This window comes from Pinus tabuliformis, chromosome J (assembly GCF_031772625.1).
Source record: "Pinus tabuliformis cultivar Carrire ecotype Pingquan chromosome J, CPIR1, whole genome shotgun sequence".
Taxonomy (NCBI): domain Eukaryota; kingdom Viridiplantae; phylum Streptophyta; class Pinopsida; order Pinales; family Pinaceae; genus Pinus; species Pinus tabuliformis.
The window spans coordinates 940,953,226-941,097,404 of record NC_142295.1 but is presented as its reverse complement, the minus strand read 5'-3'; the positions used below and the strand labels follow the sequence as shown (position 1 = coordinate 941,097,404).

The 144,179-nt window shown below is 33.3% G+C and overlaps 1 long non-coding RNA gene and 2 pseudogenes across 2 annotated transcripts; all 3 read right to left on the bottom strand.

The window, feature by feature from the left end:
• Positions 1-63,301: 63,301 nt before the first annotated feature.
• Positions 63,302-89,974, bottom strand: LOC149229879 (peroxisomal adenine nucleotide carrier 1 pseudogene; annotated as a pseudogene).
• A 26,702-nt stretch (positions 89,975-116,676) lies between these two features.
• On the bottom strand, positions 116,677-118,204 carry LOC149229878 (transcription factor bHLH36-like; annotated as a pseudogene). Its single transcript, XR_016247330.1, has 3 exons — positions 117,815-118,204; positions 117,361-117,720; positions 116,677-117,047 (listed from the first exon to the last, which is right to left on the bottom strand). The product of XR_016247330.1 is annotated as a transcription factor bHLH36-like (transcript).
• A 17,604-nt stretch (positions 118,205-135,808) lies between these two features.
• Positions 135,809-143,697, bottom strand: LOC149229877 (uncharacterized). Its single transcript, XR_016247329.1, has 3 exons — positions 143,323-143,697; positions 142,911-143,228; positions 135,809-136,109 (listed from the first exon to the last, which is right to left on the bottom strand). It is a non-coding gene; the product is annotated as an uncharacterized LOC149229877 (long non-coding RNA).
• Positions 143,698-144,179: the final 482 nt, after the last annotated feature.

Here is a 144,179-nt window from a genome sequence, read left to right as displayed (position 1 = left end):
AACAACTGCTTTGCGAACAAAGCCACATACAGCCACTCGGGAGGGTGTCTCCCATCTCTTTACGTTTCTCTCCTGCCACATTATAACAAGACAGACTTTTTACTCGTTTTCCAATTAATAAAGTTCTAACTAATAAATCGATGACATGCCGGAGGAATGAATATTGATGTCAAAAATATTATTATAAGAATGGTTCATGATATTTACACTTAAAAAAACACAATTATATGATAATATAATATTAGTTCTAGATTTAGATTATACAGCTATACAATAAAATAATATTAGTTTTAGATTTAGCTTATAAGGTTGGAGGTTTCTTTAAGAGTTTAAATTATTTGTTTGAAATAAAAAATTTGCAAACACTATTACAAATTCTATGGCTCTTGTTTTATTTTCTTTCATGTTACTTCAACCTTTATTTTATTTTTCCTTTCAAATCATTTCCATTTAACTTCCATTTGTTTCATATAAGACGTTTTTTTCTCTGTACACAAATTTTCCTTTAAACATTTTGTCTTATACTTTAATAACTTCCATAATAAAACACAATTCCTTTAAATAATTTCATTCCCTCCTATTTTCTATGGATTAATCAATTTAAAAATGTATCCTTGAACCAAAACATGCCCCATATTCCAATTCACACTTTGTCTTTAAAAAGTTAATAATAACTTTTTAAATAAGAGACTTTGTCTTTAATAATTACTTTTAAACAATGGACTTGTAGCCCACTCACTTCGTCTTTAATAATAACTTTTAAACAATAGACTTTGTCTTTGAAAATGACTTTTAAACAATACACTTGTAGCTTACTCAGATCAACACAAATACTGTGTGGAAATTTATTTATAAACTGTCTCTTTATTCCCCGCTACAAGGCCTATTTTTCCATCTCTACAAAACTACTTAAAACTTTAAGTTGGTTCCCTACTTAAAACTCTAAGTTGGTTCCTTTATTGTTCATAGACATGTGGGAGCATATAAATTGTTTATGCTTCTTTTCTTCGAGCTTGCTCCTACTATGGAGATATGTAGAGGTAGTTTTCTTGCGTTCTTCTCTACATAACCTATTAGTTAGGTAGTTAGGTGGTTAGGGTAGCTAGCAGACTTTCTCTTTGTTTTAAGAATACAAACATCCATTCCTTTCTTTTCAATATGCATTTAGTTACAATATTTGAGGCTCTTTTAAAGCATAGAAGGAAAAATTTTAAGAAGTTATGTCTTCTATCTTCCCTGACACCTAAATTCTCTAAGATAAATAGAGTTATGTTGAATTCCTAGAAGATCTTTCCTGGCATAAAACATAGCATCGGGTACTATGTATGGACCCAAAAAATATATAACACTATCTTTTACCATCTCCCCTGGCTCTTCCTTTATAACTTTGGTTATGTTCTTCAACATATTATAAGAAATATATGTTAGCTTAGTTTTCTCTCTAATTCCTGTGTTCTTTTACTTCCCTTTTTGTCCAAGCTATCTTTTCTTGAGACATTTTTTCTTGTTATAAATTCCAAGTAGCAAGGAGTTGTTGTGACTCTCCTTCCTATCTCTTGTTGCGCTTAGGTTTACTTTTTCAGTAGTCTATGAAACCCAATGCTATTGTGATTGCACCAAGAGGCACTCTACAACCCAGTACATGAGGTTGCACCTAGGTTGATTCTTTCACTAGTCTATGAAACCCAATGCTATTTTGATTGCACCAAGAGGTGCTTTACAACCCAGTACATGAGGTAGACATTTTCACTTATTACATTAAAAAAAAATTAAAAATATATGTCAACTAATTAAAAAAAATAAAGAATATGAGGGAGATGTTGTCATTAAGTTAAAAATTAAAAATAAAAACATATGTTAGCTAATTATTGAAAAATAAAGAATAATATTGAATATGTTGCTTAATTAAACTTTTAACAAAAAGAACATATATGCAATTATATGTTAATCTCAAAATGGATACTAAGTGTGGAAAAAATTCATGAAAATAAAAAGAGTATAACATTAAGGTATGTTTCATCTTCAAAAGCTCCTAATCTATATAATCTATAAGCTGTAGTAATGAATTGAGATTATCTATTCACACTGGGACAACAAACTCACCAAATCTTATGAACACCCTATTCCTCATTCCAATTAGATTGAGTTTAGATTGTAATGTAAAAAACCGTTATATTGGTATTTGTCAAAATGTGAAACTAATAAAACACAAGCATCTCTTATTACATGTAAAATGTTGTGTGAAATTGAATTGGAATTGGAATACTTACAAAAATAAAATGTTGCACAGAAAAATAAAGTTTGTGTGAGGTAAATTTTATCAAAATAATTAGCATATCATAGTTAAATATTTTCTCAAAGTAAAAAAAATAAATATTTTCAGCACAGATCCATCTTAACTCTTGATCTATCAAGCCTCCAGAGAGATCAAATCTCTCAAGGTGCAAACCTTTCTTCATGTTTTGCCTCCAAAGGGATCAAATCTTTCAAGGTGAAAACCTTTCCTCAAGTTTTGCACTCAAAAAAAAGGTTTGCACCTGAAGAAATTCGATCCCTCTTAGCACGTTTATCCAAATTTAAGATGGATCTATGCTTGTTATATTTCAAACACAACATTCAGTCCATCCAACAAGAAGAAAAATTATCACACAACCCAAAGGTTTTAAACCATAATTAATTGTACCACTAAGAAAACGAACATGTCATTGTACAAATAAGAAAATTAGCATATAGGTAACTGACTAGATAATGTTATAACCCCATAAAAAGAAATGTGATCTAGTTTTTTCTACTCCGATGAATTGCTTACATAGAAATAATCTTTAATACATATATTGTTTACATTCACTCTATCTCAACAACAATGTCATTAATATAACAACCTTTATAAACAATAACAATATATCATCCAACATTTTTTTAAATTATCATGAACATCTCAAAAACTCTCTCCAAATTCATTAATCTTTGTACACCAACATTCCAAACATATTAAAAGGAAAAAAAAATTGGGAAAATCTTGAACAACAACTAAAATGCTCATATTAAAACTTTTGCTTCTTTCCAATATTTTTTCAATAATCATTATCATAATTCAAATCCTCTCATTAGAATGATTTCTTATTACTTTCTTTTTCGTATGGATTTTTTTAATAACGAAAAAAATATTAAAATTAAAATTATATATATAATATAATATAATATATTATATGATCATCTTATATTAAATTGATTGATAAATTTGTATCAACACTTCATTATAAACTATTTAAACCGGTGTAATTGAATACTACATTTGATGTCTTTTAGTGGCCTTGGATTTAATGGTTCAAGCCTTCTATTGGATGGTTAGAGAGAGAAAATTATTGTGCGATTCTAATAATAATGGGAAATTTTAATAATTCCAAATGCAGTCGATGGTTCAATGTTTTTGGATTGATTCAATAGCTGTTTACAGGTGATGGTTTCCGGGTTGACTCAATAGCTTTTGGCGAGTGAGGATTTCTGAGTTGTATCAATAGCTGTATAATTTGCTTATGGTTTGTGAGTTACATGCATAGATGCTTGCATTGTAAAAGTACACTTATGATAATGAAGCATAAGTAGATTTCATAATTTAAGTTGTATAGTTTTTAATGATATGGTGAGGATGCAAGGAAATTTCAATACTCATCATAAGCTTAAAGTTACACCCAGATACGAACAGTGCGTTATGAACATTTTGTGGAAATCCAAATGGTAATGAAAACTATTGCTAAGTGCACGATTCATTCAATTAGTAAGAGCTTGGATCAAGCATATAAGAATAATTGCTCACCAGATATTATTAGGATGTTAATAGATGAATAGAGAATCGGAGACTGTTAGAAGAGAGAGCCGGGGATAACAATGCCAAATTAGAATGGGTGTGAGAAAAACTCGAAATCCCAGCTTTGAATCTCATCTTAATATCGGAAGAGGAATTATTTACACATCCAAATTAATAGTCTGAAACTGTATTCTCTCGATAGGCAATTATTTGTGGAATGTGAACCTCAGATGCTAAACAATTGAATTTCAGTAGGTCAGACAGAAAAATAATATATTCATGTAACACCAGAAAATCAAAGGGCACCCACAAATCAGAGGAAAATCACAGACAGCACTCGGTTGCCAACAAATCTATTACATCCAGACATTTGAGATAGATAAATAAAAAAGCGCACTTTAAAATGATGATTGAATTAGTTCTTGCACCATTCTTTCCACTAGACAAATGGAAGTCTTACACTGTGGGTAGTTTGAGATTTTTTTTTTTATGTGTATTTTGAATGATATTTTTTACTATAAAATGTATGGATTATTACAATTTTATATGGATTATTGCAATTGTTATATGAGCTATTGATTGGGTAATTAGTCGGATTTGGGAGATTTATTCTAATTAAAATAACTCTTAATTAATATTTACTTGAAATATTTTCTTAATTAATTAATTATCTGATTAACACACTATTTATATCCTATACCAATACTTATATATTTATATATGTGTAATTATTGATCCTTGATATAAAAAAACAAAATATATTTGTGTATTTTTTATTTTTTTTTTAAATTGATATTAGAGTTAATTTTAGGTGTAACTCCAAAACAGGTGAGAAATCTTGTTTTTTTTTTTATATAAATAAGAATAATTAAATATTATAATTAAATTAACATTAAATTACCATAAAAGTAAATCTAGTTGTCTTTAGTGAGTCTTTTTGGAATTTTATCCTGTGGGTTTTTCTGGTTTAATTTCTCTAAAATCAAGCAGGAATTTATTGAAATCCCAAGCTTGATGGGTAACCCCTGTACAATTGAAGTGCCCTAAGGGTTTTTCAGGGTGCTGAATCCATATACACAGTCAAAAAAACAGTTTAAATAACACAAATCATGATTTCACGTCAGATTTTTCTGCCAGATTCCAACACAAGAAAATCCAAAATCTTACACTAAAAGCAACTCCTAAGTAAATACATTAAATCGCCATAAATGTGTGAGAAGTAGATACATTTTTTTGTGTAGTTTGTTTGTGAGAAATATACCGGAAGAGTCCATACTAACTTAGCAACAACAAACTTGGATACTGTGTGTGTTTTTTTCGTCAAGAATTCATGGGTTTTCAATTCAAGTTAACACACCTCAAATAAGCTAGAAGAGAATAAATATTTTTGACCACCAGTAACTTCTGTTCAGACATAGTATAGGCTGGATTTGTAAAGACGACAAACCATGGGCTTGGCAATATATTTTTGCAACAGAGTAGATTATTAGGAGCTCTTCCGAATTAAAAGCTGAAGAAGAAAAGAACTAGATTCGTGTGTCATACGTTGGCGCATATATTAAAGGAACAGAGTCGCACGAGTTCTTGTTCCCAATGTTTGGAGAATCACGTTTCTTCGGCTCATAGATTTGAAAGCATCGATGGAGAATCGCGTTTCTTCTGATAATACATTTGAAAGCATCAACGATGACAGATCGATAACTGCCAAGTTTGATGATTCTCATGGTGGCTTCCAATGCAAGTGCTGGCGATGTCCATCCTCTTTACAGTAACTGTGAGAAAACTAGTTGCGTTGAAGAGACTTCTTTCAACTTGCAAAATTCTGGTAAATGGTGGTTCCATAAGGTGTTTCTTTGTTAGCAGCACAGTACAACTTTACTGTTGTCAAATAGATATGCAAGGTACTGGAACTCAACACCTAGGTCAGCGTCAATTCAAACTCTGAGTTCTTGTTCTCTTGATTCATGGTAATGGAAGACACACATCAAAAATAGTATTTGCAGTAAAGCATTAAGATCTTGGCGGTGTAGCTAAATTAGTTTTAGAATGAAAACTTTATTAGTGTTATTTTTTATTGTAAAATAAATGATGATAATTTTTTACGCTCAAATGATTTTGGTACATTCTAAACTCTTTTTTCTATATAATAGGCCAATATTGACCCCTAGCTCCCTATTTCTATATAATCGGCGAATATTGACCCCTAGTTCAACAGGGAATTGATGGTAGTTGGGGGCAATTGTAGTTTTAAGACATCAGGTGGAAGTAATGCTCATTATGGATGGTTGTTTAATTAATTTGGAAGTCTTGAATCCAGATAAATATTTTTTAAATATCTTTTATTAGTTGTAGGGATTTGCATATGGATTGTAGTTTGCTAGTTAGGTTATTTAACAACTTATAGATGATGTTGAATAATTAAATTTGGGAGATTTAGAAATTGGAAGTGTGGAAGTGTAACTCAACAATTCAACATGCCAACTACACCTTTATAGAGATAGCTTGATGGAGTTCTCTCTACAAGATTTCAAAAATGATTAGAGATACCAATGAAGACTTTGCTAGATAAGAAGATCCAAGATAAGTACTCATTAAGAGAGAGTGTAAGGATATTAACTTCTACTTGTCTTGTACATATTAATTGATATTACTAATAACAAAATGTATTGGCTATTATATTTATTTGTTAGTTGCATTTAAATTTTTTATTAATTGTTGTTAATTGGATTAGAGAGATTTAATCCCGCTAAAATAACTCTTGTTTAGTTTTTGGTTGACATATTTTCTTTTCTTTACTGAAAAAGGTTGAATTAGTATTTCCCTGATTTTTCATAATTGGTTAGTCTTTCATAAATTCATAGCTTTAAAATAAATACACAAGTCATCACCAGATCAATGGAGAGTACACTAAAGATTTGTCTCAGCCAAATGCTATGTTATGTATGATGTACATACAAATTTACCAAATAAATATGGAAGGAAGTACAAGACTCCCCAAGGGTTTTACCATTAAAGCTGAAAGGAATCAAATGGCCTTAGAAAGGATTTTGGCTCTCATGCCAAGGATAATGGCACAACACAATCAAGCTTTAGCTTCTACTGCTGCAATTCACTGCTACTACTCTTGTCCACTACTACTACTAGTGCTACTGCTGTCTACCATTACTGCTATTGCTACCATCCCCCACTCCTATTGTTACCATAGTTCACATTCACTGTTGCTACTACCACTACTATCATTGTGCACACTCATTGTTGCCACTATTCACACTTACTATACTTCACCTTTTACTCTTATCATCAAGGTCATTGCTTTGTCACGTGGCTATTATACACCAAGGGTCATTGTTGTACACAATGTATCACTTTCATGAATCACTCAGCCACAAACTCTGCACATGTACATGGGTCCTGATCACTCTTTACAATACAACACTATCATATGCTCAAAGCATTAATGCTGTACCATTGCAATATGACTCATAGCATATTAACAGTGCTCTACCAAGTTTTCAACAAGGTTACTCTACAACCAAAATATATTGATTGTCATTATTATATATATTGCCTGGTCATGCATCAAGAATGTCGTCACTGGTATTAGTGCAACACAACTATCTTTTGTGACCTTCTTCACTATATAAGTCACTGTTGTAGAATATGTTTTCTTGTCATATCACACTCTTGTGTCTCCAAAATGTTGTAGAGTAGGTTTTCTTGTCATATCACACTCTTATGTCTCCAAAATGTTGATCTCATTGCCTGCTATAGTTTTTGAATGCTCAGTGAAGCTGCTTATAAAACCCTATCTTCAAACCATCTTGCAAAGTGATTTTTCCTAATTACAATAGGTGACAACATGCAAGTACCTTACTCCAGTTTCAACTTATAAACCCTTGTCAATGCTGCTCCAACCTTTGCTGAATGAATACTCGCTGGAAGATGAGATACTTGACAAATGTGCTTATGCAAACTGATGATGATGATACATTCAATGCTAACTTCTAACACTATTGTGATTTGTAGGCCACACAATACCTATGTCCTAACAATGACTGTGAAATATTTCTTACTGCTCCTTTTAACGCTGCTTCATACTAATGCTGAAGATGACTCCTCTGAAATCTTGATTATCTTTGTCATAACATATTTCTCAACTAGAGGAACTAAGCATACCTTTCATGCAAACAATCTCAGTCCCGTGTTGTCATTCTCTGCAATAATGAATGCCAATTTATCTTGCTGAAAACCCTAGGTCAACATATGCATGCCTCTGTATCTTATTCGTCATCAAACAAAGATAACAATACCACCATCTTTAGTGTTCTAATACCAACTCAATTCCGCTCAATTTCAAGGCTAGGACTTATGAATCCAAGCAATCTATTATTTAAGGGCTACAGTACACACTATCATAATGTGAGCACTCTGCCATAGACTGTCACCAAGGTTATTTCAAGGTCACTGTACCTAACATAAGATGTTGACAACAACCTTCAACAATATACATTTCACGGTAATGCATAAATATTACTACATCATACAACCACCCTAGTTTTTCCACACTGCTACTCCTGGCGGTCTCTCATTTCCTAGCCATGGGTCACACAATACATAAAGGTCACTGTCATTTTCCATATAGAAACAATGTTTTTGTCAAGTAGCTCATTGTTATGCAAGAAAATCAATCATACAGACATGTCTATGGAGATCCCTCTCAAATCCATAATAGTTCATTGTCAAACAGAGTTTTACCAAGGTGAGATCAGTTCCAGACTATCCTCAAGCTTCTGCTATGAATCACCATACTTTATTACAGCTACAGGCATGTGCTCAGTTCAGGTTTCTGTACAATACTTGTTTACCATATTATTTGAAGTGCCAAATCATTCAGAGTAGAACAATTATCGCAGAGCAAACTTTCTGAGCCAAATTTTTAACGGCGCAAAGGTTTCCAATTAGTCTGAGCGAGATACTTCTTCGCTGCCCTTCCAGAGTATTCCTTCACTTTAAACCTTTCAAGTTCACACAATCGCAAGTCATTTTAGAGCCCACAAAAAAAAATCATTCGAGATTTCCAGCTTAAACAGGGCCGCAAGGTTGCCACACAATATCGAACAAAACCATGCACACGATTCCTCAAGAAAACAAACAAGTTAATCAATGAATTTTGCTTGCTTTAAGATCTGTGTTTAATGTATTGTCTATGGAGCGAAGCGCAGCTTCAGGAAATCAACTCCTGATGAGAAGATTAGGTAGTTTAGATTTGTTTTAGTTTTTTTAAAATAATATATAGATAGTTTATATTAAATAATTTTCATAACATTGAGACATTTATTAGCTATTTTTTGTTCCATTTGTAGACACTAATGGAATTATATATTATTTTGGAATTATATAGCACTTGGGTTGTAGAATTAATTTTTGGATTTAAAAATTTATAAAATTATTATTATAAATTAAGAAGCAAAAATTCATAAAATCATTATTATAAATCAAGAAGCAAATTTTTAGAAAAAAAATATTACACGGTAAAATAAACCTTTCAACCTAAAAATTCATGAAATCATTATTATATATCAAGAAGCAAACTTTTAGAAAAAAAATACCTTTCAACTCCAAAAAAAAATTCATGAAATCGTGATTATAAATCACAAAACAAATTTTTCGGAAAAAAATAAATGAAGGCACTTATTTTAGGAGTTGTCTATAATGCGATTTTTTGGAGATTCCAGTGACGGAATCCGGCGGAAGAAATTGAGGTTAAATCTTGATTTGTTGCAGTTAAAATGGTTTTTTAATTGCATATTTGGATTCAGCACCCTGAAAAACCCCTGGGATGCTTTGATTGTGCAGAAACTAGCTATCAAACTTCATATTCCAATAAATTGCTGCCGGATTTTGACCCGAAAAACCCACCGTAAAGGCTTCCAAAACGTCGCATTATAGACAACTCCCTTATTTTACATGCGAAATCATGTAATGCGAGTTCCCAAACATTTCTACGATGGGATCTATCGGCTGCGTGCGTCCTTTCAACCATTCCTAGATGTGGGGCCAAGTTAATGCCAAAGGGCGGTGAAAACCAGACTCAATACCTTATTAGAAGGTTTCTAACTATGTCGATTCCATGACTATTGGGGTATGGCGCAGAATTCTTTTTGGTTTTCCTATTCCGTCATCAAATATTGTAAAATCAAATTCCGCCGTGAATCAATTAATTGATTGATTTGTGTAGGGCATTTTTATCTCGATTACGAATTTTTCAAGTTCTTTGGTACATAGCTTGGAACTTGGAATTTGACGATCAAGAGAGAAATGCAATCCACTTCAGCAATTTGGATACAAGTATTTTATTTATTTGTTAAATTACTGTGAGTTGTCACTTTTTTTTTGGTTGAGGTAGCTTAATATGAATAAACTTTCAAGGTTGGTCAGTAACATTCCAAAAAGCACTTCATTATTACGAAGGATTCATCAATTGGTCAAATTGTTATTTTTGGTGTATGATTTGGGTGGAATTTTTTTAAATAAAAATTACGGTTATCAAGTTTTAGTATTTTGGGTATTATTAAATTTTTGATGGTGTTAAATTTACTTTCGCTATTTAAAAATTTTATTGTCAAATTTTTTTAATAATTTATTATCCAACAAAAAAAATCACCCAGGCTAAATTATGTCCTCATTAAACAACGCCCTTTTGGTGGGGAGTGGTTGCTGGGAATGTGCTTCTGTGCAAAAAAATTATTTCTACACCGTTCCTCTCCGAGTTTTCCATCCAAACTATAACTATGTTGCGTTACACAACGCCCTTTTGGTGGGGGATGGTTGCTGGGAATGTGCTTCTGTGCAAGAAAAAAAACAAAACTATTTCTAGACCGTTCCTCTCCGAGTTTTCCATCCAAACTACAACTATGTTGCTTTTTGTCATTTTCAATTGGTACAGGTTATATTTCTGATCTTCTTCTTCTTCTTTTTTTTTTTTTGGGTATCTGGACACGCAAGTTGGCATTAGAGCAATTATATTGCTTCACTTTAATGGCAGCACGATCTGCCTGTGGGGTCTACAATATAAGCTCCATCAATGATTGTTAATATATTATAGGTTTTGGAAGACATCCCCTCCACACTGCTACTTCAGAAGAAGCCAGGGCAATATTAATATCTTAGACTTGTGTTAAGACCTATGTAACTCCAATTAAATATGTTTTAACGAAATTAGACAATTACTTAGTCAAATATTTCGATCTCGTTCACTATTGAGCTTGTGAACTCAAGGGCTTAATATGTGTGAGTTTCATTGTTTTTGTTGGTGTTTGATTGTCCACTTCATTTGTTTTTCTTTTCACAATTAAGGTAAGAATGTCTTTCACAATTGAATTATATCTTTGAATTTGTCAAAACAGACGCGTCTAAGTTTTTGATTATTACATATTATTTTCTGAATAAAGACCAAACACACTGCATATTTTTTTAGTTTATATTTGTTATATAGAAATGATTAAGGTGCTGTTTTTTATTATTAAATATTATTTTCTGAATTAAAACCAAACGCAGTACATATTTTATTTTTTTATATTATATTTGTTATATAGAAATGATTAAGGATAAATGCACATTTTTTTTTGAGAATTTATAAAAGATAAATAGAGTTTTGGGGTTAGTTTAATTGGTCGAGTTTCCAATACTAAAGTAATTTGCTCTATTGAAAGGTCACACGATTAATTCTCTTTGACACTTTTGGGATTAGGCTCTGTTAATTTAGCCAACCAAATGTGTTTCCTTACCAGAATATGATTCCTTGCCATTGGGAGGTCATAGAGTTTTCCTTACCAGAATATGATTCCTTGTCATTAGGAGGTTAAAGGGTCAATTCTCCTCAACACCCTTGAGGTTAGGCTCTACTAGTTAACCAACAAAATGTGATTTCTGCTATTGAGAAGTCACGTAACACCCTTGGGATTATGCTCTGCTAGTTTAACCAATATAATGTGATTCTTTACCATTAAAAAATCACATAATCAATTCTCTACCCTCAAATTAGACTCTGTTAATTCCCTTCTACCCCTCGAGTTAGACTCTGTTAATTTTAGCCAACATAATGTAATACCTTAATAAAAACAAAACACAAATACAATATAAAAATTGAAAACACACCAATATAATGTAGGTATTCTCCCTCCCTCCAACTGTAGTACAGCTTGGAATTTCTGCGAAAAGGTTAATTATCGAATATTTCTCGTTGTTTATTTCCGTGCCTTTATTTTCCATTTTCATTCTTTTGAGAAAAAGCTCTATGTTTACAGAAGAGGCTTCTTTTCAGAAAAATAAACTGTAACTTGCTTTTGAACAGTGCAAATGAGAAACTTCTTATAGCATGCACTTTTCTGCGATAGAGAAAACGAGTGTTTGTTAGAATATCATTCCGTATGTTTATCCGATTCTCAATTTATATTCAAAAATCATGGGAGCAATTTCCTTCATAACCTTTCAATATCAATGTCAGGTTATTTTTGGGTTGCTTTATACCATGATGCATAAACTATTAGGTTTCACTTTTGGAAGTGTCTTAAATAATTAAATTGTCTTACCATAAATATTTTGTTTATTGATAATAATTAATATCTTAGTTATGACAATTATTTTTTTATTGATAATAATTAATAATTTGTTATTTGAAAATGATGATATTTTTATTAATTTATATATTAAATGTGGAATTATTAATTAATAATTAGGACAAATTTTATTGATTATACCATAAATATGTGTTGATGATTTATTGTTTTATTTTAAATTAATAATTTATATATTTTGTGATAATATTTAATTTTAATTTAATATCTAAAAACCAAATACAATTTTAATAATAATTTAATATTTTATTTTAAAAAAATTATAACTTATTTTTTTTACTAAATTTCAATTCATTACCATAATATTTCACTTGATGGGGTGAAAATGGGTGAAAAAGGGGGTTAGGATGGGGTAATTAATCCGTCCCATGTGACAATTAATGTGATGACGCATGTTGGGGAAGCCATTGTTGGTGAGTAGGCTATGAAGGTTCATGATTGAGTCATGATTACAAGTGTTGTTTGGTTCACGGTGGTTCACGATTGCGACTTTCAGGGAATGGGCCGTGAGACATTTGTGGGAGTTTTCTTTCATGGAGCATTGGGTGGCTATTTGTTACAACCATCTCTTTCCCTCTGCTCTAAGAACAAAAAGATGACTAGTAATGCAGACATAATAATCTGGGAATCTGGTTTGTTATGGAAGGTTCTGGCTACGGAATTTGGGCACACCGGCCTCTAGGTTGGGCAGGGGGCCTTTGTGTTTGCTTGCAAGGGTCCCGTTCTCAACTCTATGTGGATAAAGGTTACATGTCTAATTTTATTTTCTATTCAAGAATTTTTCTTTGGTAAGTTTGGAAGGGACAATTAAAGGGTGTCTAGAATGTTCTTGGTGCTTACCGATGTAGCTGAGTATGGAAGCAGAGGTTGATTAGCAACTCTTGTTTTTCACGTTTGTCGTATTTTACCTTTGGCAGGTTAGTGGGGTGGTGGGCCTGTAGACCCAGGATTCTCAGTTTCTTATGGGCGACCTAGGTTCTATTTGATGTTTTTGAGGGTCTTGAGAAGTTGGTGTCTCTAGTCGTGGTAGGTGACTAGAGAGGGTGGTCGTTGGTGCTTCCTAAGCAGGGATTGAAATGTAGATATAGGATCATTAGTGGGTTTTATTGCAAACATTCAATTTTTTTTCATTGAATTGTTATATAGGGGGGATCACTCGGTTTCATTGAGCAACTGGTTCATTGGGTGGAATACTTCATGTGTGTTTAGTGTGGAGGTTATATGAGTTGGTATGCATCGTATGTGAGGACCCATTCACAGAGGTGCAGGTCATCAGGGTCAAGGTATAGGTCACCGAAAGGGACACTAAGACGATTAGGAAGAGGTGGACCAACAACCTGCCAACTCGCCTGGGCGTGCAAACTTTCCCCCTCCCTTTGATTCCCTGGAAATGCATATTCATCAAGTTATAGTGTTGGTGGAGCAGTTGGCTTGAGACAAGCATAATGACCATAACAATATTATCGCTTTTTTGAATGAACTTCTACACAACTAGTGGCATATTATGGATCGATTGGTCACCCTTCGTCAAGGAGAAAAGGCAATATAAGAGAGGTTGAACTATCTGGAGGTTAGAATAGTGCATATGGAAGTGCCTGTGCACAAAGCCTTTCTCCCTCCTCCACCACATGGCAATGGTTTGGATGACCCTGCTCCATGTAATTTAGTTCATTAAGGATTACTATGGGCTGCATTTCTATTCTTAGTTTTTTTTGGTTAGTTTGTGCATAATTCTTGTGGTTTTTAACTTTACTTTTGTTGTTGTCATGATTTTTTTCCATTACCTTCTGGCCAACAAGTGTGGTAGGCATGAGGCTAGAAGGGTTTTGCAATCAAGCTTCTCACGATGTATCTTCATTATGACTTAATAGAAAATTATGGACTTACAAAAGGAATTACCATAATATTTTAAGAAATAAATGTAATTTATTTAGATCCTATTTTTTTTTGCAAAATAAATTTTTTTAATTTGTCCCATACTTAATAGATCCTTTCTATAATTTTATGATGATAAAAAACTATTTGAAATTGGATAAAAGTTCTCAACTTGTGTAGTGAAGTGTGCTCTACTTCAATGATCCAAGTTGATAGGAATTATTGACAAGAATTGAGAGGCAAAAATAGAGACAAGAATAAACACAAAATAGAAGTGGAGTGAACTAGCTCTTCAAAATATTCAATAACAACTAAATTGATTACATAGGAGACAATGAAGCATCAACAATAAATAACTAAACTTAACTAAACTAAAACTCAACTAGAACTCCTAATTGAACTAAAATGAAAGTAACTATGATAACTAGAAGACAAGGATGAGGCAATGAGATTAATGCTCTCAACACCCCCTCCTAATCTCAATTATTACTATTATTGGAACTTACAATGCCCTAGTGTTCTCTCTAATTCAAATATTTTTTCCTAATGGTTTTGTAAAAATGTCTTCAAGTTGATCTCGTGAACCACAAAAATGAAGAAATATATCTCCATTATTAACAAGCTCTCGAATGAAGTGAATGCATGTGTCAATATGTTTTCTCTTTTTGTGAATCAAGTGATTTTTGTATAAGGTAATGGTGGAGATGTTATCATAAAAAATAGGAGTTGGCCCATTTTGAATATGGGAAAGATAATTCAATAGCCTTCTCAGCGATACTGCTCAACAAGTTGTGGAAGTTGCAACTACATACTTTTCCTTTGCAAAAGATATTGAAATAATGGACTATTTCTTCGATTCCCATGAGATCAGATTTTTTCCCAAGTGAAAAGTGTACTTTGAATGTGCTTTTTTGATCATCTAAGTTGCCTGCATAGTTTCCATCTCTGTAGCCTAAGAGTGAGCAATCTTTAGAATTCTTGTACAATAAGCGATAGTTTAGTGTCCCTGCAACATATCTTAAAATTCTTTTTGAAACCTTTTAGTGGGAATCCTTGGGTGATTCCATGATCTCTAGTCTAGTTGTAGTGAAATAAAAGAGACAACCAACTGGAATTTTATATAGGGTAGAATGAAATGATGGTCCATCATGTTTACTCATCTTGATGCATAGAGAAATTGGAGTTTCATCTGGTTTACAACTTATAATTCTAAACTTGTGTAGGATGTCAGTGTCATACTTTTATTGACAGACAAAAATACCATTTGTTGAAATTCGATTCCTAAGAAAGATTTCATGAGGCCAAGATTAGTCATGTCAAATTTTGTTTTCATGACAACTTTAAATTCTTCTAACATATGATTACCTGTATAGAGAAAATCATCAACATAAAGGAAAAAAATGTTTTTGTATAAAGAGTTTGCTCATGGATGCTTCTGTGAAATCCACTATTAATGAGATAAAATTCAATTCCATTGTACAAAGCACATGGATCTTGTTTCAAGCCATATAAAGCACGTGGATATTGTTTCAATCCATATAAGTCTTTATTTAACTTATAAAATTTATGTTCTTGTCCTCGAACTTCAAAACCAGGTGGCTAATCCACATAAATTTCTTCTTCCAATATGCCATTTAAAAAAGAAGATTTGACATCCAATTGAAAATATTGCCATTTATTTTGAGATAAAGTGGCCAAAATAGTTCTGATTGTATCTAACATTGCTACTAGAGCAAAGGTTTCACTATATTCCATGCCAAGTTGTTGAGAGAATCTTTTGGCAACTAGTCTTACCTTATGTTTCTCGATTTTTCCTTTTTCATTCAATTTGGTCTTGTAGACCCACTTGACACCAATGTTGGTTTTGTCTTTTGGGAGATCAACTAGTTCCCAAGTTTCATTCTTCTCTATGGTTGTGATTTCCTAATTCATTGTATCAACCCAACGTTTCTCTTTTACTACCTCTTCAAAATGGGTTGGTTGACAGGAAAGAAAGGAAAAAATATTTTGCTACTCCAATAATTTTTTTTCTCATTTATATCCTTGATGCTTCTAGTTTTCTAATTATCTTTTGAATATTATGATTCACTATTGGAAGAAGTACCATTTTCAAAGTGTTGTGGATCTTCTTGTACCTACAATATTGGCATCCTTGGTGAGCATATTGCAGACTCTATAAGATTTTGATTGTTTATTATAGCCTAAAAAGATGTATTTTTCACTTCTATCATCAAGTTTATTTTGCAACTTTTCTAGAACAAGTGCGTATGATACACCAAATATTTGAAAGTGAGATACATTCACATTCTTACCATCTCAAACTTCTTGAGGTATTGTATCTTTACTATTGATTGTCAAAGATCTATTGAGAATATATATTGTCGTAGCAACAACTTCAACCCAATACTCATTGGACAATTCATTTGTGCAAGGCATGCATCTTGCCATATTGTGGATGATTGATTGTTTCTTTCATTCTACTAATCCATTCTATTGTGGAGTGTATCTAGTTTTGTTTCACATAATGATGTCTGGTTGTTGAAAAAATGTTTCGAAATGGTTGGAACGATATTCTCCTCCTATGTTTAACATAAGAAATTTCAAGATCTTGCCACTTTGAATTCTTGCTTTTGCTTTGAACTATTTGAAGTTTGAGAAAGTATCAAAGTTATTTTTAAGAAAATAAATCCATATTTTATTGTTATAGTCATCAATAAAGGTCATAAATAAATACTATTTGCATTGATCCACAGATATTTGTGTGGACTAGTTCTAAGGGTTCCTTTTGGATGTTGGAATATGTAGGAAAGTTGTCTCTTTTATGCTTTCTAAGAATGAAAATTTCATAGTGACAATATCGCTCATTCACAATGATGAGACCAATGACCATCAAATGTTTTTGGAGAAGACTAAGACTCTTGAAGGGAATATGACCATACTTAGAATGCCATAATTGTGACTCATCTATCTTTGAAACATTGCGTGCAAATGGCTGTGACATATTTATACTTTTGAGAGTTAAGGGAAACATTCTATTCTTGGTATTTTATGCCTTGACTATAAATATTATACTAGGAGGTTTCTCAGAAATATAACAATTTGTCCCATGAAATATTACATCATAGCCATGTTCCATCAATTGACCTGTACACTAATGACATTATGCTTCGGATGTTGAACATAATAAGTTACATCATGTATATTTTTTTGTTGTTTTTCTTTAGTAAGAAGAGACACAATACCTTTCCCTTTAGCTTTTATATGAGAATGGTCACCAAGAGTAATTTTAGATTTGATAGAAGCATCAATGCAAAAAATCATATTTTTGTTACCTATCATATGGTTGCTGCAACGACTATCCAACAACCATAAGTCCTCACTGTAATTGTCTTCAAAAACATGGTAGGAAAGAAACACAGCTTCAAAGGATTCTCCTTCATTACTGGAGATATGGACACTTCCTCTATGTTGATCTCACTATTTCTTTCGACATCCATGTCATATTGTGCAAATTTCTTATAGTAATAGCACTAGACATTAGATTTGTTTCTCTATTTTCTACTTGTTTGTGTTTGATTCTATGAGGTTCTTCACTGCCATAGTTTTTTTGGTGTGAAACCTTTTGTTGCATGATGATTTTTTGTAGATCTTCCTCTTCCTCCATCTTACTTTATTCTGCCTCTATATCCTCTTCTTTTGCCTTTGCCGAGAGAGACTTGTAACTGGAAAACTTGTTCAATGAATCATTCTTCCAAGTTAACTTGTGTTACATGTGACAAAAGTGGTCCATTCAATTGATCTACTAATAATGTTGTAATATCTTCCAACTTGAGAATGGCTATTACAATAATTTCAAATTTCTTTAGCAGGATTTAAAGGACTTCTTCAACATTCTTCTAATTTACAATCATTTCACCAATAAGCCTAACTTGATTTCCAATGCCCATGACTTTAGTCCGGTAATAATCAGCATTCTCTGTGTCATCCATCTTACACATTTCAAAACGAGTCGTCAATGTCTACAATTTAATAGTATTAATTGTATCATTACCCTAATATGCAACTTTGAGGATAACCCAAGCTACTTTTATTCTTGTTGCACCAGTTATTTTGTCAAAGGTAGAGTCATCAACCAAATTTTTGATCCAACACTTGGCTTGGTGCTATTTCATTTTGTTCATAAATTTTGTTTTTATTTTTATTTTTATGGCTACTAATGCATATTGGATTAGCCCTAGAAAGTCACTTTGCACTGTATCTCAACAGTCTCAAGCTTGTAAAAGGTCTCCATCCACAAGGACCAAAATTCATAATCTTTTCCAAGCAAAATCAATATTTATGGAAAAACAATGAAAGGAACCATTATTTAACTCTCTATAAATAGATTCAACTTCACTTTATTAAAAAACATGCTAAAAGATATGATTGAAATTGGTGTATCATGAACATGATGGATCCCAAACAACATTGAGCCAAAACTATAAAATTATCATGTCCATAATGGATATCATTATACACCACTTAAATTTACTTTTCCCCTTTTATTAAAAAAAAATCAAATTTACTTTTACCTTTTTAAAAACTCGATTTACCCTTTTGAAAAACTCACAACATTAATTTTGCCTTTGCAAAATCAATGTCTATAAACACGTCTCATCATGTAACGTCCTGAGGTTCCACCCGGGCGTGTGACACGCTTGGGCGATGGGCGAGCCGGGCACGCGTGCGGTTGAGGGCGAGCTGCGGTTATGTGATGGGCATGCAACAAACTTGCGATGAACTTGCGACGATAACATATGCGAAGTAATGGAAATGCGATGGAGTTATATGCACCTTGGAGTGTTGAACATGTGCGTGCGGCCGACCTACGATGGGAAGGGAAGCCGACGGTGTTTTGGGCGTTTGGAGGGTGTGCACATAGCGTTGGGTGGTCGGCTGGGCGAGCCACCACCCCCACTTACGATGAGTATATATTGTAGTGCGTTGGAGCACTTGGAAACATTCGATCATCACTTGTCATCTTCACACAAGGAAGGAAGTGCGCAGATTCTAGTGTGCAGTACAAGAAGTGAAGGCACACATCTCATGCACTATTCTTGGGTGAGCGCACGGTGGAAGAAGTCGCAGTTGGTGTTGGGTGAAGGTGCGGGTGAAGGTGTGCCCGGTGGTTGGTTGAGGCGTGCACGGGTGTGGCACCCAGTTTGTGCGAAGGCGTCCGAAGGTGAAACGGAGGAGCACCCGTTTGTGCGACGGCTTGGCGTGGGTGTCTTGGCGACTCGGGTGAGCGTCTGCCCATCGTGGAAGTGTGCACGAAGACTTGTTGGTGTGTTGGGTTGTGAACGTAAGTGTGTCTTGGTTAGAGGCGCCTGTGTGTGGCGACTTGGAGGCGCGCCCAAGTTGGGCAAACAACACGATCGTGCGACGAGGTGAACGAAGGGTTGGTGAGTCGTGCGGCGACCGTGCAGAGGTGCCGACGAGCTGGGCAACCGAGTTTTCCGAAGTTGTGAAAATTGACTAAGTGTAAATTTGGGGTTTCCCAAGATTTAACTTGTCCATTGTAAAAGTGAATATTTTATAATATATTGATATCGGGCAGACTCATATTGCAGAGAGTTTCCCCTCCCTTTATACTGTTGTGCATTTCTCTTGTATAATGCTGTTGATAATGAATGTGTATGGGTATTCATTGGTATAAAGGAACACATTAATAATACTTGGTTGCGAAACATAAACTAAGTAGGATAAGTGGAATGTTAGGCATAGTCCACGAACATAAGTATTGGTGAAAAGAAAGTGTTTGGTGGTGCTGCATCTCGCTATAAGCGGTTGAAAGATTACCGCAGGTGTAGGGGCGTGACAGGTGGTATCAGAGCAGCTGATTCGGGCATTGAAAGTTGAAGCTGCTACACAACTTCACCCAAGTGAAGTTGGTATCAGAACTGGTACGTGACGAAGTGCATGTGTGGATGCACTTGACAGCTGATGACAGCGGAAGCAGGTACTTGCAGGTGAAGGAAGTTGGTTTCACATACAAGTGGAACAAGGGCCGGTTCATGGTTGCAGGGAACTTGGTGAAGCTGGTGAATGGTGAAAAAAGTTTAGCAGAGGTGAAGCTCAGTGCTTGGGCCAAGCTGAACAACAAGGCATGGCAAGTTTGGAAGAATGTGAAGGGAAGCTCTTGCTTACCTTATACAGGTTGAAGCAGATGAAAGAAGAGAATCCCCGGATTCGGAAGGAACTTGAAGTCTTGGAAAAGAATGTTGAAGATGAACTTCTTCAACTTGGTTGGACAATGGAGCAAGATGAAGTTGCAGATTGTGCTAACCGAGAAGAGGAAGTCGTGATGATTGAGGATGTTGTAGATGTGACAACGATGGAGGATGAGCTTGAAGTCATTCAAGATGGACCAAGATCGTGCAGTTTGTAGACATGGATGGATGAGGATACTCACATGGAGGAGCCTCATGATGATGAAGTAAGTATTGATACTTGTGTTTCATTCGAGCATTTGGTAGATGGATCATATGCAGGGAAGGGCAAAATCAGTTTGCCGATGCTAGGGAGCATCTTACCATGGATGACTATGATGAGACCTTGTATGGAGAAGCAAGGATTATTGATTGTTGCAGGACTTGTTGGGATTGTTTGTGACCTTATGGTAGAAGGTACAAAGGCCCGTGACAAGGGAGGAACATGATGATCGTTGTGGAGGATTGGGTCATGCTTTAGCCACATGGAGAATTGGCTAAGTGCTCGTCATGACTCATGGACAGATTGGAGGGCACACACTAGAGGTACGATGATGCTTGGGTGGACTTCTCATGGCCGAGACCAAGAGCAACTCTTGGTGAAACCTTCAGTGGAGGAGCCATGATGGAAGGGACTCGTGATTTGATGATGATGATATGGTTAGGTGACCGAGTTCACTAGACCGAAGATTGTAGACTTGGATGAGGATGACTGATTGTTGTGATGGGTCTACTTGGTTGGACTACATGGGCAACTTAGTCATGGACATCAGGTTGGAGACATGGAGCATGGCAGTCTTATGCAGGGACGTTATGCCGGAACACTTGTAGAGGTGTCACTTATGGGCATCCAATGAGGAGTGCCAAGGCAGGGATGTTGTGCAGGTAGATTTGCTGATGTGACATGGAGACTTATTATTTATGAGCCGATGGAGAGGTTGTGCACTTATGTACAACAAGGCCATGGACATGGATAGATTTGTGAGCAGACTATGGAGCATTCCTACTACATGGAGAGCTGAGGCATCTTGTAGAGACCTTTGGGCCGAGACTTGTATGCTTGCTGAGATGTTGGTTGGAGATGACTCATGGAGCTCATGATGACATGAGGTTGTGACTTCCAGGGAGACTTCATATATGGTGGACTTGGAGGATCTGATGCATTGAGGAGCTGAGGTCAAGGACTTTGATGCAGGTGCATACTTTCAAGTACATCCATGGGTGTGGCTTGGAAGAGTGACTTGATGTGGAGGATCGATGTGAGACACTTTGGAGTGATGGAGTTACAATGATGATGATGATGCCTTGGTGGCAGCACTTGGGCATCGGTTGAGACGAGACTCAACCACTTTGACACATGGGAGTTGATTGATCTGTGATCACGGGCAGCACATGGATAGATGAGACAAGTAGATCCTTGTTTCTATGGCAGACTTGAGGGATGACACATTGCAGATATGATGGGGTTGCTTCATGGACCTTGATGTGGCACACCGAGAGTTGGAGATTAAGGATCCTGACAGATGGATCGAGTTGATTAGTGAGGAAGAGCCTGCAGGCTCTACTCCCTCCACATCTTCTTAGGTGGACAAGAAGATGGGGCTCATTGTTAGCTGCTCATGGCAGTGAGTCCTTAAAACAGGATGAGCAGGTATGACTGATGGTGCAGGGATGGCTTGGCATCAAGCATCATGACATGTTGCAGATGGGATGGAGTTTCCATGGACCTGAGCATGGTTTACACTTGTATGGAGATGGATTCTTGATCGAGTTGAGGACGTGACGGGATGTTTTGAGAAACAACTGATGGTGGCATGAGGATGTGCATTCTCATGGCTTGAGTGTGACAGTTGGATTAACTACTCGACTAGTTCAGACATGGGGGCCGGCATGTACAGAGATGTGTTAGCATTATGTTGGAGTATCATGGCAGCAGTTCACATGATGACACATGATGAGGTCGACACGAGATGTTGCAGTGGGCATGTAGCTTGAGATGGAGGGACCAGCCTTCCATGGCAGAGAGCAGCATGTGGAGATTGTGACAGGGTGATCGATGGTCATGGATTGAGATGATCTCTGATGTATGACATACCAATGAGGTGTATATCTTGGTATGGTGATATTGGTGACAGAGGGTTGCCGAGGCGAGACATGGTGGAGACGGTGGTTCTACATACATTGCAATGATGGTTGCAGTATGTGGAGGAGTTGATATCATGGATATTGATGATCTTGGTGGATGACTACCAGGATGATATGTTGTCGGGGACGACAACGATTTCAGGTGGAGGAGGATGTAACGTCCTGAGGTTCCACCCAGGCGTGCGACGTGCTTGGGCGATGGGCGAGCCGGGCACGCGTGTGGTTGAGGGCGAGCTGCGGTTATGCGATGGGCATGCGACAGCCTTGCGACGAACTTGTGACGATAACATATGCGAAGTAATGGAAATGCGATGGAGTTATATGCACCTTGGAGCGTTGAACATGTGCGTGTGGCAGACCTATGATGGGAAGGGAAGCCGACGGTGTTCTACGCATTTGGAGGGTGTGCACGTAGCGTTGGGTGGTCAGCTGGGCGAGCCACCACCCCGACTTACAATGACTATATATTGTAGTGCGTTGGAGCACTTGGAAACATTCGATCATCACTTGTCATCATCGCGTAAGGAAGGAAGTGCGCAGATTCTAGTGTGCAGTACAAGAAGTGAAGGCGCACATCTCATGCGTCGTTCTTGGGTGAGCACACGGTGGAAGAAGTTTCACTTGGTGTTGGGCGAAGGTGCGCCCGATGGTTGGTTGAGGCGTGCACAGGTGTGGCGCCCGGTTTGTGCGAAGGCGCCCAAAGGTGAAACGGAGGAGCACCCGTTTGTGCAACGGCTTGGCGTGGGTGTCTTGGCGACTCGGGTGAGCGTCCGCCCATTATGCAGGTGTGCATGAAGACTTGTTGGTGTGTTGGGTTGTGAACGGAAGTGTGTCTCGGTTGGAGGCGCCCGTGTGTGGCGACTTGGAGGCGCGCCCAAGTTGGGAAAACAACATGATTGTGCGACGAGGTGAACGAAGGGTTGGTGAGTCGTGCGGCAACCGTGTGGAGGTGTCGACGATCTGGGCAACCGAGTTTGCCAAAGTTGTAAAAATTGGCTAAGTGTAAATTTGGGGTTTCCCAAGATTTAACTTGTACATTGTAAAAGTGAAGATTGTATAATATATTGATATCGGGCAGACTCATATTGCAGGGAGTTGCCCCTCCCTTTATACTGTTGTGCATTTCTCTTGTATAATGTTGTTGATAATGAATGTTTATGGGTATTCATTGGTATAAAGGAACACATTAATAATACTTGGTTGCGAAACACAAACTAAGTAGGATAAGTGGAATGTTAGGCGTAGTCCACGAACATAAGTATTGGTGAAAAGAAAGTGTTCGGTGGTGCCGCACCTCACTATAAGCGGTTGAAATACTACCGCAGGTGTAGGGGCGTGACACATCAGGTCTCATGCATCGTATGCGTAAATACCTTATGACATGGGCAGGGATGGAATTTGATGGGCATTTTGCCTGGAGTTGACGATTGAAACTTGTGGGTGGTCGTTTTTCATGATGTGCTTGGAATGGTGGAAGACATATTTTTGACGTCCAAAACATTTTCCAAAACTTTATTACGCCCCCTTTATTTTCCATCTGATAGTTTTTTTGGCAAGTTGCCTCTCACTGACCGACGCAATGGCAAGCTACCTCCTCAATGAACGACGCAACTAGAAAGTTCCTCTGCAGCCAAGATCGATTTGCAAGTGGATTAAAAATGTTAGTGAAAGTTGTATTTTTTGGCAAGTCTTGCAACTTCCAACTTTCTGCTACTTTTACAGAATGTACATGGCGGCACCACCTTGCTTTTACAAAATTTTTGCAAATCAACTCCAATGTGAAAGCCTTGTTAATATTGTTGGTGGTTGGCTTCATCCTTGAATTCCACATGCATAGAAGAGCTTTGGGTCATCTACTTCCCTGACACACTCTCTCTCTCAAGGCATATTCCCATTCAGAGTTATGCCCAACTCAAGATTGGCTCCAAGGAAACAACCAGCAAACTGCAAATTGGCGCTTCAGGTTAGGAAATGTTTTTTTTCTTCAAACATTGTGGGTCTAATTGCTCCTAGGTTTTAATATTTGATTTCATAAGTGATTTAAATTTTTATTTCATAAGAGATTTGGATATGTGTAACTTCTTACCGCTCTTTAAAACAGGGGTTTATCACTATACATAATATGGTTCCTTGGGGATTTAATTTTTTTTATGAAATGATTGTCGAATGTTTCACTGTCTAAACATCTCTCCCAAAATTTACTTAATCCACCTTATTAATTTTCTTATTAAGGATCTTCAGTGTCGTGACTCGTTAAGGCTTTTAGAATGAAAATAACAACAATGTCAAATCCCTTTGCCTACACGCCTCTTCCAAAAATAATTTATTCCACTTGTTAATTTACTTATTAAGGATCTTCAGTGTATTCCCATCTAAATGTGTTCTTGCCTAACCCTGGTGTGACCCGGCAGGTCTGGGATTAAGGTGTAAAGCCAAACCAATTCTCAATGAATACTTCATGACGCTTAACCCAAGTGAGATGGCTTACCAAGCTATCGTGTCTTCAAATGCGCCACTCATTCTAATGACCAACGGAATGTGACATTGGATGAGTATTATCAACCTGCATGGGTCAGTTCTCCATTTGGTTTGAATGATTTCCTCAGCGACGTTCATCGATCTTCTCTTCTAGAAGGTCTCGGGCCATCCCTCCACGAATTCTGATTTGTTTGTTTCTATTAACAACAATATGTAGACTTGGTTTTTTGTGGGTTTGAAATTTTTTATGAATTGATTGCTAATTATTACAGTGGCAAATCCCTCGGCCACTCATTCTAATGACCAACTAAATGTGGCATTGGATGAGTATTATTGACTTGCCTGGGTTGCTTCTCCATCTTATTCGCATTACTTCCTCAACGACATTCATCGATCTTCTCTTATGGAGGGTATTTTGTCTGCAACTAAGAATGGCATTTTCTGCAAGTTTTCCATGAAGGGAAACCCAACCTACATTTACAAAATTGAGGAACAAGGGTGGTATTTAAAATTTCTATGATAAGAATGTCTCATTTCAAATTAAATAGCGAGTTCAACTTAACATTATATAACTTATATAAAACAGATTCAATAAAGGTAGTTAATGGATTTGTTTGAGCTTAAATGTAAGTTTTAAACTATTAATGGTAAATCTCATTAAAGCTAAACACAGGTTTAGAATTCAATTGAAAAAAGCAAACAAAAAATATGCACCCTATTCTTAGAAGTCCTTCGTAGAAACAAAAAAATTTAAAGATTTAAAATATAAGGAGGAAAATCTACATGCTTTAGTTTTATATGGTATAAAAATGTGGCATAACTTTTCAAGAACTCAAACTAAAGGGAACCAAAATCTACATTATTTATTTTTTCAACCTAAACCCACTTTTCATAACTTTTCAAGAATTTAAACTAAAAGGAACCAAAATCTACCATATTTCATTTTTCAACCTAAACTCAGTTTTCAACATTCTTTTAGAAAATTTACAGCCGGAATGAAGGAAAGCAGTTATGAGCATAAACCACAAGTTTTAAAACAATAATGTCAGATAAATTTTGAAAATATAAATTAAAACTAACAGGGATTTGTAAAAATGGACAACACCAGCCATAAATAAATATTAACAGAGAAGCATGTGTATCTACAAACGTGAAAGAACTATTGACACGAGCAAGGCGAGCTAGGGAAGATATACAAGACAAGTTAACTTTTTGAAATAAATTAATTCTTTCTCATGTCGATCATGTTCAAATGATAATTTCAACTGTAGCACCAAAATTGTCATGGGATTTGTTAGCTCTTTTTTTTCTCTTTCTTTGCGATGCGATCTTATCGCTATTGCAAATCGCATCCACACCCTGTTGCCTTTGTTACGCCCTGTGTTTTCTATCGATTGCGATTCTGCAATGCGATCCAATCGCAAATCGCAAATCGTACCCATATGTTAGTTCTCCACTTTTCTTATTCTGCCGACGCGACGTTGCGATGCGATCCAATTGCAAATCGCATATATCACCTTCTTCAAACCGATCTCAACCGTCCAATTAAATCAACAGTTGATGTACAGGCTTGCAGCAATTTACGTGACGTGAACTAGAAGTTTCATTGACCGCCAGTTTTTGTCAATAAAGTAACTTACTGAAATTTATTGTGGTCATAGAATGTAGGTAAAAGTTTTAATTTTATTGTTTTTTATTTTTCACGGGAGTATGGAACAGTAAAAATGTAATGTCCTGTTTTATTATTTATTGAACATGAAATATAAGTGTAGACGCACCAACATGAAGGGAAAAAAAATAAAAATAAAAAAATAAAAATTTACGCACAGTAGTGCGAATGTAAGGTGTGAAGAAAAAGAAATTGACACACAGTAGTGTTAATGTTAAAACAGAGACGGAGTTCTCCTTTTGTAATGCATAGCAGTGTTTTTATTTTCTAGCAGAGACAGAGTATTTTTTTTGGGACTGCCTCTGAAGCAGGCTTGGCGAAATCCCTCTTGAATGCAAAGTTCTTTTGTGTGTGTTACTGAAACTCTGTCTTCAGAAAACAAATTTTTAGTTCTGCTGTGGTAAAAATAGAGCATCATTCTCTATTCTATTCTGTTTGTTTGTTTTGGAATTATTAGAAATTCCCAACATGGTATCAGAGCTTGTCCAGGCTCTTTGAAGGTGTCAAAGAAGTTGAAGGAAGGATTTCTTGTTGCAGTAGCTTCTCCAGCAGTGTGAAGAATCAGTCAAGAAAGAATCCAAGGTATTTCTCAAGTTTTTTTTGTGTTACTATTGAAGACAGTTAGTTATTTCAAATACACAATCAAGTATTTTTAAGCATAGTTAAGAGTGCAAGAATGGCTGGAGCCAGCACTAGCATGGGTATCTGTAATACCCAGCTCCCACAATTTAATGGGAAAAACTATGACTATTGCGCAATAACTATGAAAGCTTTGCTTGCTTCTCAAGACTTATGGGAATTTGTTGAGGATGGTTTTGAAGAACCAGCAGATGAAAATGAGTTTAATAATTTAACTCAGGCAGAGAAAGATCTATTGAAGAGCAATAAGAAGAAGAATTCTAAAGCCCTCTATTTTTTGTATCAAGCAGTGCATGAGAGTGTGTTTCCAAGGATAGCAGCAGCTAAGAGATCCAAAGAAGCATGGCAAACTCTCAAGACAACCTATCAAGGCATGGAAAAAGTGAAGACAACAAAACTACAGTTGCTAAGGGGAGATTTTGAAACTCTCTACATGAAGGAGTCAGATAATATTGACTCATTCTTCACACATGTGATTGGTTTGGTCACACAGATAAGGTCTCATGGAGAGATTCTTGAAGAAAGGAGGATTGTGGAGAAACTATTGAGGATCCTACCCTCAAGGTTCGATGTGATTGTCACCACCATAAAAGAGACAAAGAATCTCACAAACTTTTCAGTTGATGAACTACATGCATCACTGAGAACACATGAGCAGAGATTGAGTAGAAATGAGAACTCATCTATAGAACATGCCTTTAAGACCCAGATGTTCTTTGGAAGAGGAAGAGGTCAAGGCAGAGGAAACAAGAGAGGAAGAGGCAGAAGCCAAAACAGAGGTGGAAGAAACAGTCCAGCGAATGCTCAAGGAAGAGTCAGCAATCCAAATCAGAACCAAGGCCAAGGCAGCAACCAACAAAGTGGACAATATCATGTTCAAGGACAAAGGTATGATAAATCCAATGTCCAATGTCACTATTGTAAAAAATATGGGCATTATGCAAATGAATGTAGGAAGAAGCAGCATGATATGAGTAATAGAACTAGTGCAAACTTCACTAGAGAAATTATCAGCCAAAATAATTTGTTTTTAGCTTGTAATATGGCTGAAGAAGAGAGTGAAGATGTATGGTCTCTAGGCTCCGGTTGTAGTAACCATATGACAGGAAACATAGCCCTGTTTTCTATGTTAGATCAAAGTGTGAAGTCACAAGTCACACTAGGGACTGATAATAAAGTTTCTGTTATGGGAAAATGAGAAGTAAATGTCTTAACAAGGAAAGGTGAAAGGAAAACCATAGCAAATGTTTATTATGTTCTTGGAATGAAATCTAACCTCTTAAGTATTGGACAACTTGTTCAAAAGGGGTACAATGTTTTCTTTGTCAATGATGTATGCACCATCATGGATAAAACACCCAGCAAACAATGTATTGCTGAAGTGAAGATGACAAGGAACAGGATGTTCCCTCTCAGAATGAAAGCAGACTTAAAAAATGGAGAAGAAATTGCAGCAGTGACACAAGAGGCTTTCCAAAGCGAACCAAAAGATGAAAATTGGTTGTGGCACTTGAGATTTGGATATCTCAACTTTGGAGGTCTTAACTTGTTGAATAGAAAAGGAATGGTAAGAGGATTACCATTGATAGAGAAACCAGACGGCCTTTGTGAAGGTTGTATCTTGGGGAAACAACACAAAGAAAGTTTTCCATCTGGGAAAAGCATAAGGGCAAAAGCACCCTTAGAGATTGTCCACTCAGATTTATGTGGACCGATGCAAACTCCATCACTTGCAGGCAGCCACTATATACTAACATTTATTGATGATTTTACTAAAAAAACTTGGGTTTATTTCCTGAAGAACAAAAGTGAAGTGTTTGAAAGATTTTGAAATTTCAAAGCATTTGTAGAAAACCAAAGTGGGATACATATCAAAGTTCTAAGAACTGATAGAGGAGGTGAGTATATCTCCAAGGAATTTCTATGTTTCTGTAGAGAAAATAGAATTCATAAGTAGTTTACCACTAGGTACACTCAGCAACAAAGTGGAGTTTCTGAAAGGAAGAATAGGACAATCATAGATATGGCGAGGAGTATGTTAAAGGCAAAGCATTTGCCAAATGATTATCGGGTTGAAGCTATACACTGTGCAGCGTACATTTTTAATAGATGCCCTACAAAAGCAGTCATGAATAAATTGCCAGAAGAAGCATGGAGTGGGACAAAGCAACGAGTCACCCACATGAAAGTTTTTGGATGTGTGGCCTATGCACACATTCCAGATCAACTAAGGAAGAAGTTGGACAACAAAGGGGAGAAATGTATTTTCATTGGATACAGGGAGGAATCAAAGCTTATAGGTTGTATAACCCATCCACCGAGAAGCTTATTGTGAGTAGAGATGTTCAGTTCATTAAGGAGGAAGCTTGGGATGGAAGCATAGAGAAAATAGTGAATGTTAAAAACTCTTTGTCTCATGATGAAGATGATGAGGAGATGGCTGAAATACATCCCCAAATAGTAGCACCAACACAAGGGCAGCAAGAGACACCCTTGAGGAGAAATGAAAGTGCTTCTCCAAGCACACCACAAGGAGGAAATTCAAGTGCTTCTTCAAGCACTTGTACACCAAATGAAAGAGGTAAGAAGTTCATAAATTTAAGTGATATTTATGAACAAGAAGCAGCAAATAAAGGTATGAACTCTTTGTTTGCTTTATCTTGTCATGTTGATGACCCTGTTCATTTCGAAGAAGCAATTAAGGATAGGAAATGGATAGAAGCTATAGATGAGGAGATCAATGCCATAGAAAGAAACAAGACATGGGATTTAGTTGAACTACCAAAAGGAAAGGAAGTCATTGGAGTTAAATGGGTCTACAAGACCAAGAGTAATGTTGAAGGCAAAATAGAAAAACACAAGGCAATGCTGGTTGTCAAAGGATATAAGCAGTAGTATGCGAGAAACTATGAGGAAACTTTTACACCGGTTGCTAGAATGGAAACCATGAGAGCAGTGTTGTCCATAGCAGCACAAAACAAGTGGAAAGTTTACCAAATGAACATGAAATAAGCATTCCTAAATGGAGTGTTAATGGAAGAGGTTTATATTGAACAGCCTCTAGGCTATGAAAAGAAAAGAGAAGAGCACAAAGTGTGCAGATTGAAGAAAACTCTTTATGGGCTAAAGCAAGCACCAAGAGCATGGTACAGTAGGATAGATTCCTATCTACTGGAAAATGGATTTGAAAAGTGTGAGGGAGAACCCACGCTCTACATCAAAGAAAAGGATGGTAAAATACTAATTGTTGTGTTATATGTTGATGATGTTATTTTCACAGGTAATGATGATTATCTTATTAAAAATTTCAAAACAGTCATGAAAGAAGAATTTGAAATGACTGACATGGGTTTGCTGAGATACTTCTTAGGAATAGAAGTAGAACAAAATGAAAATGAGATTTTTATCTCATAAGCGAAATATGTTAATGAAGTGTTGGAAAGATTCAATATACATGAGAGAAAAGCAACAATCACTCCCACAGTGATGGGATTAAAACTCATGAAAAAGGACAATAGCAAGGATTTTGATCCTAGTTTGTACAAAAGCATACCTAGTAGCCTCATGTACTTGACTGCAACTAGGCCGGATATAATGTATGCTGTTAGTTTAATTTCCAGATTCATGGAGAGGCCAAAAAAAGCACATTGGCAGGCAGAAAAAAAGATTCTGAGGTATGTTAAAGGTACTAAAAGGTTTGGCATTTTATATACTGTTTTAGAATGTTCAGATTTAATTGGATACACTGATAGTGATTGGGCTGGAAGTGTAGATGATCGAAAAAGCACATCCGGTTATGTTTTTCACATGGGTTCAGGGGCCATTTCATGGGCTTCTGAAAAACAGCCTATTGTAGAATTGTCTATAGCAGAAGCAGAATATGTGGCAGCTACAACAACAACATGTCAAGCAGTTTGGATGAGAAGGATGTTAAAGAGCTTATGCCAAGAGAAAATAAAAGGAACTGTGATTTTTTGTGACAATAGTTCAGCTATTGCATTATCCAAGAATGTTGTATTTCATAAGAGAACGAAACACATTGACACAAGGTTTCATTACATCAGGGAATTGGTAAACAATGGAGAAATTGTTTTACAACACTACAGAACTCAAGAGCAGGTTGCAGATATTCTGACCAAACCATTGGGGCAGAAAAGTTTTGAGTTTTTGAGGAAATGTCTGGGTATGACTGATAACCCAGTAGTTGAAATTAAAGGGGAGTGTTGAAATGATAATTTCAACTGCAATGCCAAAATTGTCATGGGATTTGTTAGCTCTTTTTTTCTCTTTCTTTGCGATGTGATCTTATCGTTATTGCAAATCGCGTCCACGCTTTGTTGCCTTTGTTACGCCATGTGTTTTCTGCAGATTGCGATTCTGCGATGCGATCCGATCGCAAATCGCAAATCATACCCATATGTTAGTGCTCCACTTTTCTTCTTCCGCCAACGCGATGTTGCGATGCGATCCGATCGTAAATCGCATATTTCACCTTCTTCAAACTGATCTCAATCGTTTGATTAAATCAATGGTTGATGTACAGGGTTGCAGCAATTTATGTGACGTGAACTAGAAGTTTCATTGACTGCCAGTTTTTGTCAGTAAAGTAATTTAATGAAATTTATTGTAGTCATAGAATGTAAGTAAAAGTTTTAATTTTATTGTTTTTTATTTTTCACGGGAGTATGGCACAGTAAAAATGTAATGTCCTGTTTTATTGTTTATTGAACATGAAATATAAGTGTAAACGAAGGGATTTTTTTTTTTTTTTTTTACGCACAGCAGTGGAATGTAAGGTGTGAAGAAAAGGAAATTGACACACAGCTGTGTTAATGTTAAAATAGAGACAAACTTCTTCTTTTGTAATGCATAGCAGTGTTTTTATTTTCCAGCAGAGACAGAGTATTTTTTTTTGGGACTGCCTCTGAAGCATGCTTGGTGAAATCCCTCTTGAATGCAAAGTTCTTTTGTGTGTGACTGAAACTTTGTCTTCAGCAAACAAATTTTTAGTTCTGCTGTGGTAAAAACAGAGGCTGTTCTGTTCTATTTGTTTGTTTTGGAATTATCAGAAATTCGCAACAGATCAAGGGTTTATTTCTTGCAAAATAATAATTAGGTAGTCTCTTTGTACCTGTAACAAGGGTTTCTTAAAAGAAACTACGAATAGCTTCCTCGTGATTCAAACAAATCAGGTGAAGGTAGCCGAAAATCATGATTACAAAAAGAACAGTAATTTCGAGTTGAGATGTAAGACTACACAGGCCTAAGCGCTCTGTTTCAACTAATTACGCACATCGAAGGGTTTCTAATCTATTGGTGCAGTAAGATTATTCACGCTAAAGAGCTTTGTTTCAACTAATTGTGTGTTCCAAAATAGTAACCATTCAACTTCTCTAGTTATTTATGATTTAATTGGTTAAGACTAATTGTAATTGAGTACGTGGAGAGATGAATCTTGATAGCAAAGTGCTCAGAATTTCAAATATATGAATAAAAGTATCATCGAATACTAAAATTATCCATCCATAGTTGCATAAATTAATTATAAACTAGACTTTAAGACAAGTGCTCAGAATTTCAAATCTGTCAACAAAATTATCATAGAAAACTTGCAGAAAATGCCATCCATAGATGCAGAAAAAATAATTATAAACAAGACTTTAAAACAAGGATCGAGATATCAGTTCAGCTTAACAATGTTAAGATAATTTAAATCCACAGAAATGGCATCCTTACCTCTACTGTCATACTCTGAAAAAGAAATAGAGGTGCTAGCATCTCCATTGCTATCGTCGTTTCTCTACTAAAATGACAGATCATTTTTCCTCTTAAAAAATTGGCCGTGCCCATGGTTTCCATAATGACTTGCGGACCGCGGGCCGTCCCTCCACAAATTCCGATTTATGTGTTTGTATTAACAACAATATGTAGACTTCTCTTTTTGTGGATTTGATTTCTTTTATGAATTGATTGACGATTATTACACTGTCAAATCCCTCTCTCTGCAATGACGTTGGATGATAAAAACACCTATTTTCAAGGTAAATTTGGTCCATTTCATAGCTGAATTCTGAATTCTACTCGATACACTTCTTCATTTTGTTGAATATCACTCAACACACTTCTTTACTCTGAATTGCATCATGCTTGTATGATGTGGGATATTTGGAGATGTACAACTAGTCAGGGTTGTTTAAAGCAAAGGTTTATATGTAGACTATGGTTTTTTTGGAGATTTAACTTTTTCATGATTTGAGTGCTAATTGTTTTAGTGTCAAATCCCTCTATCTACACGACTTTCGCAAAATTATGTTATTCCACTTGTCCATTTACTCATTAAGGATCTTCAGTGTCCTCGGGGCTTTTAGAATGAAAATAACAACAACCCGAGTGTGATGATAATGCGTGCATGACATAGAACGATAAAAAAAAAAAAAAAAATTGAGATAAAGATTATCCATTTTTAACCCAAATTCTGAATTCTACTTAACCTACTTCTTCATTTTATTTTTAGACTCTTTATTTTCAAATGACCAATTATTCAGTATGATAAGTAATAATGGTTTATTAATCATTTTATATTATTTATTATTTCTAATTTAATCCTAAATACAAATACGGCATGAAAATCCTGGCCATAGATTGAAAACATTTTTTTCAAAAATAATAATATTTTCAATATCATATCCAATTTCTACCATGTCATTTTTTCAAGCATAATATCCATGTTGTTCTATTTAACATAATAGTTGTTCAAATTATCTCATCTGGACCTCTTTGGTTATTTATTAAATGTGCTAGGGTGACTGTTCTTTATATCTAAAAAAATCTCAATATCATTCACAATGTATAGTATTTTTATAATCCAAAAAAATATTTTTATTCTAATTATTTTGTGGAAGAGGTTGAAATAAATTATTAAAAAAATGTTTTTATTATTCATATTAAAAATTATAAATAAGATAAGCTAAAAGTAAAAGTGTAAATATTATAATTAAGGATTTAAAGTTGATTATTATTTATTTATAATTGTTTCATTCTTTTATATAAATAATTTTAAGAGTAAGGATTAATTTAATTTGTTGTAAGTTTAGTGAGACATAAGCATTGCATCCAACCACCTTAATTATTAATGATGGATAGTTATTAATAAATCTATTTAATTTGTAATTTGGAGTTGTTTAATAATTATATGTTTTTGTTTTTATATCAAGAATCTACTAATATAATTTTTGGTTAGATCATGATTTATAGTTGTTTCATATATGTTTTTAAATGTATAAATGAACTCAACACTTTAAAAAAAACCTTTAGAACACTCAATTTCTACAAATTCCCTGATATAAACTTAATATTCCAAAAAATCCTTATCGGATTTTAGTGAGAATTGAGTAGGAAAAATACCCAAAGTAAAAATGTCTAACAATTACACTATTGCATTTGTTGATTATTGAACCTGTCAATTTAGTGATTAAGGATATTTAGTGTCCCCGAGATTTTGAGAATGAAAATAATAGCAACCAAAGTGGGATGATAATATATGATATGACATTGGATGATAACACCTTTTTTATTTTAATTTTTTCCCCTTTTTTATCCTAATTCTGTACTCTACTCTACACACTTCATCACTTCATTTTTAGAATATTCTATTTTCTAAATATGTCTAAAATTAGTTATCTTGATTTATTGAGATGATAGAAACTGTTAATAACTTGAATGGTGAAAAAAGACAAAATAAAAATTTTGAATGCAAAGTGACAATGTAAAAAGTTTTAAGTTTAAAGTGATAATATAATGGTGTTAAATGATAGAAAATGTGAATAATAAGAATGTAGTCAATTACATATAGTCTTCACTGTGATTAATATCAAACTATTTTCTTCTATCGTTCTTATTGTCGCACAAATTAGTTTTAACATGTTTTCATATTATTAGTATCATAGCACAGGAATACAAAAAATTGTACCTAGATATATGCTCACACCATTTAAATCCAAGATTAGTTCTTATTGTCACACATGTTAGTTTTACCATATTTTCATATTATTAATATAATAGCACGGGAATACAAAAAGTTGTACCTAGATATATGCTAACACCATTTAAATCCAAGATTAGATCAAGTTTAGGAACCTATATATATAGAAAATAGTCGGGTATATGTTCAGTGAAACATGAGCTCTTTAAAATAGGTGTTCCATCGTTATGTAGACCATGGTTTCTTAGGGATTCAATTTTTTTATGAATTGATTGCTGATTATTTCTCTGTCAAATCCTCTTATCTACACATCTCTCCCAAAATTAACTTATTCCAAAAATTAACATATTCCACCTGTCAATTTAGTTATTAATGATATCTATTGTAGAGACTTTGGAATTGACTTTTGACCATTTGGATGACACGTTTTCATTATGTCAAATTTTACTTAGAAAACCAAAAATTTTATTCGTTAGGTGAAGCAATACTTTGAATTAATATGTTAGGGAACAAAACCATTCGGATGGCTTGTTTTCATTATGTGAAATTTTACTTAGAGAACAAAATTCTTATGCGTGAGGTGAAGCAATACTTTGACTTAAGATGTTAGGGAACAAAATTCTTATGTTTATCTATAAAAACACTCATTAAACAAATTAATCAAAATCCTACTACAGTTTATCTACTAATAGCCACGCTATCCCATGCAAAATGGAATACTTTATTCCTAAATTTTAACTTATAACCTTTTAGGGAGAACACTAGATTTAAAATAACTAATCATAATTGTGCTCCATTCTGACTACTAAAAACAATGCCTTCTCATGCAGAGTGGGATAACCGACACACTTGGCGATAATAAAAGAAAATAGAAATTGAAGCTTTACCATAATTAGAGTTCCTTTGAAATCAAAGCCTAAATTGATGTCATGTGATTTAGATTAGATGGTGACATGGTTCATTTTTAAGGCATTCTTTTGTGGTAGGGTTTTAAGATTCTAAGAGTTCTATTTGTAGATATTAAGTTGTTTTTCTGTAAGTTTTTAAATTATTAATTTATTGTAATTGTTTTTCATGTAGGTACACTATTTAAATAGAAATGCCTCCAAAAAGAAAGGGTCAATCAACTATTAACAAATTTTATGGATATTATAAAACATCAAATACTTCTAATGTTAAAGATATTCCATCTATACCTGATTTGAATGATGATGCTAATGAAGATGTGGATGAAGATTGTTTTGTTGATCTAGAAATTCTTGGTGATTAAAAGGAAGGACAAGATGGTGGATCTAGTAGTTCAAGGAGGAAGGCTTTCTCAAAATGTGAATTTCAAGAAGAGTGGATGATAAAACATCGTTAGGTGTATAATATTAATGTTGAAAGTGGAAACTCTCATGTGAAGTGCAAAATTTGTGATAAATACAAAGCTCAAGGTCCATGGGGTATTGGAGATGGATGTAATACCATTCAATATGATGTCGTGACAACTCATGCAAAATCTATTATTCATCAAACATTAACTCAGAAAAAATTTGTATGAAGCTGAAAGGTTGGCAAAGCCCATTACATAACACATAGTGACTATAAATGAGTCTAATCAGGAAGTGGTCATAACCACTATGAAGTTATCATATTTTATTGCACAAAATGATATTTCAATTGCTACTTATGAAGATATTTGTCATCTTCAAATGCATCTTCAAACGCATAATATGTCTTCTCGAGTGGAGTATTCTTCATACGTAAATAGAAAAGTGGCTACTGAATTTATTCACCTTATACCAAATTATCTTGAAGAGGTTCAAACTAGAAAAACGTTAGAAAGTCCATTTTTATATATAATGTTAGATGAAAGTATAGACAATGGTTTGGAACAAAACCTTGTTGTGTAATCTACATATGTAGATTTAAAAGGTTTGGGTCCTCCAGTCTCACCATTTATGAAAATGATTACTGGTCCTGATGGAAAAGGAAAGACTATATATGGTACCATCATTAATTTAAGGGAAACAATGCAATTGAAAAATGACAAACTAATAACAGTTTCGAGTGATGGTGCTTCATCTATGGTTGGATGTGAAAATGGATTTGTCACATTGCTAAATAATGATCTACCAAATTTTATTGGTAATCATTGCATTTCACATCATGAAGCACTTGCAACATCAGATGTTTTAAAAAGGATACCAAAGTTTTCGTTTGTTGAGAAAATAACAAACAAGGTATACTCATGGGTTGGAAATTCAACAAAGAGAAATAATGAACTCATTTCTTTATCAGGGATAATGGAATTAGAATCCTTGTAGGTTCTTCAAATCCATGGTATTCAATGGCTCTCTAGGGGTCAAGTGGTTGAAAGATTAGTTACATTAATGCCTGCTATTTTGAGCTTCTAGAAGAAAGAAAGAAAGAATTCATTGTATGATAAGGAAAGAATTTTTCCAGTTCAATTTTGTTTGAATATGCTTGCTTATGTTTTGAAGGAGATAAAAAAACCAAACAAAAAATTTCATTAAAATAATGTGGATGTCACATCTCTTGGAATAGCTATTAACCATGCATTAAATACTCTTAAAAGATATTTCTACAGATCACATTCTTTTGCTGAAGGTGTTGTACATCTTACTAAAATTTTGAAAGAATTTAAAGATGGTTTCCTTGAAATTGTTGACAAAGAGGGAAATACCCATAGACATGATTTGTTGTATATTCCAATCCATTATGAACAATTTCCACAACCAATGGTAACTCGCATTGATGGCTCCCTTGAGAGTTGCATGCAACTTACAAGAAATTATGTCCAAGCATTTATTGAGAGTTTCAATTCAAGATTTCTAGATCTTCATCTTTTTAATGGAGCAAGGTTGTTTAGTCCTCGTCATTATCCGCCAGATCTTTATGTCAGAGAAAATAATGTAAAGCATTGGCTTGAAAAAAACAATTCACATTTGCAACATAAAACATGTAATGAAGGTGAAAATGTACCAACATTTGATATTACAGCTTGTAAAAGAGAATTACATCAATTTATTGATGTGGTTTATTTGAATGGAGAAATATTCCCAATGAAAGATGCATGAAAAGTGTTTTCTCAAACAAAATATCGGCACTCTAGGTATCCAAATATGCTAAAATTATGGCAAGTAATGCTTGTCATACCGGCAAGCACCGTTGCATGTGAACGAGGGTTCTGTAAGAAAAATATGATCAAAGATATAAGGAGAACAAGACTATCAATTAACACACTTGATGAATTGATGCGTATATCATTAATAGGTCCTAACATGACATATGTGGAATGGGAACGAGTTTATGAGATTTGGAAAGTCGCAAAGGAAAGAAGACTCTTTGACAGGTGTGAATTATTAAGTTACATGTTTTTTTACTTTGCACAAAGTTTATATATATAGTTTTCCTCTACTATATTTATATTTTTTATATGAAATTTTAATGTTCTTTGTTTATTGATGGAATGTGGAATACAGGCATGAATAGTTACATGGATGGTCACTAATGTAAGAAGAAATTGAAGATATGATTTGAAATTTTTTTCATGTGTTGTTGTTAGAGGTTGATGGCACATGAAAAATGCCATCAAGGTTGAAAAATGGCCACATCTTACCAACCTTTTAGAAAATGTGGTAAAATATGTGATGCATTTGGATTTTATCATTTTGGTACTATGGCATAGCTTTTCTCCCTTTATGCTTCTCAAGGTGAATTTAAATACAAGGAGATTTTTGTGACATATATGTGATTCCCCTATTTATTTGGCTTTAATGCATAAATTTCTTGCAACATGAAGCATTTCATTGCTTTCATTATCATTGGAGCAATGGAATTTAGAAACTTGTAAGTTGTGACATTAGTTTGGTGTAACTGGATTTTTTAGTAAACTATCATTTATGCATATGTATGAATTAATAATTTGTTTCCAAATGTATTTCTCTTATTGGATGGTTGGAAGTTGGTGGTACGTTCTTATGCCTTTTTAAGGTGTCATATATTTATATTTGGTATCAAACATTATATTAGATAATGTCAAAAATTATCTCCGAATTTGCATGGAACTTAGTCTTATTAGGCATCTAAATATTCATGTGGCATAATGTAAATTGTTGGTTTTAAATGATAATTTAAAGATATACAATGGATAACCATCAAGTATTTTACCTAGGACTAATTATATACTTTAAATGAGCAGATTTCAAGTATTCAACACTTTTTGTTGAAACCTCGAGAATTGAGTTTTTTCAAATTTTGGTTTTTTTCTTTAGGATAAATATATGAAATTTTTTAACATAATTATGTTATTGAAGGGTAATTTTTTAATCAAAATTTTATTGGTGAAGGGTTAATTTATTATGAGAACACCAGTCTTGAAGGGAAAAATTTTAAAGATAACGTTTCTTGACGGGAAGCATAAGGACCCAAAAAGTTAAAAAAAAATTGTATAATGATTAAAGAGAAATCCAAATTCCAACCGTGGCGGTGGGTTATGGTGAGGTAATAAGCACATGCATAAAAGTTAATTTGACTTGTCGTGCCTTTTCTTAATGCAGTGAGAGAGGCTGCTGTGCTTTTTTAATTAGAGGTTGCTTACTTTGTGCTCCTCTTTTTAATTGAAGGTCATCACATGTATCGCTGTCGAGACCTGTGTTGATTCATAAATTTCCAATGAGTATAACTTTGATATGAACTAGAAACACCTTGGTGTGATGAAGAGGCACTGTGTTTTGTTTTTGGCATGTAATGATGCCACACTCTCCTTGGCTTGATTCATAAATTTCCAATGCTTATAACTTTAATATCAACTAGACGCACCTTGATGCCATGACGAGGCACTGCGTTTTGTTTTTGGCATGTAATTATGATACACTCTCCTCGGCTTGATGCATAAATTTCCAATGCGTATAAATTTGATATGAACTAGACACACCTTGCTGCGATGACGAGGCAATCTGTTTTGTTTTTGGCATGTAATTTTGACAGACTCTCCTTGGCTTCTGGGGTTTTACGGTCATGGCTCATGGTTTTAGAAAAAAATCGAATGACCTCTCTTTTTCCTTAGCTACCATTTCACTTTTGTCCTCTACCTCTCATTCTACACTCTCGTCCTCCAGCTCTCATTCTACGCTTTCTCTGTGAGAACACAAATTTCAAATGCTGTTCTCAAGGAGTCTTAGGTGAGATGAGAATTGAGAAGTGAAAACATACCCAATAATAAATTAAAAATATAAGTGGAGCAAACTAGCTCATAAAATATTTAGTAACAATTAAATAAATTACATAGGAGACAAGGAATCATAAAAAAATGAATAACTAAGCTTAATTGAAATAGAAATCAACTAATTGAACTAAACTGAAACTAAATATAATCGTTAGAAAATAAGGATGACACAATGAGATTAGTGCTCTCAACAATTATCACAGTGATCGAGTATCAAATAAAGTTAAGTGTTAGTTTTGAATGATGTTAAGGTAAGAATTGTCTAGCGAAAATCTATATCAATTTATTTTTATAAACATTAGTTCCTGAATCCAAAATATTGCTACATGCTGAGTACTAAATTGACATCTTGTTATAAAGTGGCAGAGTATTGGATTATAAAACAATGGTGTAATGGTAAACCTTTTATATGAATTTTTACATGGTATTGGATATTTTCTAAGTACCAGGGAAGTGTTTAAACAACCACTATATCTCTGTGAGTCTATTTCTATATTTCTATTTAGCACACAAATCTGCATTGTAAAAACATGAAAATAACTATTCCTTCAAATTACCAGTTCAGAAGTTTACTTAATGTATTGAGAAACCTGACATTGCATTTTTCAATTTAAATCCAACACATTAAGGGAAGAGGAACCATAACATCAATATGTTAGGGTTGTTCAAATAAACGTGACTCACTCCTGTTGTTCATGATCCTAATAACCGTGGAGAGTGCAGACGGATCGAGGAAGAGACATGACGACGAGGTTGTCAAGTGTAGTGGGCCTCCCAAATATCTTAACATAAACTAGAGCTGGAATTCCAATCAGAGTGAATAGCCTCCGTGCCACTAGACTAGATTGAGGCATGTGATTTTTGGAGGCTATTAGGGCCGAGAGTCACAATGTGTCATGCTATAGTGCATATCCTTGGAACATCCAAATCTTATTTTAATTCACTGATGATGTTTTTGTTTTCTATTGAAAAATATATATGCAAATCACCTAAGTTTGCTTGAAGTGTATTTCTACGTTTTAAGGTCTTAAGTGTTCATTCATGTCCTTGAGTTACTGGTGTGAAATTTGAACAAGAAAAAAAATGTAATGGACAGGTTGCAACGAATCAAATCAAGGATTATTTCTGTTTGTTGTGAATGTTGTTATGCTAAATGACTTTGTAAAATTTTCTTTTAAATCGTACTAATATTCTCTGTATTTATTTTAGTTTTATGTTCCATGTACTCTAGTTTCCTTTATAAATTTTTGTCACAAAAAGTAAATAAAGATAAAGAGTGAGATTCTCAATCTTTGTTCATATGCATTTGTTGATGTTATAATATAATGAGGATTACTCCTAATTCACATGATATTTGTTATGTATCACTTAAATATGAACATCTCATACATTCTATCATTCAACATGGGTTTTCACAATAAAGTGTAAATTAAATGAACAAATTCAAACCAAATCAAATTTTCAATTTCTGCTTTAGAATTTAAATTTCTCTTGAGAATCCTCGTAAGGGGAAAATGTCATATCAAATGCCTTTGTTGGGTATGATTTCAACTAGTTTTCAGCTAGAGCATCCAAATTCCTTGGGTTTGACATAAAAGAAATAAAAAGGTTCAAATAAAATAAAAATGAAAAATATATCTTAACAAATTAAAATGAGTAATTCATAAATAATTTCATCTTGTTAAAATTAGATGGACAACTGAGCAAATATGAATTCAAACATAAGAAAACATGGTAACTTTCATTTTTGCATTTCCATTCAAATCCCATGTAAAATTTCATCAAAATAATGAAGATACTCTTTCACAATGTTGATAAATTCTACATAAATTAAAGAAAACAATCATACTAATTCAGAATTTTTCTCATTTAACAATCAAATTTCAATTTTATACCAAACCATGTTTACAACATAATCTACCATGAAAATACTTGTAATTGTATTATTATGGTGCAAAACTCAAATTACAAGGTGGGTTTTAGAGTTACATGAAAAATAAGCACTCACAACCCAACACATCATTTAGAATTCCTCCTTACAACAACATCAAAAACCTTAGTAGATTATAGGACACTTTTGACAGATTTTCCTCGACACTAGAATTTGTATCCTCTAATTACATCAAAATGAGGCCTACATATAGGCACTCAAGACTAAAGACCCTAGCCATAAACCACTAGTGGTATTCAAAAACCACTAAGAATCTTTTACAAAATGACAATTGTCTTATAAATAAATTCTTCCAAAAGTTTCTAGAAAACTATGCCAGTTGTAAGGTAGGTCCCATCTGATTTGGCTATAGTGGGTTGTTATGTCTCTTTGTCTAGTGTTGGATGCACTTTGTGATACCTTCATTGGGTTTCCAATGGTTCTGTCTTGGAGCTAGAGCTTGCTTTTTCTAGAGATGTGTATGGCATTGTTCCTCCAACATAGGATTACGAAAGTTTCATTTGAGTGGCTAATTTATATAATTCCATTAGGCCCTTCCACTCCTTACCATAGGGAATGTTACATGATTGTGCATTTATAATAGTCCCTTCCATATTGGTGACTGCCTCATAATAATTTTTTCCTCGCTTTCTGAAAATTCTCTTAAGGATGAACAAAATTTCAAAATTATCATCACACAAGTTCACAATTTATTTTCCATGCAGGGTGCAATCTTCCTCGCTAAAGCCTTTCTCATCATATTTAATTGTATTTAGGATTTTCAGGAGGGAATCCTTGGAATACAGATCCCCATTACCATCAAAAAAGCTGGAAATTTCTTCTTGTAAAGTACCTCGCATTTGTCTTTGAAGCCCTCTATTTCCTTTGCTAATTCCTTTGTTTTCTTCTCGACTAGTATCACTAATTTATGATTTCTTTTCATTTTGTTATCCCTTGCTACCCATTTAGAAGAATCAATGTTTTTCTTCACAACATCCTCCTTGAGAATTCAATTAAGAAAATCTATAATCACTGCATCCTTGGAGATGTTGGAGAATGTAGTAGGGAAGCTATTTAAAACAAATTCTCCTTACCATAATAATTTATTGTGAAATTTAGTTATCTTGCCGTGTTTCTTTATTATATCTTTTCATTAAACAATTATCAAGAGCAAAAAAATAAAGACAATGGATACAAGAAGTAGGCTCCAAGCCAGGGCAAAACCCCTCCAAGATGAAAACCTAGAAAGAATCTCTTCTCTTCTTATATGAATATGCTTCAAATGAGAAAACCAAGACCTAAATCTCAAGACCAAGACCTCCTCGAAACACCAAGTCAACCCTTCAATAAATTCAGTTCAACTAGTCAAAATCAAACCAAGTCAACTAGAGTTAAACCCTTCCAAAACTATTGCAAACTCAGAATTTTGGTGCCTACAAACTATATTTTGGACCTGTAGTAAGTCTACATCTTCAACCCCTACAGTAGTCTAGTAACTTCTCTGGTGTGAGAGAAAATAGGTTAAAAATTAAATCAAATATTTTCTTTCCTTCCTTCTTGCTTCAACTTCTCTCTCCTTGACTTTCTCAACTTACTCCTTGTATTTCACACTTCTTCTTGATCAGATCAAACTTGCTTATCATGTTGGGATAATGAGGTCGAATTTGTATCTATATATACCTTCTTCATGAGGTCTAATTAGACCTTTTGGCCCGACTTTGATTGGTAGGGCCGACTTGGTCCTTGAGGAAAACTTTGACAATTTTGACATAAAAATAATGTGTTTTTTTAATACAAATTTCCCAGTAGGGTCTTATATACATGATCTTGAATTTCTTGACTCATGACAATAACTCATATGACATGAAAAACCCTAGAATCATGAAGAACATGCTTAACCTAGTCAAACATTCAAAAGAAGCATGAAAGCCATGCTTGAAAATAATATTTTTTCTTTCTTCTTTTGCTTGTTACATAATATACACATAATGACATAAGTACAATGACGATTATGAAAACCAAAACTAGTTTCATTTTCCAGCACACCATCTTAACTAGGGAGGTATTCATAATTATACAACTAATACAAGGTTATTCTCAAATTGAAGAGTTCTCATAAGAAGAGTCAAATTGGTAAGCCATCATTAAGCATCAATATCATAACGAGCATTGTAAAAAAAGTAATGCCTTATCTTGACAACCTCCCCCTATATCAGAGCATAATGTTGGGAGGTTTTATGTGAGATACTACACTACCTCTTCAAGATACATACTCCATCTAGATGTTCACTAGGTATGTCATTTTAGGACTATTCTTATCTTGGATTCCTAATATTCAAAGAATATTGGTCATCTTATACCACTCTTATCTTCAATATTTGATGCGTATTGGATCATTATATTTTTTCATCCATCTCCATGCATTTGGAGTGGAAAAACTAGAGGAATCAAGCCAAGGGACCATTTTTACCAGCGACACACAGTTTGGCAAAATGGGTCTGAAACCTTCGTGGAGCATTTTGAAGCATCAAACAATGTTTCTTGGGGGGTAAAAAATTTCCTCTTTAATTCTGTGCATTTCCATACTATTCTACACACAGTGACCTTTCCAATGGCATAAGAAGCACGTCAATTAGAGTCTATATGCAAACGTTATACCACTCAGAAGTTGACCTTCATTTTTTCACACCTATAGTTTGGGAGGATGCTGTGTTAGCCCCCATTATTTATGGAAAATGGGCTATCCACATGTTTTTGATGTAAAATAATCTAGAAGAGTCTATTTTGTAACTATAGTTAGGAGTTGATGTAATTAAACTTAACCACTAGTAGGCTGTCAGTTTGTGTTATAACTGAACCACTAGGAGGAAGAGGCATTCCATTCTTTCAAGAGATTTTTGTTCCATAACTGAGCAAATATATCTAGGAAAGATAGGAGGTGGATTGCATAGAGAGGAACTATGAACTATAGTAGCCCAAGTGCCACAAGCATAATTTCTTTGAACCTACAACCATATTTCCAAACAGAGAAAGAGAGCGAAGTGGCCTCACCTTCCAGCTGGGTTTTCTCTCGAAAGGGTTTCCTAGAGAGAATATCTTGTGTGTTATGTTTGTGTGAGATTATTTTCTCATTCTATATTTTTTTGTATAAGTTATATTCACATGCTTGCACCAATTACAATTAAATCCACAGATATTAAAGTTTAATAAACTTTAATTGTGTAAAATTTCAGTATTTTAATATATTGTTATCACATCTGTTGTGACAAACTATCTAGTGGAATATCCATGATAGTTTATGGATCAATACCTGTCTAATCCCCAAAGAGTGTTAGTACACTTCCCATCTTGTATTTTCTATCCACAAGGAAATCCTAGATCCTTATCCAATCCTCCATTCTCCCTATCATGGCCTTCACTTAGATGTATGACTATTAGTCTTGGCCTAGTGCATGACACATGATAGAAGATAATATAATGTCCATCATCACTCCCTCTCAACTAGGGAGGATATCCTCTTTTCCACTTTATTAGGGAATAGATTATTTCTCCTTTTCAATTATTCAAGGAGACTTCCTACTCCATCTAAATCATAAAGCATATTCTTTCACTTCCTATAAATTGGGAAGTCATAACCACAAGATTTATAGCTTTTCATCATAAGTGTATTAACTATATGTTCATCATGGAGATAGTTGCATGCTTCCTTATTTCCTTTGTATGTCATCATATTGAGATAAATTTCTTCCTAGATGTTGTGGATCCATCTTCTTCCTTTAATCTTGTGACAGGGTTTAGGTCATCAACCTTTCATATCACTTTCCTTTAGTCATCTTCAATGAAGGAATTATATCGAGCCTTCCAAAATAGAGTTAACCATAGCTCTCTCTTTGAAAATTATCTTTATAAACATTAGGTTATCCTCCTATACTGCTACCTTTGAATCCCAAGATGATGATGTAGATATATTGACTACATAATCTTTCAAATATTGTTAAAACCATTCACTTCATTCATATGTTCTTTGAATCGAGTTTAACACCAACCTTTGAACTTGCCTCAATTGGCATAATGTATCTCTGCAATACTCTTTCTAGGTAGAAAAACAATATGTTAACTAGATAACCAATACCAAAATGTTAATATAAGACTTACCTTATCATGATGGCCCTTTCATTAAAGTATTTTCTTTGATATCAACATTCTTTTGCATGATTCATCTCCATGTTGTACAAGAATATTTATCCATTCAACCAATTTTAATAAAGGTTCCCATGGATTGAAATTGATTACCAAGCTACAATATCTTCCTTGGAGTTGCCATTATTAACTCCCTTTTTTTTCTTCCAGAGACTATGCTTGATGTTGATCAATATTGTCATGTTATCTCATGAAAGAGTCTTGATCTCTAGCCATTCCAAAGCATGTCAAATTTCTTCATTCAAACATGAAGTAACCACATGGAAGACTTATCGAGCACATTCATAACCAAATATTCTTGAATGATTCTTGTATATATGAACCCTACCATAGAGAAGAGTTACTTAAAATATGCATACCTTTTCCTCCATACCACTATCTAGTGATCCATTCTTGAATGAGCCTACTTCTTGTATTTGTCAAAGATAAGTTCCTTTTCCCAAGAAAGACTGCAACTTGACCATCTACATTACTTCATCCTTCAAGAAAATTATTTCTAGGCTAGATGGAATATATGCTAGTCATAGTTATTCTTCCAAGAACCTTCCAAAATGATTGTTCTTATGCGATCTTGATGATTCCTTTTTGCAAAATGGATGCCTCTAACATGATGTTAGAAAATTCTTAGATGACCAATATTATGCAATATGGTTCCAATATTCTTATTCTGTTTAAGCTAATGACCCTTCCGAAAGAAAAGGACTCATGTAGACTCTAATTGATCTACAATCATATGCTTCTATCTATGATGTCATTCTTCTACAAAAAAACAAGACTCTTCTAGAGAATGTAATAATGCATGCTAATCTACTTTCTACTTAATAAAAGGAAGGCAAGTTGCATAAAGAACCTATAGTTTGGACAATTTTGACATTTTGTCTTAAAGCGTCCATACTCATTACATCCAAAGCATTAAATCTTTGGCATATATGGATTTCTTTCGGACTTTCGAAACATCTCTTTCTTCATCTTCTTGGACCTTGCAATAAAGGCTTTAGATATTTCATTTGATTCACTCTCATCCTTTGCCTTTATTATAGATTCTTCCAAGATACATTGAACCCATAACTCATCAAATATGTAGTATCCCTTTTAGAGTAGATACTAGTTGCGAAACTGCTCCAATCACTACAACAAAACATAAATTTGTGCTAGAGTTAACACCAGATTTTAGTGCATTTTTTTCTCAATTGGGATGAGCAACCTGGCGTTAAATATGGCTCTATTGTACAATTTTTAAATTGTCCTTTTTTGTGCCAAATTTTGCATCTTTTTTTATGCCAAATTTTGCACCATTTTTTGCATCATATTTTGCACCAAGATTTGCATTTGGTTTTACAACAAGTTTTTCTTATAGTTTTGTGCATTTTTTTGCATCATTTTTTGCTTCCCGTTTTGTGCCATTATTTGCTTCTAGTTTTGGGTCGTAATTTGCATCTAGTTTTACACCATTTTTTGCATCTGATTTAGTGCCTTTTTTTAGATCTAGTTTGTGCAAGTTTTTACATCTAGTCTTATGCCATTTTTTTCTTCTAAATTTGTACCTAATTTTACATCTATTTTTGCGCCAATTCTTGTGCCTTTTTTGCATCCAATTTTTCACCATATGTTAAATCTAATTTAGCGCCAATTTTTGCATCCATTTTTTTGCACTATTTTTGCATCCACTATTTGCCTCCCTTTCTTGAATCATATTTTTCACCATATTTTGCATCATTTGTTGCATCCAATTTAGCATCATTTTTAACACCATTTCTTGCATCCAATTTTGCATCCTTTTGAACATCCAAATTTTCATCTGATGTTGAGCCATGTGTCGTGTCCACATTTGTATCCCATTTTGTGTCTAATGTTAAGTTCAATTTTGAGCCATTTTTTCCGTCTACTTTTGCATCATTTTTTACACCTCATTTTGAATCTAAATTTTCATCTGAACTTGAGTCATATTTATGCCCATTTTTGCACCATTTTTTCTATTTTTGTGTCCAATTTTGCACCATTTTTATGTCCAATTTTGCATCATTTTTGGGATCTAATTTGCATCCTTTCTGGCATCCAAATTTTCATTTTTTTTTTGCCACATATTGTATCCACATTTACTTCTCATTTTTCACCTAGTTTTGAGTTTGAATTTGCATCTAATTGTGCATCATTTTTTGCATCCTTGGTTTCACCCTTTTTTAGTCCCATTCTGCATCTTGTTTTGTGTCTTTTCTTACATCATTTTTTGCACCCAATTTTGCATCCTAATTATACATCATTCTCTGCATCCTCATTTTGGTGTCCATTTTTGCATCCTTGTTTGCACCTAATTTGGTATCCTTTTGTATGCCCTATTTTGTTCCCTTATTTGTGTCTAGTGTTGCACCCTTTTTTAATTCTACTTTAAAACGATTTTTGTGTCATTGTTTACATCTTGTTTTGATGGCTACTTTAACATCGAATTCTACTCCCAATTTTTCATCTCTGGTTAGATCCACTTTTGGCTTCTTGTTTAGAGTCTACTTTTATTTTCATTTATGACCGCCTTTTTGGGTTCATTTTAATCATTTCAATTACATAGTGAAATATATTACAGTTTCTAAATATCATTTAAAAAGATATCACAATTCTTGATAACTTAATTTTTGTAAAAAAATTTAAGGGTAATTGACAACATTCATAAAAAAAATAGTTGTATCATCATATATAACAATTCTCCATCAAAAAATCATTGACAATTTTCAATATACATATATGACTACTAAATCAACACCTATCGCAGATATCATTATTCCAAGGTAAACTCACAACACTACATCCAAAAATAATAATATCATCACACATAATGATTGTCCATAAAATAACATCGACAATTTTCAACACATATATAAAGTAACAAGATAATACTAATAATATCCTCATCATCTTTAATCAAATCAACTAAGATTCAAATGTGTGATTATCATATCAAAATATTTCATGAATATCATTATTCTAAGGTAAATTCACAACATCCATCCAAAGATAGTAATATCATCATACATAATAATTCTTCATCAAAATAATGTTGATAATTTTTAATATCTACACAAAATAACAAGATAATAAGGATAATATCATCATCATATTTAATAAAATCAACTAAAATTCAATGCATGATTACCAAATCAAAATGTTTCATAGATATCATTATTCTAAAGTAAATTCACAACATCCATAAAAAAATAGGAATCTCATATACAATAATTCTTCATTAAAAAAATGTAAACAATTTTCAACATATTCATAATATAACAAGTTAGTAATGCTACTATCATCATCATTATTTTAATAAACTAAAATTCAAACGTATGATTACCATATTAAGACATCCCAACTAAATATAAAAAATAACGCATAGCTAGCTAGCACAATGAAAATCATAGTCAAGATCATCCTCATAATCATTTCCATGATCATCATCTTGACCATCCTGATAATCTCATCCACATCATCATCACTAATTCCATCACCATCCTCATCATCATCGTCTCAGATATTTGATGTGAGCTCAACATAGTATGTATCATCATCTTCGAGATCATTACCTGTAGCATTCTAGAAAAAACATCAATATTACATATTAGTACTAATTCCATAACACAATGCTTATTTTTGTTACAATGCTAACCATAAATGAAATAGGACATAATAACATTTAACAGTAATAAAAAATAAAATGAAAATATAGTTTAAGATATATTGGAGATCCAACTAAGATTACATTTGTAATTCACGTTAAGTAGTAGAAGCATATTTTAATGCATATGAAGTAGGTACCCAATTGTTCTTCATATTCTATGGTGAATGTTTTTTATGATTTCCATGCAAGATTGGTAAATTAGGAGTTACTAGAAGCTTTAGTTCAAATTACAATTTTAATTTGGATTAGAAATGGAAGAAATTTTAACAAAAAATAATGTCACATGAAAAAGTAAATTGTTTTAATGAAAAATATGTCGCATACAATACACTACAAGAAAAAAAAAAATTGGCGAGGGTCGAAAAATGTCACCATAAGCTCATTGGTGATGTTCAAAAGAGTGTCTGTCACCAAAACCTAAACGTCACCAAAGGTGGCATCGCTAAAAGTATAGGTGTTGTGGTGACATTCAAGGTTCGTCGTCAATAATGATTTTTAATGATGAAAAGTGACTGCCACTATTTCATATGAGCAATGGTAACAGAACTTATCCTCCATAACCATTTCATATGAGCAATGGTGATGGAACTTGGCTTTCATCACAAAAAAAATGAACATCACCAAAGGCGGTGTCGCCAAGAGTATAGGTGTTGTGGTGACATTCAAGGTCCATCATTAATAATGGTGATAATGATGGTTAGTGACCGTCATCATTTCTTGATAACCTCAAGGTGTTGTGCACTCTAATTTTTTCTTATAAAAATTATTTGACAATGAAATAATTCCATCAAAGTTTGTGTAGCTTAAATCACTCTTACGAATACATGACCCTAGTTTTAGTTTTCTATTAGGTTTTATTTCAAAAACACTATCTAATATTGCTCACCTTCAATGGATGAAACTCTCATATAAAAAAGTTTGAGAAGGTTTGTACTTCTAATGGTCTTAGTGGAAGTATTCCAACTTGTTTGAGTTGTTGAAGCCATCTATATTCTCTATCATTTTTTTTGCATTGGATCTAGTTAGATCGAACACATTTTCAACCCCAATTCTGTAATTTTCAGATAGTGTTTGTGGATTAATTCAATTGATACCAGCCTAAACTTTAAATAGATGAGCCTAAAAAGAGTTAAGGTGTCCTTGATCTCAAAGAAACTTCTATGGGAGTTCTCTGAGCTATTTTTAATCACATATTTCCTAATATTTTAGGATCTTTCACTATTTGTATCAAAGCTTCAGTTGATAATCAATGGAAATATGGAAATAGAATTCTTTAGGATCTATGGTAGTTTTCTATGCTCCTTGTTCCTTGGCCAAATATAACCATCTCACTGCAATAAAAAAAGACATTGGTGAGGATCGAAAAATGTCACCATAAGTTCATTGGTGACAGTTAAAAGAGTCTTTGTCACAGAAACCTGAATGTCATCAAAGGTGGCGTTGCCAAAAATATAGGTGTTGTGATGACATTAAAGATCTATCATCAATAATGATTTATAATGATGGATAGTGACCGTCATCATTTGATATAAGAAATGGTAATGGACCTTAGCCTCCACCACCAAAAAACTTAATGTCAGCAAAGGTGATGTCGCCAAAACTATGGGTGTTGTGGTGACATTCAAGCTCTATCATGAATATTTATTATATTGATATATAGTGACCATTACCATTTCACATTAACAACAATGATTTAGTATGATAGACCTTCAGGACCGTCATTATTGATGAATATATATAGTGGCATTCATTGACCGTCACCACTTCATATTCTGGTGAGGGTTGAAAAATGTCACCATAAACTCATTGGTGATGGTCAAAATATCATTTGTCACCAAAAAAATATCATTTTCATTCCATATGAATATTAGGGCATGATGGAATAAAACCACCAACCTCCTGTGTGTAAAGCAGGTGCTCTTCCATTGAGCTAGCACCCTTTAAAGAAATATACTTTAACAAATTGGAGCTTGAATATTTTGAAACTATAAATTCTTCAACTTTTAATAAATTATAAAACTTTGTAAAGTCTTAACAAATCTTTTACTAAAAAATAAAAATAGCATCGAAACTGTAGGTCCCTACCTAATGGTTATGGAAGTTATGAAAAGTAGGTGGAGGGAAAAATAATTACATATAAGATAGTGAATATGTTTAGTTGAATACTCCATTATAACTGAAACTTTGAAGATATTTAGAGCCTATAAATGACCTATAATTATCAAACATAAAATTCTACAACTACACCGAAGATAGATTTCTCACTTTATGAATCATGTAAATCTGTTATAACATTGTAAAACTTTGCCTTTAAAAGATTGATTTGCATGCAAAAGAGTAAAAATTTAGTGAGTATATATGATGCAATTATGAATAATGAGCTACATGCTTGAATCCTACTAGCTATGGGGTCTAAAAAACTAATTGGTTGTTCTTCTCGTTATTAATTTATTCAAGATGTCAAAATACAACGATCAATAACAATGATCCTGAAATGTAACAACTAAAATATGTTAAAATTTTAAGAAAAAAGTTTGGCATTAAAACACTTCCAAATCCACACCAAGAACGAGTATCCAAAAATACAATTGCATGGATAAAAGGAAAGCACACTCTACCTCCCGATAACTATGTCCTCCCACAAATACTTCAACTAGCAAAGGGGTGTGAAGACATCATCAACATGTTATTCCAGTGAAGCAGAGAGATAGTCATTTCAGACAAAAATATAGGCCTACAAATCATAAGCTAGCTCCAATTACATAAAGTGAACTACAGAGGAAGTTAGAGGCTAAGATCATTATTCCCACAAGGTATTCATCACGGGTAATAATTTGGGGCTAGAAAAAAGAATAGTGAAATCAGGTGGGTGTGTGTGTGTTGACTTCATAAAATTGAATCAATTATATCTCAAACACAACTACCCACTACCAAACATGGACCATTTTCTGCAAAATGTTACAGGGAAACTGTCATGTCTACCTTGGATTCATTTTGAGGATATAATCAGGCTTTGGTAGAACAATAAATTAAGCATATGACTACTTTCACCACACCATGGAAAACCTTCATGCACTTGTGGATGACATGTAGATTATTGAACATTGTTTCTACATTTGAAATAGTATAGATTATGTATTGAAGGATATCATTAACAAGATTATTTTCATTCATCAAGAAAACTGACAATTTTCTCTCATTATAGTAATGCACGTCTGGCATCTCAAGCAGGTGTTATGGAAGATGTAGATAATTTGTTATCTCACTTAATCGAAAGAAATAAGTTTTTGGTCGGAATGAAGTAAAAATATTTGGCCATACTGCATCCAAATATGGTGCGAGGAATAATCCGACAAGGGTGTAAGATATTTTGTATCAAACCTTCCCACCCAATAAGATGGAAATTCAATGATTCCTTGGTAAAATCAACTTCATCAAGAGGTTCTTACCAAAATTTCTGAAATTACCAAACCCATTTCAGCCATGTTGAAGAAAGATCAAGAGGTCAAATGGAATAATGAAACCAAGCAAGATTTTCAAGAAACCAAGGAGAGGAAATGTATTGAACAACAATCTTGATAAGTCCTAAATATGATTTTAGATTTTCCTTTTTGCGGAATTTCTCATGTTGTAGTCACTTGCCTAGTGATAGACAAAGATCATTGAGATTAGCTACATTAAAATATTACCTAATTCATATAGGATTAGGATGGATGAATAGATGGTCTAATCTTCATATGATGTATCCTCTGGAAGTACAAAAAAAAGAAGATGAAAATGCACAGTCAGTTCTATGGTGTACACTATTTAGCAAAGATGACTCAGCATAAATTTTGAGAGCATGTTACTATCCACATACTATATTTTATGATATGCATATGTTTGTGATATCACATTAGTCTTGTCAACAATTTAAAAGAAAATAAAAGGTGGAAAATTTGTCGTTGTATCATGTGCTGGATGAAGGACATTTCCAACAATGGGGCTGGGAATTTATTGATAAATTCCATGTCAATTCAATTAATGAGTGTAAATGGATTGTCACTACCATTGATTATTTCTCTGAGTGGGTTGAAGAATCCCCTACAAATAAGGAAACTGGAAAAATGATAATTGACTTCATCGAAGTAAATATCATCACAAGAGTTGGAGTTTCGGCTAAAATCACAATAGACAGTGCCAAAGAATTCATATCCATTGAATTGGTGAGATTCTTTTGAATTATGGAAAATTATGTCACTCATCAAATTATTATTCCCAAGGGAATATATTAGCCAAATTTAGCAACAAGAACTTGATTAAGATTGTAACGAATACCCTCAAAGACAATAACGAATGTTGGGACAACAACTTAATTTTTCCCTTTGGGAAGATTTCACCACCAGGAAAATAAGTACAAGTAAAATTCCTTTTGATCTAGTATATGAAATGAAGATGACCATGCCCATAAATTTGAATATTCCTCTATACAAATTGATGCAAAATTTCACTTCAGATCAGGAGGCAAAGCAGGCAAGGATAAAATAGTTGGTTAAATTAGATGAGCAAAGGAGGAAGGATTTTGGAAAACCCATAGATGTTAAGGGAAAAATCAAGAATAATTCTGACATAAGTCTCATATGAAGTCATTCAAAGAATGAGACATCTTTTTATGTGGGGTAAGAGACATGGAAATATAGTTTATCATGGCAAATTTATTAGTAAAATGGATGTCAAATGGATTTGACTATGTGTATTTTAGCTACATGGAGGTTTGTTGATGTTCATACCCTAGAAACTCACTTAATATACCAAAATGGCAAGTATAATTTAATAATCATACTTATATCTTGAGTAAGTGCATCTCCATTCCTCTTCATGCCAATGCTCCCTTTCTAGTACATATATAAAGTCAAGTTTACAAGGAGAAAGGAAAGTTGGTCCATAACATCATGAAGGTAACCATTTTAAGGATATGTTCTAACTTGTCATCAAGTACCATGGAAATTAGCCCAAGTAGTTAGATCAACCATTCAATGCCAATGTTGCTTGACATTTTGCAAGTTCTATGCCAACAAGCGCCCAATGCAAATCCCCCTTGGTGAGGCTCACTAGTCTACACCAACAAGTTTACTAAGGATGTCATCCATGATTTTGGAAAGCATACCTTGGGTTTTCTCTTGAGTTTTTTCTTAGGAAAACAATAATATTAATGGAAATTATCAATCAATAGCTTTATTCTTATCCCATGTGGTTGTTCTCAAAGTATCTTATGCCTTTATTCATAAAGGAATTGTCCCATTTCAATCATATTTCAATAGTCTTTAGATGAACCAAGACTCACGATATGGTGCCAATTAAACAACTCTAGGCAAGGTCAACCTTGTGCATAATAGAGATTCATCATAATGGGAAATCTACACTAGTTATTGTGCACCATCTATTGCGTGTAATAAAAAGAAGTGGAGAATAGATTCCAAAGGTGATTCCAAATGATAATGGTAATTAATGCCAATTGTCACTTACAATGTTCAAAAATTTGAGAAATATCCAAGAATGATATCTTACCTTATTCAAGAAGGAAAGTGTCCAAGGGATCTCCTCTAAGTAGTAAAGATTAAGGATACAAGATCTAGATGACATGAAATGAAAGACGAGCTTGTGTTTATACCCAAAATGGTTCGCTTGTGATTCATTGTTAGACCAGTGTGGAAATATATGTTAACAAATGTGGTATGACCTTTAAACCTAACTTTATTCTAATTTTTCTCGAAATTTCACAATCCTTAGGTGGTTGAAATTTGACCTCACAGCAACAACTGGTTGACAAAAAATGTTAACAAGTGACACCAAACATTCCAATGGCACATCATTTTCTAACTACTACATAGTGCATAACATTTGATATTACATTAAATGGAAGTCAACAATAATAACACAATATGTTAACATGTGTTGTCCTATCCAATGTTGGATTAAAAGTGTTAGTATTTGATAAATTGGAAAGAATAATTGAAGGATTTTAATATTTCTCCTTTTTAATGATAAATTTGTCCTACCACAAGTACTTCTACTAGAAAAGGGATGATTTCTTTGTTTGAATATAGGGGCGTAAAATAAGGACAACACAGTTTAGACATGAAAGAGAGATTCTTTACCATAAGACGCAGTTGATGTGCAGCTGACGCAGTAGCCTTTTGAGAGTCAGGATCAATCACATCATAAATTTGCAATAACCTCACTTACATTGTTGGAACCTAATAAAATAAACAATGCTTTAGTTTAGGAGGTAATAACTGAATGATTATTTCTATCCACACATGGCATGCATCTTGCAAAAATTATCATGGGTTACAAAAACCCTACATCTTACTAGCATTGTCATAATCCAAGAATAAAAACCCTTTCATATGAATCAACGTTAGTATCACATTCTACAAGCACAACTGAAAAATTAAAAAACAATATACCTGTTCAATGAAAACATGGTGAATCCTATTAGCACACTTTAAATTGAATAGTTCTTCTTGTTTCAAGAGAATCCTAGAAAAAATTAATTGACAATTTGGAAAATAATGTTCATTTTTTTGGATTTTTCCCTGAAATTGTATTTTTCATGTATCTATTTGATGGAAAAAATTAACAGAAATGAGACTAAATGAACACAATCCGCATAACAATGGTTTTAAACTTTTATTGTTGAATATCTTACAATTGCAATAATTGTTATCAACATGTGTATCTACTATCCTTTGATAACACTACAATGTGATAACTTAAAAGAAATACAGCTAAAATAGAAACAAAAAATTTACTACATGTATAATTGTTTGCCAAGACCCTCATCAGCTTTGTAGTCATGTGTTTGTTCTTTATTGTTGTGACACTCACTATTTCAAAACTAAGGAAAACATGGACAAAGGTAAAAATAACTTGGTGAAGTTGAGGGCTCTATTTTCCTTATTAACATCTTCCTTTGACAAGGATATTGGTCATCTATAGGTCTTTTGGCACTCAGCACTGGTAGTTATTTGGATGAATGCACATGATCAAACTCAAAATACTTCCTTATCTCCCTTAGCTACTCAGAAGAAAGAGCTCTCTAAGCAGTTCTAGATTATCAAAACCTCTCATGTGATCAAATATATTAATAGGAAAATATATACTCTCTCAAAGGAAGGCCTTCAGTTGTAGGAGAACTAAGTTCTAGAGAAGGAATACCTTTGTGGTCATTTATCTTATTTAAGAGAAAAGAAGAATAGGTTCCACAACATGGAGACCTTCCTTCAGAGCATTTAGATCAAGCTACATTTGTTTAACATTTTAATTTTCAAGAAGAAGAGAAAGGTAATTTTATTAATGTCCAACAAATGACATAAAAATATGCCAATGAGTTTAGAATGTACAATCAATAATTACCAATTTGTCGGGGTGTCCTGGGCTATCCTAAAAGCATAAAGAGAAAATTGTTTTGTCCTGCTAGAGTGCACTTGTGCCAAAGTTGTAATTCTAAATTTGGTTTCTCTTTACATACAACTTCCACATAAGTCTCCATGAGGTCCCACTTTTATCAATCAATTATACCCACATTTAGTATAAAAACCACTAACAGAGTTTTAAGGCCCCATAGTCATTAGGGAAGTTGAGTCTTAGGATTACTTGTGATATCGTATGTATTTTTGAAACTCCAATGCACCATATATAATTCTTATGTATTTTTAAAACTCCAACACAAAATCAATATTACTAGGAGTCAACAAGGCCAACAAATATATCTTCAACCATATACATAGTGAAGATATACTTTTTTAATAGTGATGAGATGCTATAACATAATATGATTTGGTACAAGTATTTGTTGCTACAAGTATCTATATGCTGGAAGAAATAGGCCTATAATGTTGTAGTTGAAAATACCACTGGAAAATGTGCCTGGACTAGTTATACTATGCTTCAATCTATTAGGAATTGGAGATCTATTTCATAATTACCCTGAAACAATCAAGTTGTTTAATGATTATCCCTAAGGTTGCAATGAAACCCTGAAACCTCATGTGACATGGTAAAAATAATCCCTAAAGTAATTGGCAACAATTGTGGCCAAGGTCAATCTCTCAGTTCTCTCTGCACGAAACAATTTTTTTGAATAATTGAATAATTTTGTCTAACAATAGTAATATATCCTCTGTACCAAATACATTAGTTTTCCCTAATGGTTGTACTATTGAAAGGTATTCTGGGGCTATCTGCTCCACAATACCACAAACAACAATAGTGACATGTGAATCCCTTTGGTCTAAAAGCTTTTCCAATCCGAAGCCTCCCACAATGGCTTTAAAATCTTCATGCAGTAAAATGTTTGTTGCTTTGACATCACAATGAATTATATTGGGGTCACATTCATCATGCACATATAAATAATAAAATTCCCCTTCTTCAAGTGCTATCTATTTTGGAGTATACTAATCCAGAGCTAGTTTCCCCACCAATATTATTTCTTAAAGGATAGGTCACACTAATAATTCATATCTACTCTATTAAGGAAAATCACATAATTCCAAAATAGAATGAAAGCACCACAATATTATTATCCTTGATTTATAAATATCAAAATGATATTGTACCTCCTTGTACCTTTGTTTAGTACGTCCATGATAAAGTGTCCTTAGATTTTTCCTTAAGACCTCTAGCAGTAAGCCTTAGTAGAGGGTAGCAATGCTCTCACATGCATCAAAGTTCCCTGAATTCATATGAAAACTCTTAACTGATTTCTCCCTTGCATCTATATTCAATGCATTTATGAGTGCAAATCCTTTTCTCACTACTCTCTAGCTAGAAAGTGAGGGTGTTTTGTTTTTTAGTTGGGGAATTCCAAGACAAATGTGAGTAGTGGGAATACACAATTTGCTCAAATTTCAATAGACTCCCTTTTCAACTTAATATTCATTGAAATAAATTTCTTCGAATATGAACAAAGCTAAGACATCACCATTTCTCTATGGGATATCAATTTGAATTCTTGTGGTTAGATACCATTGTTGTTTATAATAGAAGATTTATAAAATATTCCCATGATTAAGAAATATATATATATATATATATATATATATATATATATATAGTTATATATTGTTTGTATGAAAAAAATGTATGCTAGAGCATAATTCCAATGTTTCAATGATTACAACAGATGGTTTAGGGTGTCAGTTGGATGTATATATCTGGATTAGGAATTGCAACATGATTTTAAGGAATGGATGACTACAATAGGAAATAGTGACGTAGAAATCATATGTAAAAGGAGTTGTCCTTGTAATGCTTAAGCAGGAGATGGTGTAAGGCTTGGAATAGCATTACTTATTAGTTGTGATGGCATGAATATGCAGATTCAGAATTCAGGATGCTCTTGTATGTTGGTGTGTCCATCCTATATAGATAATATTTTGGTCGAGTTTGAATATAGCGACAATTGGGTAGTTTTAGTTGTTGATTTTCTCATAAGATTTAGGGGAAAGATAAACATGACATCTTTTTTATCGTGATTATGTTGATGTTGAGCATATGATGATTCTTGAATTGCACTTGTAAAATAGTTAATCTTATGTTACAAGTCCAGGTGGCACCTTGGCCACCTTTAGAATGTTCTTGTTTAAATGATATTAATTTAATAATTTGTGCAAGATCTAGGAAGGGGAATCATGTTTGCTTCACTAAATGTATATGTGAGATGAATTCTACTCACATCCAAAAATATGCTTCTAAGAAATAACTTGCAGGTTATTAAGGATCATTTAAGAGGTAATGTCCAAATCATGCAAGCTAATTGTGTGTGCAAGTGATGTAAAATTTAAATATACCTGGCTCTCGTGTGCAGTGATTTATTTACATTTTCCTAAAGGAAGATAGCATCATGTACCTCATGTGGAGTTCTCTGTTTACTTTGTCTTAAAGGAAGATAACACTGACTAGAAGTGGTGAGGTATACTCATTTGGACAATTGAAAAAAGCTAATTTGTTCACTGTCATGTCTTGAGGCTCCACTTATCAACATACCACCAACACTCGAAATAGTGTTGGTGGAAAGGCATGACACCATGGAAAACATTGTACCACACTTGTCAATGAACTTGTGTGAAACTACAGCTTTTGGACTTCCTAGCAACTGTTTGTATTGATGTTGTTTCTTACCCTTCCCCTTCTTCTTAGAACACTAAGAAGCATAGTTTCCATCCATACTTGAAGCTTCTACAATTATTTCAAACTATTTTACTGTTATTGTTGCTTACCCTTCCCCTACTTCTCAAGACACTGAGAAGCATATTGGCCATGCTTCTTGCACTTGATATGGCTCAAATTAATCTTCTACTGGTTAGAAGAGCTTGAATCTTCCTTCTTCTTCTAACCCTTCACAGATCCTATTTTATTTCCTCCATTCCTCACCCTCCCAATGAGGGATAGATCTGGTACATCCTCATCACTAGCTGAAACCATCTCCACTCTCATTTCCTCATCGATAAATGCATCCCACAAGCTTTTGATTGAGGGTAGCTTCTCACAAGCACATACAATCTCTATGAAATGGTCCCAAGATTGACCAAATCCATTCAAAATGATCCAAATTAGTTCGTTCTCTTCTACCTTGTCATCAAGTGCAGATCGTTGATCTCTAAACTATTTATCTTTATAAGATACATAACTTAACTATCATAGTGTTTCTCATGCAAGCAATGGATGATTTCTTCATCAAGAGTGTTCTCCTAGACATGTTCTCACTCCAATACAATATAATCAAGATAATATGCATTTCCCTATCAATATTTTTCTCTACAATGAAAGGGATTAGATGATTCTTCACCAAATCCAAAACTATTCATTCCAGTTCGACCAATTTCGAATCATGCTCAGCCAACTCCTTGGTATCTACTGAAAGTATAATTTCCTTCTCCACGAGGTACCATAATTCAACCTCTTCCAATAAATGTTACATCTTGAACTATAATAGAGTTGGAATTTCCCTCCAACATGTGACAATCCTAAAGACCCTAACTACTTGTGATTACAACTCTTCAAGCAAACATGGAAATATATCGAGAACTAATAATCAAATATGCAACCTCTTAAAGGTGGAACCGTGGAGGCCACCTTTCACAAAACACACAAAATAACACTCCAATCCCTGGAGAAACTGGGACATCGCACCCCATGGGCCACAACCCTTAACTAGTTGAAATATGATTCACTTACTGAAGCTCAGACATCCCTCCCTTGAAACCCTTCAACAAATCCCTCTAACAAGTTTCAATCCTATCCATGCATAGCTTCCTATTAGTTTCAGTGAAATTAATTTGATACCATGTAATCCAGAAAATAGTAAGTAAATTTTGCCCAAAAAGAATAATCCTAAGATCCTAGGTAATTTAAAGCCCTTGATGGGTATACTAGAATCTATAAAAGCACAGAAAAATAATAAGAGCATGTACACAGATCTGAACTCCCAATCACATCTATCTTTTATTGAATGAAAAGCAAAGAAAATACACTGCAATACCTCAAAACCAAAAAAAAAATCTAACCAACATGGTAGTGTTCACTACATCTTCTTTATAGAATATGAAGATGTGAAAAGATACAAATTATTTGGTCACATGCATGAAGCACTCAAGATGACTCAGTCAAACCCTAGCCCAAGTCTAATCATCTAGTGTACCCTAGTTGCGTGGATAAGTTTGCTGGGTAAGTGCATCTCAACTAGAAAACAAACAAAAGAGTGCATCCCCTTCCTTGAGAACTGTGCCCCCTACCTAGACTGGAACATTATCATGCAAAAGTTCTTTGATTAACTAGGGGTTTGCGCCCTCCAAATATTGGATCATGCATGCAGAACTGAACTGAACTGAATCTAAACTACAAGATGAATTGAACTAAAGAAAAGATGGAATTTCTTAATCTTAAACAACATGCAAACTAAAATTAATTTAGGGTGAGGGTAGAAAAACTGGAAATATAGTGTCTACTCTCCTACATAACAACACCTCCCTCATACTATAATGTGCATAGGAACCATGACAAAATGCTATCATTATTGTTGTCGTATGGACCTGCAAAAAGTATGCCCTTACTATTGTTGTACCCGCCGACTAAATGCACCTTGCTACTATGGAGAAGACTGTCAAAGTTAAAAAAGGTAAAAAATATAACAAAGGATATGAACAAGATGATTAAAAAAAGATTACAATAGTGATAAATTGAATCATTAAAAGAGTGTCTAGTGTCGTAAGACACAGATTTAAGTCAAACAAAGTATAGATTGAATAGTGATTCAATACACTGCATTATTTAATTTTATTTTGAAAAATCTTTGCCATAAATAACACAAAATTTACTGCATGGTTTTAAGAGAATTCATCTCAATGGGAAAATAAATTGTTTCAAACCCCAAGATTGAAAGGAAATTGACTTAATGTACAAAAAAATGTTAGTATTTTGTTAAGCTGTATTTTCATTTACTAAGAGGTGTTGATTTGATGCTATATAATTCTAAATCCATGTTCAACCTACAATGAGTCTCTATATTTTTAGTTGTTAAAGTTGCAGGCCTATTTTAGCAAAGCCATAGTCTTTGATCGTGATGAAATATAGTTAAAGGGTTTTTTTTGGATTTATATATTTTTCATAGTTTAGTTTTAATTAGGCATTTTCCCATAAAAATTAAGAAATAAAAAAAACCATTCGCAGACAAAGAACATATCAATGAGAGCTAAACATGTAAAATAGAATGGACAAAGGACGTACAAATGTAGAATGGAAAGTTTTAACTTAGACACTGAATAAACAATGTGGTGTTAATAGTACCCATATAACAAGATTTGATGTCAAGAGTAAAGATACACCAATTCCATCTAATGCCTCTTTCCAAGAACCCTCAGTAAGAGTTTTCCAAAGTCCTTTTGATTTACCAAATGCACTAGTTTACATTAGAGTAGAAGTTGTGTCTAGTGGCTTTCTAAAAAAAGTAAACCACCACATAACAAAGTGTTGATGTATAAATTTGCGCAAGAAATGTACACGTCAAAATACCAAAATTTGTTAGGGCCTTATAGTACTAGTGTAACCCCTTATTGTTATTAGTACAACCCCCTTATTATATTGTTGTGCCCATGTAGTCCCCATATTGTTATTATTGTGCCCCATAGAAGCCCACTATTGTTATTATTGTGCCCTTGCATTATTATTATTATTATTATGTCGACTTTGATTATATTATGACCCCTTAGACTCCTATATATCGAAAGGAGGTCTTGTCATTTGTATCATCCAAGAATTGTTCATTTGTGTAATGTAAAGGAGGTTTCCCCCTCAAAGAGGCTTATTTATAAGGTGTTTATCTATCTTTTCTATATTTTTGTGAGCTAATTTCATATCATTTGGTTTCAGAGCTTTGGATTTTAGGGTTTCACTACTCCAAACAGGTCATCATGACATTTTCACTATAACTTTTTCGCTACAAAGTTTCAGAAACCCATTTGATAAGCGATTAGTCTAAACCTTGGGTCCAAATTTCAGATCTTTTCTTGCTATATTTTTGGAGATATGATTTGAGAAAGTAAGGGTTTTTGCAAGCTCTAGAATTTCATCTCAAACAGGTCATTATGGAAGTTTCTCTATAATGTTTTTTCCACAAAGGTCCAGAATCTGAAATTAAAACCCATTTGATTAAAAATCTTGGTGAAGCTCAGGTCTAAATCTTAGATATTTTCTCGCTACACTTTCAGAGATATAATCTGAGGAAGTTATGGTTTTTGCAGACTCCCGAATTACATTATAAATAGGTGACCTTGGGAAAATCGTCATGACTTTCTCTCTAAGCAACAAATTGAATTTTCGTAAGAAGTTACAGAAAGTGGACATACTTTAGTTTTCTATGTATATTTTTTAGATCCGAAGGTTGAAACAGTGACACGTGGCACGTTGTACAAATTTTCTCTACTAAAACATTATATAATCAGGTCATCTTAGGAGATTGGACATAACTGTTTCTTCGAGAATCAAATTTTGATTAGACTTGCGGGGTTAGAAAGAGGACTCAGAGGGCTACTGCGGGATGCAATTTTAGAAATTGGAGATCTGAAATTACTGAGTTACAGTCATTTCAAGATAAAGCTCCTAAAATCAAGAAAAGGCGATATGAGGAAGTTTTATGGCAAGGATCTGGTAAATTGGATACTACAGATGGAGAAATATTTTGATCTACATGAGGTTCAACTGTTACAAAAGGTACATATTGCTTCTTTATATTTAGAACCAAATCAATTTTTATGGTATATAGGGCTTTTCTCTCATAAAGCACTTGTCACTTGGTCAATTTTCACGGAAGAAATGATAACACATTATGAGGATACAAAGAGTAACACCTTCTTTAGCCAATTGATAAATATCGAACAAAAGGGTTCAATGGCAAAGCACATTGAGGACTTTCAAAAATTAAATATAAGGGTAAATGATATTCCAGAGAAGTTAAGGATTGATGTCTTCATAAGGACTTTAAAGGATAACATTCAACATGAGGTTCATCTTTGGGAACCTAATTCATTAGAGAAGGCATTCAGGTTGACAAGAAAAATTGAAAGTGAAATTATGGAAATAAGGAATCCCACCACTCATGACTATAATTATGGAAGTGTTTTTCTCCTAGCCTTCCACAACCTACAAGGTTTACATGACAACAATTGGAAGAAAAAAGAGAAAAAGGGCTTTGTTACAATTGCGATAGAAAATACACTAAAGGTCATAAGTGTTCTGAGAAGAAATTATTTTACATATATTATGAAGAGGGGGAAGAAAATGATCAAGAAACATCAAAAGAAGAGGATATACACCAAGAACCAACCCTAGAGAAAGAAGAAGTGAATCCGACCATATCTTGTAAAGCATTGGCAAGAATTACCACTCCTTAAACTTGCGAGATAAAAGGACATATCAAGAAGAAAATGTTCAAGAAGTGAAAGACCACATCAAGAAAGAAGAAATGAATCCGACCATATATTGTAATGCATTGGCCAGAATAACCACTCCTCAAACTATCAAGATAGAAGGACATATCAAGAAGAAAAATGTTCAAGAAGTGAAAGATCACATCGAGCATCAAGAAATGAATCCAACCATATCTTATAATGCAATGGAAGAAATTACAACTCCTCAAACACTCAAGATAGAAGGACATATCAAGAAGAAAAGGATTCAAGTAGTGAAAGATCACATCGAGCATCAACAACAAGTTCTCCAACTTTTAAAGGATAACGCCACTTTGGTGGTGAATCAAATGAAACAACAAGCAGATCAACATCGCAGTGAAAGAAGTTTTGATGTAGGTGATTGGGTATTTTTACTGCTACATATCAAACAAGCTATTTATGAGAAGGAAATGTTGGAAATACTACATGCACATAAGAAATGGTGACTTTACCTAATGGGAAGAAACTTCAAGGTAAAAATGGATCATGATAGTCTTAAATGATTTTTAGAACAAAGATTATCTTTAGAAAAAAAAAAATGGGTAACAAATATGTTGGGTTATGACTTTGAAATCCTTTACCAAAAAGGGAAGCAAAGTGTTGTTGCAGATGCACTCTCAAGAAAGGATGAGGATGTGGAAGCATTGTTTTGTGCTATTTCTATTATCCAACCAGATTGTATAAAGGAAGCAAGGGATGAATGGAAGAAGGATGAAGAAGTGTGGCCACTCATTAAAAAGTTTCAAAACATCCCAGTTCAAACAATATTGCCAGAACTTGATGAGGAAGGAAAAATCATATCGGAGCCTAGCGCAGTCACAGAAACAAGAACCCGACAGCTACGAAATTGATCAATTTCAGAGTATCTCATCAAGTGGAAGAACTTACCGCCTGAAGATTCCACATGGAATGACAAGAATTTTATACAGAAGCATCAAGAACTACTCAAGCGTTGAGGACAACACTTTTTGAAGGAGAGGGGCATGTTAGGTCCCTATACTACTAGTGTAACCCCTTATTGTTATTAGTAAAACCCCCTTATTATATTGTTGTGCCCATGTAGTCCCCATATTGTTATTATTGTGCCCCGTAGAAGCCCACTATTGTTATTATTGTTCCCTTACATTATTATTATTATGTCAGCTTTGATTATATTATGACCCCTTATTCTCCTATATATAGAAAGGAGGTCTTGTCATTTGTATCATCCAAGAATTTTTCATTTGTCTAATGTAAAGGAGGTTTCCCCCTTGAAGAGGCTTATTTCTAAGGCATTTATCTATCTTTTCTATCTTTTTGTGAGCTGGTTTCATAACAAAATTTGGCTAGAAAATCCAAATCACTAGGACAACGCAGGAAGAAAAGGAGTTGTACGTGTGTTATCATAGTTGTGCAAGATCTAGCTGCAGTAGCTACAACCAAATTTTCCTTTGTTCCCATGTTCTTGTTCCTGTGTTTCAAGTAAAATATCTCAAACTATAGCTATAAAAGTAAATAAATTGAGATATGAATGATTGTAAATTTTTGGTGCCATGTCCTTGATACAAAGCACAAATTTTTCTAGTGGAAACAACCTCCCACAACATATCAGATAGATTTTTGTACATTCAAGCACAAAATATAACAAGAATCAATAAAAAGTGTAGCTTCATTTACAATTCATTTCCATAAGAGCAATTGCACACTATGGTAATAATGACTCATATTTACAGTGGGGGTTCTAGAGTTATAGTACTTTTCATCGATGCATGATTGTTCTACAAGCCTATGGTAGGGAAAAAGACATAATTTGTCTAATACCCCTCACAATCCTCAAATACTAGGATGAAAATCCCCATTTACTTAGAATTAGTTGGAATCATTAAAGCATTTCAAACTAAGGTGAATTCTAAAACTTTGACAACATGGTGTATGCAAAACATTTAACAGCAACAGACAACGTTGAGCAATCATAATATGCAATGCAAATAATGAACATTCCAAAGAAACAAACGTACACAAGATCAAGATACAATCATCAATATAAAAAGACAACCCTCAAATTACTATAGCTAAACCAATCCTTATCATCTTTATCTATTGATACATATTATAGGTGATAGAAAAGAACGTTATCAAACTGTTTGAATAGTTTTACTATAAAATATTTTGCAACTTTTGATCATATGGTGGAGCATTATCTTAAGATTTGTCTCCAAACATAGGAAATGAAGACATGGTCTCTCATGCTAAAAATTACTACTAATCGATCCATATGACTAAACACACTAAACCAAACTGAAGAAAAAATGAAAATCAAAATAACTGTAAGTCAAGACAAACAAACAATGTTAATAAACCATTTCTTGGTTCTTCACGAGAACCCCTAGTACTACCAAAAATTTGTCTGGAGTGTCTGACAGGTAATCAAGACAGCTACCCTCGATTTCCTATGGAAAAATAATTCTAACAAGAATTTTGACGATTTTCCCAAAGAAAGGGGAGCTAGAATTAATAAGTTCTTGCTTTTGGATTCTACATATATTCAATTTTCCACTCAACTAATTAACTTGAGAAAAGACCACAACAATCTATATAGGTGAGCTAAATTTCACGTAGGCCACACTTGCATAGGGGTAGGTAGGGGCGAGGCTATTTTGACGTAATGATAACTTAACATGTAATTTTTGAGGAGATGTCAATTATATCCCTTTAAATGATATATGAGTATTGGGTTTTTCCAAAATAGATAAATAACTAAATTTTTGGTATATAAACCAGTAACTTTGAAGAAATCCTCCTACTCCTGAAAATTCAAAAATTATAACATTTGTTATTTGATCCAAAATAGTAAAATACTATATATAGTTTGTCCACCACAACTACTCTGAGAAAGGAATTCACCTGGAAGGCATACTTGTGGATCTAAGACACTCAATTTGAGTGAGATTATGGATTTAAATCAAGGGGTTCAAGGACCAAGTTCCTGAAAAGGATGCATACTTTTCCATGTTGAGACTATTTATTGGATCTCTTGGGGAGGGTAATTCAATGAATTCCCAGAATCATGATGACCATTTAGAGAAAAATCCTAGGCAGATAAAACATGGTGATCAAAACTTCATAAGCAGACAACACAAGCTTCTTAAGACAAACTAATGATTTGGGTGATTGAGAAGCATGGACTTACCTTTAAGCACTGACCTTTCCCAACTCAGAGTACAATATAGTAGTCAGGGTGTTCAAGGACCTAATTTCTAAAATACATGCATCCTCTTCCATAGTGAAAGTATTTATGGATGCTTTTGGAGAAGGTGATTTGGAAAGTACCATAGGTTACTAAGGGAGCTTGTATTATCAATGAATTTACTTTGCCTTCAGAATGGTTGGTTGGTATAAAGTGGTGACATCATGGATATGGTGAAGTATCAAGTGCTATTGGTATGGCATTATATGGAACATATAATAGAATGGGAGCTTCTTTAACAAAAAAATATCATTCCTCTGAAAAATGGTTATTGTGACTATTATGGATAAAATAATAAGCAGATAGGCTATGATGGTCAAAAATCTTTAAGCAAATAGTGTAGCCCTCTTAAGAAATGGTGAAAATATAGATGCCTAATTAGCATGGAGTTACCTTTTAATCCCTACAATTTGATAGCTCAAAAACATAATGTGGTGAATCCAGGGACCTATTAATTCTGTGCGAAAGCAGAACAACTAAACAATTCTTTTTCAAACTCAAAAGCAAAGTAAACACACAAATGCTAGATTGGGACAATAAATCCTAGATCAGGAACCTTCCATTGGGATAATTAACAAAATATATAGGCTGCTTACATTTCAATATTAGTCAATATTTAATCTTCAAAGCGGAATGAATGATTACTAGCATAGAGCCATCTAAACCAAGGTCACATATACATCTTCAGGTTACAACTATCTCTAATATTTGAATGTCGACCATTTGTTTGAATTCAAGATATGCAGGGTTTATATGGGTCTGTTTTAATTTCCATCTTCAATGCACCCAACATACCGTCTAGATTCAAAGCATCCTTACAAGAGGATCAACCCGACCAATATTAAGCACACTAACCCAAGGATCCAGCGACCCAAATTGAAACCAGATATAAATACCCATTTCAAAATAATCAACCCAGATGATTTCTAAGGAAATACATGTGTCAGATACTGAGATATTCAAAACCCATTCCAAGAAAAGGAAACAACCCAGTTTAATTCTAAGGCAAATATGCACTAGAGCTACAAACCTCACTAGTACAAAATGAGAGATTAGTGACTATGTGACTAAAAAAGTCAGTCACCAAAATTATTTCAAGTGAATTACTACTAGATTTGAGCAATTTTGAGTGACCAAACTAAAATTGACTAACTTAAATGACTAATTTAGTCTATGGATAAAATATATGACTAGAATTAAGTGACTCAACTAAAAGCGACTAACTTAACTGACTAATTTAGCCTAGGACTAAAATATATGACCAGAGAATAAGTGATAAAATAAAAAATGATTAGCATAAATTAAAAATGATTAACGCTTTACTTGTAAGGACACATTATTATATTTATACTTGTTCATGTTGTATTTGACATATCTAGGTAACATATATGTGACATAGTAAACACTCTTAAGATTCACATGAGTACATGAATGCATGAAACACCTTGATATTTAAGCTCTTTAATAGTTGTGAAAAGGGTTTACAAATTTGCATCATGGTCAAATTTTGTTCTTGATACATTTATTTCTTACATTTTTTAACACATTTGAAATTTTAACCACACCCTTACACAAATCAATGCATGGGAACATGAAATGACTTGGTTCATAAGGATAACAATTCACTATTTTTAAGATTATCTTGATAGTTTACTTGCTTTCCTTTTTATAGATGTATGATAAGTTTCTAATTTGAAATGTCACATCTTAAGACACATTAACAAGATAGTGATAGAAGCCTAATAGTGCCACTATTGGTGCACTCTACACACAATTCTTAAATATTTGATGTTGACATGATATGGAATTTCTTATTGTTCAGGGGTGCTTTAAAACTTACATTGATCTCTAGTCTTAATGGAAATTTGTTCTAAATACATAGTGGTTAATGTGTTCACACGCTAATGGTATTGCTCATGGTTCATTAGTTGTAATTATACATTTTGGAATGTTACAAGTACATCATTTGGGTCACAATTCTAGAATTACAAACTACCCAACTATAAATGGTGATAAATTGATGATAAATGGATGACATTTGAATGTTACAAATGTGTAAGTGGTCCACATTCAACTTTGTTGTCTTCATTGTCCTTAGTAACAACGAAAAGTTTGAATATTTCCTTTATTTATCATTGCAAACACATAACTCTTTGACGTCTCAAACATAGTTAATACTATTGGTGTATGATCTCTTAATTATGGAATGGTCTCTTGATGATGATAACAAACTCTCAATCTCCAATGCTAATGAATATGATGAATGAATGATCTAATGCCTTACTTGTATAGACACAATTTATGATTCATTTTCTATTTTTATTGTGCCATTGTATATATGCTTCACTAGCATCTCATGTTATATGGTTAATTGAGCAAGTTTTATTTTTCATTTTTCAAGTATAATTTTGTTGCATGAATAAGCATAGTTTTCTAATTAAAATCATTCAAAATTTGTTCATAATTCATGGTTTGTTTGACTATTCGCACACTTATCCCTAACCTTTTACTTTGAGAGTGAGTAGTGTCAAATCACTAGTCTTTGTTAAGGAACTTTCCTTCATTACTCAATGACCTAGCTTAGCTCGATCTTTATGGATTCCCCCCTTAGACAAGGATATCCTTCAGTGTAGTCTAAAGAGTGAGAGAAAGCCACCAATGTGACATTGGGTGGCTTGCTTGAGAGTTGTCTTTTAGGCATTCTAGGTGGGGTTAAGACTTTTTTTTTCTATGAGAGTGTTTGAGTGATGACACAATTTAGAAAATGCTTACAAGAAAATTAGTTTACCTTATTGCCATCACCTAAACTACCTCCAATAAAATCATGAGATTTTAATAACATCTAATTTTGATAAATAATTAATTCAATAAAATTTAAAAATAAGATTATTATTATTATTGTTATTTTTTAAATATGGAAAAATAGACAACTATAGTGATCTTGTACTTACGTGACAGTGATCGATTTTATCCACTACCAAAATCACCTCCAAGTATACCCACATTACCCCACACGTGGTACACTAAGATAATTTAAGTTTAATCCAATAAAATTATAAAAAATTCCTTAACAACCCATTCCATCATCAACTAATCCACACCATGGAGCAAATTAAGACTAACTTTTAATATTAAAAAATATAGAATTTTATTTTATTTGAAAATGAATTTTAACACAATCACCTCCAAGTATACCCACAGTAGGTCACACATGGTAACTAAGCTAATCTAAGTTTAAACCAATAACATTAAAAAAAATGCCTTAACAACCCATTCCACGATCAACTAATCCACACCATGGAGAAAATTAAAACTAACTTTTAATATTAAAAAATATAGCCATTTTATTTTATTTGAAAATCAATTTTAACACAATCACCACCAAGTATACCCACATTACCTCACACGTGGTACACCAAGCTAATATAAGTTTAAACCAATAACATTATAAAAATTGCCTTAACAACCCATTCCACGATCAACTAATCCTCACCATGGAGCAAATTAAAACTAACTTTTAATATTAAAAAATATAGCCATTTTCTTTTATTTGAAAATCAATTTTCACACAATCACCTCCAAGTATACCCACATTGCCTCACACATGGTACACTAAGCTAATCTAAGTTTAAACCAATAACATTATAAAAAATTCCTTAACAACCCATTCCATCATCAACTAATCCACACCATGGAGCAAATTAAAACTAACTTTTAATATTAAAAAATATAGCCATTTTATTTTATTTGAAAATCAATTTTAATATCTGATTTTAGGAAACTCGGTAAAATAAAATTTAATGTGAAAAGTGTAAGCAAATAAAATTTAGTGCATGAAATGCTATGAAAATAATTTATTATAATCCACTAGCCTATTATAAACTATTTAGGCTCGTGTGCCCAAATCGGCTCAAATAAAATTCTTTTGCAAGTGAAAGGAGTATAAATAAATATTTCACTAAATTGTTATAACAAGTTGGATGCTACGTGTAAAAATTGGCATTTCTATTATGGAAAGCAATGAACAGGGGATCATATGAAACAAACAAAGGCTTCAGATTGTCTTTATTGCAACACATGCATGTTAGATCAATAAGTGTCTATAATTTACATAATTCTGCCAACCATATTCTCACGCTTGCCCGAATCTAGATCTAAATTGTTGAGATTCCAAGGTATTTTTCACTCTTTGTTTTTTCTTTTTAGCAATTCAATTTTCTTGATTTATTTTTGAGTTCTTCCTCTACTCTTATTTTTTCATCGAATTTTTGTTGTTGTTCAGAAGGTTTTGCCGCCATGATATAACTGTGTGGACTGGAATTTAATCGATCACAAAGGGAAAAAATTATTAAAATGTAGACGCTATAAATTTGGGGTTTAGGGTGCTTTGGTGGTATACCCTAGGGTTTATAGATTGTAGATCCTTCTGTGATAATTGGCATTGTTTTACAACTTCACACTGTTTCTAGGATGGTAGCATTGAACTAGATCTCCTTGGTGAGGCTTGATTTTCGGTGGATTTGCTCCGCATTATCCTACGCTATTTTCATTAAGTTGTGTCACCATAGTGGCACCCACTCCTACCAACATATCATAGGGAAGTGACCTATTTTCTACTGGCTGGGTGTAGTTACTGCCCGATCTTATTGGGAGGGGGTTGGTCCCTGGTGGGGGAAAGACGATGCCCAGAAGCGGAGGAATATTGATGAAAATGTGAGGCGGGAGATTATTAATCACATATCTTTGCGGAATCCTGTTAGGTCCCTATAATACTAGTGATTCCCCCATTACTATTGTAGTTGTATCCCTTATTAATATTGTTGTGCCCCTATTGTCCCCATATTGTTATTATTGTGCCCCATAGAATCCCTCTATTGTTATTTTTGTGCCTTTATATTATTATTGTTAGGTCGGCTTGGTTATATTGTGACCCCTTAGACTCCTATATATAGAAAGGAAGTTTTTTCGTTTGTATCATCTAAGAATTGTTCATTTGTATAATGTAAAGGAGGTCGCCCCTTTGAAGAGGCTTATTTCTAAGGTGTTCATCTATATTTTCTATCTTTTTGTGAGTTGGTTTCATAACATTTGGTATCAGAGCTTTGGATTCTAGGGTTTCGCTGATCCAAACAAGTCATCGTGGAATTTGCGCTATAACTTTTTTCTGCGACATTTCAGATGCTAAAACAAAAACCCATTTGGGCCAAAATTGTTCTAAACCTCGGGTCCAAATTTTAGAGCTTATCGTGCTATATTTACGGAGATATGATCTGAGTAAGTTGCATTTTTGCAGACTCCCACATTACATTCCAAACAGGTGACCTGGGAAAAATCCTCATAACTTTTGTTTTGAGCATCAGATTAAAATTTCATTAGAAGTTACAAAAAGAGGACATACTGTAGTTTCCTATGTATGTTTTTTAGATCTGAAGGTCAAAACAGTGACACGTGACACTTCATACAAGTTCGCTCTTCTGAAAAGCTATATAATCAAGTCATCTTGGGAGATTATGCATAACTCTTTCTTGGAAAATCTATATTTGGTCAGACTGGTGGCATTATAATGAAGACACAGAGGGCTACTGTAGGTTGTAATTTTAGAACTAGATGATCTGAAATTACAGAGATACATCAGATTCAATATCGAGCTCCTGCAAAGTGAAAAAAGGTGTGTAGTTTTCTTTAATTTTTGTATAAGCTTGGTTTGAAAAATTAGTTTGAAGGAATTCAAAGGGCATAGTAAAGCATTATTAGCGGTAATTGATGCCTCGAGGAAAGAAAATGCAAACACCTAGTAAGCAACCTGAAAGCTCTAGCATGACCCATGAAGAAGAGGAAGAAATACAACATGATATATCAAAATTACGAGACCAAGTGCAACAAATGTCACTCGCACAAAAAGTAACAGAATCTAAGATGGATGATTTAAAGAAAGATGTAGAAGCTAAGATGAATGACATGGAAGCTAATATGGATGATTTGAAGATAGATTTGAAGACAAATTTGAATACATGCATGGAAGATGAAGACAGATTTAAAGACACATTTGATAAAGCTTCTACAACAAATGCTTACTAATGGTGAAAGGGTAGTAAAGGAAACTCATGATGAGAACAAAATAAATGTTAATCAAGATTTAATAGACTCTAACGTTGGATCGAAGAACCATCATATTCCAAAAATCGATATGAGGAAGTTTGATGGCAAGGATCCTGCAACATGGATACTACAGATGGAGCAATTTTTCGATCTCCATAATGTGCAAAACACACAAAAGGTACGTATTGAAACTTTATATTTGGAACCAAATCAGTTTGTATGGTATCGGCGGCCTTGCTCTCGTAAACAAATTGTCACTTGGGCAATTTTTATAGAAGAAATGACAGCACATTATGAGGATACAAAAAGCAAAACTTTTTTTACCCAATTGATAAGTCTCAAACAAAATGGTTCAATGATGGAGCACATTGAGGACTTCCAAAAATTGAACATAAGGGTAAAAGATATTCCAGAGGAGCATAGGATTGATGTCTTCATAGGGACTTTAAAGGATAATATCCAACATGAGGTTCGCCTTTGGGAACCTGATTCATTGGAGAAGGCATTCAGGTTAGCAAGAAAAATGGAAAGTAAAATTATGGCAACCAGGAAGCCTACCACTCACAACTATAAAGATGGAAGTGTTGTTATCCCTAGCCTTCCACAACCTATAATGTTGAAACCACAACAATTGGAAGAAAAAAGAGCAAAAGGGCTTTGTTATAGTTGTGATAGCAAATACACTAAAGGTCATAAGTGTGCTGAGAAGAAATTATTCTACATAGATTGTAAAGAGGAGGAAGAAAAGGAACAAGAAATTTCAAAAGAAGAGGATATACTCCAGGAACAAACCCTAGATAAAGAAGTAATGAATCCAACCATATCTTGTAATGCATTGGCTGGAATTACCACTCCTCAAACTATCAAGATAGAAGGACATATCAAGAAGAAAAAGGCAATAGTGTTGATTGATTCAGGAAGTACCCACAATTTTATTCATTGTAAGATAGCAAAAGAATTGAATTGGTTCCTATATCCAGCACCAGAGTGTAAAGTGATGGTTGTAAGTGGAGGAACCATAAATTGCTCTGGAAAGTGCCATAATATTAAGCTATACATGGGAGGATATGTATTGAATAGCCCAATGCTTTCCATTCCAATGGGAGGTGCTGATGTTGTACTAGGAGTCCAATGGCTACAATCGCTTTTAATTTTCAAGAACTTTTCATGAAATTTTTTGCAGAAGGAAAGGAAGTTGAATTAAGGGGTATTGCAAGGAAACCGGGAAAGACAATCAGCTCTAACGGTATGAAAAAGCTTCTAAAGAAGGAATAACGAGGTGTAATTGCACAATTATGTTCGCTAGATGTTTCCACATTGAAATCATCTATTTCTCCAGATCTCCAAAAAGTCCTAGACAATCATTCCAAGGTATTTGAGACTCCCAAAGGTCTCCCACCTATTTGTGATCATGATCATGCTATTCATTTGATTCTAGGAAGTGTTCCTCCAAACATTAGGCCGTACAGATATCCCTATGCCCAAAAGAGTGAAATTGAACATATGGTTGTAGAAATGCTAGAGGCTGGTATAAATCAACCTAGTCAAAGTTCTTTCTCTGCTCCAGTAGTATTGGTGCACAAAAAGGATGGATCATGGCGCATGTGTCTGGATTATAGGGAGCTCAACAAACTCGCTATTAGAGATAAGTTTCCCATTCCCGTCATTGATGAATTATTCGATGAATTGCATGGATCAATTTACTGCACCAAGTTGGCTCTTCGTTCAAGATATCATAAAATCAAAATGAAGACTAAAGACATTCTGAAAAGAACATTTAGAACTCATGATGGTCATTATGAATTTTTGGTCATGCCTTTTGTCCTTACCAATGCACCTTCTACATTTCAAGGTTTGATGAATTCCATTTTCAAACCCTTCCTTAGAAAATTTGTGTTAGTATTTTTTGATGATATACTAATCTACAACAAGTCTTGGAAGGATCATGTTGAACATGTTGACAGGGTGCTACAACTATTGAAGGAGAAATAATTATATGCAAAAAGATCCAAATGTTTCTTTGTGTTGGACACCTAATCCTCAATGGGTTAGTGTGGAAGCTGAATAGACAAAGTAGTCCAAGAGACCTTGGGATGTGGAACCCAACGGTCACATATTGTACTATAAATGTATATCAGTTGTTAATAAAATTTGTACTCTCATGTTTTATCTTTCATATTGTTCTTGCTACCCATGTGTGTTTAACATGGTATCAGAGCGGGCGTACTCCTGCCCTGCATAATTTGTTTGAAACATTTGTTTTATGAAAGTGTTGGATTTGAGTTATGAGCCTTAACTTGGTCGATTCGTGTATGGGTCAATTTCTGTGTTAAGAGTTGAAATGATGAATTTTCTAGTATTTAATTTGTTGTTTTATAAGAGAAGAATTGTAATGTATGCTCTTCAAATGTTAGCAACAATTTGCTGTGTGTGCCTATGAGAGGAATTTTGTAATCGAAGTATGTTTTGATTTCTTGGATGATGAGCGATATTTGTATTAAAAGATTGTAAGCTCTGCTTGTAAATGAGTATCAATTCATATCGACTTTGTTTGCACATGTTGAGGAAAGGCATTTGAAGCTAGTTGAATTGCATGAAATGGGCAATCACAATTAAAATAAATGACAACGTTGTTGAGGTTAATAAACCGATTTTTGTGCAATCGAATTTCATAACAAGAAGACAGGATTTGTTGGGTCGATTTCTGTTTCTGAGCATTATGCAGTGAATTCACACCTGGAGTTGCTTGGTAAAGTCGAGTGCTGAAGAATTACATCTGACAAAGTCATGAATTAAAGCAATTTAATTTGTTTTAGCACTGATTAATCGATGTGCAGAGGTTGATCTAGACGCAGAATTTGTCAAGATTCTGTCTGTCCTGAATCAATGAAACAATTCACATGAAGGAATCGATTGAATGTTTTAATGAAGAACGCTTGGCATTTCCTACTATTACGCTACCCATTGGTGTCAGAACCGTTTGATGAACACCCAGAAGAACTTTTTGATTTCAGAACTGTTTGATGAATGCCCAACTCCGACTGTTTGATGAACGCTTGGTATTTCCTACTATTACGCTTGGTATTTCCTACTGTTATGCTTGGTATTTCCTACTGTTACGCTGCCTAACATGGAATCAAAGTAAAGAAGAGATCATTGAATCTGTGTTGAATGTTGAGTGGTAGATACGCCACCATCGATGAAGGTCCGAAGTTTTCCAGTTCCTGGTATGCGGTATTGAATCATATTAACGTTGTTGAATGAATCTATTTTGAATGCGTTATTGAATGGTATTAACGTTGTGGGTTTATACATATGCCTGTATTGCTTTATCGAGAAGCAACTCAACGGTCCCGTGGGTTTATACATATGCATGTATTGCTTTATCGAGAAGCAACTCAACAGTCCCGTGGGTTTATACATATTCCTGTATTGCTTTATCGAGAAGCAACTCAACTGTCCCGTGGGTTTATACATATGCCCGTCCAAAATCTGTATATGCGTTGAACTATACAACGCTCTGTGGTTTTTTAAAAATCATTTAAAATCATTTGAATGGTAAGCTTTGGCGGTTTTCAGGCGCTCATTGGTATTCTTTTGATTTGGCTAAGAAGAGTTTTTGTGAATACAAAAGTGGTGTATTCATTGAAATGATTTGGTGTATACAGTGCTTTGGTATACATCGCTTGCATTCACTTGGTATATGCGCTGTTCAAATTTTATATGTCATGTTGAATGCGTTTGAATAATAACATTTGAATGGTATCTCTGCGTGGGAGACAGCTCCTGGTATCGACATTTATATGGTTTCCATTTGAATGTGTTATTGAATGGTATTTGAATGCGGTATTGAATGGTATTAACGTTGTTGGTATTTCGGAGAAGTTAAAGTGTTCCATCGATGCTAGCACTTCTATTCGGCAACCGTAGTACTGAAAACACCATGGAAGGAAGCGCCAGTTTAGCTGTGTCCACGATCGTGTAGAGGCTTTGCAGTCACAGTGGTATTACACCACTGAAACTCCATCCCTCCACATGCGCACCTGGGGTTCAAGCCATATAATTATCATGGTATAGGAAATCGTGAATTGAAGTAATAGGAAATTGCAGAAATCTGTGGGTGTTTTCATGAATTGTCTTGCAGAGTAGAACTGCTCTGGAATGCAGATGGAATGACATTTCCAGCGTTGGTAAGAATAATCGTACTTGACAGAGAGTCTGGAAACGGAGTACATGACATACAATGTTTGTAGGATTGATAAAAGATTGTCGGTTGATGTAATAAATCTGAATTCGATAGTGTAGATTGAGAAGTGTTAACCAGCGACACTGAAAGTCGATGTATTTCGGTCATAGGCATCAAATATTTCATCTTTGATGCAAGCAGTGGTATATATTTGTTGGAAAGTCTGTTGAACTTTTGAGGGCTATATTGATAATGTGTTGTAGTGATTCTCGGTCCCTGGAGTGTTGCCTCCGATGTAAAATTTGCAGTGAAAAAGTGGCATATATGCAATAGTATGGTGAATACAGTGTCTTAACCATTTCTGTTGGATTGTGGTACTAGACAATGTATGCTCTGTGTTTGTTAGAATACTTCTTGGTATTATATGAAAAATAATATACGTTGCAGGCCGATATATTATTAAAATCAAATGTTTTAAAAGCATCTTCAAATCAAGTTCTATCAGTTTGTGTTCGAGTTGTCCTTTGTGGGCAGATTTTATCACTGTCAAAGAGTCAAATCTCCTTAATAATTGGGTGCATATACATCTGAAGCAGGGGCGAGTATTCTCTAATCTCCTGGAGGTTTTCGTGAAACTGTGCATAGTTGGAAGGATTTTGAAAGGTCATGGTAAAATGCTATGGTATATATGACCAACACTATACAGTTTGCTAAGTATTTGGACATGTAAGGAGGTCTATCACTGTTGTTTCAGCATGCTAGAGATTCATTCCAATGCCCATGACATGGTGTTATAATTATTGAAGTTTTGATAGCCATCATTTCTGATTTGAAAGTGAAGGAGTACTTGAAGGATCCAAGCAAGTTTGCAGTTGTTGCTGCCCCAATTGTGGCATTGTATTTAAAACCCATTATAGTTTTTGTCTACATATATATGCATTGATTCCCTGATTCATTTGCTTCATACAAGATATTTTTCTGTACTGTGAGTGGATATTAATCTTCTGCATTAAGTAATAATTGTGATTAGTTTTTAAAGTGTAAATCTGACATTGAAGAAAACTGGCCAGAATCAGTGAAGTATTAGATTTCATGAAAACTCTTATACAATCTACTGTTGATGACACATTACAAAACAGCATAGGATCTCTCTCAGAAATTCAGACATGCCTACAAAATGCACAGGAAAAGATTGATTTTTTGCAGCTTGAATCTCAAGTACAACAAGAAGAATTACAGTAGTGGAGTCATCATTCTGAATATGTTTCTGTTCAGAAGATTGAAACAAACTCCCATAAAAAACAAGTCAATAATGTTACATTTCATTCAGATAAAGTAGCAAGGTTACATGCAGATGCAGAGGTTCAGCTTGCACTTCCCAAGCCCATCATCAGACCTTGGGAAGAGCTTGTCCACAACAAGCATAGAACTGGTCTTGGATATGACAAGGACTTGTCCTTTCATATTCCAGACTATTCAAAGCCCATTCAGTTTCAGAGTGCTGGATTCATTCATGACAGTTCACCTGCTCCTCATGACAGTTCAACCTCAGTTGTTCCGGATTCTATCCTTCTTCCACAGCAACAACAACAACAACAACAACAGATTGTGAAATGCCAACACTGTGACCAAGTTGGCCATTTGAAAGATCATTGTTTTGATCTTCATCCATGTAAGCACTGTCATAAAACCAGTCATTCTTCAAACAGATGCTTCAAAAACAAACGTCCTGCAAGAACAAAGATTCATCTTGGATGGATCGCTTCTTGGCAATGGGCATCAACAGCCAAGAAGATATTCCACACACATGTCAGAACTTGTTCTAGAGTATTGAACAATCTTGCAGTTGAGTTTTCTCCATCATCTCACCTTGTATCTGACAGGGGGGGAAATGATGGTCATCTACAAGCTTCAAAGCCACATCAAGCAAGCCTGAGCCACAACCTGCCACACCAGTTTCAGAGTTGTAGCCAGAGACAAAGATGCCCATAAACATGCCTTCAGTTGGTAATCTGGGACACTTCCTCTAGCAGAAGACTTCAGCTTCTTGCCAGTTTCGGAAGAATTCCAGGAACAAAATTGGGGACATTTCCTCTAGCAAAAGACTCCAGCTTCTTACCAATTTTGGAAGAGTTCCAGGAATTGCATTAAGCATTCCAGAGTTGTTGGTCATCCTTAAACCATCATAGGTTGAGACTTCCCTTTTCAAGTTGAAGTTTTCCATTTTATGCGGGGTGAGACCTCCCTTTATTGTTTGAAGGTTTCCCTCTTCAAATCAATAGGAGTACTTCCTCTAGCAGAAGACTTCAGCTTCTTGCCAGTTTTGAAAGAGTTCCAGGAACTACACTAAGCATTCCAGTGTTGGTGGTCATCCTTAAACCACCGCCCTTTATACCAACATTTCAGAGAGCACATTCAGCCTAGTGCTGCCATGCATTTTTGCACATTTTGTATTACAGCTCTCTTCTTGGACTCATACATAACCCTTCAGATTAAAGGGGGAATGTTGGACACCTAATCCTCAATGGGTTAGTGTGGAAGCTGAATAGACAAAGTAGTCCAAGAGACCTTGGGATGTGGAACCCAACGGTCACATATTGTACTATAAATGTATATCACTTGTTAATAAAATTTGTACTCTCATGTTTTATCTTTCATATTGTTCTTGCTACCCATGTGTGTTTAACACTTTGGAGTACAAGAGGTGGAATATCTCGGTCATATTGTATCTCGTGAAGGAGTTAAGGTAGACCCTAGCAAAATTAAAGCCATTAAGGAATGGAAAATCCCCACATCCATAAAGCATCTACAAGGATTTCTCGGGTTGACAGGGTATTATCGCAAGTTTGTTAAGAATTATGGGAGAATAGCAGCACCGCTAAAAACATTATTGAAGAAAGATGATTTTTCCTGGACTCCAGAAGCAACAAATGCCTTCGAACATCTTAAAGAGGTAATGTGCCAAGCACCAATCTTAGCTACACCGGACTTCACAAAAACCTTTATTGTGGAATGTGATGCTTCAGGAAATGGAATTGGTGTTGTTTTAATGCAAGATGAAAAACCCATTGCTTTCAAAAGTTGTCCAATTAAGGGAAAGTATTTACACAAAGCTATTTATGAGAAGGAAATGTTGGCAATACTACATGCACTTAAGAAATGGTGACCCTACCTAATGGGAAGACACTTCAAGGTAAAAACAGATCATGATAGCCTTAAATAATTTTTAGAAAAAATATTATCCTCTGAAGAGCAAAAAAAATGGGTCACAAAGATGTTGGGTTATGACTTTGAAATCATCTACAAAAAAAGGAAGCAAAATGTTGTGGCAGATGCACTCTCAAGAAAGGATGAGAATGTGGAAGCATTGTTGTGCACCATTTCTATTATCCAACCAGATTGGGTAAATGAAGCAAGGGAGGAATGGAAGAATGACAAAGAAGTGTGGGAACTTATTCGAAAGTTACAACAAGATTCTAGTACATCTGAGACATTTAGCTGGAAAAATGATTCGTTATGGTACAAAGATTGCTTATACCTCTGTAAGAATTCCCAACTCAAAGAAAAGATTCTTATGGAATTGCACACTTCTCCCTTAGGAGGGCACTGAGGATTTTTAAAAACTTACCACAAGGTTAAGAAGGAATTTTTTTGGGATGGCCTTAAATCAAATATTCAAAAGTTTGTGGCGGAATGTTTGGTTTTCCAACAAAATAAAGTTGAAACAATTAAGACCCCAGGTCTATTACAACCTTTATCCATTCCAAGCCAACGTTGGGAGGAGGTTTCAATGGATTTTATCAACCCAACTCTGAGGGAAAGAGTGTCATCATGGTGGTAGTTGACAGACTTACCAAGTATGCACACTTTTGTGCATTATCACATCCATTTAAAGCCAGTATAGTTTCTAATGCATTTATGGAAACAATTCAAAAGCTACATGGAAACCCAAAGATTATTGTAAGTGACAGAGATCCCATTTTCACTACAAATTTTTGGACAGAATTATTTTCTTGTCTTGGTACTCAGTTAGCTCATAGCTCATCTTATCATCCTCAATCTGATGGGAAAACTAAGATAGTAAACAAATGCTTGGAAGGATATCTTTGTTGCTTTGTATCTAATAAACAGACACAATGGGTCAAATGGTTGCCTCTGGCTGTATGGTGGTATAACACTTCCTTCCATATTGCAACAAAAATGACCCCATTTTTGGCACTTATGGATATCAGCAACCATCCATCACATCATGTTTAAGAGAAAATTCTAAGGTTCAAGCAGTGGAACATCACATCGAGCATCAACGACAAGTTCTCCAACTCTTAAAGGATAACCTCGTGTTGGCGCAGAATAGAATGAAACAATAGGCAAATGAACATCGCAGCGAAAGAAGTTTTGATGTAGGTGACTGGGTATTCCTATGGCTACAACCATATAAACAAATGTCCCTCAAGCAAGCTAAGAAGGATAATAAATTATTACCAAAGTATTATGGTCCGTAAAAGGTGTTGCAAAAGATTGGTACTATGGCATACAAATTGGAGCTTCCTACAACTTCTCAGGTGCACCCAGTTTTCCATATTTCATGTTTAAAAAAAGTTATAGGCAACAAGCTCCCAGTTCAAACAATATTCCCAGAACTTGACGAGGAAGGAAAAATTATATCAGAATCAGAAGCAGTCACAGAAACAAGAAATCGACAGCTATGAAATCGATCAATTTCAGAGTATCTCATCAAGGGGAAGAACTTATCCGCTGAAGATTCCACATGGGAGGATGAGAATTTTATACAGAAGCATCCAGAAATACTCAAATGTTGAGGACAACACCTTTTTGAAGGAGAGGAGCATGTTGGGTCCATATAATACTAGTGATTCCCCCATTACTATTGTAGTTGTATTCCTTATTAATATTTTTGTGCCCCTGTTGTCCACATATTGTTATTACTGTGCCCCATAGAATCCCTCTATTATTATTTTTGTGCATTTATATTATTATTGTTAGGTCGGCTTGGTTATATTGTGACCCCTTAGACTCCTATATATAGAAAGGAGGTTTTGTCATTTGTATCATCTAAGAATTGTTCATTTGTATAATGTAAAGGAGGTTTCCCCCTCAAAGAGGCTTATTTCTAAGGCATTCATCTATCTTTTCTATCTTTTTGTGAGCTAGTTTCATAACAAATCCCAACATAGTTCACTTTAGGGAGCTATTGTTGACTCCCACCCATCTAGCTATACTCATGGAATACGCAGCAGGTGGGGAGCTATTTGAGTGCATTTTCCAGAAGGGACATTTCAACAAGGATGAGGTTTGTTCCTCCCTCTGTGTGTATACGTCCAATCCTTAGGAAATAAGGAGTACGTTGAACATTAAGGTGGAGAATGAGGAAGGTGGAAAAGCTACAGTTCTAGCCTAGCTTGGACCTGTAAAGCATAAGCCAGATTTTAATATTTTCTAAGTAAGTCTAGATTCCACACATTTTTCTAAATCACCATTCTATTTCAATCCACTTTATATGCATTTCTTTAATAAATTTAGATTTTTCTCCTTACATGGTTTCAATCCACTTTATCTGCATTTATTTAATAAATTTCATTTTTCCTCCTTACATGATCTAGAGTTTGGGCATTTATACAAATTACAAGCTTGTTTACACCTCAGATCTCAGATATATATGGATCTAAGCATTTCTTCGGTATAATTTATTTCTGAATATCATTTCTCATTTGATAAATCTTTTATATAATGCTTTTTCAAATAAAATTTCCAACATCAAAAATGTTTTATCCATTTAGAGCGAGATATCCAAATATCCATAGGATTAAAAATGTTCCATAGCCTGCGCACCCCAGCCTTTGGAACTTTTAAATCTCCCTTGATCATGCTTTTCAAAGAAACTAGTTTTTATTATTTTTAACATCCTTCCCCAATATGAGTTCTTATTCAGAATCTCTCGAACTTCCGCAACTCCCCAGACCCCGCTTTTCAAATAAACTAGGTTTTATTATTTTTAAAACCCTTTCACATTATGAGTTCTTATTGAGAATGTGGGTATTCTTTGAGTTGTCATTTTATTTTTATCTTGAACTCCTAGACATTTGGATTTATGTAAGTCGGTAATTTTATTTTTATCTCGAACTCTTATACATCTCGGTATTCTTTGAGTGATCAATTTATTTTTATCCCGAACTCCTACACATTTGAAATTACATAGATTGGTAATTTTATTTTTATCCCAAACTCCCACACATTTGGACTTACGTAGATTACACATTTTAATAAACTTGTTTTTTTTTTCACTAAAATTCCACTTAGACTCCCAAGCACCTATAACACCTTGATTTCAATAAAGATTAAGAACATTTATGGGTAATGTATAAAGTTTTGGGTAAAAAAATAATGTATTTATGTAAACCTTTTAAATTTAAATATGTATTATTTATACTTGTTACTATTTATCCACTTATTATTATTTATTTATTACTATTATTATTTAGTTACTATTTATTACTTATTATTATTATTTACTTTTTACATATTATTATTATTTATTGTGTCAAGAGGCGCTCTACATCTCACATAAAAATGTAAATGTAAATGTAAACATAAACATTTAACATTTTTAATCTAATGTCGGTCCTATTTAGAAATCAATCTAATTATTATTATATATAAACACAATATAAATTTAAAATATAAAGAGGTTTATGAACACTCAAAAAATAGGTATGGTAAATAAATAAAAATATAAATAAAGTGGAGGTATGGTAAATAAATAAAACCTCTTTTTATACTTACTCCAAAGGTATGATAAATAAATATAAATATAAATAAATTAGAGGTATGGTAAATAAATAAAACCTCTTTTTATATTTAGTCCATAAACCTCTTTATATTACGAAGACTCAAGTGAAGCCTGTGGGCCAAATACTATTTTAATACCATGAGAAAATACCATATTTATAAAATAGTTATGGTAAATTATTAAAAATATAAATAAACTAGAGGCATGGTAAACCAAATACAATAGGCCAAATTATTATTAATACCATGCAAAGAAACATTATTAACCCTAATATTAATATTAATAAAAATAAAGATGGCACATGGTATTGACCCATGGTATTGACCCAAGGTATTCGGGTGGAATGTAGCCTATTTAAAGGGGGAATTAAACTAGCATAGATCCATCTTTACTCTGGATCTACTAAGCGTATAGAGTGAAAAATTATTTGATCCCTTGGTAGATCCAGAGTAAAGATGGATCTATGTTGGTTTACTTATTACTATTTATTTTTACTTATTTTCTATCTTTAAATTTTAAAACATGTGGTATAAATTACATATTTATTTATTTTTTATTTTTAAATTTTAAAATATGTTGTATAAATTACATACTTCACATTTCAAATATTTATGCATGCTTCATAAATTGTATCTTTCAATTAGATTATAGTTGTCATTTAAAGCCATAATATACATGCCCTCATTTGAGGCTAATGATGGATGATTGTAATGACAACTTTGAAGGTTATGATTTTAATTTAAAATTGGGTCATTATATAAGGAGAATTATTTTTGTGATGAAATATGTGAGGCTAATCATATTGATTATAGTCCATGATATTAGGATCTTAAATTAGAAATTTACTAGGATATGATGAGCAATTCCTTAAAATTCATTATGCAAGATGGACCTTAATATTTGACTATAGGAGTTATGGTTAAATTTTGATCTCTATTTGACTTTATGACATCAAGTTGTCTATGATGATCAATGCAAGAAACACGTACCAAGAATGAGAAAGAGAAATTCCAGTTACCAGGAGCATTTTTATAGGCAAACAATGTTAGCCAAGAATGCGAAATCTCAATGTCCTTTCCACATTCATTGGTTTGACCATGAATATCAAGTTGCATGCATGCTTGTAGAAGCTCTATTCTCACTACACTTAAGCTCTAGGATTGAGGATCATGTCTAGTAAGAGGGTAGAAGATGTGCAAGATTTCATGGAATAAGGAAATGCATGTACCAATGAGGAGCATATGTTGATACATGAAATCCTTTCGATTGTTGTGGCAAGAGAAACTTCTATGGCTAGAAACAATTCTCCATTATTCTTTTTTTTCATTTCTTGTTTCTAATTTAGCATGCTTCTATTGTACCATTTCATTATTCCTATGCCATGTAAAGATCAAGTTGAGTTAATTTTACATTTGATTTCCAATATATTCAACAACTAAATATTTTTTTTCCCTATGTAGGTTGGATGATGGGACGACACACTCAGAAATAGGGGCAATGTAAAAGCAACACTCCCAAAAGCAAAAGGCTAAAAATAACATTTTCTGATTTTAATTCAATGGCTAGAACTACAAGTTACTTTGTTACATGATCTTCTGAATGCATGCTGAAAGGGTCCACGAGAAAGAAGTATGGCAATCTTCAAAAGGCTCGTAAATCATGATTGGGTTGGTATTTGGTCCTCCTTTAAGTTCTTAAAAACAATCTTCTTATTGGTAACATATTGTTTGTTCAATGGTATTAGTGTCCATATGCATTTCACTCTTAATTTCTCATTTTGTTTATTGAAACTATATCTGATTTTCCATTTAAAGAGTGTAATATGTTGTTGAACTTTACTAAAGACAAGTGGCATATTGCAGATAGTCCTAAAAGGAGTATACAAAATTCTTCTAAGCTCTGATACAACTACTAGGAGAATTTTTGCCACTAAGGATTTTTTTTTGTAAGTTGTTTGAGATGAGTGCTATATCTTGTTTCAATTATTTTTTAAGTGACAAAATTAAAAATGATTTGAGCATAGGTTGTCCATCGATGTTTTTAATGTCGTGATTCTTTCACCTCATGGTTATTTTGGGCAAGCAAATGTTTTAGGAATGTCTGACAATACATCAATTGATAGGTAAACAATTTTTTTATAATTGCAATGTCCATTCCATGATATCCTCTCTTTATTGTTTGATTATATTTTAAGCGTCACTTTTGATTTTTCTTTGTATTTTAACTATGAAATTGAAAATACTTGGTATCATGTCCATTTAAACAACAACCAAAGCTTGAAGATGAAACTAGTATTACACGATATTGATTGAAATTTTGTTAATTGTTTTGTGTTGAAATATTTTCATGACTATTAGAAAAGTTTACTTTCATGTTGTTATTTGATCACATGTTGTTTATATACTTGACCAAGTTCATGCGTTAGAGAATGAGATGTTGTTGCAAATAAAACAACAAGGATTAGACATCACACCTCAGATTATTTGTTTTCAAAAGTTATTTATAGCTTGAGATTTTTAGAATGTAACTTAGTTAGCATGATTGTGCCTAAGCTTTCCCTGAAGGTTGAATACTAAGTTACTAAGGTGTTATTTTCTATGGTGACATTTTATTTTCTTTGTTTATACAGGTCATCTAACCACATAGTGGCCACTATCGCTCAACGAAAGAAATCTTGTTCGAGCTTCTTGCTTTTATGGGGGAAAATGACTTTAACATTGTTGATGTTGAGGTATATGTCATATAAATCCTTTATACTCTACTTTAGTTTATATTCTAGTGTTCATTGTATTTCATGTATTACACTCTACACTGTATCTTCTTTTGTTTTCAGAAAAGGAACTTAGTATTGATGGTCAACAACAGGATTTGAAGAAAGAGGAAAACAATAACACTTGGGCGAAAAATGAAAAAAGAGAGAGAAGAGAACCAGTCTAGTGATACCCTTAAAGCCAATATCCCACATAAGACACACACATAGAGATTGATGGTAAAGTCTTTAGAGTTGGTGAATTCACTTGCAATTATTTGGCAACATAATGAAAATGTTTTGTAGTGATGAAACAACATTTCATGTGTAAATTGTAGTCTAGCCAATATTAAGTTGTAAACTCATTTTGTAATACTTGACATTTCATATAATATAATTTATGTGGTTGAAATTATTTATAGTTGCACTTGATATTGTTTAGTATTGTAATTAAAATATGTAACTTTGCATTTTCATATTAGTTGAACCGTTGCACATTGTATAACATATTTTTAATTTAGTTGCAAAATCATACTAAGTAATTTGTGTTGATTAATAATGAACACATAAAATCAATCGAAAACTACTAAATTAGTAGTTTATATTGATTAATTATGAACACAAACAAAATGAATATACAACTAAATTATTCGTTTACAATAATTATTAATGAAAATAAATGAAATAAATATAAACTACTAAATTAGTAATTTATATAATGAATATGAAATTACTGAAAAAAAAGATAAATGACTACTGCAAATTATAAATTTGTGATTACAAATGACAACTAAATTTTGCATATATATGACTATTAGTAGCTAATTTACAATATCTTATAACACAATCAAAATTTAGTCATATTTCTTTGGTCACTAATTTCTTTCAAACGATGACTAAAATTTGCATACATATGACTATTAATAGCTAGTTTACAGTATCTTATAACACGACCAACATTTTGGTCATATTTCTTTGGTCATTAATTGGTTTTTTCGGGTGACCATATAGTAATATATTTTGTTGTATATTTGGTCATTAATTGTGGAAATTAATGACTAAATCAATGGCTAAATTAATGACTAAAAATACTACAAGAAGATGAAATTGAGACAATCAATTAATGACTAAGCTAAAAATGACTAAAATTTGGTCACGTTATAAGATACTGTAAATTAGCTACCACTGGTCACCGACTGAAAAATGGTCGTTTATATGCAAATTTTAGTCATTTTTTAGTAACTAATTAGCCATTTTGTACTAGTGCATGTATTTCCATCGATCCCCAACGTGAACCTCCACCTGCTACTTCGTCTTACATGTATCTAAGGGATACAATATGGTAGTGCTGATGAGCCCTACCATGGCTCTTGAATTTGTCTTTGTCACATATTCAAAATTAACCCTCATTGCATATAAATTCCACTGAATAAGATCTCTAATCTGTTATATATATATATATATATATATATATATATATATATATATATATATATATATATATATATATATATATATATCTGTGTGTGTGTCTATTGTGGGGGTATAAAATCAGGTATTCAAGTGTGAATATAGAGAATTGATGATTGACGTTGGAGGTCTAATAATAAGAAGTTGGGTTGATTGCAGCTAAGATTCCAAATAAAAACTAAAAATCTCCTCGAGTGATCAGAACATAGAAAAATTAGTGTGTTTAACGAATCCAATATATGGGATTTTGATGCAAGTGATGACATCAACTCTTGACTTACCTAGCTATCAGTTACAATGAAGTTTAGGTTGTAGTTGTTGTTGATGATTTTGACCATGTCATACATGGTAGCATTTTATGTGTGGTGTCTTAATTAACCAAGCTGTGAAAATTTTGCCTAGGATCCTTGTGCGGGTCTGGATCGAAGTTAGAGTTCTTTGATGAAGCTAATTTTAAAATTGGGATCCCTCTGCAAGATTGTTTTATGTAACTACATTTAATGGTTCCCAACACTATTGAATGAGGTATTATGCACCAGTCGAGTGGAATTGGAATTATAATTCAACATTGTTATTAGATTTATTTAAGATTTGTATTAATCAAGTATTCAAGAATTTAGATAGATTAAATTTCTTTTTATTTTTTAATAAGAAAAAAATTTTGAAATTTTTTTGATTTTCATTAATAGAAAGTAGATATATACTTTAGTATTTCATTGCTAGTTTTTTGCATGCCATTTGAGATTTTAAAATAAAATGTCAAAATCTCTAAGTATCTTATTACTCTAAATTATAGTTCTTCTATTTCTGAAAATTGTATATTATATCAATCTTCACAACAAAATATTGGTATGTGATCTTAAAGTTCTTTATGATGAAAAATATAACATATATGATTCAAACATGACAAAAACATATCATGATCTATGAAATTGTCATGGAAAATTGAAAAATAAACCAGATGAAGGAAAAATTATCAAGGACATCCTTTTATAAGTTAAAACTCCCCGAGTTGTAAAAGGATTCCTTTGTCAAATAGTTGAGTAGAAAATCCTCCCTAGCACATAGTTGCACCCTTCTTTGATAGGAGATCTACCACTTGATTCTACTCTCTATAAACATTATTAAAGGCAAGTCTCTAAAAAGTATTCATCAAATATATTATGCATTACATCCAAAAAGTAAGGGAAGGTGGTCCAGATTTTGTTCTCAATTATACCCAATCTAGGATCATCTTGGAATCTGCAAACACAGGTAAATCTACAATTGTAATCCAATTAGCACACAGAAGAGACCCCAAGAATATGATTAGCTCAACTCTATTATTTGACCTTGTGCCACTATACTAACTGAAATGGAAGGTGTTTTCTCGCTTCAAAACTAAATGTGTCCCACTTCCCCAAACTCTGTTGGTGGATTCTCCTTAAAAAAAAAACAATAGGAAAGTGTGATCATTGCTCCATAAGTCAAAAATGTATCCTAGGTTGTTCCTCCTTCATTAGCCCTATCTCCATAAAATATGCAGATATTTTTAAATAGGTATCTCTAGTATCTTGTTTTGTTTGTTCAAAAATCTTCTCATTCTTGCTTCTCCATATGTCCCACATAATATAGAAAGGCAAGGAACGATATGTCTTGAAACCTTCAAACGATTGAGTCAAACATCGCTAAATGGAAACCATGTTCTAGATTACATATATTTTAAGTGTTTGAAGAACCCCACTCCATACCAAGATCACCAAAGTACATGTTAGAAATAGATGTTCCACGTTTCTAAATCTTATTTGCATAAATAGAATCTGCTAAGATCCTAAAAGTCCCATTTATGGATACTATCCCAAGTTAAAATATTATTGATGACCACCAACCACATAAACATTTTAATTTGAGAAGTATATCCCATTTCAACGTGTTATGAAAACCAAAAAGAATTATCATTCAAGCCACGTCCATGAGAAATATGTTTATAAATCTCTTTAACCAAGATCTGCTCACTATACATAACACCTTCCCATGACAACTTGTCTTCCTTCTCGGTGAGTTTTAAACCTGCTAGACTTAATTGTGTTGTGAAACATGCCCATTCCACAAATAGATCCTTTGGAAATCCAATTTCAAATGCATTAAGCCAATAACTTGTAACAGAAGAAGATCCTCGATCAGAAGAGATTTAGTTCATAAAGTAAAGCCTTTTCTTATGTAAATGCTCAAGGATGGGAATAGAAAGAGTATGTATTCACTCCACTCCTTTGATAACATCTAGTCCAATTTCTATCATATTCCCCCTTCCAACCTCCCATCTCATATTTCGTGCTAGCCAATCTTTGTTTCTCATCATTCTTCTCCATATTCAAGATGCCACCTTCTTCTTTGGAACCCCTTCTTTAATCCATTCCTTAAGTTGCCTATTTTTTAGGCATTTTCTCTTTAATAACCTATTACAAAATACCTTTTCCCTGGAAAGCTCTCCATAATTTCTTGACAATTAAAGCCTTACTGAAACATTAGGTGTCCTTTATACCCCACCCTCAATCCTTCTCATGTCTTGAAATCACCTCTAAATAGACCAAAAATATATTCTTTATGTATTTAGGCCTAGCCCAAAGGTACCTATTATGAAGCCACAAAAATAACAATAGAGGGATTCTATGGGGCACAGTAATAACAATATGGGGGCAATAGGGGCACAACAATATTAATAAGGGGTATAACTACAATAGTAATCGGGTAATCACTAGTATTATAGGGACCCAACAATACCTAGCTATAGTAGTATCAATTCTTTTAATTATATCTTTAGGGAGATAGAATAGATGCCTCCTATGTATAAAAATATTGTTAAGGGTCACTTTGATCATAATCAACCTCCCTCCCAACAATAGCCACTTATTCAACCATTGAAACGTCTTACACTTGAATTTTCTTGTCAACCATTCCCAGTTCCTTATTTCATGTTTATGAGGTTCAAACATAGCCCTAGATATTTGAATCCTTCCTTTATCGAAATTGTGTCCACCTCATAGGTTCGAGCTCGCACTAGTAGCATAGACATTCCACTCGGGGAATATTTCCACTAAAAATTACCATGCCTTCTCATTAGCTACCATAGTCTCTTGAAAAAGGACTAGTGCTATTACTATAAGAAATTTGCACAATATGACATGGATGTCAAAAGAAATAGTGAGATCAACATAGAGTAAGTGTCCATATCTTCAACAATGAAGGAGAATCCTTTGAAGTTGTGTTTCTTTGCTACCATGTTTCTGAAGACAATTACGGTGAGGACCTATGGTTGTTGGATAGTGGCTGCAACAACCATATGATAGGTAACAAAAATATGATTTCCTGCATTGATGCTTCTATCAAATCTGAAATTACTCTTGGTGACTATTCTCATATAAAATCTAAAGGGAAAGGTATTATGTCTCTTCTTACTAAAGAAAAACAATAGAAAAATATACATGATGTTTATTATGTTCCACACCTGAAGCATAATGTCATTAGTGTAGGTCAATTGATGGAACATGGCGATGATGTAATATTTCAAGGGACAAATTGTTATAGTTTTGAGAAACCTCCTAGTATAATACTTATAGTCAAGGCATAAAATACCAAGAATAGAACGTTTCCCTTGACTCTCAAAAGTACAAATATGTCACAACCATTTGCACACAACATTTCAAATATGGATGAATCAAATTATGGCATTCTAGGTATGGTCATATTCCCTTCAAGAGTCTTACTCTTCTCCAAAAACATTTGATGGTCATTGGTCTCCCTATTGTGAATGATCAATATTGTCACTGTGAAATTTTCGTTCTTAGAAATCATAAAAGAGACAAGTTTCCTACATATTCCAACATCCAAAAGGAACCCTTAGAACTAGTCAACACAAATATCTATGGACCAATGAAAATAGTATTTATTGGTGGAAGTTTTTATTTTATCACCTTTATTGATGACTATAAAAATAAAATATGGATTTATTTTATTAAAAATAATTTATATACTTTCTCAAAGTTCAAATAGTTCAAAGAAAAAGCAAGAAATCGAAGTGGCAAGTTCTTGAATGTTCTTAGGTTGAACATAGGAGGAGAATATCGTTCCAACCATTTCACAACATTTTTTCAACAACAAGGCATCATTATGCGAAACACAACTAGATACACTCCACAATATAATGGATTAGTAGAATGAAAGAAACAATCAATCATCCACAATATAGCAAGATGCATGCCCCACACAAAGGAATTGTCCAATGAGTATTGGGTTGAACTTGTTGCTACTACGATATATATTCTCAATAGATCTTTGAGAATCAATAGTCAAGATACAATACCTCAAGAAGTTTGGGATGATAAGAATGTGAATGTGTCTCACTTTCAAATATTTTGTGTATCATATGTTCTAGAAAATTTGCAAAAGGAACTTGATGATAGAAGTGAAAAAGCATTTTTTTAGGCTATAATGAAAAATCAAAAACTTAAAGACTCTGCAATCTTCTCACCAAGGATGTCAAGATTGTAGGTACAAGAATAGCCACAACACTTTGAAAATGGTACTTCTTACAACAATGAATCATAATTTTCAGAAGATAATTAGAAAACAAGAAGCGTTAAGGATATATATGAGCAAAAAAATGATTGGAGTAGCAAAATATTTTTTCCTTTCTTTCCCATCAACCAACCCATTTTGAAGAGGTATTAAAAGTGAAGCGTTGGGTTGATACAATGAATTAGGAAATGATGACCATTGAGAAGAATGAAACTTTGGAACTAGTTGATCTCTCAAAAGACAACCAACATTGGTGTCAAGCGGGTCTACAAGACCAAATTGAATGAAAAAAGGAAAAATCGAGAAACATAAGGCAAGACTAGTTGTCAAAAGATTCTCTCATCAACTTGGCATAGACTATAGTGAAACCTTTGCTCTAGTAGCAAGGTAAATACAATCAAAAATGTTTTGGCCACTTTATCTCAAAATAAATGGCAAAATTTTCAATTGGATGTCAAATCTACTTTTTTAAATGGCATATTGGAAGAAGAAATTTATGTGGATTAGCCACCTGATTTTGAAATTCCAGGACAAGAACATAAACTTTATACGTTAAAGAAAGTCTTATATGGCTTGAAACTAAGATCCACATGCTTTATATGGCTAAAATAAGATCCACATGCTTTGTACAATGGAATTGAATGTTATCTCATTAATAATGGATTTCACAGAAGCATCCATGAGCAAACTATTTATACAAAAACATTGTTTTCCTTTATGTTAATGATTTTCCCTATACAGGTAATCATATGTTAGAAGAATTTAAAGTTGTCATGCAAACAAAATTTTACATGACTGATCTTGGCCTCATGAAGTCTTTCTTGGAAATCGAATTTCAACAAATGGTATTTTTATCTGTCAACAAAAGTATGCAACTAACATCCTACACAAGTTTAGAATTATAAGTTGTAAACTAGATGAAACTCCAATTTCTCTATTGATCAAGATGAGTAAACATGATGGACCATCATTTCGTTCTACCCTATATAAAATTCCAGTTGCTTGTCTCTTTTATCTCACTACAACTAGACTAGAAATCATGGAATCACCCAAGGATGCCCACTAAAAGGTTTCAAAAAGAATTTTAAGATATGTTGCAGAGACACTAAACTATGGCTTATTGTACAATAATTCTAAAGATTGCTCACTCTCAGGCTATAGAGGTGGAAACTGTGTAGGCAACTTATATGATCAAAAAAGCACATTCAAAGTACACTTTTCACTTGGGAAAAAATATGATGTCATGGAAATCGAAGAAATAGTCCATTATTTCAATATATTTTGCAGAGGAAAAGTATGTAGTTGCAACTTCCACAACTTGTCGAGCAGTATCCCTGAGAAGGCTATTGAATTATCTTTCCCATATTCAAAATGGGCCAACTCCTATTTTTACGATAACATCTCCACCATTACCTTATCCAAAAATCATGTGATTGACAAAAAGAGAAAACATATTGACACACGCTTTCACTTCATTCGATAGCTTGTTAATAATGGAGATATATTTCTTCATTTTCATGGATCAGGAGATCAACTTGAAGACATTTTTACAAAACCATTAAGAAAAAAAATTTGAATTTTAGAGAGAACACTAGGGAATTTTAAGTTCCAATAATACTAATAACTGAGATTAGGAGGGGGTGTTGAGAGCATTAATCTCATTGTCTCATCCTTGTCTTCTAGTTTTCATAGTTACTTTCATTTTAGTTCAATTAGGAGTTCTAGTTGAGTTTAGTTTAGTTAAGTTTAGTTATTTATTGTTGATGCTTCATGGTCTCCTATGTAATCAATTTAGTTGTTATTGAATATTTTGAAGAGCTAGTTCACTCCACTTCTATTTTGAGTTTATTCTTGTCTCTATTTTCGCCTCTCAATTCTTGTCAATAATGCCTATCAACCTGGATCTATGACTTATAGAAGCCTCATTACCTGGATCATTGAATTAGAGCACACTTCACTACACAAGATGAGAACTTTTATCCATTTTGAAATAGTTTTTTATCATCATAAAATTATAGAAAGGATCTATTAAGTATGGGACAAATTAAAAAATTCACTTTGCAAAAACAATTAGGATTTAAATAAATTACATTTATTTCTTAAAATATTATGGTATTTTTTTGTAAGTCCATAATTTTCTATTAAGTCATAATGAATATACATCGTGAGAAGCTTGATTGCAAAACCCTTCCAACCTCATGCCTACCACACTTGTTGGCTAGAAGGTAGTGTAAAAAAATCATGACAACAAAAAAAGTAAACTTTAAAAAAACCACAAGTATTATGCACAAACTAACCAAAAAAACCTAAGAATCAAAATGCAACCTACAATCATCCTTAATAAACTAAATTACATGGAGCAGGGTCATCCAAACCATTGCCATGTGGTGGACAAGGGCGAAAGGATTTGTGCACATGTGCTTCCGTATGCACTATTCTAACCTTCAGATAGTTCAACCTCTCTTGTATTGTCTTTTTTCCTTGATGAAGGGAGACCAATCGATCCATGATATGCCACTAGTTGTGTAGGAGGTTGTTCAAAAAAATGATAATCTTGTTATGATCATTATGCCTATCTCAAGCCAACTTCTCCACCAACACTATAACTCGATGAATATACATTTCCATGGAATCAAAGGGAGGGGGAAAGTCTGCATGCCCAGGCGAGTTGGCGGGTTGTTGGTCCACCTCTTCATAATCGTCTTAGTGTCCCGTTCAGTGACCTATAACTTGACCCTGAGGACCCACACCTCTATGAATGGGTCCTCACGGACGTTGCATACCAACTCAGATAACCTCCAAACTAAACACACATGAAGTCTTCTGCCCAATGAACTAGTTGCTCGATGAAACTGAGTGATCCTCCATATATAACCATTCAATGAAAAATGTTGAATGTGTGCAATAAAACCCACTGATGATCTTATATCTACCTTTCGATCCCTGCTCAGGAAGCACCAACAACCACCTTCTCCAGTCACATTCCGTGACCAGAGACACCGACTTCTCCAAGCCCTCGAAAACATCAAATGGAACCTAGGTCACCCAAATGAAACTGAGAACCCTGGATCTACAGGCCCACCACCCCACTGACCTGCCAAAGACGAAATACAACAAAGGTGAAAAACAAGAGTTGCTAATCAACCTTTGCTTCTACACTCAGCCACATTGGTAAGCACCAAGAACATTCGAGACACCCTTTAATTAGCCCTTCCAAACTTACCAAAGAGCATTTCTTGAATAGAAAATAAAATTACACATGTAACCTTTATCCACACAGAGTTGAGAACAGGACCCTTGCAAGCAAACACAAAGGCAACCTGCCCAACTTGGAGGCCCGTGCGCCCCAACTTCGTAGCCAGAACCTTCCATGACAAACTAGAGTCCCAGATTATTATGTCTGCATTACTAGTCATATTTTTTTTCTTAGAGCAGAGGGAAAGAGATGGTTGTAACAGATAGCCACCCTATGCTCCATGAAAGAAAACTCCCACCAACGTCTCATGGCCCATTACCTGAAGTTGCAGTCGTGAACCACCATGAACCAAACAACACTTGTAATCATGGCTCAATCTTGAACCTTCATAGCCTACTCACCAACAATGGCTTTCCCAACACGCGTCATCACATTAATCGTCTCATGGGACAGGAGTAATCGCCCCGTCCTAACCCCTTTGTCATCCATTATCACCCCATCAGGTGAAATATTATGGTAATGAATGGAAATTAAGTTAAAAAAACAAGTTATAATTTTTTTAAACAAAAGATTAGATTATTATTAAAATTATATTTTATTTTAGATACTAAATTAAAATTAAATATTATCACAAAGTATATAAATTATTAACCAGATATTGAAAATAAAACAATAAATCATCTAACACACATTTATGGTAATAATCAATACAATCTGTCCTAATTGTTAATTAATAATTCCACATTTAATATATAGATTAATAAAAAATATCATATTTTCAAACAACAAATTATTAATTATTATCTACAAACATAATAATTATAATAACTAAGATATTAATTATTATGAATAAACAAAATAGTTATGGTAAGAAAATTTTAATTATTTAAGACACTTCCAAAAGTGAAACATAATAGTTTATGCATCATGGTAGAAAGCAACCCAAAAATAACCTGACATTGATATTGAAAGGTTACGAAGGAAACTGCTCCAATGATTTTTGAATATAAATTGAAAATCTGATAAACATACGGAATGATATTCTAACAAACACTCGTTTTCTCTGTCGCAGAAAAGTGCATGCTATAAGAAGTTTCTCGTTTGCACCGTTCAAAAATAAGTTACAGTTTGTTTTTCTGAAAAGAAGTTACAGTTTGTTTTTATGAAAAGAAGCCTCTTGTGGAAACATAGAACTTTTTATTTTTTTACATGACAATCGCTTCTAAGAGTTGAGAAACATTTTCTAGTGGTTCCCGTGTTTTTGGGAGCTTTGGAACTGTATGGAAATTTGTCTTTTTCAACATGAGCTGCAATGGGAGTTTGGGAAACTTCCGGGAGCTTTGAAGAGACTATTTTTTTTGAGTTCTAGTGTTCCCTAGGGTTGGGGAATACAAAGTCTGTAGAGAAATATGTTGAACTAACCACAAAAAATGACCCTAAGTTGAAACCTTCAGCCAAATACATCCTTAATACCGATATTTTTAATTGAGATACTAGAGCAATCTCTTGATGGGTTAAGGAAGCGTGTGGCACCTTGATGTAAGGGTGATATCTAGGATGTCATGCTCATGAGTATTTCTTTTAATGTTTATGTATATATATCGCAGAAGATTATGTGTGCATATTGTATGTGGCAGTGAATACTTAAACATTAGAGTTTCTTTACTTTTTCTCTTAAGAATAACTAAACAAATATATGTAAAATTGTTCCTTTTGATTTTTAAACCAGATTGTTTCAAAGACTCATCATGTGTCATAATGAACTTGAAATTTTAATATTTTATATATATAAAAGTTAAAGACCGAGGGAATGAGACACCTAAAGAATATATTTATATAAGAGAGATTATATATTTATTATTTATATATTTAAATTGATTTTAATATTTTAATATTTTGATTCAATATTAATTTTGATTATTATATAAATATATAATAAAAAAATATTTTTTATTTTGTTTTTCCTTTATTTTTTATTATATAATATTATCGCTACTGATTAGCCCTTTGCTGTAAATTTTGGGAAAACTTCTAACCTTTTCTGACACCTGTACCCAAGTTTCCAACATTCCTAAGCCAAATTTCCAACTAAACTCATGCAACATAGGTTTTTCCTCAAAAAAAAAAAATGAAATGGAAAATAAAGGCACCGAAAAAAACAACGAGAAGATAATTAACCTTTTCGCACAAATTCCATGCTCTACTACAGTCGGAGGGAGAGAGAATACCTACATTATATTTGTGCGTTTTCAACTTTATATTATATAGATATGCTTTTAATTTTATATTGTATTTGTGTTTTGTCTTTTTTAAGGTTTTATATTATGTTGGCTAAATTAACAGAGCTTAATTGATCATGTGACCTTTTAATGGTTGTGACATCCCAATAGCAAGGATAACATTTTGTTGGTTAACGAGTAGAGCCTAACCCCAAGGGTGTAGAGGAGAACTGACCTTATGACCTCCCAATGGCCAGGAGTATGCTTTTAATTTTATATTGTATTTGTGTTTTGTCTTTTTTAAGGTATTATATTATGTTCGCTAAGGATAACATTTTGTTGGTTAACGAGTAGAGCCTAACGCCAAGGGTGTAGAGGAGAACTGACCTTATGACCTCCCAATGGCAAGGAGTATGCTTTTAATTTAATATTGTATTTGTGTTTTGTCTTTTTTAAGGTATTATATTATGTTGGCTAAATTAACAGAGCTTAATTGATCATGTGGCCTTTTAATGGTTGTGACATCCCAATGGCAAGGATAACATTTTGTTGGTTAACTAGTAGAGCCTAACCCCAAGGGTGTAGAGGAGAATTGACCTTATGACTTTCCAATGGCAAGGAGTATTCTTTTAATTTTATATTGTATTTGTGTTTTGTCCTTTTTAAGGTATTATATTATGTTGGCTAAATTAACAAAGCTTAATTGATCATGTGACCTTTTAATGGTTGTGACATCCCAATAGCAAGGAAATGGTAGGGAAAACACATTATGTTGTCTAAACTAGCAGACCCTAATCCCAAGGGTGTCAAAGAGAATTGACCCTTTAACCTCTCAATAACAACTTATTTTAGCACTGGAAACTCGACCAATTAAACTAACCTTGAAAACTCTATTTACATTTTATGAATTCTCCATAAAAAAAAATCTGCTACATTTATCCTTAATCATTTCTATATAACAAATATAATATAAAACAATATGCACTGTGTTTGGTTTTTATTCAGAAAATAATATTTAATAATAAAAAACTTAGACACGTCTGTTTTGACAAATTCAAAGATATAATTGTGAAAGACATTCTTACGTTAATTGTGAAAGAAAAAAACAAATGAAAACGTTAATTGTGAAAGAAAAAAACAAATGAAGTGGACAATCAAACACCAACAAAAACCATGAAACTCGCACATATTAAGCCCTTGAGTTCACAAGCTCAATAGTGAACGAGATCGAAATATTTGGCTAAGTAATTGTCTAATTTCATTAAAACATTTTAATTGGAGTTACAGAGATCTTAACACAAGTCTAAGATATTAATATTGCCTTGGTAACTGGCTTCTTCTGAAGTAGCAGTGTTCTAAAGATGGAAGGCATGTCTTCCAAAACCTATAATATATTAACAATCATTGATGGAGCTTATATTGTAGACCCCGCAGGCAGATCGTGCTGCCGTTCTGGAAAGTGAAGCAATATACTTGCTCCGATGGTCTGCTTGTAAAAAGAATACAATGCATTCACTTAAATAAATCTACAACGACAAATGACAGGATCTGCGAAGAGTAACAATGCCAATGATGCCAACTTGTGTCTCCATATACAAAAAAGAAAAACAGATCAGAAATATAACGTGTACCAAATGAAAATGACAAAAAGCAACATAGTTATAGTTTGGATGGAAAACTCGGAGAGGAACGGTCTAGAAATAGTTTTTTAACACAGAAGCACATTCCCAGCAACCACCCCCCACCAAAAGGGCGTTGTGTAATGCAACATAGTTATACTTTGGATGGAAAACTCGGAGAGGAGCGGTGTAGAAATAGTTTTCTTTTTGCACAGAAGCACATTCCCAGCAACCACTCCCCACCAAAAGGGCATTGTCTAATGAAGGCACAATTTAGCTTGGACGAAAAATTTATTGTGAGATGAGAAATTATTAAAGAAATTTGACAAAAATAGATTCATACCATTAAATGACAAAAATAGATTCATACCATTAAAAGAACACCCAAAATACTGAAGCTTATAACCTTAGCCTTTATTTAAAAAAAAAATCCATCCAAATCATGTACCAAAAATAACAATTTGACAAATTGATTAATCCTTCGTAATAATGAAGTGTTTTTTGGAATGTCATTGACCAACATTGAAAATTGACTTATTCATATTAAGCTTCCTCAACCCAAAAAAAAAAGTGACTACTTAGAGTAATTTAACAAATAAATAAAATACTTATATCCAAATTGCTGAAGTGGATTGCATTTCTCTCTTGATCGTCAAATTCCAAGATATGTACCATAGAAACTTGCAAAATCTGTAATCGAGATAAAAATGCCCTACACAAATTACAATTGATTGACCACGGCGCAATTTGATTTTTCAATATTTGATAACGGAATAGGAAAAAACAAAAAGAATTCTGCGCCATACCCCAATAGTCATGGAATCTACATAGTTATAAACCTTCTAATACGGTATTGAGTCTGGTTTTCACCACACTCCGGCATTAACATGGCTCCACATTCAGGAATGGTTGAAAACACCCACGCAGCTGATAGATCCCATCGTAGAAATGTTTGGGAACTCGCATTACATGATTTCGCAGGTAAAATAATTGCCTTCATTTATTTTTTTCTGAAAAGTTAGCTTTGTCATTTACAATCATGATTTCATGAATTTTTTTTTGAGCTGAAACGTTATTTTACAGTCCAGTATTTTTTCCCTTGATTTATAATAATGATTTCATGTTTTTTTGGGTTGAAAGGGTCCTTCTACAGTTTAATATTTTTTTCTAAAAATTTGTTTTTGGATTTATAATAATGATTTTATGAATTTTTGCTTCTTGATTTATAATAATGATTTCATAAATTTTTAAGCCTAAAAATTAATTCGTATAAAAATGATATGTAATTCGAAAGTAATATATAATTCCAATAGTGTTTACAAATGGAATAAAAAATAGCTAATAAAATGTCTCAATGTAATGAAAATTATTTAATATAAACTATCTATATATTATTTTTTAAAAACTAAAACAAATCTAAACTACCTAATCTTCTCATCAAGGAGTTGATTTCCTGAAGCTGGGCTTCGCTCCATAGGCAATACATTGAACACAGATCTTAAAACAAGCAAAATTCATTGATTAACTTGGTTGTTTTCTTGAGGAATCGCGTGCATGGTTTTGTTGGATATTGTTGGTTTTTCTTTTTTTTTTTCTTTTTTTTTGTGGGCTCTGAAATGACTTGCGGTTGTGTGAACTTAAGGTTTGAAGTGAAGCTCAGCTCAGAAGTATCTCGCTCAGACTAATTGGAAACCTTTGCGCCGTTAAAAATTTGGCTCAGAATGTTTGTTCTGCGACAATTGTTCTACTCTGAATGATTTGGCATTGCAAATAATATGGTAAACAAGTATTGTACAGAAACCTGAACTGAACACATGCCTGTAGCTGTAATAAAGTATGGTGATTCATAGCAGAAGCTTGAGGATAGTCTGGAACTGATCTGACCTTGGTAAATCTCTGTTTGACAATGAACTATTATGGATTTGACAGGGATCTCCATAGACATGTCTATATGATTGATTTTCTTGCATAACAATGAGCTACTTGACAACCACATTAATTCTATATGGAAAATGACGGTGACCTTTATGTATTGTGTGACCCATGGCTAGGTAATGACAAACCGCCAGTGGTAGTAGTGCGGAAAAACTAGGGTGGTTGTATGATGTAGTAATATTTATGCATTACTGTGCAATGTATATTGTTGAAGGTTGTTGTCAACATCTTATGTTAGGTCCAGTGACCTTGAAATAACCTTGATGACAGTCTATGGCAGAGTGTTCACATTATGATAGTGTGTACTGTAGCCCTTAAATAATAGATTGCTTGGATTCATAAGTCCTAGCCTTGAAATTGAGCAGAATTGAGTTGGTATTAGAACACTAAAGATGGTGTTATTGTTATCTTTGTTTGAAGACGACTAAGCTACAGAGGCATGCATATGTTGACTTAGTGTTTTGAGCAAGATAAGTTGGCATTCATTATTGCAAAGAATGAGAATACGGGACTGGAATTGTTTGCATGCAAGGTATGCTTAATTTCTCATGTTGAGAAGTCTGTTATGACAGAGAGTCAAGATTTCAGAGTCATCTTCAGCATTAGTATGAAGCAGCCTTAAAAGGAGCAGTAAGGAATATTTCATAGTCAGCATCGTTCGGACATAGGTATTGTGTGGCCTACAATAGTGTAAGAAGGAAGCATTGAATGTATCATCGTCATCAGTTTGCATCAGCACGTTTTTCAAGTATCTCATCTTCCAGTGAGCATTCATTCAGCAAAGGTTGGAGGAGCATTGACAAAGGTTTATAAGTTGAAAATGAGTAAGGTATTTGCATGTTGTCACATATTGCAATTAGAAAAAATCACTTTGCAAGATGGTTTCAAGATACCGTTTTATAAGCAGCTTCATTGAGCATTCAAAAACTATAGCAGGCAGTGACATCAACATTTTGGAGACATACTAGTGTGATATGACAAGAAAACCTATTCTACTACGGTGACCTATATAGCAGTGAAGAAGATCACAAAAGATAGTTGTGTCCTATATAGCAGTGAAGAAGACCACAAAAGATAATTGTGTTGCACTGATACCAGTGACGACATTCTTGATGCATGACCAGGGCGATATATATAATAATGAAAAAAAAAATATTTTGGTTATAGAGTAACCCTGTCGAAAACTTGGCAGAGCACTGTTAAGATGCTATGACTCATATTGCAATGGTACAACAGTAATGCTTTGAGCATATTATAATGTTGTATTGTAAAGAGTGATCTTGAATTTGCAAAGGACTCATGTACATGTGCAGAGTTTGTGGTTGAGTGATTCGTGACAGTGACACATTGTGTACAACAATGACCCTTGGTGTATGATAGCCACATGAAAAAGCAATGACCTTGATGATAAGAGTAAACGGTGAAGTATAGTAAGTGTCAATAGTGGCAGTTGCAATAGCAACAATGAGTGTGCACGGTGATAGTAGTGGCATTAGCGATAGTGAATGCGAACTCTGGTAACAACAGCAGTGGGGAGTGGGGGATGGTAGCAGTAGCAGTAGTGGTGGACAGAAGTAGCAGTAGTAGTGGTAGACAACAATTCCAGTAGCAGTGGACAACAGCAGTAGTGGTGGACAGAAGTAGCAGTAGTAGTGGTAGACAACAATTCCAGTAGCAGTGGACAACAGTAGCAGTAAATTGCAGCAGCAGACACTGAAGCTGGATTGTTGTTGAGTCATTATCCTTGGTACAAGAGCCCAAATATTTTCGGGGACCATTTGCTTCCTTCCAACTTTGCTGGTAAAACCCCTGGGGAGTTTTATACTTCTTTCCAGATTTATTTGGTAAATTTGTATGCACATCATACATAACATAGCATTTGGTTGAGACAAATATTTGGTGTACTGTCCAATGAAACGAATTCACCCTCTTTTCAGTATTTCCAAAAAAGAAAATATGTCAACCAAAAACTAAACTAAGAGTTATTTTAGTTAGATTAAATCTCTCTAATCCAATTAACCAACAATTAGAATAAGTTTCTTAAATGCAATTAACAAATCATTACAATAACCAATACATTTTATTATTAGTAATATCAATTAATATGTACAAGACAAATAGAAGTTAATATCTTTACACCCTCCCTTACTAAGTACTTATCTTGATCTTCTAGAAAGAGCTCCATCAAGATATCTCTATAAAGGAGTAGTTAGCAAATTGAATTGTTGAGTTATCTCCCAAATTTAATTAATAACCATCATCCATAAATTGTTGCATAACCTAATTAGCAAACTAAAATATATATGCAAATCTCTACAACTAATAAAAAAATCCTTCTCTAAATTCACAACTTCCATCTCTAAATTCACAACTTCCAAACTAATTAAACAACCATCCACAATAAGCATTACTACCCCTTCATGTCTTGGGGATACAATTGCTCGAAACCACTATCAATTCCCTATTGAACTAGGGGTCAATATTCGCCGATTATAATTCCCTATTGAACTATGGGTCAATATTCGCCCATAATATAGAAAATAGGGAACTAGGGGTCAATATTGGCCTATTATATAGAAAAAACAGTTTAGAAGGTTCCAAAATCATTTGACCGTAAAAAATTTATCATCATTTATTTTACAATACAAAATAACAATAATAAAATTTTCATTCTAAAACTAATTTAGCTACACCGTCAAGATCTTAATGCTTTACTGCAAGCACTATTTTTTATGTGTGTCTGCCATTATCATGAATCAAGAGTGTTATAGACATTTTTGGGCACTGCAACCCCAATCATAAATGTCCATAAACCAAGGGCTCTTAATTCCTAAAAGTGTTGTTCCAACCTCTAAAAGAACAAGGTCAACTGATTACATCATCTCCCAGAAGTTCTCCATGAAAAACTGCTCAGAACTGGTCAAAACTGGACCATCTCACCTGCTCCATGGTCAAATCGTGCTACATCCCACATAAATACACATAGGAGGTGCGATGCATCTTGAAAAGCCCTTCTATGGGATGTGATGGGCGAGAGTGGACAAATGGCAGGGTCAATCTGCAAAGTGGAGGATCATGGAATCTTCTAGAAACTTCTCCTGTGACACTTGCCTCTCTGCATTCGCCCAGAGATGAGTAAGAGATCATCAATCTCCAAGTGGAATCAAGAACTATCAGAGAGAGGACACTAATCAAATCTCAAAAGCTGACTCACCCCCCTTGCAAACATCTATATATGGATCCCTCATCCCAGAGATCCAGAGGCTGGAATTTTGTATCTTGTAAGGAAGTGCTGCTGGTTTCTTGGTGCAATATCATAGTGTTGGGTGATTTAAGCTTTTCGTGAGGTGAAGAAGGGATTTCTTGATGAGAGGATGATGCTGGGTCAGAACGATTGGTTGTAATCCTCTTTGCTATTTCTTGATTATTAATAAAGCTATTCAAGTTTTCCTCCACATTCTTGTATGATTGATGGTATATGCATTTGTGTGGTCAATATATATCTGGTCCTATGTTGTTTATGATAATAGATCTATGTTCTTGGATAGTGTTATGCTGCTTTGATTCTACAGGTGTTCTTTGAAACTGGGTAAACGAGGAAGCGAGTGGCAAAGATCTATCAGAAGGGAGAGGAATCAAGCAAGGAACCAAGCGCAAGACAGAGGTTGGTCTTATTTATTCCCCTTTTATCTATTTCTCATAAAGGAAAACGAAAGTAATTTTAGTTTGTTTGTTTCTAAAGTAGCTACCAGCCTTAGTGGGACTAGCAACTCTGCATAGACACTAGATTTCCCAATAACAAAGAGAACAAGAACTCGAAGTTTGAATTGACGCTGAGCTAGGTGCTGAGTTCTGGAAATTGACTTACAACGTAAGTATCTTCCAGTACCTTGCATATCTATTTGACAACTGTAAAGTTGTACTGTGCTGCTAGCTAAGAAACACTTTATGGAAGCACCATTTACCAGAACTTTGCAAGCTGAAAGAAGTCTCTTCAACGCAACTAGTTTTCTCACAGTTACTGTAAAGAGGATGGACATCGCCAGCACTTGCATTGGAAGCCACCATGAGAATCATCAAACTTGTCAGGTCTCGATCTGTCATCGTTGACGCTTTCAAATGTATTATCAGAAGAAACGCGATTCTATGAACCGAAGAAACGTAATTCTCCAAACATTGGGAGCAAGAACTCATGCGACTCTGTTCCTTGAATATATGCACCAACATATGACACACGAATCTAGTTCTTTTCTTCTTCAGTTTTTAATTCGGAAGAGCTCCTAATAATCTACTCTGGTGCAAAAATATATTCCCAAGCCCAGGATTTGTCGTCTTCACAAATCCAGCCTATAGTATGTATGAACATAAGTTACGGGTGGTCAAAAATATTTAATTCTCTTCTAAACTATTTGAGGTGTGTTAACTTGGAATTGAAAATCCATGGATTCTTACGAATGAAAGAATGAAAATAACACACAGTATCCAAGTTTGTTGTCGGTAACTTAGTATGGACTCTTCCGGTATATCTCTCACAAACAAATTGCACAAAAAATGTACATGCTTCTGACACATTTATGGTGATTTAATGTATTTACTTTTATGGTAATTTAATGCTAATTTAATTATACATATTTAATTATTCATATATATATATAAATAAAAATAAAATAAAATAAAATAAAAAACAACATTTCTCACATGTTTTGAAGTTACATCTAGAGTTAACTCTAGTATCAATTTAGGGAAAAAAATTACACAAATATATTTTGTTTTATATTATCACTAAATATATACATAGAAATGTATTATGGTAAGATATAAATATTATGTTAATCACATAATCAATTAATTAAGAAAATATTTCAATTTTAGTTAGATTAAATCTCACAAATCAAACTAACTACCAATTCAATAACTCAAATAATTCATTTAACCAATACATTTTATAATAAAAAATATCATTAAAAAAAAAAAACAAAAACGAAAAACAAAAACGAAACATAATAAAAAGTAATCATTCAAAATACACAACACAAAAAAAAACAAATGAAAGTTAATATCTCCGGGACTCAAAACTACCCACACTGTAAGACTTCCATTTTGTCTAGTGGAAAGAATGGTGCAAGAACTAATTCAATCATCATTCTAATGTGCGTCGTTTGATTGATCTATCTCAAATGTCTGGCTGTAATAGATTTCTGATTTGTTGGCGACCAAGTGCTGTCTGTGATTGTCCTCTGATTTGTTGGTGCCCTTTGATTTGCTGGTGTTACATGAATATATTATTTTTCTGTCTGACCTACTAAAATTCAATGGCTGCCTCTGATTGTTTAGCATCTGATATTCACATTCCACAAATATTTGCCTATCGAGAGAATACAGTTTCGGACTATTAATTTGGACTTTGCATGGAATAGGTAAATAATTCCTCTTCCAATATCAAGATGAGATTCAAAGCTGGGCTTTCGAGTTTTGCTCACGCCCATTCTAATCTGGCATTGTTATCCCCGGCTTTCTTTTCTAACAGTCTCTGATTCTCTATTCATCTATTAACATCCTATTATCTCTCTTCTAACAGTCTCTGATTCTCTATTCATCTATTAACATCCTAATATCTGGTGAGAAATTATTCTTATATGTCTTGATCCGAGCTCTTACTAATTGATTTTGAATTAATCGTGCACTTAGCAATAGTTTTCATTACCATTTGGATTTCCAAAAAATGTCCATAACGCACTCCGGGTGTAACTTTAAGCTTATGATGGGTATTGACATTTCCTGCATCCTCACCATATCATTAAAAACTATACAACTTAAATTAGGAAATCTACATATGCTTCATTATCTGAAGTGTACTTTTATAATGCAAGCATCTATGCATGTAACTCACAAATCATAAGCAAATCATACAGCTATTGATACAACCCAGAAATCCTCACTCGCGAAAAGCTGTTGAGTCAACCCGGAAACCATCACCTGTAAACAGCTATTGAATCAATCCAAAAGCATTGAACGATCGACTGCATTTGGAATTATTAAAATTTCCCATTATTATTAGAATTGCACAATAATTTTATCTCTCCAACCATCCATTAGACGGCTTGAACACTTAAATCCAAGGCCACTAAAAGAAATTAAATGTAGTATTCAACTACACCGGTTTAAGTAGTTTATAATGAAGTGTTGATACAAATTTATCAATCAAGATCATTCATTTATTTATATATTTAATTTTAATTTTAATCTTAATCTTAATATGTTTTTTCGATATTAAAAAAATCGTAAAAAAATGCGTAAGAAAAAGAAAGAAAGAAATCATAATAAGAGGATTTGAATTATGAAAATGATGAAAAAATTTAGAAAAAAATAAAAGTTTTTATATGAGTATTTTAGTTGTTGTTCAAGATTTTATGAAAAAAAAATCTTTTGAATATGTTTTAAAAGTTGTTGTACACAGATTAATGAATTTGGAGAGAGTTTTTGAGATGTTTATGATAATTAAAAAAAAGGTTCTTGGATGATGGATTGTTATTGTTTATAAAGATGGTCATATTAATGACATGGTTGTTGAGATAGAGTGCATGTAATTAGTGCATGCATGATAGATTATTTTGATGTTGAAAAGTAATTCATCCCAGTAGAAGAAAGTAGACCACATTTTCTTTCGTGGGGTTATAATATTATCTAGTCAACCAGCTGTATGTTCATTTTCTTATTTGTGCAATGATATGTTCTTTTTCTTAGTGGTACAATTAGTTATGGTTTAAAAGCATTGGGTTATGTGAAAAATTTTCTTCTGGTTGGATGAAGTGAATGTTAAGTGAATGGTGTGTTTGAAATATAACAAGCATAAATCCATCTTAAATTTGGATCTATCAAGTGCCAAGAGGGATTGAATCTCTCAAGGTGTAAACTTCTTTTTTGAGTGCAAAACTTGAGGAAAGATTTGCTCCTTGAGAGATTTGATCCCTCGGGAGTTAAGATGGATCTATGCTAGAAATATTTATTGTTTTTTTATTTATACTAATTATTTTTTATTTGATAAAATTTACCTCACACCAACTTAATTTTTCATGCAACATTTTATTTTTGTAAATATTCCAATTCCAATTTCATGTTAACATTTTACAGGCAACACACAATATTTTAGTGCTCTAAATATTTCAATTTCACCTAACATTTTACATGTAATAAGAGATGACTTGTGATTTATTAGTATCACATTTTGACAAATAACATTATAATGGTTTTTTACATTACAATCTAAACCTAATCTAATTGGAATGAGGAATGGGGTGTTCATAAGATTTACACTTTGCTGAGTTTGTTGTCTCAATTCATTACTATAGGTTACAGATTATATAGATTAAGAACTTAGAACTTTTGAAGATGAAACATACCTTAACTTAGGGTACTCCTTCTCTAGATGAACCTTATACTCTTTTTATTTTCTTGAATTTTACATTTACTATCCATTTTGCGATTAACATATAATTGTATATATGTTCTTTTTGTTAAAAGTTAAGCAACATATTCAATATTATTCTTTACTTTTCAATAATTAGCAAGCATGTGCTTTTTGTATTTTTAACTTAATGACAACATCTCCCTCATATTCTTTATTTTTCATCAATTAACTTACCCATATTTTCCATTTTTTTAACATAATATTATGTGATAAAATCTCCCTCATATTCTTTATTTTTTATTAATTAGCTAACATATATTTTTAATTATTTTTTTTAAGTAGCTTTATATGACAACATCTACCTCATGTACTGGGATCTAGAGCGCCTCTTGGCGCAATCACAATAGCATTGGGTTTCATAGACTAGTGAAATAATCAACCTAAGTGCAACCTCATGTACTGAGTTGTGGAGTGCAGCTTGGGGCAATCACAATAACATTGGGTTTGATAGACTACTGAAAGAATCAACCTAAGTGCAACAAGATATAGGAAGGAGAGTCACAACAACTCCTTGCTACTTGGAATTTATAACAAAAAATAATGTCTCAAGAATCAAACTAAGTGCAACAAGAGATAGGAAGGTGAGTCACAACAACCCCTTTCTAATTGGAATTTATAGCAAGAAAGAATGTCTCAAGAAAATATAGCTAGGAGAGAAAGGGAAGGGAAAGAACACATGCATTAGAGAGAAAACTAAGCTAACATATATTTCTTATAATATATTGAAGAACGTAATCAAAATTATAAAGGAAGAACCATGGAATATGGTAAAAGATAGTGTTATATATTTTCCGAGATCATAAATAGTACCTGACACTAAGTTCTATTCAAGGAATTCAACATAACCCTATTTATCTTAGAGAATTTAGGTGTTATGGAAGATAGAAGACATAAATTCTTGAATTTTTTTCTTCTATGCTTTAAAAGAGCCTCAAAGATTGTAACCAATTGCATATTGAAAAGGAAGGAATGGATCTTCATATTATTAAAACACAGAGAAAATTTTCTAGCTACCATAAACTCCTAACTAGTAGGTTATGTAGAGAAGAACATAAGAAAACTACCTCTACATATCTCCATAGTAGGAGCAAGCTTGAAGAAAAGAAGCATAAACAATTTCTATGTTCCCACATGTCTATGGACAATAAAGGAACCAACTTAGAGTTTTAAGTAGTTTTGTAGAGATAAAAAAATAGGCCTGGTAGCCACTAGGACTAAAGAGAGAGTTTATAAATAAATTTCCACAGCATCTATGTTGATCTGAGTGGGCTACAAGTCTATTGTTTAAAAGTCATTATTAAAGACAAAGCGTGAATTAGGACTAAAGAGAGAGTTTATAAATAAATTTCCACATCATCTATGTTGATCTGAGTGGGCTACAAGTCTATTGTTTAAAAGTCATTATTAAAGACAAAGCGTGAATTAGAATTTGTGACATGTTTTGGTTTAAGGGATACATTTTTAAATTGATTAATCCATAGAAAATAGGAGGGAATGAAATTATTGAGAGATATTGTGTTTTATTATTGAAGCTGTTAAAAGATAAGACAAAGAAAAATTGTGTACAAAGAAAAAAGAAAAAACATTTTACACGAAACAAATGGAGGTTAAATGGAAATGATTTGAAAAGAAAAATAAAATAAGGTGAAGGTTAAATGGAAATGATTTGAAAATAAAAATATAATAGAGGTTAAAGTGACAAGAAAGAAAATAAAACAAGAGTCATAAAACATTATAGATAAATTTGTAATAGTATTTGCAAAACTTTTATTTCAAAAATTCTTGAAAATTTATTATATATATATATATATGATCTAATTAAGTCCCTTTTCATTAAACAAAGAAAATAATTTAAAAGTCCTTTTCATTAAACAAAGAAAATAATTTAACTTTTAAGGAAACCTCTAACCTTATAATCTAAATCTAAAACCAATATTATTTTATTGTATAGTTGCATAATCTAAATCTAGAACCAATATTACATTATTACATAATTGTTTTTTTTAATATAAATATCATGAACCATTTTTATAATAATATTTTGACATCAATATTCTTGCCTCCAAGAGGCAATGAATTTTATTAACTAGAATTTTATTAATTGAAAATTAGTAAAAAGGTAAATACTAGTATACGCGGTAATTTAAATTATACTATTTCTCACATTTTTATGTTGGATTTATTAAAAATGATATTAGAATTGGAATGAAATGAATCTTTTCTTTAAGAGTTCACACTATTGTAATTAATGAAATCATATTAGATGGGAAGAAGAAAAATTATAATAAGTTTCCATGTTGTATTATGGTACATGATTTAAGATAAGTGAGAGTGTGTATAACAAATACATTTTTATATAATGTAGAATCAAAATAAATAAGAAAAGTCTAAGAGTGCGTACAAAAATTAGTAAGGAAAAATAGTGATAATGAATTTAATAACACTTAAAATAAAAATTTTGTTTTGTTTCATAAAGTATTGATAAATTAACATAAATACTAAGCTAACATTGACATCATTATAAAAACATTAAATTATAAAATTTAATAAAAAACTTACGACCCAAAATTAAAACGTAAGACTTTATGTTTCAATATGTTTACATACGTGAGTTTAATCACTATAACTATAAATATTGTGTTCGGTTTTGTGTCTTACTCTGAAAAATTATACAAAATTTTAAATATAACACATAAATAGACCTTGAATCTATGTAATGTTTAGAAAAAAAAAAATTATAATATGGGATACCTTTGTTTCAAACACATTTACATAGCCCCGAATCTATCTCTTTACAATATTGTGTTTGGTTTTGAGTCTGTCTTTGAAAAATTATACAAAATTTAAAATATAACACATAAATAGACCTTGACTCTATCTAGTGTTTAGAAAAAATTGTAAGCTCTAAACACATTTACAATAACCCTGAATCTATCTCTTTGAAGCATTTTTTGAATGAATCAAATACTCAAACAAATCAATTACTTAAGAATAATATACTTTTACAGAAAGGGATCTTATATAGTAAGAGGTTATTGAGGGGTTCAAATTGTAAATAGCAGAACGTCTCTTTTCTAGTCAATGATAAAGACGTTAATATTATTGGTTTAATATTTAATGATGGCAACGAGATTTGAAGTTCGAGATTGCCTAAGTTTCTAGGAATAGAAAGGGTTGACATAACGTCTATTGTTTTCTGAATAATAATAGTGTTAAAAGAAACGAACAATGAAATACTATTTGTCTTGGGACCATGTTGAATTTTAATTTTTTAATTTTTAATATTAAAATGATAAATATAATATAAAATTATGTTTTAAGATATTTCGAAAATAATTGAATTTAAATAAAAAAAATTATGGTAATAAGTTTAAATTTATATATAAAGAATGAATTTTAAACATTAATTATTTTAAAATGAATAATTTAAAAAAGTGAATAATAGGAAATTTTGTTTTTAAAATATAATATTATAATAAATAAGTTTATTAAAATATTTAAATAAAATTATTTTTAGGTTTATAAAAATACTTACTACTATAGGTTGGTTTAGAGGAGCACATGCAATAAACCCGAGAGGTGTATTGGTTTATTGATAAAAACCTAAGTTAAATTATAATTGATATAATTATAACATATAAATTTATCTTGTTTATTTATTTATTTTTTTTTGGTAAGTGAAGGATTAGAAAATCAAATTTAAATTGAACTAATGTTAACTTGGCATTTTATAAATCATATGAATGGAAAATCAAAAATTTTTAATATGGTTTTTAGAGCTTTGATAAAAAGATAAATTAAAATATAATTAGAATTATTGATGATGATGATGGTTAACGTCGGCTGAGACCAAATAATGATCTATCGGACCTAAAAAGACAAATTATTTATTTTGATTTAAGATTTTATTCCTATGATCAAAAAGCTTGGAGAGAAGCCTCCCGAGTTCACTATAATTTTGGCATTGTAAAAGGCTAGGAAGGTCAGTATTGTAACAAAGGTTGTGAAATTGAGATCTAATGTGGTTGTATGCAGGGCACTCTAAGAGGAAGTGGTTTTCATCCTCGATGCTCATTTTCTCACAAATATGGCAGATCCTTTCCATCCATGGCGTTTTAGGAACTGCCCAGCGGCCAGTTTCACTATGGAGCTCATGAGAATTCGTTCTAATCTTTGCTATATTAATTTTCTTCTTTGAGCTAGTTAGAATAGAGAGATGCTTTTGATCTTCAAGGGTGGGGTTGATGACCTTCTTATAATAACTTAATTTTCTTTTAGACGATAAATCTTTCTCACACCACAATTTTTCTTTGAACTTAGAAGTAACAATATCTTTAATGTTATTTATGTTTTGCAAAGCATCATTCTCATTGATCTCCTAATAGTTTAGCCAGGCCCTTGTGTCCTTATGCCATCATCGGTTAAGCCTTAGGTGGTTTTGGCTGGAATTTAAAGCTAGCTTAGGAAGTCTATGATTGTCTATGTTATTGAGCTTGTGCTTGTACAACAGCAGAAACCTGCACATAGCTAGGCTCTCAATAGGAGAAAGACCTGCTTCTATAAGGAGAATAGGATAGGGTGTATTACTTTTAATTTTCAGGTTATAAGTTATAAAACGCTTCTGGATTTGCTCAATCTTCCTCCATGATTCTCTGGAGATGCTGCAGCCCCAAACTTCACAGCCATATAAGATAACATGAGTGACTAAAGTTAGGTGGAGGGTTAAGAACTCAAAATTTAAGTAGAATGAATTCCAACTTACCATTTATATAAATAGTATGAATGGAAAATCAAATTATTTAATATAGTTGCATTTTATTGGTTTTGTAACACAGATCTTAAAACATAAAAAATGATATTTATTTATATTTTATTAATGACTTTTATTATAGATTTCAAAATATTCTTTCAAATTAATACCTAATAAAAAAGTTATTTGTTTAATTTCCCTCTTTCTATTAAACTTAAGAAATATTCTGAAATCCTCTTCCCTATTAAATTTCAGAAATATTCTACAACCATACTTCAGAAATATTCTAAAATCCTCTTCCCTATTAAATTTCAGAAATATTCTACAACCATTTCTAGAATTTCAATCAAGTTGGCCAAAAATTATATTAATCTATTGATGTACTGCAGTATATGGAGGTCAAGTTGCTGGTTCAGTTGCCGACAAAATACTTTTAACATATACTGAAAACTTTTGGACCTAAATGAGTATTTCAACAAAAGTCTACCTGTTATGTGGCAGGGGAGAAACGTAAAGAGAGGGGAGACTCACCCTCCCGAGTGTCTATATGTGGCTTTGTTCGCAAGGCAGTTGTTCAAAGATACTGTCATATGTAACCGTTTTAAAGGCTTGTTCACGGTAAATACTGCATTTGTTTTCATTTCTTCACGGATAATAGTTGCTTAGTTCATTTAACTTTATAATCATGCGCATCTTAGTTTCTCCAAAAATGTCTTGAAGGTTTTTAATGTACCAATCTTGTTAATATCAATCTGGTTAGAAAAAAACTTCTGCCCCAGAATGCTAATTTCTTTGATCCTACGTTGTCTTCTTCTAACATGGTAAATAATAATACTCTATCTATTTAAATTCAAACATTACTGCGATTCTCCGTAAAATTCCTTTCTATCTATCAGCTATTCGAGTGACCAAATTTATTCTATTTATTTAGAACCGTCAACAACTCTATCACTGAATATGCATTTCTAACCAATATGTGATTCAGTTCATTAACCAAACATTTCTGACAACCTTGAACGAGTTGATTGCTCGATATGCATTTTTGACAAAACTGTGATTCCATATCATCCAAGCACTTCTGACAGATATGTATTTAGATTAGCTAGATGCATAATATAAGCTTGACCGAACTTTGAAAACATTCTTTAATGCGTCCCAAAACATTGTGGACGAACTCCATTGCTCCTTAAATCCTCATTCTTGGTGAGTGCTTATCAAATGCCAAAGTTTCTGGTAAAGGGTGTGCATGTTAAAAGTATTCAGATCAAGCACCTGCATCGTTAAAAAAACATATAAACATATGTGCTTATTGCTGGCAGAGGAGACATGTGCTTTTAAACATGGATGAAAGAGATGCCCATGTAGAATGTGTGAACCTAATAAGAAAGGCGGCGTCCTAATAAAAAAAACAGAGAGTTTTTCTTAACCTTGTTTTGCAAGCAAACAGAAGGTCCACATAAAAACTATGAATTTGAAGTTTTAGCAGCGTAATTGTTTTCCTGTGGTTTTTCGTGAGAGTTAAGATTATCTTATTCGTAGAAGAAGAACGTTATGTTATCCAGTGACAAAGAGTATACGAGACTACCTTGGCATGTATGGTATGATAAACTCTGTTGTTAATGGCAGATGAAGCAGCACTCACAACTTCAAGTCCATCTTCTTCCAAAGCCAAAAGAATATCAGAGTACATGATATCACGTTCCAAAATGTTCGTCCAGATCTGGACACCCGACCCCACTGAATTTATTTTCACTGCAGGGTCTTGCCGATCCAATCCTCCGAACGACCCAGATTTATTGCAAAATTTCTCCAACGAAACTTTTGCATTTTGGTCAGATTTAACCTTCATTTTCTCTCTTTGGGCTGAAAGTTCTTTGACTTGTTGCTGTAGATGGTAAACGTAGTTCACAGTTTCCAGTACTCGTTCTGCCGCTGTTCGTTTTCCCTTCACAACAGAACATTCAACTTTCATTGGATAAAAATATACAGAATATTGTTCATGTCTCAAAAACCTAGATATTGAGCAGAAGAAAACATACCCGGAGATCATGTTCCGGGAGTAATGATCTAAGCTGTGAAAAAAGCACTTTCATTTCTTTACGACGTTGCCTTTCAATCATTTTGTGATTTCTTTTGTCTTCCGTGACGGAGCCTGCTACTCTATTCCGAGACAGACTATCAGTTGGAGAACTTGAATTGCAGATTGTTTGCATTAGGGGATTGGAAAAGCCGGCTAGGGTTTCTAGGGTTTCCGAGTGGTAGGTACCAAATAAATTAAACCTGTGGGCAAAATCATCACTATTATAACTCGATGGAAATGGATCTTGCGCTGGTATACATGGATTGGGATTACTCGATACGCTTCCGACATCAAACTTGTTCTCAACATCGTTATAAGAGAGAAATGGTGAAGGAATACTCATCTTTGACTTTAACTAAAACTTAATTGACCTAATTTCAAAATTAAGAAGAACTTTGCCAGAAATTTACAGACAACCGTGTGAGTCCGCGATCAACTGCAACCTGCTTTAGTACTCTATCAGTTCCGGCTTTCAGTAAAGTACAAATCCCGAATCGATTTGTGATAAACAACCGAACATCACATAAACACATAAAGAAATAAGGTGGGATCTCTTCTCAAAGAGGAAAATGCCCTCCAAACAAAACAAGAGCGTGTGTCAGATCATGTGTGAACATCATAATTCAACTATATGAAAATACGGCTCACAACTCAATCTGATGCGACAACTATTGACGGTACGTATTTTTATTCTTATTTTGGACGTAGGGTAATGTAAAGCAGCTAAATCGATGGCAAAAGCAGCTAAATCTGGAATAAAGATAAATCTCGCTTTTGCTTGAGCGTTAGCGGGCATCGCGAGAAACGTGGTATTTCTTTATGGGACCATTTTAGCGGAAGAACGAGGATCAATCCTCGTTATGCGTAGGGAGAATATTATAATGATAACCGATCGATATTTCAACGTGTGTTCAAAGTCAGGTAGTTGATGAATTGTATACCATGTTCGGCGATGCCATATCCTTTTGTTTAAAGAATATTTTCACGTGCATCATAAAATTTAATATTGATACCAGAAACGCGTTTCTGAACAATTTGTACGTGGTTAAAGTGGTTTTAAGTTATGTTGCATGAGTTTCTGAAACGTGGGAACGTTGTGAACTTGGGTACAGGTGTGGGAATAGCTAGAGGTTTTCCCAAAATTTACAGTAAAAGGCAAAATTTACAAGAAATGGCTAATCAAGCACATTAATATTAAATAAAAAAAATTAAAAAATAAAATTAAATAAAAAAATTAAAAAATAAAAGATATATAGTTATATAATAATCAAAATTAATATTAAATCAAAATATTCAAATATCAAAATCAGTTTAAATATATAATCTCTCATATATATAAATATATTCTCTCTGTGTCTCTCTTCTTGAGTCTCTCCCTTTTATATATATAAAATATTAAAATGTCAAATTCATTATCAGTTCTCTAACACATGACGAGTATTTCAAACAATTTTTCTTAAAAATACAAAGGAACAATTTTACCTATGTTTCTCTAGTTATTCTTATGAGAAAAAGTAAAGCGACTCTAATGGTTAAGCATTGATTGCCACATACAATATGCACACAAACTTTTGCGATACATATACATAAAAAAAAAAAAAATACTCATTGGCATGACATCCCAAATATCACCCTTACATTGAGGTGTCACATGGTTCCTTAACCCATCAAGAGATTGCTCCAGTTTCTCAATTAAGGATATCGGTGTTAAGGATGTCTTTGGCCTTTCTTTCTACGAAGGTTTCAAAAGACCCTCATGTTTTGTGGGCAGTTCAACATATTTGTCTACATGCTTTGTATTCCCCAACCCCAAGGAACATGGGAACTCCAAAAAACAGCCTTCAAAGCTCCCGGAACTTTCCCAAGCTCCCATTGCATTGCAGCTCCCACAGAAAAGGGAATGTTCCCATACAGTTCCAAAGCTTCCGGAAGGGCGGGAACCACTGGAACACGTTTTCCACCTTTAGGAAGCTGTTAGCGTGTAACAGAGGTTTTAAGTTTTTATTTTCCTAATGTAATAAGCGTTTAGACTGTAAATAAGCGTTTAGACTGTAATAAGGTTTTTGAGTGTAAAATTTCAAAAAATCTTAATTTAGAAAGTTTTGAATGTTATTTATATTTAATGATATCTATATTTAATAGATGTCGAGTTATTATATATTTATATTGGTTTTTAGTAATATTATTTATATTCATATAAATTTTATAAAATATCATTTCTTTTAATTTTATTAAAATTTATATATATATATATACATACAAGAAATATAAACTATGGAGTAGGGGATTGTTTTTTTAATATTACGAATAAATGATTGCAGTGAGAATGAACTAAACTGGACTAAGTGAAACTGAACTAGGAAATTTCGATGGTTTTGACACCTAGCAGGTGGTTGGAATTAGATTCTCACTCTCCCTTAATTACAACCACATGAAATTTTAATTAAAATGTATTCTTCTTGTTGTATTATTCAAACCTTAGTTTCTTCATTTGTTTGTGAAAATCTTGCATCGTTCCAAAATGTCTAAGCATGTCATCGACTTCTTAAAAAAATAGCTTGTATTTGGGTTGTTGTCACATATAATCTTCTATAGTGCGCTTTTCATCATCAATGTGTTGCAACATAAGATGAGAATCAAAACTTATCTCTTCAAAACTCCAATTCCTAAAAATTTCATTGATGTGTTCATCATGCATGTTGTTTTCAACATTCATTTTTGCAACTCCTATGTGGACCTTATCTAGAGATGGTGTTGCAAGCCACGCTTCAAAGAAATTTAATTGTTTTTCATAATCGTCTTGTTTACCTACACATTGGAGATCAATGGTAAGTCTAAAAACATCTGCAGAACCACATATGTTATGTTATTTCTTCTCTTCCATTAGAGCTTTCTTCTCTGCGTCTTCCTCTGTCTTTGTCTCTATCTCTTTTTTTTCTCTTTGTGGGCTTCCTTCTTTTCCTCTGCTTATGTCTTTGTCTTTATTGTTTTCTCTTTGCAGGCTTCCTTCTCTGCCTCTATTTTTGTCTCTGTCTCTATTATTTTCTCTTTGTGGTTTTCCTTCTTTGCATTGTTTCTTCAACTGCTTCAAGGAGTTTTTATTCCATTTGGTTTGCAGAATCAAGTGGGATTCTTTCACCAAATATCAACATGTCGATATCATTTTTTTGTTGCATTATTTGCAACCATTCATCATTGGGTAACAAGTTTTCATCAAATCTAACATTCACAAATTGAACTGTTGGATTAACCATAACATTGATTTCTCCAATGGTAGCTTCATTGTCATCAACAAGCTCTATTGTTAGACTCACCAAATTGTCATCAACAAGCTATATTGCCAGATTCACCAAATTGTCATCAACAAGCTTAGTTGCTAGATTCACCAAATTTTCATCTACTTGTGATTGTGCACAGTGGGGTTCATGGGCATCTATTTGCTCCTTCTTTGCTTCTTTTACAAATTCTTCACTCATCATCCACTTGTGGCTGAGCACAGTGAGAATCACCAAATTCTTTATATTCAACGGGATTACTCCCCCTTACACTAAAACTCTTCTTAATGGTATCACAGGCCTCCTTAAATGTTTTTGCATTTGCGATGAGGGAAACACTGCTATTATTTTCCTATTTGTTGTAACTCAACAAACAAATTGAACCACAAACATAGCGTTTTCTTCCCCCTTAACTCTGGCTCTAACAACAATGATTGTGGTCCACAATGACACACTTTAATTCATCCTCCTAAACCTTTTTAATTAAAACAATTTTTTTTTTTTTTAATTCCAAAAAAATAAAACGCCCTTTTCCTTATAAAAAAAATAAATAAAAACCCTCTTTTGTGTCAATAACAAATTCCTTCTCTTCGATAGTAAAAACTGTATATAATAATAGCTTCTCTTTATTTTACTTTTTAAAAAATTACGTATACCATAAAAATAATATTGAGTACTTTTTTAATGAATCACATGACTCCTTTAACAATATCACCACATTTCAAATGTTATATTAAGCCCATATAAATCCTTGTGCTTTCCTTTGAATAAAGCCTTTTCAACGAAGGCATGAAAAAATAATATGCTCTTCTAAAAAAACTTTTGAAAACACTCTTTTAAAAGGATGCTAAGGGGCTCTTTAAAAAATATCAACCTTTAATGTGGATAAAGATTGAAGAACATGGACCTTTTAAAATTTGTGGAGGCTATGGACCTGTTGACGTTGAATACTTCGAACGACTTGGTGGAGTGGTCGTACTTTTATAAACGAAATTGCATTGTCGTTTCTCCCGGCACACAACTTTTAGTTGTAAACGATCAACGCACTTGCTGATGTTAAATGGCAGCATTGAATCACTTTTTTTTGGGGGGTGAATTTCGTAAGTTTTCCAGGTTCAATACACTTGCTCTCTAACACATGGGTGCATTTAGCATTAATTTTTTAACTCTCGACCTTCGTAATTGACTATTTATTCTTTTCTTTTTCTTTTTTCTAGAAGGTGTTTTTAAATTTTTGCTGCTATCTCAAAGAGTCTTATGTAAGTAGTTTTGATGCTCTCACTTCATTCAAGTTGCTTCTCTTTCCAAGATTCTTATGCAAATTAGTTTTGATATCATGACAAAAGATGTAAATTGCGGAGCAAATGATTATTCTTTTCAAAATTACGAATCAGTTTAATAAGATTACATTAGAGAAATTAACAATAAATGAGTGTAGTGAGATTGAACTAAATTGGACTTGTGCTCTCACTTCGTTGATGTTGTTTTTTCCAGGATTGTTATGCAAATTAGCTTTGATATCATGACAAGAAATGTAAATTGTGAAGCAGAGGATTGCTCTTTTCAATATTACAAATCAGTTTAGTAAGATTACATTAGAGAAATTGACAATAAATGAGTGTAGTGACATTGAACTAAATTGGACAAACTCGAGCTGAATTAGGACATTTGGGTTGATAGTTTTTACACCTAGCAGGTGGTTGGAATTAGATTCTCCAACATATATATGAGCTCGATATGTTTCTTTGACATGTTTTATAAGAGTATTTTCACGTGCATCATATACTCTATTATTGGTACTAGAAACACTCTAGGTGTGCCTAATGGTTTCAAGATTTCTTATTTTATTTTATCTATTAGTGTAGTATCTAGAGGATTAAATCTTTCAAAATGTAAACATTTTTTAGTGTAAAATTTCAGGAAATGTTTAAACATAGAGAGATTTCATTCCACTTTACTCTTGGAAGATGCAAAGTTAAGATGAATTTATGTTGGGTTTTAGCAATATTATTTATAATTGTATAAATTTCACATCTCTATGGAAATTCTTACTTTTAATTTTATTAAAACCCATATAGTTACATATATATGAGCTTGGTATTTTTCTTAGACATGTTTTATAAAAAAATTAGCTTAATTTTTTTGATGTGATATGCATGCCATTGATTTTTCTTTGGCATGTTTTACAATTTTTTCAGTTTCATTTTTTTATGTGATATGCATGGCATTGATTTTAGAGAGAGATAAGGGGATTAGGAAACGCGTTTATTGTAAATATTATATTTTCATATGTTTATTAACTATATCTTTTGAATAGTTAATAGCTTTTGAAATATATCAAGGAGAAATTTCTCGATGGTGAATAATATGAGCGGGAGACTAGTCTACACTGCAGGATCCTCTAGATTCATCGACCCTTGGCTAGTGAAATGGTCGTTGATTTTGGGTTATGTATATCGATCTTCCAACCGAGAGTTAGCGATGGTTTTGATCCCTCCTCTATCCCTTGTCTATAACCTATGAATGGTGGATTACACAAAGAAACACAAACTAGGAGAAGAAGAATATATCGACATGGGCAATGATGTTAATGATGTAGATTTCTATGATTTCCCTATTATTGGCCTTTGTGGGATAGTTCAGCTCGCGGAGGTACTTGGATATAGCAATTGAAAAGTGTTTGACAAACATTTCAAACTAGTGTTGGTTCCTAGGGTGGTTTTGACACTTTCACAGTGTCTACCTTTTGAACTAGAACATTAATTTCTAACCTAATCTTGGATCTGGAAATGAAAGGTGTTGGGGACTTAGATCTACGAAAATTTCCAATTTTTGTTAGGTCCATGCTTGGATAATCCCTTTATTTAATGTTCATATAATTATATGTTGTGGTTGAGCTAGATAAAAACATACAACAGTGGACGGGAATCCCTGTGAGAGAGATGAAGCTCCTTTACGAAGGGAGGAAACTGAATATGGAAAAAGGACTCAAAGATTATGGAATCAAGAGGGATGCCACTATCTCTACAGTTGCATGCCTAAAAGGTGGTGCTAGGAGTGTTAGGGAAGCTTTGGCATCAAAACCTTTGTTTTTCAAGGATGCCCTAAGCTTAAGACCATGCCCTCAAACACCCAAGGACCTCTCAGGACGAGCTTTTGTAGTGGAATACTCTAAGGAGACCAAAATATTTAAGGTGAATTATACCATTAACAAGATAAGGATGAAGGAATATAAACAATGGATGATTATATGTTAGTTCAATGCCTTCTTCCCCTCGACATCTTCCCTTTAGGAGTTAGCTTACTAGAATTGGTCCCAAAATATAGATTTTCTATTTTTTTGAAGGGTTATTTTATGGTTTTCTTTAAAAATATTGAAGACCAATAGAAGGTTTTTGACTAGGGGCCCTAGTTATATGCCAATGCTAGGACTTTTATTTAGCCATGGTCCCTGGATTTTAAGCTTCTTACCATGAAGTCTCTGCATGCTCTTATCTGGGTTAGGCTCCCAAACTTTCCCCTCCATTGTATCTAGCCCGATGTCCTAGAGGACAATGGAGATTCTATAGTTCGCTTCATTAAAATAAAACAATGAAATATTAGCAAACAGGTTCATCACCCTTGTTCTCATATGTGTTGAAGTGGATCTTAGTGAGGGCTTACTAGATAAAATAATCCTCAAGTTGGAAGGAAAAGAGTATATCTGACTATTGGATTATGAAAATACAAATTTGTTCAAGTACAAAAGATGTCCACAACCCAGGCACCTTCATAATGTATTTCCTTCTCCCAAAGGGGCATTCTGCTCTCAAGTGTCGAGGAAACCAAGTCGTGTATGGCAGGATCCAAAGCCAACAAGGTACCAAGAACTTTTTGGGTCAAATGAATGATTATTCTAAGAAACATATGACATCTACTGATAGCTCAATATCTCTAGATCTATTTTAGCCCTCAAATGCATTGTCACATCCCTCGGTAGAGGAGAACCTTCCGGTAAATGGAAATGAAAGAACAATAGGTATAATAAAGGAAAATGAAAGAACAATATGTATATAATCATGCTAGCTATTTGTGGTCAAAAGCACACCCATGAGTCTGATCATTTAGATAGTGAGAACGGAGTATTAAACACAACAAAACTGACAGCTATAGAAACATCTAAAAAAAAGAGCAAAGAGTTATATATTCAACTGCTATTGAAAATGATGTAGGATGGATTGATGTTCATAGGATGAAGGGGGGTAAAGATAAACCCTTGAACCACTCTAGTATTTTATACTAGGAATGTATAGATTGTACTTTAGTTGTTCCCATTTTCTGATGTAATATGATTTTTTAGAATTAATAGAGTTTAATTTACAGGAAAAAAAGAACTATATCTTTTGAAATATCATGGTTACCAATATAAATCATTATTATTTATTTATTTTGTTGAAAATTTTATTTGCAATTTTGTTATAAAAAAAAATTAAAATAACAAGTTGAATTTAAACTCTTTATTATTGTTGTTATTTTCACTTTATTTTATTAGTTATGATCAATCTTAATCGTTGATCTAGCAAGCATCTAGAGGGATCAAATTGTTTGACATGCAAAATTAAAAAAAAGTATTGCAGATGAAGAGATTTGGTACCCCTTACCTTTATAGACCATTGGTTATATATGTGTGTGTGTGTTTGTGTGTGTGTGTGTGTGTGTGTGTGTGTGTGTAATTAAAATAATATTTTTAAGTACATAAATGGATTCATGCCTTGAAAAGTCCTTTGGCCACTTGGCTTGTGTAGACTACAAAGCTTAAGCCTTTATTTTTGGATTTTTGTTTTAACTATAAGATCTTGTTTTTTAGATTTCTTTATATAATATATGCATAGTGGTTTGTGTTTAAAATTTTATGTTGAATTTTTTTATCATTTGTTATATAATTTTATATTAAAAATTAAATAAATTACACATTTCATTCTTATTAGTTTTATTAGGAAATAAATGAACTTTTCACTTTCAATTACTTCTTTTCTCTATACATTGAAATATTTTATTATAGTTAACATTAAAATATTATTTTCTTTTTTATTACCTTCTCTCCCTATATATATATATATATATATATATATATGAGATCACTTTCAATTACTTCTTTTCTCTATACATTGAAATATTTTATTATAGTTAACATTAAAATATTTTTTTCTTTTTTAATACCTTCTCTCCCAATATATATATTTGATCTCAAAATAAATTAGTTAGTATAGATATTCAAATAGTTTTATATTAAAATATTTTATACATCTTGTTCACACTTAAAAGTGAAAATATAAGTTTTTTTACTTTTAGTTATTTCAACAATATAAATTATGTTGTTTCATATGGACATTGAAATATTTTAATTATGGTTCAAAGAGAGAAGAAGTATTTTTATCACATCTCCTTCTTACCAACCAAGTATATTCATTTATGTTTTTTGTTATAGAAAATATTGTTTTTTTTAGAGAATACATGTGTCATTTCCACGTTGAGCATGGGAAAAATCACATATCACCCTCATATTGGGTTGTAGAATGTCCCCCTTGGTGCAATATTTTTATAATTATTATTTTTTGATATAATGCTTCATGTAATAGCCACCACTCACCTATAGTGGGCTATAGATATCCTCTTAGTCCAATAAACTAAATGTAACATTTCATATAATTTTGTTATTTATTGATTTACTGTCTTTAGTAAGAAATTCTAAATGTCTCAACACATGGTTGAGTGTTAAAGTGGAGTTGTAGGAAAAAAATCTAGATCTCTTAGCAAATTGTGGTAACCATGAAAGAGGAGGATTCTTATAGCCCCACATGTTCTATATTGAAAATAAATATATGGACATGAAATTTTTATCCACCTTAAAGGGAAAGTAAAAAGTATCATCCCTTTAGCAACAATCAATGTTTCTGAAGAGGCTTCAATAAATCCCCAGTGTTTTCTTCATGCATGCATTACCTAGGAGAAACACCATCTACTATCATCAAAGATCCTGCTCAATAAGTGGGATATGGTCATTCCTAAAGATAATGGAGACCTAATTAGCTAACCATTAGTTCATAATTTAAAAAAAAACAATTCAAATCCATTTTTTGAAGTTGGATATTATGGTTTCTAATTTGAGATAAGGGAAGATTGAGATCTCATGTTTCCTAGTGATCCATGCATCGTAAACTGAGAGGTATCTATCTAAACATTTAATTTCTATATTTTGATCTAGAAGTTGATGTTCCATAAATAGCCTTGACATGGTTGAATCTTCCCTACTTCCCTTTGATCATTTGGGATAATAAATTTTTGGAAAGCATGGAAAACTCATTGGGGGTGTGTGTTCACAAAGCTACTCCCAAGCAAGGATCACATGCATATGCCTAGATTTGAATAGAAGTGGATATAACAATTGAAATTCAAAAATTAGTTGCAAGGAATCTATATAGGAAAATCCACATCTAGGATCTTAATTATGATTTTTTTCCTTTTAAATGCAAGTCCCACAACAATATATGGGAATTTCTTTGTAGACATTCAAAAAATCCAAAAATTTCCCACTCTTATCTAGCCTGTTGGATTAAAGGTGAGGAAGCACAAAGAAACCATTTAAAACCCCAAAAAACCATTGAAAAATCATTCATATGTTTAATTTGTTTGAGATTCTAAACTCTCACTTGTATATTTGAACTCTTCAATGATTATTCCCCTAGAAGCCTAACTTATGTCACCCCTTTATCTACCTTATTCCCCTTCTCATTTATTTTCCTTAAAGAGCCTCTCAAGTGGAAATCGTAAATAAATGAGCATAATTCCTCCTTCCCATCCATGTTACTCAACCCCCCTATGTCATATACACTAGAACAAATACCCGCTTACCTCCCTATCTCTAGTGATGGATACCTTCCTCCTTCCCTTCTCTAATAATTTCTCTTTCCCTTGGCATCTCCTTCACTCTCCCTCCCTCAATGATTTTTTGTTTGTAACCTTCCCATCTATGAATAATACCCTAAAGTGGGATACCTTAAATCCTCTAAGGAGATGTTAATGCTTGGGTTAAAGTCTGACAAAGAAATTAAATAGAAAAAGGTAAATAAATGGAACACACTTGGAATTCAAGCACCATATAATATGTGTTTAATGGAGTCACAAAAAACCCCCCAGATGAAATAATGAAGATAATATCATACAACCTCCGAGTATCAGGCACCACTAAGAAGAAAGACTCTATACGAATGCTAGTATGCTTTAAAAGGGAAAAGGGTTATTCTTTAATACGCAAAACTAGAAAGAAATGAAATGAAATATACACAAAACACAATATTAAAAAGGAATATCCACTTACAAATCAATGTTAAATAAGTGTCTAAGGGTTTATAATTGATGTACAACTCATCAAATATGGGTCTATCGTACTCATTGGAAAACTAGCATTGCTTTTGCACCTACATTGAAGACAAATAAAAAGGTAATATTTTAATAACCTTTATTATCTATTATCTTAATTTTTTGTTGGAAAAATATAATGTTGGGGTCTTTGAGATAATTTAGGGAAATCTCTATGAATGAAGGAAAAACCATAGTTAGAGATTAAAAATGGTCTTGGATCTAATAGAAAAATGGGGAGACATCTTCCTTAGGATCCACGACAACAGCTAGTATAACACCTCATTCCTAGTTCGAATTTACAATTCTTTCCTTATAAGAAAGAATATTTCATTTGTTAAATCCACTCTTAAAAATCTATTTTGGTTTTCCCTAGCCAACCACAAGGGAAACTATACTAGTGGGAAAACAAGATCTTTTTCAACATCCAAAAATTAGCAAAGAGTATAGATATTAGAATGATATCAATTATGTTCTGAGGCATATAGTCAACTATTACAACTATAAATTGAAAAATAAAATGCCAACATGGAAAATGAGCTAAAGGGAAATAAATAGAACCATCGTCTAATCTTGGGGGAGTCCAATTATTTTATTGCAATTGGTTGTTTATTACTTCCTGGTAGCACAATAGGTCTAGAGAGAGGCCAAAATGAGCTTCAAAATGCTTGATATGTCTATATAAACCATGCATAGAGATAATAAAGCATAAGGAGGATCTTCTCCTTAGCTTCATTTTTGTCTAGAAAGGCCCTCCCTAGCAACATATTTAAGTCCCAATAGATATACATTATGTACATATACCTACTGAACCAACCATGGGTTTGGTCAAAATTAGAAACCCCATCAAAAATTTCACTTGCCACCTTAGTATTAGTTGAGAAGAAACATTCACTTGTAATATTCATTTCGACCTCAAATATTTCAACCTAGAAAAACTAGGGAATATGAGAGCATAAAATCCTTGCAGAGGATTCCTCCTTCTTTTAGGGTCTTCATCCATCATGATCCCTATCATAGGAAGAATCCTGTTAGATTTTGGCATGCTACCTTAGCAGATTCCATCCATCTATCTACCTTAATTGTTTCCCTCAATCTCTGTTTAAAATTCCTATCCCACTTCCTTCTCTCCCATCCCCACCCCCTTAGAATACATTAGAAAAATATGGCTTCTCCCTTGCCCTTATTAGCTCAATTTATCTTTGTTTCACTACCGCTTGGATTAAACCATTAGTAAATGGATGATTAATTTCTTTCCTCCAAGGATTATTGAGATTTAGGAAAGGATCCCCACTTTCTCCATCCTTATATATCATTATTAGTGAAGCATTAGAAAGAGAATTGGAACAAGAAAGAAGAAACAAACTATTGGAAGGAATGTAGATCATTGGTGGAATTAAATAAGTTAATCACCCATAATTTGAAGATGACACCTTTGTTGATTTGTGCAGCTTCACTTAATACACCAAAATATTTAAGGTAATCTTACATCAATATTTAAATGCATCCAATAGGATGGTAATTAAGGATAAATGTAAATGATAAGACTAGAAAACAATTTAGGGAATTCTTGATCATATTAATGGAATCTTAAAATTTTCCTTAAAGGTGATTGTAGATCCATTAAATACCTTAAAAATTTCATCTCCATTTCCCCCTTTAGAGATACAAATTATGATCCTACAATTATAAAAACAAAATTTAACACTCAATCCTAAGGAGTATAGTAGCTCTACCCTCATGGATGTCTACTCTTCATTAAATTTTTGTATGTTTGTCTTTTATATATATATGTGTGATTTTCTTTACGTGCACTCGCAATAGTGATCTAAATGCTAGATCACTACTGAAATATGATAGAATAATCGGTTCATCAAAGTATTAGATCTCTATAGATAGTCAATAATCAAAGGTCAATTAGAAGAGCGGACCCATGTAATCAACTATGGTGAATCATAGAATATTTAGCTATTGTGTGATATCCAAGTTATATGTTAATTTATTCTTACCTTTTCTTTAGTGTTGTAACATTATCTTTAGACACCATCTCTTCATGTAAATTATCTCTTCACTTCTACAATTCCATTGTTCTTTACTATGTCATTAGAGTTTTCACTCATGTAAGAAATAAAGATAGAAATGAAAATGAGTATTAAAATTTGCACAAAAAAATGGATATCTAAAATATTTTGTAAAAATAGGGTTTTTTTTAATTGGATAGATATATTGGGAAGGGGACTCAATGAAAGGATTTTTTTTAGTATCTAGTGAAATTAGGGGTATTCTTTAACATCCCATGAATGAACATGCTATTTCATAGGTGGGTTAAGTGAATACCATGTGGATCCAAGACAAACTATAGTCATATTGTAAAATAAAAGAGTAGATTATAATTTATCATGAAAGATCCATACACCTAAATTTTGAGTTATGAAGTTGATGGTGAATTTTAAAATGATGAGTGTACTACATAATGTTATTCCTCCTAATGTTATCTTTGAAGGTTGTGGGATTTTCGAACATCAATAGACAACATTTCAAACAAGAAAGCTATAGAGAGAAGAATAAAAAAAAACTTCTTCATAATAACCTATGAACAATAACAAAACCATAATTTGTAGGTGCAAGATATGTTTTAAATTTCATCAATGATTTTGGTAAGTATATTTGGGTATATTTATTGAAGGGTAAAGATCATTTATTTGAAAATTTCAAGAATTTAGGGAATTGGCTAAAAAGGAATGCAAATGATTTGAGAGATATATAAGGTATTATAATAGATGATAATATGTGAGAAAGACCTATGAGAATATTTTTGCATAATGGTATGTTGAAAGGAAGAGTCAAGTATTGATTAACATGGGATGGGACAGAATAGTTGCCATGTTGGATTTATCAAATGTTGATTGATATTTTTTATTAGGACTTGGAGACTTGAAGCCTAATTATTATCTTGAAGGGATTCAACCTTTATCCTCTCATGTCTTTCATTTATTTTTTATCTAGTGGGTTTTTTGGTTAACCACTAACCCTTTTTACCTGATCAATGTGGTAGCCTTTTTTAACCACCAACCAATTTTATTTCATTGATGTATTCCCCCCTGATATAAAGATAGTACCATTCTCTTTCATTCATGTTTAAATTTAAAAAACATGTGTAATTGGACCAAAATCATGTCCAAAGTCTTCATCATGGATAACTATTTGAAATCATTCCTATTTTGTGATTTCACCACACAAATGTGTCTTATTTGTATTCCTCCTAGGTGATAAGATTTATGCAATTTATTAACATGTAAATATGCCATATTTAGGAACTTATCCATACATAATGAATTTTATTTTTTAGTTTTATTCTTTTAATATCTTTCTAAATGATGATTTGACAATTTGTCTGCCCACAATGAGGAAAAGGATAGAGATCAAAATGTGATGTCTCCATAAGAGAAACATGATGATAATGTTGATTTCTATTAGGAATTATTTTAATTTTATTTACTATCAACATTACTAACATATTCATTAACTTCTATATTATTCAAATCGCATCAAAATTATTTATACTCATAAATCAAACCGGTTTGGGGTAATATAGAATATGAAAATTATTTCCTTTGTCATATTTAGTGACTTCCTTATATTCTTCATAAATGTTTTATTTGTTACTTAAAATTCACATTTAGTGCTGCTACTATCACTCTATGATTTTAATTGTGAATCATCTTCAAAAATACTTATCTTCAACAATTCGCCATATGATTCCATCTCATCATTATTCAAAGAACCATCATCCATGTCATTTGATACCTATGTATCAACCATTAAGTCATGTGTATCACAAATAACATCAAACATTTTTATGACATCATCTCTTGTATAAGTTGCATCATCCATTTTTTTGATTATCCTTTTTTATTAATTTTGGTTGAAGCACTTCAATCACTTTATTCTTAAAATAAATTTAATTTTCAAAACCAACAACTCATTTATGCAATTAATGTAAGGAATATTGAAATTATTTGATTTCGTGACTTTTATTTTGCAAATGTGATTTTTTCTCTTTTACTTATTTTTTATTTGTCGTTTGTGTGTATTTGTCTTCGATCACACTCATTTACTATGCTATGCTTGCATGCTCTTATTTTCAACCTTAAAGTGTCAAATATTACCAATCACGCACAACAAAGTGTATTACAATGATTTTGAAAATAATGTACTTAGTCGATTCAAGCAAGATTTTGCAAATGTGATTTTTAATTTAACATTTAAAAGGTTTACAACTCTATCCTCTATTGGTCACATACTCAAGACCAAAAATATACTTGAACTAACCTATTATAGATTAATAAAAAAAATATATTACATGATTTATAAATTATTATAGGTTTTGAATTTTGACAATGGTCAATAAAGATTTGGGGAATTAGTATTCTTTGTTAGATTATTTGAATGATCAAGATTGGCATGCTCTATTAATCTGTATGTGCATGTGTATGTGTATGTATTGTTTTCTAAATTTAAAATCTGGCTATGAACTAGACACAAAATATTAGAAGCATCCAAAAAATATTGCATATTTTCACACATGAACAAGATGTGCCTAGGATCCCTTTATTCTAATTTTTTGATAGGTCTGTAACACAACCACAACAAAATAAAAGCTTTTGCTCTTACTAATACAATTATCTCCTTAACACTTGAAAGCACAACATAAAAAATTTAACCGAAAATTCTTTTACAAAGTCAATATCTCATAATGGCTTTGCATGTTTCCCTGTTGGAAAAATTGTCATTGTTGTTAAAGGGTGAATCGGCCAACAATTGTTTTTCATTAATGTGCAAAAATAAATTGAATTTGGGTGAATGGGCCAACAATTTTTTTGTCATTTACATGCAAAAATCAATTGAATTTGGGTATAAGGGCCATCTAGATTGGTAACCATTGTCATGCAATTTTGTTTGATAGGTAGAATGCCTTATGAGTCCTCTTGGTTGGAGAGATTTTATTTTTGAAATTTGATGCCCCAAGGATAATTCTAGCACCAACACATTTTACCCAAAGTGTTATGGCATTAAGATTCATTGTTTCCATAAAAGGAAGGTCAAAATTTATAGTTTAAGAGGCCTAAATACATGAGTCCAAATTTGCCTCAAAAGGAGATTATATGAAAGCGAAAAAATGATTTTTAAAGTGTTTTAAAGTCTCCTCTAAACAGGTTGGTTCGTCTTCATCAAATTGGTTTCAATACAATCATGTCATTTCATAAATAATATCATTATGTTGCTCAAGTCATCCACATTTAAGGGATCCTCCAAGGCATATATATATCCAACTTGTGGCTTCCAAATTAGTACGAAAAAATTGAAATAAGTCTTTGTCTAGCCTAACATAGGCCAAGTGTTATAGGGAAGTATCTAACGAAGGCCAAATTTGTGACACATTTCTAAGACAACATCACGGAGAAAACATCAGTATTAAACTAGTTTAAAGTTAGTTCTAACCTGAGTTCAACTTAGCTCATGTCCTTGAGGAAAACTGAGTATCTTAGAAAATTATTGGCCTATTTTATGGCCCTAATCTAGTGTTATACAAGAGCCATAAGCTGAATTTTGTAGTTGATACATACATTGAGTTCTGGATGAAAATTGAAGGTTGAAGAAAGTTTAAATTTTTCTGCATTTCGTAAGAATTTCCGAGTCTATTCCATCCTATATCTGAAGTAGTATAATTACAGGGAGGAATTTTGACTAGAAAAGGACTTTTCTCCTTTTTTTCTCACTAAACCTATCTAAAGCCTACTTCTGGATCACTCTAAGGTCAAGATCTAGGCAAGTTTTTGGCCTTGGCTAAGGCACATCTGAAGCCAAATTTTGATGTCAAATTGAAGATACTCTTCTGGAAGTGGAGCAGACCCTTGGTGCATATTTTTCACATGTTATGGAGTACTTTTTATTATTTTCCCTTGTAGAAAATTTATGGAAAAGTTAAAGTAGCACTTGTTGACCTATACTTCAATTTATTGATGCAAATTCTAATATTTGTTTTGAAGCAGACCCTCGACATGTGTTAAGGCAAGTGAGAGGCAACATTTGTAGCAAACCCTTTTGGAGCAAATCTTGAATTTGTGGCAGACCATTTCTTGAAATGAACTTTAATAATTATAGCAAAGTAGATCATTGAAACCAGTGTTAGAGTCTTGGAGCAAGTATTTGACTTAAATACATAGTGAAGGAACTTGCATGAGTCATTTGAGGATTTGGATGTAGTTGTAATTGAGTCATTGTCCTTGGAATGAACTTTAATAATTATAGCAAAGTAGATCATTGAAACCGATGTTGGAGTCTTGGAGCAAGTATTTGACTTAAATACACAGTGAAGGAACTTTCAGGAGTCATTTGAGGATATGGATGTAGTTGTAATTGGGTCATTGTCCTTGGTACGTGAGCAGGAAAATTCATTTTTATCTTTTATTCTATAAGGTGGCAAAATAGTGCTAGGAAAGGAAGTTGTACCTTCGAGTGAGAGCTGGTAAATCTTGGGATTATGGCCCTTTAACTTCCCTTGTAACATAAATGTATTGTTCATATATATATATCTTGTGTTCCTTTGATGTAATATTATTTGTTAATTATTTTGATATTTAAATAATCCAAAATTTACAAAATAATGATTCACTTCCCTCTTAATATTCCCAACAATCTCTTTTCTCTTTTTTTAAAAGAAAACAAATTCTTAAAAAAAATACATCCCACAACTATTTAAATCTTTTATTAAAATTTATCTTTACATTTTGTGAATTATAAAATTTTAAATTAAAACATTATTTATCTTACTTTAAAGTTCATTATATAGATTGTTTTACGTTAGTTTTAGCCCCCAAACAATTTTTTTTAATTATAAAAAATTATACATAGCTCTGAGTCACTTAGTACAACTTCAAACAATCTACCCAAACATATTTACACGAATTAAGGTATTCATATCCAACTATAAAGTAGAGAAAATCGTCGGATGCACCAATGTACGTATCTTTTATTTGCAATCCATAAAAAGAAATCAAAATTGAAAAGAGAAATAGTCTCATGTACTAGTGTAGATAAATTTTGTTCTGCATTTGCAGTTAATAAAAATAAAAACGTTTGGAAAGGAAATAGTCTCATGCAAATAACCTTTGTTTGCAATCCATAAACAGAAATAGAAAGTAAAAATTAATGAAAGACTAGACTGGGAAGAAACAAACGATAAAACTGAATATTTCGTTGGGCATAAAGAGTTACCTGGCATCTCCGTTGGCGACTTCAAACATGTTTAGGTTGACTGGCCACCGATCTATCGGATAATATCGTTAAACTAGCCAACGAATTTTCTCTTTCAAAGTGGCGTATTTCTCTTCTTTTACAGCTGGGGATTGCACGTGGTGAACTTCGGCCTGGTGGGCTAGTGTCAATCCAGCAGTAAATGGCAAGAAATAGCTTTGAATTTTGAGTTCATTAGATGAAGCCTAGAGGATGAGAGCGTTGAGCAAGAACGAGATAGTCATAAGCAGCAATTCCCAGTAATAGATGAGCTGACAATTTTATCTGGAAAATAGTGGAAATTTTGATATTATTTTGAGAAAATTTAACAAAATTTGAAAAATTCTAATTATATTTACTTAACTTCAAAATTTGAAGTGTCCACTTCTTTTTAATAGTGCTCAATCTATTTCTACCTTAACAAATAACTATTCAAACATTCCCATAATTAATTTAAAAAAATATAATAAAAAAAATTAACCATCTAAACAAATTTATAACCTCTTTAGACCATGTCATCCATTCTATAAACTCCCTGTACTGTACCTGCCGTCAGCCAGCCGTACTGCAAGTTCTGCCAGTCATACTTCTGCTAACAGAACCTTGACTTACTACTGGTGAAACCTTGAAGTATGACTGGCGGAAGCTTAAAGCTCACATTTAAGGGGAATGTGTATAAAGGATAGGCGTCGGCCGGGTCACCATGTGTCTTCGGATATTTTTTTGGGAATACTTCATGACTTATTGAAGGTGGATGTCATCAGTACAACAATCCTCGTTTGTCTGTTTTTCTCTGTCCAGTTGTTGTGACATGAAAGGAGTCGTGGGAGGTAACGATAGTGGGCAAGCTATAGTTCTAATAATATATCGGGCAGTCTGTTTTTCTCTGTCCAGCTGTTGTGACATGAAAGGAGTCGTGGGAGGTAACGATAGTGGGCAAGCTATAGTTCTATTAATATATAGGGCAGTATACATATACTGGTTAGATTTTGTATTTACCTCTGCAATAATGAAACTGTAGCTTCAGAAATATTAATCACCGCTATAGCTTATAACATACAGACATAATCTATGTTTTGTACAGGCACCTCGTGGTCTTTTGACCGTTAATAACAGTGAGCAATGAGTGAAACCCTAAAGAGACACCATACAACAAATCCACAAAACGACGATTTGCAAATAGAAAGGCCACCGATACAGGCCTGTAAAGGAGTACCCTCTGCTGGAGATCGATTGGATAGGCCGATCGATCTTACTGGGCCTAGGATTTCAGCCTACAACTTCTTGATCCAAATGCAATTCTCAATTTTCCTGCAGCTCACACGGTCTCTCATCAAACTGCAATACTTAGGACGAGACACCAACAACTATCGACAACCTTTAAAACTCCTCCATTCTTATATGGAGGCTCCATGCCACATAATAAAACAGATCTGAACATATTCTCTTAAAAAAATCAATTTGAGCCCAATAAAAAGGAATGGTCTACTTTGCTGAGAGCAGACCCCTGATATAGAGTAGAAGCAGATCTGGTGCGAATAGACATTGATCCACACAAATGAATTGGAATTGCTAAGGCTGACAGATAATATATAAAAACCATTTGATCAATTTTCTTAATATCCTTCATATATATTTAATGAGAACAGTGGGGAGTTCTCATGTGGAAATCTTCTTGACTCTACATTCTGGACGCAGCTTGTTCCTTTGTCTTTTTCTTTTATATTATGTCTATCTATTATGACTACAGCACAGTGATCTGTTGTAACTACAACCCGATTTGTACTATCTTATCATCGATAAAACTACAACCCGATTTGTACTATCTTATCATCTTTATCGATGATATCACGAAGAGAGAATTACTAAATAGGTTTTCATATTAATGAGTTTTTCATGTATAATCAGCTATTTTCAAGTTCCAAAATATTTTATGGAAAATTATGATGGTAAGATTATGAGATTTTGTATATCATGTGAAAATAGATTATAATCCAGATATAATAATATGGAAAAAAAAATAATTTATTGTCTTAGATTATATCATTTTACTTAATTCACATGTGTTATTACATATGTAGTTATTAAATTTGTTTGAGTAAAATTTTAGTCTTCATTAAGAGTATGTTTTTATAGTGTAAAGCAAAGATTCTGTTTAGCTAATTAATTTTTTAGTTTGATGTTAATGATTGAGATATTTGTTTAACAAAATAATTGTTTATTTAAGAAGTTTTGTTTTAAAATAATATTTTATGTATTTCTATTTACACAATTATATAATTTTCCATGAATTTGTGTGTAATAACCTCTAGCAAAGTAAATTGTTTATTAATGTGTTTGTCTATTAGTCCTAATTGAAGTCATTGCTACCCAAAAGAAATGAGCCATAGTTTTATGGAGAAAATAGAATTAATGGTTGATGTGAGTCTGCATCAGTTAAAGTAGAAAGGATGATGATCTCCATTGTTGCCTTACATCGAGATAGTGTAAGAATTTAGATGAGTTAGTGTTGATTTGCGTGAATCAATGTTGAGTCTTCTACCTTCCTATCACCAAGCCTTGAAGAGGCTGGCACTATGTGTCAGTGAGATGATCGGGGATTGGGAAGATCTCTTATAATGTTGCCAATGTCTTTCCTTGAAAAACTTGTGCAACAAGCATTGTCCAGTTTCAGATCACGAGATTAAGTCTTCAACGTTAACTTAAGAATTTATTTATCTATGTTTTGGTCTTATAGAAATGGGATCGGGCTTCTTTGCAGACACTATGCCTCCAGGTAGTGATGACTTTGTTAAAATTGGAGAGTTCCCACTTCCTTATTATAGTGAACATGTGGAGGTGGGTAATTCTAATGGGAATGTGTCAAGTTTTTTTGAATATAGTTGAGAATATCATGTGTCTCATACTGTACAACCCATGTAGTTTATGGTTGACCGAGGCCATTTCGGCCACGCTTGGATTTTCAAGGGTTACAAAGGTGAAATTGAAACCCAACCTGATGGAGTGAAAATCATCTTAAAGCCAAGATGACAATTGTGATGGAAATTGATGTCTTGAGAGAATTGGCGAGTTATTGGATAGGTGTAACAAGGTCGCAAGTATCTGGAACAAGGTGCAAAAGCTAGCATGCAGAAGGATGAAAAAAGGTTTTGTACAATTGACCTCGAGGAAAGTAAATGCTTGAGGAATCAAGCATGTTTTCTTGTTGGTGGAAGGCAATAGTGGAAGTAGCACATGCAGCAGTGTTATCCAAAAGTTGGAAATGGATGTTTATAGATTGGATTATGGAATTCCATAGTAAGACCTAATAATTGGATAACAAGTAGGTAAATGGTCTTGGGTCTTGTAGTGTTGTCTATGATGGTATTTGGTATAGTTCAGATTTAATAGAGGGGAATCTATATTTTTAGAGGAGATGTTGAGATTGTAAGATTCTAGAATCAAGGATCCAATTGCAACATGACAAAATCTCAAAGAAACTTGATTTTCAAGGTAAAGAAGAGTCTTAGCAAGAAATCTAATACAATTTTGGTAAAAAAAAATTGGTAATCCAGGTAATGTTCAAGTTTATGACTTGGAATCAAAGTGAATGTACATATTGAGATTCTTGATCTCATTGTCGAGTTATTTTGATATAATTTGTCACTCTAAGAAATATCAGGTCAAACATGGATATCAACGATAATCACCTAAAACTAAGATGAAGATTGAACCAATATACTAAAGTTGAAGATGAAGATGCTAAATATGTAAGTGTGAAATTAAATAGTATTCCTTTCATCTGTTACTAACTCTTACTGATGCATATACTACTACTACAATTTTTTTAAATGTAAAAATTATTATTGAGTCTACATAGTAAAAGGTGTTGTATTTGGAAGGTTGTTCTAGCTATGAGATTTTTCTCCCTAAACTATTTGTCAAATGGTGCACTATAAGGCCTGATTGGTAGGAGTAAAGAAAATGTAAGACTAATATGGATACGTCATGTATCTAGGCTACTTTACTAGAGTGGATTACACCCATTTATATTGGTAGATGGAAGTAAGTCCATAGGATGGCCAATTAATCAGCCTTCATGGTCAAATATATGTTAGGCATTGGAGTACAAAAGGTTCTCAATCAATTTGAGGTATCATTGGTATGATTTTTTTCCAACTAGTACGTCGTGATAATTCCTCAGATGAAGGGAGAAGCATGGATACTTTTTGAGGTGAAAATGAATTTCACTGTTCTCATTTGAGAAACCAAGTGTTGGTTGCAGGAATAATATTTTGGAATGATAAATTTGTTGTAAGGAGGTTAGAGAAGTCCTATATATATTAAATATGATTGGAGTTTGGTACAAGAGTTGCACTTGATAATGCTTGCGGAGGCATTGTGGAAACATATGACATTGATTATGGAAACAATGAAGAATGAAATATAGGATATTTCTTGTAATAGGAACAACAAAAGTCAAATGATGGACAAATAGAGGATAGAGTTTAAATGTTGTTTTGAATGAAAAATGCTCATGACCATGATGTAAGTGATTCACACATTGAAGTTATAGCAAGTTTATATGCTATTTTTGAATTGGTGGGATAGCCCTTGAAGTAGTTTGTACATTGTATCCTCATGAGTTGGAGCATGTATTATAGCTATATCTATGTAACTTGTAAAGGGCATATTGTTGTAAGACCTAGAGAAGAATTCACACCCCTTTATCATGTGTCCCTTCTAATGAGTTTTTCTATTTTAGTTTAGTAGCCTATGCTAGGAAGTACTTTAACACTTTGAAGAGTGGGTCATGCATTGGTTGTAGACTATGAGAGGTGAAGTTTTACATTTAGGGGGAGTTCATCAAAAGGTTGAATGAACCATGTATGTGGAGGGACGTCCTACCTAACCAATGGTTTCAATAGTTAGGTACCCATGTGCTATGGTGGATGGTTGTTTATTTATATGGACATCAATAGTTTGGTGATGTTTGCATGATTGAGGTATAGAGTAAAAGTGAAAGGTTGGACGAGAGGTAGAGTTGTCTAATCAGGAGGTTTTGCAGTTTGTGGTGGAGCATATACCATGATAAAGAGGTTTTGCAGTTTGTGGTGGAGCATATACCATGATAAAGATGTAAACGAAGACCTCAGTTGATGTAGATTAAGATAAGTATTTTTTAAGGGGAAGTGTTAGACTATATAACTCTGACTTGTCTTATGGGTGTGATCATATATTTAATTATTGAATTATTTTCCAACTAAAGGTAGTCTTTATGAGAAGGACTATGTTCCTATTAGTTAGGAAGTTATTGAAGTCTAGTTGGTTTCATCTATTCTCTCTCCTAGATTGGTGTTTGGTTGATATATTTGCTCAACCAAATAATTGTTTCTAAGAAAATTTTCCTAACTTGACACAACATTTTATCTGTTTATATTTGTAAAATTACATTGTTGAAGGGAGTGCTACAAAGATTTATGTGAAATAATATCTACTCTCCCATATTAACAATGAAAGAGTGTATTGATGTCATAATGTAAATATATAGAGCATGTAACTAACTACTTCCCCACCTAGATCTCTTTGACAACTCATTAGTGGATAATGGAAATGCCTCATTAATAGTTAATAATGATAACTTAGAAGAATATGATCTTCAAGTTTGTTATTGTCTTGAGACTCATTACGTAACAATTTTGATGATTTTGTCTTTATTAGAGATAGTGATGATCTAGTTATATGTTTAGAAATAATTAGAAAATATATTTGCTAAGCATCTAGGCCTTATAAAAATATGATGGTAGTTTCTTTCTCAACTTAAATAAGTAATAAACATATTACAAAAATTCAGAATAAAAAATGTAACTATGCAATTCTCCAAAAATACAAAGCTTCCTTGCATCTTTATTTATCTAATTCATATTCAACCTCATATTTCCCTTTTTGTTAGTGTGTCTAGTGAGATCCACTTGAAGACTAAAAAAAAAAGGGTTCAATAAATCAAGCGTACTTATCATTTTAGTACAAATATGGTAAAAATTTGAACCATTTAATTTTTTTCACTAATCCAAAATGGGAAGTATCTCGAGGAAGGGAACTACTCCTCTTATGGGTTTTGCAATAGCTCTATCATCCAACGATAATTCAAAATGGAATTATGGGTTTTGCAATTGCTCTATCATCCAACGATAATTCAAAATGGAAAGTAGCTCCCGGATGGGGAACTACTCTTATGGGTTTTGCAATAGTTCTATCATGAAACAACTATAAACTTTATACTAAAGGAAGAAAAAATATGTAGACCGAACGATCAAAATCTTGAATTGAATCGTACTGGTCTCTGATGGGGTTGCTACTAATTTTTGTACTTGCCATTGCATTCTCCCATTATTCAAACACTTCTGACAACCTTGAATGATCTATCACTAGATATTCACTTCCAACAACTCTTATTCGGGTTATCAAGCAATCATTTCCGACAAATCTGTTATTTAGTATAGACGCATTATGCTCGAGATTTTTGTGGTCCTTAGATCTTGATTCGTGGTGTGGGATGTACTTATCAAAAGGCTAAACATTCTGTTAAAGGGCGTGGATGTTAAAAGTAGCATATGAAACACCTACATCGTTAAAAAACATGCAGGAAGAGAAGCAGGTGCTTTTATACTTCGGCGAAAGAGATGTCGATGTTAAATTTGTATAACCTTAATAGAAAGCAGGCCTCCTATTTATCTACAAAAAAGACTCGAATTCTTACGGACTTTCGACTTTTAGCAATGCAAAAAGTGTGCATAAAAGGCGTCCTACTATTTATGTACAAAAAAAAGCGGGAATTCTTCCAACACTTTCGATTTTTAGCAATGCAAAAGGTGTGAATAAAACCATGACTTTTCTTAGCCTCGGATTTTTAGCAGAATAAATGGTTTTCATTTAAAAAAAATTACTAGTTAAAATTATCTTATCCACAAGAGTCACACTACTGGCAAATAAATTTCAAATACCAAAATTCCAGAAACAAAAATTGGTAATAGACTTACTTTCTTATTGCTTGTATCCACACAAGAAAGAAGAATGTTATCACTGACAACGAGTATAAGAGATTACCTTGGCATTTACGGTGTGGTAGAGTCTGCTGTTAAAGGCAGATGAAGCAGCACTCGCAACTTCAAGCCCACCTTCTTCTAACGCAAATAGAATATACACAGACTCATCTTCCGAAGAGTTCGTCTAGATCTGAACACCCAAACCCACAGTTTATTTTATCTACAGGGCGTTCCCGATTCGACCCTCCATAGAGCGGAGTTCTATTGCAAAATTTCTTGGAAGAAACATTTGCATTTCGATCAGAGTTAACCTTCATTTTCTCTCTTTGGGCTGAAATGTCTCACAGCTTCCAGTACTTGTTCTGACTATTGGTTTTCCCTGCACAACAGAACATCAAATTTCCAGTCAATAAAACCCTAGAGAATGCTGTGGATATCTCGAAACCCTAGATATTGAGCATGAAAAAACCTACCCGAAGATTTTCCGTTGGTAGAAATGAACTAGAATTACACGAAACACATTGGACATCAAATTTGTTGGTCAGGTCGTTATTAGAAGAAATGGTGAATGCAATGAACAAGGACCTTTAATGAAACCCTAATCAGCATTTGAAAATTACGAAAACTTTGCCTAACAATTTGCAAACCAGCGAGTGGGTCCGCGATATTCTGCAACAAGATTAGTATTCGATCACTGCCCCTTTCCAGCTAAGTATAAAATCCCAAACCGTATCCTGATCAACAACCGAGGATCACATTAACACCTAAAGAAATGAGTTGGATCTGTTATCAGACTGAAAAATGTCTTCCACCAAACGAAACAAAAGCCTGTGGAAGATCATATAAGAAGATCCCAAGCCATTTTTAATAAGGAATATTAAAAGCAATAATGAAATTATGGAGGGAAAACATCCAATCGCAATATATTTTTTATTTTGGAAGTACGAAAAATGTTATGCAACCAAGCCGACACGAAAGGCAACATCCAGTTAAAGAAATCGTGCGTAAAGATAAATCTCCTTTTTGCTTAAAATCCAGGGGGCATAAAAAGAAGTTTGGTGGGTTCTTTGCGGGACCACTTTAGCGGCAGCACGATAACTGGGTATGGGTTTCCCAAGACACATATAAAATGTTGTATATTCTTCCATTATTTTGAGCGTGCTTAAGGTTAGGTAGAGTTGTACATAATATTTTATTTTTCCATCATATTTTATGTACATAATATTTTCACGTGCACAATGCAAACTATTAGTTCAAACACGTTTCAATCTAAAGTATAAATATATAATTATTCACATTTTCAATTATTTTTCTAAGTATTTAAAGTTAC